We start from the raw sequence: 144,179 nt of genomic DNA, 5'->3' as shown, positions 1-144,179 counted from the left end.
TTAGGTATCCCAAAGCCCTGGCATGTCCCCCATATTTGGGGGGACACAGAAAATGATTATTTCCCCTCTTCCTTTTCCAGACTAGGAGAAATGTCTCTAAATTTTATGGATGTGTATTATTTCAAAAAATTGTAATGTTTATTTAATTTTGAGAGAGAGAGAGAGAGAGAGGATAAGCACTAGCAGGGGAGGGGCAGAGAGAGAGGGAGACAAAGAATCCAAAGCAGGCTTCACGTTATCGGCACAAAGCCCGACGTGGGGTGCCAACTCATGAACCTTAAGACTGTGACCCGAGCGGAAGTCAGAAGCTCAACCGACTGAGCCATCCAGGTGTCCCTGGGTTTTTATTATTTTTACAAAGCACAAGTTTTTAAGCCGCCCTTGGTCTGCTCTGGATTTCACTTAAGGTGTTACGCAGCCCTTCTCTCTGTGCCAAGACCTGACCTGATCTACCTGCCTCGGTGGATCTTGGAAGAGCTCTCTCAGTCTCAGGCTGTTCTCCCCATTTTCCCAACTCTGACCTTGCCCAGCCTCATAGATTTGACATACACTGTTGGCAACCTGGTCACAAACTGGGCTGTTCTGAGTAGTTCCAATTCTCTATGCAACTGTCCAACCCTCCGACCTTGACATTGCATCCACTGGCGTGGCTACCCCTTGATGGACCACAGCCTCACTCCTAAGACCCAGACAATTTTGTTAAATGCATTCAATAAGAACGCCGAGATACTTTACCCCTAGTCCCCCTGCCCTCCCGCCAAAACGTAAGGTCTACAAAGGCAGGGCCAATGTCTTCCTCGAATGAAGGGTTACTCCTGGCACAATCATCCGGAATTCATCAATAAAGACGCCAGCTCCCTATCCCCTTGGCAGGGGCCGTGGACATAGCTCTGAGATGCGTGTCCAACAGTGTTTCAGACTTCCCCAGCGGGGTTGAGCCCCAGTTGTCCACAGTGATAGTCCACTTGATACTTACACTCTTTCTTGGCTACCCTCCCTTCCCTGTCTCGCTTCCACACTCTTTGGCCAGTGTCTCCTGCGATCAACTACTTGCACTCAAATCCTTGTCCCAGGATCTACTTCAAGAATACAGACTCAGGCCGTGGCCTATAAGGGAACACCATCTTCCTGGCAACATGCTGAGTATTTGACACGTGGTATCTCAATTCATCTTCAGACGACCTTAAGAGGCATTTATTGGATCTTCCCCATGTCTTACAGATAAGAAATCACGGCCCTGGAAAGTAACCGGGCCTTGATCGTATAGTAAGCTCGTGGTGAAGCCAAGATTACAAACTAGACAGTCTGACTCTAAAACTCTAGAACTAAGGACTCTGCTCCTTAACCACAACCTAAAGCTTCGCCTTTTAGAAACGTAGGTCTTTTAGGGGGTATAGCTCAGTGGTAGGGCATTTGACTGCAGAAATGTAAGGGTTTTTCCCCCCAGACATCAGGGGGCTACATTAACTTAAACTGAGCTCCCCAAGTACCACAAGCGAGGGTCATGGGCACGCACAAATGCTGTCAGAATGATTTGTATGCATTCCGCTTATTTCTAAGGCCAGTCCCACTTTCGGGCAATCTAGGCTCAGCAGAACTCCAAGGCACAGATTACATCTGCAATTGCTTGTGTATAAAACATTATTAGGGTTGGGGTGCCTGCATGGCTCAGTCGGTTGAGCGTCCAACTTCCGCTCAGGTCATGATCTCACCGTTCGTGGGTTCGAGCCCCGCGTCGGGCTCTGTGCTGACCGCTCAGAGCCTGGAGCCTGCTTCGGGTTCTGTGTCTCCCTCTCTCTCTGCCCCTCCTCCGCTCACGCTCTGTCTCTGTCTCTCTCTCGAAAATAAATGAACATTTTAAAAAATTTTTAAAAAAGAACATCATTAGGGTATATTTAGCGCCTTGATGGGGAAGGGTATGCCTAAACAAATTGTGTAGCCTGGGTTTCATCCTAATCTTCACAGAAATCCAAACGGAGTCCAAACGAGTAAAGTCTGACTGCCATTTTGAAACGTATAAAAGTTGACACATATAAGAGCTAAACTACGAGTGGATGGGTCAACCAAAGGTGGTTGCAAGAAAAAGGAAATTTTTCCATCTGAAAGGCAGAAAATAACGAGCAGTGGGAGCTAAAAATCCGAAAGACAGCTGAAGAAGTTCTGATTTGTAACTCCCAGGGTTTTAAGTGTTGAGATGAGTTTTCTTCATGTGAAACAAAAGGCAAATCAGTTAATGAGACTGAAGGTGAAGTGTTATGAATCTGGAGAGAAAGCAAGCTGACAGCTTGATTGGCATATTGAAGGAGAGGAGGAGAATGAATGGAAAATTTATCAGACAAAATTTGCAGATGCCTTTTTAACCTCCGAAATGAGCGGGGATGGGGATGGGGGGGAAAATGCATTCATCCTTAAAATAAATGGCTAAGGATTATGGGCCCTGATTTTCTGGAACCAGGGTGGGGATTTGTCCAACGAATATAAAATCTCGTCGACGCATCTAAAGGTATGAGACAAAAATCACAGGGATAAAATACCCATAAAGTACAATTGTGAGTTAATGTCTAATGGCTCTTGAGGTATTCAGCAAGGCCCAGGTACTTTGAGGACCAACCTGCCCAGTCCCAACAGAAATGAAAATAACTGGGCCCAAGCATCATGCAGGTAGGAATAGCAGTATTGGAGGGTTTTGCCTTCCCCCCATCTTTTGACTAGGTTAGCTCCCAACCACATACGTTCCTTCTTTGTTTCGTGGCTTGTGACTTTTTCTCTGAAGTGCTTAGTTAGACAGTGTAGTTGGTGAACTTTTCCACTCGGCCCATTGACCATTTCTATGGCTCCCACCAAGCCGACGGCCTTAGAATTTGGAGTACAGCCTCGGTTCTGGATTTGTTCCTGAGGGTTGCACTCCAAACATGAAGGGTACCAAATAGCTCATGAGGACCAGGGGCCTTCCAACTTCCAAGGCAGACAGCAGTGACTTGAATGTCACGGGACCCATTGGTTTGGACCCTGCCTGCCTTGTGGTCACAGCCACGATTGGGGCCAGACCAGGTCAATGTCTCCCGTGATTATCCTTTAGAGGCTGTTCCCTATGAGACATTTTCTTAACTTCTGGTGGGTCACACACTTATTCTTGGCTGTCTCCTTAAGGCACTGTTGAACCTAGATTGCTCTAGAGTAAGTGTATTAGGGGTCGCCTGGCTGGCTCAGTCGGTAGAGCATGTGACTCTTGAGCTCGGGGTCATGAGTTCGAGCCTCACGTTGGGCGTGGAGCCTACTGAAAACAGAATAAAATAAAAATCTAAAGTAAGCGTATTAGGGGCGCCTGGGTGGCTCAGTCAGTTGAGCGTCCGACTTCAGCTCAGGTCATGATCTCACGGTCTGTGAGTTCGAGCCCCATATCGAGCTCTGTGCTGATGGCTCAGAGCCTGGAGCCTGCTTCTGATTCTGTGTCTCCCTCTCTCTCTGCCCCTTCCCTGCTCATGCTCTGTCTCTCTCTGTCTCAAAAATAAATAAAAACATTAAGAAAAAAAAATTTTTTTTTTAAATAAAGTAAGCGTATTAGTCAGGGCTCTCCAGAGAAACAGAATCAATAGGAGATCGATATCTATATCTGTCTGTATATCTCTATTTCTATATATATCTATAGATCTCTATTTCTCTATAGAGATATCTCTACAGAGATAATATCTTTGTATGTATACGATATATATTTATCATATATGTATATAGATATATCATATATATAGCTTTCTATAGAGAAAGATAAAAACATAGGGATATAGATATCTAAAGAGAGTTATTTATTATAAGGAATTGGCTCACATGACTCTAGGAACTGAGAAGTCCTAAGATCTGCTGTTGGTAAGCTAGAGACCCAGGAGAGCTGATGGTGTAAGTTCCACTCTGAGGGCAAGAGAAGACTGACACCCCAGCTCAGGGGGTCAGGCGGGAGGACGTCCCACTCACCGGGCATCTTTGTTCTATCCAGGTCTTCAACTGATTGGGTGAGACCCACCCACATTAGGGAGGACAGCCTGCTTTGCTCAGTCTACAGATTCAAACGTTAACCTCATCCAAAGACACCCTCACACACCCAGAATAATACTGGACCAAATGTCTGGGCACCCCACGGCCCAGTCAAGTTGCCATTAAGTTAACCATATCAGTAAGATTATCCCCAGAGGGAATGGTACCCACTTTCCAGGAAATATTCTGGGAGGGCTCTCCACCCACACCTACCAACCAAAATGTCTATGCCACCCTCATGTCAGTTCAGAAATAAATCAGAGGGGCGCCTGGGTGGCTCAGTCAGTTAAGCATCTGACTCTTGATATAGGCTCAGGTCACGATCTCATGGTTGATGAGATCTAGCCCCGCGTCAGGCTCCGTGCTGAGCATGGGATCTGCTTGGGATTCTCTCTCCCCCTCTCTCTGCTCCTCCTCCACTGCACTTGCTCTCTCTCTCTCTCTCTCTCTCTCTCAAAATAAGTAAATAAACTTAAAAAAGGAAGTAAATCAGAATAAGGAGATATTATTTCGTATGTATGGATGCATTAAAAGTAATGTTGCAATCATCCAGAAGACTAATGAAAAGCCTTTATTTCTGCTCCTGTGTCCTCTGATCTCTGGAAAGCCTCGTGAATTTAGGACAGAACCCATGACCGTTTGGACTCCTCGGAAGAGTGAAAAAAGAACAAGCTTTTCATAAGTTCGCCCCCAAACTGGGACTGATTTCCAGATACGCCACCGGCTGGTCCTCTTTCCCCCTAGCTTCCAACTCCTCTCCTTCGACCTACAGATGCTCCTGGAAAGTGGCCACTGTCATTCATCAGGAAGTTCCCTCCTGTCAGTGCTTACGTGACATGTTGGTTGCCGTCTTCCATTTATGCCGAGACAGCATCCAGATGCCCGATGCCTACCTTTACACAAACCCAAGGCTTATAGTAGCCCAAACACGATGAGGTTCTGTCATTAAAACTCCTGAATCCCTGTGGGTTCCATCGGGAAACAGATTTTGTTACAGTTTTAATAACCATTCCTGGTGGTAACTTTGGTTTTGTTTGCTTGCTTGTCTGTTTTGTCTTGTCTCATTGCCAAGCTGTGAGAAGTTCTGTAGAGACAGGGGGTTCATACGTCCCAATTTGCCTGGGACAGTTCTTAGTTTATGATGATTGCCTTGACCTAATTTGTTTATGTCTCTTTTTTTCATTCTCAAAAGCAGCCCCGTATGGGGGACGAATCATGTGTTCACCCTATAAATAGGGGCCATTGGGCACAGATTAATGTTGTCTCATGGGTAAATGGTAAACAGCTCCACCGTGCCCCTCTGTGCATTTCTGAGACCAGATCGGAACTCCAGCATAGCTGTTTCTGGATGCCAGGGTCAACACCTGAAAAGGAGGTCCTTTTTGGACTAGTCTCCACCCTTCCACTTCAAGGACTACTGGAAATTTCTATGGTTTTGATCTTACATATTCCAGTCTCTTGGGCTTTCAAATTCTGCCCCAGAAGTCTATTCCTGGAACCCAGAGGTTTTTTTAGCCTTATTTTAATGTCAACTCAAGACATCTATCCTTTCCTTCAAACTTAATGTTTAAAATAAAAGTTTATACTTCCTTGAGAATCGGAAGGCTTTGATCCCTGTGAAGAACCTGCATTTGCCTATGTGTTTTTCACTCTAGACGGCAGACTTCTTTCCTTTGTAGGTCTGCATCAGTAGGATTGTCTAGTGTCCACGAGAGCCCAAGTCGTTGCTCAAGACTGTTCATTTAGCTTAGCTTATTTGCCCCCAAATGTGAAACAGAGAAATCCTCATCCTTCTGACGCACTTAAGGATCGTGGTTCGGTTCCTTGTTATGGGACCTCTGCCAGAGTAGAAATCTGTGCTTCAGTCAAAGCCATGGGGCAAAATAGGGAAGGAAAAGGGCTGTGTGCCACAGCTGGACAGAAGCTGGACAGGCTGGGGACACCCGGCTGGTGGAGGGGAAATTCCCTGGTGCCCTGAGTCTCAAGAAGGGCTGTGGGATGAGCCTTCTTGTCCTTCTCTTCTTCCCCTCCCCAGCCCTTCCTGTTCTCTGACTTGAATTTATTTTCTTTTGCTCCCAACCTCTTGTCCTCTATTCTCCTCCCCCTTCCCTTGTTTCTCCTTCCTTCTACCACGCCTTCCTCCTCTTTCTCTTGTTCCTCCTACTTTTTGGCATTGCACACTTTGTGCCTGTTCCTCACTCTGCCTTTGGCCCTATCAGTGGCTCCATCTTGCAATGGACAAAAGCTAGGAGTCCTCTCCCTGGGATAGAGCACAGTTGAACATAGGACTTCTGGAAGTTCAAGATGCCTGAAGCTTTCCAGGTTAAGAGCCTTTGGAATAAGCGTGCTTGTGGTCTACTTCTTGTCATAAATCAAGTGATAAAATGGTTTCAAGGAATCACCGTAAGGAGACAGAAACAACTTCAATGAAGTTGGCAAGGAGGTACTCCGCATGGATGTCAAAAGATTACACTAAATCGTAGAGCAGGCAGAGAGCTTTGGAGTGCATATGAGACCCAGGACAATTTCCGGTGTCTGCACACTCACAAAGTTGGTTGTTAAGCAACGCTGAAAACAGAAAATAGATGTCACCTACCTGATGACATCTATTCGTTCCATCTGCAGCCATCATTGGTGGTGGCTGTAGATGGCATCTTGTGTATACCACCAACCCCTAAAGTATTATCCACTTGTAAGGAGTGACATTCAAGTGAATTTAACTGGTCCTTAATGTCATAGTCCCAAGCAATTCTTTTTATAAATGAATACTCTGACCATCGAGGAATAATTGTAGGCTATTAGGAGTTATTTTTATTTTAATTTTTTAATGTTTATTTATTTTTCAAAGAGAGAGACACACAGGGTGTGAGCAGGGGAGGGGCAGAGAGAGAGGGAGACACGGAATCCAAAGCAGGCTCCTGGCTCTGAGCCATCAGCACAGAGCCCGAAGCAGGGCTCGAACTCACAGACCGCGATATCATGACCTGAGCCAAAGTCGGACGCCTAACCCACTGAGCCACCCAGGCGCCCCAGGAGTTATTTTTCTTTTAAACACACAAGTGCACGCACTTTATTTAGTCCCTGTTCTTTCCAAAATCTGTTTTAAAATTTCTTCCTCAAGGTCCTGTCCTGTCTATGGGGAAAAAAAAAAAACCCACCTCTGCTTTGCATATTTCTTATCCTTCCCCAAATCTCCTATTTGGATTTTTTCCCCTCATTTTCTACCTACTGCCCAGGAGAACCACATGACAATTTTATATTCAAAGGAATTTGCATGATATAAGTGCGCTCTTAAATAAGCATAATAGAAATGTATTGCTCTATTATAAATTACTAATATAATCTCATTTCCATCTGGGAATTCTATAAGGCATGGTTAAATTTTTAGTAATGGTAAGTTAATGACATATTAAAAATGAAACAGGAACCATTTATCTGAAGTATCAACAATATTATTATTATATGTTTTAAAAGGTCATCATTTATTTGAAACATAATTATAGAATGACTCTAAACCACACAGAGACTTACTTTTAAAAGTATACATTACATTTTCCCACTGATACTTAGCTGTATTTTAAACAGTGGTGGTTGGATTTTTAAAGAGAGGAAGCACTATATCATTATCGTGTGTTTGTCCTTTGAACAAATTTGGCCCATAGGGCAATGACCTTCTAAAATCAAAACCAACAGTGCCACATGAATGAATCGATAGTATTGGGTCTGCTCTTTTCTTTTGCCCTAGATTCAGGTTCTAGGGGTTATGTGAACTTAAGATAAAAAGGAATATGATGAAAATAACTTGGCTCGCTGGGGAAAAAAAAAAAAAACCACTTGGGCAAATGGGGAAGAGTCAAGTGTACCAGTTAAATGACACTGTTTTTTTTTTTTTTTTTTTTTTTGGTAAAGATCTCTCCAAATGATTATGATAAACTGAATGTGGTGTGTGTCGGCAGTTAATGCCAGATTATTTAAGAAAACGAAGGGCGTAAATGATCCCAAAGAGGATATTTCAGGGCTTCTGTTTCACTTAACATGTATCTTCCTGCCGTGTTTTTCTTAAACAACTGCTTAAGTCGTTTTACGTTGCCCAAGGGGCACGTCTCAGTCTGGCGGTAAGGGATACAGGCTCCTTGAAGAGTGCTGTGATGGGAAAGACCCAGGTCAAATGAAATAGTTACCACAGGAATATTTACCCATAGAAAGGTGAAGTGATAAGAATGAATTGGTGTTTATATCACACTATACAATGTATACAAATTTTGCATATATGTTCCCCAACTCCGGGAGATAGGAAAAGTATACACAGTTATTACCCCGAGGTTACAGATGGATGGATGGATGAATGGAAACAGAGAGGGAAAGAGGGGGAGAGAATGAATCAATAACAGGATTTTATTCTTTTATTTATTTACTTTTTTTTTTAAATGTTTACTTTTGAGAGAGAGCCAGAGCACAAGCGGGGGAGGGGCAGAGAGAGAGAATGAGACACAGAATCCGAAGCAGGCTCCGCACCATCAGCACAGAGCCCGACGCGGGGCTCGAACCCACAGACTGTGAGATCGTGACCTGAGCCGAGGTCAAGAGTCAGACACTCAACCGACTGCGCCAAGCAGGTGCCCCTGGATGCTAAGAATTTAACCCCACCCTCCACCAAGATAACGTGCTTTGGCTTTGGTGATGGTGGTTTGTTCACGATGTTTCATCCTTCTCAACTGGTATAGGGCAGAACAATTTTTGTAGATTTGAAAGACCCTAATTCAGTCATTTCAAACTCCAGGGCACTGAAAATTCACCAGGGGCACTTGTTTCAAAGGAGATGCCTGGTGGGGGGGTTGCCTGACTGGTTCCGTCTGCAGAGCATGTGACTCTTGATCTCGGGGTTCTGGGTTTGAGCCCCACGTGGGGTGTAGAGACTACTCAAGAATAACATCTTTTTAAAAAATGAGATGCCTGGGCCCTACCCCCAGATATTCCAATTGAATTTCTCAAGTAGGGCCAGTGAATTTGAATTTTTGACACCCTCCGCACCCCCAACCCCGGGGAATTCAAATAAATGAGATCGAGAGACTCAAGTAGCCCTCAAAACGTTTCCAACAAGATGTGTCTTGCCCATCTAGGCATACCCTTTCTTTTGAAGCTGATTCATAGAACAAATTGAGAAGTCATCCAAGTGCTTGGAGCTCTCATAAGGGGGTGGGTGATCTTTGTAAATCCCTCTCTGTTTACAACGAATGCTCTGTTTTCTCGAAGCACCTTGATCATATGGATGAATGAATCGTGGGCTATGTTCTGCTGTGGGTCTGTCGATCTCTCTCACTTGACAGTGGGCTACCAAAGGCAAGGGCTTCCCTGTTAACAGTCTCTCCCCTGCCTTGATCTTGCCCGGAAGAGGTTTGCAATAAATGCTCACTTGGTTGGCCTAAATGGACAGGATTTTAAAAATGAGAGACGTGTGTGCTTTCCTATTCCAAGAATTGCTCAAAATTGCCTTGAGGTAATTCTCTCCTCCCCCTGGGCAGGGGAAGCTGCCTTTAGGTTCTTTCTACCCTCCGAAGAGGCACGTGGAAAATACGGTTTTAAAGGGCTGTTCCCCATGTTTCAGGCCTCCCTTCAGCCCACCCCAACCACAAACTGATGGAGAACAGAGAACTGACCTACCCATATTTTCCTAAAGTATTTTCTCATATAACACTTGGATCCAAGTAGAAAAATTTCACTGAAATGTTGAACCCATTGGAAAGCTTTTTAGTGAGGTCTCTGTTCAGGTCTTGCTTGATTAGTTATGAGCCTGAACCACATGCGTGCATGCACACACACACACACACACGCGTGTCCTAGCAACAACATCTGCAAAAATGTCCATGACCATCGTTCCATCGTGCTACTCAAAAATATAAAAGAAAATGAGTTAAATAAAAACACACAACAGTGAATGTGTCTGCTGGGAGAACTTCCTTGTGTTTTACATTATCACAGCTCAACATTAAGTCAGACCCTTAACTTGATTTTAATGTATTTAAGCAATAACCATCAAGGCACAGGGTACTTTCTGGGAATTAACGAGAGGCACCGAGGGTTGATGGCCCAAAGTCAAACCAAGGACCGTTAACCCCAGCTGGCTATTAATTCCCCAGGAAATGCCTGGGGCTGAAGCTGGTATTACTATTTATAAGCCCTTTATATATATGAAGAAAAGAAATACATATATCCCCCCTGCCGTGCCTTCATTTTGCAGAGTGCTATGGGAAAGTGGGGAGCTGAATCACAGTGTTGCTGCCGCATCAGGCCTTTTCTGCTAAATTAAAAGTAATTATCAAAATGAAGGCTTTGGTCTACAGCCAAAGACATACGTCAGAGCCCCCACACCACCCTCCTCTTCCTCGTCCCTGCCACCGGTAAATTAAAGGGAACCATTAACGGCAGCACCTTCCCGGGACATTTTTTAATGAGGTCTAACACACAAGCCGTAAAGTGCATGAATCTTAATCTTAAGCGTACAGATCAAGGCTTAGAACACTTCCAGAACCCCTTAAAGCCTTCCCATTCTTTCACCCACGCCGCACCCCAGCAAAAGGGGGTCACAATTCTGCCCTCGATCCCAGAGAGTCGTCTTGCCTCCTCCTAAATGTCATACAAATGGAATCATACAATGTGTACCCCCTTTGTGTCTTTCCTTTTTCCCCCTCACCCAACATTGTGTCTGTGAGTTCACACAGGTGGTCGTGTGTCGGCCTTTTGCATTGGTGCTCCAGTGTGACTTTCTTTTTCTTTTTAAATGTTTACTTACTTTTGAGAGGGAGGGCGCGCTCATGAGTAGGGGAGGGGCCCAGAGAGAGAAGGGGACAGAGGATCCGAAGCGGGCTGTGCACGGAGGGCATAGAGCCCGATGTGGGGCTCGAACTCACAAACCGCGAGATCGTGACCTGAGACGAAGTCAGACGCTTCACCTCTCCAGTGTAATTTTCAAAGGTGTTGAAGGTTTAGAAAGACAGAAACAGAAAACGTTTGTCTTTTGCTGACCTGTAAGAGGGTTTTCCGCCTCAAAACATGAATGTCTAGATTTTAAAAAAAATTTTTTTTAACGTTTATTTATTTTTGAGACAGAGAGAGAGACAGAGCACAAGCGGGGAAGGGGCAGAGAGAGAGAGGGAGACACAGAATCCGAAGCAGCCTCCAGGCCCCGAGCTGTCAGCACAGAGCCCGACATGGGGCTCGAACTCAGGAACCACGAGGTTGTGACCTGAGCCGAAGTCGGATGCTTAACCAACCAAGTCACCCAGGCACCCCCATAGTATTATTTTTTAAACTTACTCTGAATTCTGGATTTAGTGGGTGCGAGTAATTATCAGCTATAATATAGTCACTGAATCCTCCAGTAGCTTTTCATCTGGGGGCGCAGTGCACATGATGGGCAATCGTTAACGAAATATTAGGAGATACTCTCTGAGCGAAGATTCCGTGTTTCAATTGTTGAATATAAAAAGTGTACGGCACGATGATTAAATCACGTGTTGGGCAGTTACCCTGGTGGTCCATTGCTGTGTGACAGGTCACCCCAACTTCGTAGCAGAGAGAAGAAGCTATTCTATTAGGCTCTCACATTGTGCAGGCAGGGGACAGGGGACAGCCAGTGTGGCTTAGTTCTCTTCCACCGTGTCTGAGGCTTCAGCTGTGACGATTCAGACCGCTGTGCATGGCCTGAGTGGCTAAGCACTGGAATCATGTAGATGTTTCGTTACAAATGGCTCCAGCGGGGGCACCTGGGTGGCTCAGTCGGTTCAGCGTCCAGCTTCGGCTCAGGTCGTGATCTCACAGCTCGTGTGGGGCGATTTGAAGGCCGGAGGTGATAACTGGAAGACCTATACACGGTCCCTCCGTGTGACTTGGGCTTGCTCACAGCCTGGGATCTCAAAACAGTCGGACCTCTTGCATGGTGGCTCGGGGCTCCAAGAAAGAATGTTCTAGCAAATGAGGTAGAAGCTTGCACTGCCTTTTGTGATCTGGCCTCGAAAGTCACCCAGAACCGCTTTCGCCGGACTCTTTTGGTTAAAGCAGTCAGCCACCTGGCAGGATTCCAAGAGGGCGATGGGGGACAAAGATCCCCACCTGTCGATGGAAGTATCGGAGAATTTGCAGCCATGTTCCCAAATCATGACAGTTATGCATTCACTAATGACTTCTATTGAATTGCATAAAATCTTCACCGTCCCCAGAAAGCCAAGACCGTGTTGGCTTCCACAGGAAAACAACGGAACTTGAAGCTGTTGATTTGGGACTGTTTAATACTCTGGTACCCAACTAACTTTATTCTGTACTCACGGGACATCTTGGATCTTCAGGGAAGTCTTTAAACCAAGCCCTCCCATTAACGCGTGAGTGCTTTTGCTTTTTCCCCCATTAGAGCGAGGGGACCTTTCAGCTGACAGCTTCTCCTCTCCTGTCTCCTCACCCCTTCCTAGGCAGTGCTGTAACTTGAGATTTTCTACCTACTTCTTCCCTGTCGGAGCTGAAGGGGAATTTCCTGCTTCCTGTGTGAGCAATGAGTACGCCTTACCTTAGAAAATTCTTGCTGGCTGGGAAGCTGCAATCCAGCTAAGGAGATAACCGTGAAGTAGAAGAATCGATATCTGAGGCCACAACCCAGGTCGATAACCTTGCGGTGAACGTGGCCCCAGTTATCTAGCAAACAGTTGCACAGAGTGTTTGCGTTTGTTATCGAGCAGATTCGTCATTTTGTAACCATCAATCTTTCTGTATGTTTGTGTGTTCTAATCTAGAATCAAATGGTCCACAACATCAGAGGGCACTAGGAGTTCGTATGTTGGTTCACTCTACGCATCTTACAGAGGAGGACACTGAGGCCAGGGAAGTCGCCGGGGAGCCTTCTCCAAGGTCAAATGGCTAGAAACCAACGGAGCACAGAATGGAGCCCAGGCCTTCTTACTGCCGGTCCAGGCTCTTTCCATGCAGAGAGAGAGGGAGACACAGAATCCGAAGCGGGCTCCGGGCTCTGAGCTGTCAGCACAGAGCCCGACGCGGGACTTGAACTCACAGACCACAAGATCATGACCTGAGCTGAAGTCGGACGCTCAACCGACTGAGCTGCCCAGGTGCCCCTAACTATATGACTTTATTTTTTTTTTAATTTTTTATTTATTTTTGAGACAGAGAGAGACAGAGCATGAACAGGGGAGGGGCAGAGAGAGAGGGAGACACAGAATCTGAAACAGGCTCCAGGCTCTGAGCTGTCAGCACAGAGCCTGACGCGGGGCTCGAACTCACAGACCGTGAGATCATGACCTGAGCCGAAGTCGGACGCTTAACCGACCAAGCCACCCAGGCGCCCCCTAACTATATGACTTTAGATATGCTCCCGACCCATTCTTAGATCCATGCAGCGCCCTTCAGACTTACTTTTAAAAATGCTACCCACAGAGGCACCTGGGAACAGAGGAACTAAGACACCTGTCTCTTTTTGCTTTTCCCCTTCTCCTTCCTGTCACTAGATTGAGGGTGGGACTTTGGTAGGAAGACCAATGGGTTGGAAGAGCCGGAAGAACTGTTGGCCTTAGGTCATATTTTTCTGGGGTTTTAACAGTATGTGGGACCTTTTCCCCCAGAGGCATATTTGGTATTTTGTTAAGTTTATTTATTTATTTTGAGAGAGACAGAGACAGCATGAGTAGGGGAGGGGTAGAGAGAGACAGAGGGAGAGAGAGAACCCCAAACAGGCTCCCCACGGCCAGCACAGAGTACAGAACCCACGAAGCCAGGAGATCATGACACGAGCCAAAACCAAGAGTCGGACACTCAACCCACTGAACCACCCGGGTGCCCCCATGGAGGCACAGTTAGGACCAGGGGTTACCTTCTACTTAGCAGATGTCTTTAGCTTCAAAGGGCTGATGGTACCAGGACAAGGTTCAGAGGACAGGAAGTGTTTGCATGAGATTCAAAGGTAAGAGGTAGAGACATCGCAACCTCACATACTCCACATTTTCCCAAGGCAGCCTTGATTTCCATTTTTGGCTAATTGTTTAGCCATGTATTAGATGGAGGGCTTTCCAAGCAAACTAAGAACAGAAAAAAAAAAACCTTTTTCAACGTGGTTAAGAAAATCTAGGGCTGGGCGCCTGGGTGGCTCAGTCAGTTAAGCATCTGACTTCAGCTCAGGTCACAATCTCACAGTTTGTGGGTTCAAGCCCCACGTCGGGCTCTGTGCTGACAGCTCAGAGCCTGGAACCCGCTTTGGATTCTATGTCTCCTTCCCTGTTCCTCCTCTGCTCACGCTCTGCCTCTCTCTCTCAAAAATAAATAAAGGTTAAAAAAATTTTTTTTAAAAGAAAAGAAAATCTAGGGGTGCCTGGCTGGCTCAGTCGACCGAACATGTGACTTCTGATCTGGGGGTTGTGAGTTCGAGCCCCACGCTGGGTGTAGAGATTACTTAAAAATAAAATCTTTAAAGAAAGGAAGTAAGGATCCTATAGTAAATTAGAAATAAGACACCGTTTTCCTAAAAGGTGATAGTAAGATCTGCCTCTCAAAAGCTTGGACAAGCCTGATGTACCATGAAGCATATTTTTTCCAAAGTCCAGAAAAAATAAATTGTTTTTATTTTTTTAATTTTTAAAAAATGTTTAATTTGAGAGAGCGCAAATGGAGGAGGGGCAGAGAGAGAGGGACAGAGGATCTGAAGCGGGCTCTGTGCTGGCAGCAGTGAGCCCCATGTGGGGCTTGAACTCACCAACCGTGAGATCATGACCTGAGCCAAAGTCGGACGCTCAACCGACTGAGCCACCCAGGCGCCCCAGAAAAAATAAATTTTATAGAGATGTGCCTAAAGTGAAAATTGCATTACTGAATAAAAGTGACAGTCTCCTATTTTTTTAAGATTTATTTATTTATTTATTTATTTATTTATTTATTTATTTTTTCGAGAGAGGGAGAGAGAGAGCGTGCCGGTGTGAGTGAGAGCGGGGGAGAGGCAGAGAGAGAGAGGGAGACAGAATCCCAAGCAGGCTCTGTGCTCTTAGCACGAGAGCGTGATTCAGGACTCGAACTCACCAACCATGAGATCATGACCTGAGCTGAAATCAAGAGTCAGACACTCAACCGAATGAGCCATCCTGGCGCCCCTTCTAATTTTTGTGTGGATAGAACAAAAATCCAAGTCCCTTTTAGGACCATTTGAGATCATACTTTCAGAAAAATCTAGAAAGACTTAGTGAACTTGATCGGACCTTCCTTTTAGTCTTGAATTCAGAAGTCCTCTCCTCTCCCTTCTCCCTGACCCAGGATTTACAGGAACAAAAGGAACTTAGGACAAACTATGCACATGTGAAATAGGAAAGGGAAGACTTTTCCACCCTCAGGAGCTACCGGTATAAAAAGCACACAGCACCTGTACGTTTGACCTCATTACAAAAATGTATTCTGGGGCACCTGGCTGGCTCAGTCGGTAGAGCGTGTGACTCTTGATGTCCGGGTTGTGAGTTCGAGCTCCATGTTGGGCGTAGAGATGACTTCAAAACAAAATCTTAAAAAAAAAAAAAATGTGTTCTAACCGAGATGTCCTTTGAAAGACATTCTGAATTTTCAGTGGAAATGGATGTTAAAAATCTGTCTCAATCATTGACAGCTGTATTGTGGTTATGTAAGAGAATGTCCTTTTTGGAAACACATTCTGAAAAATTTAGGAGCAAAGGGACATGATCTCATCAATCTGTTCTAAAATGGTTTTGAAAAAATACACACGCGCACACACACACACACACACACGAGGATGATAAAGCAAATGGGGCAAGATGTAAACCATTCGTGAATCTGGGCCAAAGGTACACGAGAGATCCTCAAATTTGAAATGATAGCAAAATAAAAAATTTCCAAAAAATGTCTAAATCGTATACCTTTTTTTTTTTTAAAGAATATTTGTTTTTGAGAGAGAAAATATGAGCGGGGGAGGTGCAGAGAGAGGGGGACAGAGGACCCGAAGCGGGTTCTGTGCTGACAGCAGCCAGCCCAATGTGGGGCTCGAACTCATGAACCGCGGGATCATGACCCGAGCCGAAGCTGGATGCTCAACCAACTGAGCCATCCTGGCACCTCAAAATTGTATACCTTTCACAGCCACTGATGTAAGCTACCTGTCAATATCACATCTTCGTGGTGCCTAACCTGAACCGGAACTCTACAGACAAGGTTTTCTTTTTTCTTCTTTTTTTTAAATGTTTAGTTTTGAGCGAGAAAAACAGAGAGCGAGGAAGGGAGGGGCAGAGAGAGAGAGGGAGACACAGAATCTGAAGCAGGCTCCCGGCTCTGAGCTGTCAGCCCAGAGCCCCACATGGGGCTCAAACTCACGGACCGAGAGATCATGACCCCAGCCGAAGTCAGAGACTCAACCCTGACTGATCCACCCAGGCGCCCCTCCAGATGAGGTTTTCAAATGATTCTTCGAATGTAGAGCCCCCGTCTATTATGTCTTCACAAAGAACCCATTAATACCGAAGCTCCAAGCAAAGTTCCTGTCTTTAATTAAGCAAAGTCGAACAAACATTTTGTCAGAAATAATTTTTCTGACAATAGGAGCTTCCTGTCGATATGGCCAGGTGGCCCCAGAAAAAATTATTGCTTCCCTGAGCTAGAAAGGAACAGGAAGAGTAGTTGGAGGAGAGCATTCTTGTTTAAATAGGGATGAATATTTGATAAATATTTGAAAGGTGATAAAGGAGAAGAGGGAGGTCTAAGAGGGGTCGCAGTAAAGACTGGCAGGTGAGAACCTAAGGAAATAATAGGAATTTCAAAAATCATCATTGCTGGTACCAACCCTGAGTTCCAGACTGGAAAGTAGAAACTGTTTTTTTGCCCCTTTGGTGCTGCATAAAACACATGAAAATGGCAAAACACAGGGTGACAAAAGGAATATGTCCAAACCTGGTGAGAAAATGAGTCCCAAAGACTGGTACAATGGATTTTAAAGGAAAAAAAAAGCAGAGGAAAATTACCCATAATTTGTTGGAAATGGAATCTTACTCAGCGCCGCTTAATTTCTTACTTTGATGAAATGTGTTTATTCTTTCTGGTATTTTCTTGAAGCGACGGGGTCGTCTATCGAATTATATTTCTACAAGAGTGAAAACGCACATAAGAATGGTGGTCATGTTTCTCGCTGGCGTCATGGTCTTCTGTGACCTGGCCTCAAATGTCATCATATGTCTGTATTCCCACATTGTATTGGGCAAAGCAGTCCCCAAACGGAGCCCACAGTTCAAGGGTAGGGGACATAGGCTCTACCTCTTGAAGGAATGTCTGTCAAAGATATTAGCGATCATTTTTTACAATCGTTACACTGCATGACTGCGGCTGGTGCCTCGGTGCTTCCTTCCAGCCCGTCAGATTTCTACAAAGGCGAATTCACGGTCATTTCCCACGGACATTCCTTGATCAGCCATTGTATTAGTGTCTGATGTAGCGGCTTAAAACCACACTGACTTTTTCTATCACACTTCCGGAAGTCAGACGTGCAAAATGGGTCTTGCAGAGCTAAACTCAAGGCATCCATCGCCAGAACCGCTTTCCTTCTGGAAAGGAAGGCAAGAATTCTCTGCGGGGAGAATATGTTTCCTTGTGTCTCCCACTTAGTTCCTAGCAATCGCCTATAATGCTTGATTTGTGACTCCTTCCTTCATCATCAAAATGAACAGCGCTTCCTCTTCAAACCTCTCTCCCCACCCCTTCTCCCTGACCATGGCTTCTGTCTTGTCCTCACAGCTCTGAACTTGGACCCGCCTCCCTCTCTCTTATAAGAACCTTTGTGGTTACTTTGAGCCCACCTGGATAATCCGGGATCACCTCCCCATCTCAGGATCCTTCATTTATTTGCATCTACAAAGTGCCTTTTGCCATGTAAAGTAATACATTCACAGGGTCTGGGGATTAGAATGTGGACACCTTTAGGGGGTAATTATTCACCAGCCATAGCCAGGTGGCAGGAAGCAAAGGGTGGATGCTTGCCTTTAGAACCCCATGGTTACTCCGTACTGCTTTGTAAAGTGCGGATTTTAGGATGTGCTGGCCAAATTAAACTCTTAAAGAGACCAGAGGCAGTATGTTCCTTTTACCTCCAGAAATTGTTATTGAAAGTTGGATGATAATCATCCATTGTATGACTACCAGGTTAATCTTGCCTTCTAGTTGTCAGGCTTTTGTGAACGATTCCTGATCTGCTTTTCTAATTCTTCGTGGCAAAATTCTATGACAATTCTTTCCAGACTTAAGCCCACTGCCGGTCGCAGAGTCCATTTTCGAATAATGTGTGCCAAGTGAATTGAATCTCTGTACTGCTGATGAAAATAATGGGTATGAGTTCTCTCTTTACCAGGTGGTGCCTTCACATTGCCAATAATAACCCACAAAATGTTTTCCTGAGAGAGTGTTTTCTTTCTGAGCACCATCATTTGCTTACGGAAGTGGTCAGATGATGTTTGTGATTCTGGCAAGCGGTAAAATAAATGAGATTTCTAGACAACTGGCAGCAAGCTGACATTGACCTTCTGAAGTAAGACGTTTTACACTTCTGTATCACAAATGCTAAAACTCGCCGACAAAGGGACTTTTCCCAATAATGTGTTTATCAAAGGAGAAGAGATGTAAATATCTCAGCTACTTAATTGCAGCAGAGTTCTCATGTGTACCTTCAATTTCTCCTCACGAAAACCCCGGGCCGGGCTGGCTAAAATAAATGCTCCTATTCTGATTTTGTCTGTATCGTCATTTTCTTTCCACTTAATTGGCCATGGTGGCCAATTCCCACCCCAACCCATGCTGAGCCATGTTGCTTACAGTTTTATATTAGGACTGAGATGTGAATTGCAGGGGATTTGTCTTTTCTTTTTTTTAATTTCATTTAATTTTTTAATTGTTTTATAATGTAGTTAACAGACCACGTTCTACTAATTTCAGGGGTACAATATGATTCAACAATTCTATACCTCACTCAGTGCTCATCATGAGAAGCATACTCTTTTTTTTTTTTAACGTTTATTTATTTTTGAGACAGAGAGAGACAGAGCATGAACGGGGGAGGGTCAGAGAGAGGGAGACACAGAATCTGAAACAAGCTCCAGGCTCTGAGCTGTCAGCACAGAGCCCGACGCGGGGCTCGAACTCATGGACCGCGAGATCATGACCTGAGCCGAAGTCGGACGCTTAACCGACTGTGCCACCCAGGTGCCCCGCGTACTCTTTTTTTAATGATATAGTCAGATGTTAGTTTCGTTTTATGGTATTAAAAAAAATTTTTTTTGACGTTCATTCATTTTTGAGAGACAAAGCATGAGCGGGAGAGGGGCAGAGAGAGAGGGAGACACAGAATCCGGGGCAGGTTCCAGGCTCCGAGGTGTCAGCACAGAGCCTGACGCGGGGCTCGAACTCAGGAACCACGAGACAGTGACCAGGGCCGAAGTCTGACGCTTAACTGACTGAGCCATGCAGGCAGCCCCCCCACCCCCTGCAGAATTGTACCCTTAATCCTCTTGACCTAGGTCACCCATCCCCCCACCCACCTCCCTTCTAGTAGCCATCAGTTTGTTCTGTATAGTTAAGAATCTGCTTCCTGGTTTTGTTTTCTATCTGCCAGTGCTCAGAGTTAAGAATTCCCATCACGATGTCTACATCACTGATGATTCTATAGCCATTTCCACTTGCTAATGGAGAGATACATACAAAATGGAAACTTAAGGAGGAAACCTTTAGAAAGGGGGTTCACACATCAACCTCGCGGTGAGCAGAAACAAATAACTTTTAGGCAGAGTTATTTCTAGTAAATGATCCTCTCAAAGCTAGAAATCCATATAACGTGTGCACATACCCTGTGTCAAAGTCACCGTCTTCTGTTGGTCTGTGAGTGGCTATAAAAGCTACTCTTCCTTGAGCACTGCATCTCCAAAGACTCAGGCAACAGGTTTGCCCAGTGGGCTTCCACAGGGCTAGAGTTTCTCATTGGAAACGTCAGGAGATGCAAAAATGGGGGTCTTTAACAGAAAGCCAAGAACCTGCTAGAAAGCTAAGGTCTAAGCAACTAGACAAATCCAAAAGGTGTCCTGAATGTCTGGGCTAGAAGCAGGTATAAGTACAGAGCCAGGAACCTAAGAAACAGAGAGATGGAAAGAAATGGATATGGGTGGAAGATAGTAAATGGAGAGTATTCTGGGGCAAAAGCTTAGAACGGGAGCTACTGTCTATATTTTGCCTTTTTTTAAAGGTTTTTTTGGGGGGTTATTTATTTATTTTGAGAGAGAGAGAGGGAGAGAGGGCACACGCAGGGGAGGGGTGGAGAGAAGGAGGGACAGAATCCCAAGCAGACTCCGTGCCATCGTCGCAGAGCCTGATGTGGGGCTTGAACTCACGAACCGTGAGATCAAGACCTGGGCCGCGATCAAGAGTCCGCCACTTAAGTGGCTGAGCCACCCAGGCGCCCCTGTCACATTTTCTTCAGAGTCCCTTTTGGGTATGCCTTCCGTTTCCTGTTGCTGAAACCCTAACGAACGAAGAGTCAGTGAGATGGATATTGACTATAGGTGGCTGAAAGTCTAAACAGGTCTCAACAGTGTTGCTATCTGTTGCGTGAGCGTGTATTTTGTGCTATAGCTCACCTTGTTGGGTGACTTGTGATTCAGGAAGAAAACGCTTTATTCCTGCCTTTTAGTGGCTCCTGCCGGGACGACAAGACTGCCAGACGCCGTTAGAACACTATGAAGGCCATGCTAAATATAAAGGGCAGGGGAAGATTTGCCCAAGTTCACTTGGTGTTTTCAGGTAAAGTCTCTATTGGGAATGCAAAGAAGGAATCACTGCTCGACCTCACGTTGCTTATCGGTGTTTGTTATATCTTTATCATAGAAGACCTCCCTGAATCAAGTCTGTCTTGGGTCAGGTTCCCCAGAACAGAGAACTGAGGGGAAGATTCAGGAAGCATCCCTTTATGGAGGACGTGCTCCCAGGAGAAACCTGGAAGGGAGCGGGGCGAGTAAGACCAGAATCCCTTTATGGAGGACGTGCTCCCAAGAGAAACCTGGAAGGGAGTGGGGCGAGCAAGACCAGAATCCCTTTATGGAGGACGTGCTCCCAGGAGAAACCCAGAAGGGAGCGGGGCGAGCAAGACCCGGGAAGGGGGAAAAGCCACGAGTGTGAGTGCAGGAGTCTGCACCTCAGATCGTGTTCCCTTTGTGTCAAGAGAAGCGGCGGTGGGGGGGTGGGGTGCTTTCCTACTCCTGCGTCAGTCAGTTGTGGCTTATGGGCTGCCCAGGGTAGGAGGGGGAGGGTGGAAGGAACATTAACCTGCCGGGATCACAGCAGATCCAGCAAAGTGAATCCAGTAGCCTTAGGGTAGGTCGCCGAAGGCAGTTACAGGTGTGAGCAGTTAGGAACAAAGTAAAGCAAGCGGAAACTAGGGGGTACATAGAACCCATAAAGGAGGGTCTAGGGGATCTGACCACAGGACCGTCAACGGGTGAACCCACGATTAAGCAAACTCCGGGGGGAAAAACAGAAACCCAGCTTTCCTCATATGCACATATTTAGGCACTGGAGACTCTGGAGTCGATTGTGAGTGACATCTTGTATCTAAGGTGACCAAACAGTATGCCAGGATGCTGGATTTTCAGTGCCGAAACCCAGATGGTCCGAGGGAACCTAGGACGGTCAGTCACCCTCCCTGTATCTGAAAGGCCACCCAGTGAAGGACTCTCAGGTTGCGTTATGGAAGTTCTAACCCAAACAGAGGCAGCTGTTGAGTGTGGGAAGGTTGGAGACCCACCCTGATGTAGCTGCATTTGGAGCAGGAGTCTGGAGATCCGGAAAGAGATTGAGTCTCAACTAGGGAGGTGGGGGGTGCTGCAGAAGAGGATGGGGAGGGCTTCCATTTTGGACTATCTTTAGGGCAAGGTGATGGCTTTTATGACCCAGGGCAGGAGAGAGTGTTCTTCTCAAGATACAAGTCTCTAGAGAGGATCCCAGTAATGGTGCTAGATCAGGATCAGAAACTCTCCACGGACCCTTTCCTGGGAAGTTTCTCCCAGATAAAACTCCCTCAGTATTGTTCTCATGCTCCTTAGTCTCCAGAAAGAAGGGCAAGGGGGGGAAGATGTTTGACTGTGCGTTTGCATTTTTTGTGTGACACTGAGTTCTATTGATGTGATAATAAATTTCCATTTAGCAAAATTCTTGTTTAGCTTCGTTTCAGATCTAATGGGAATGACGATGAGTAAGAACACTTCAAATTATATCAATTTTCTATATGAGAAAATATGCCATTTTCGTGCCATTTTTGTTTTTTAAAAAGGGGGAATCAAAAGGTGATTCATGACTGCAGCTTTTAACTTATGTATGAGTTGAAACATTTTCTAAAGAATGTTGGCATGATGATTTCATCCTGGATAAGCTGAGAATGTTTGAGTGAGGGTTTTAAGTTATTGAATTAGAGACAAGTTTGTATGCAGGCGTCAATTGTAACTGTAAGAATCTTTTGGATTTAATGATTCCCGGAGCTGGAATGGGGGTTCGGAGGCCTTAACTGCAGATGAAAAATATTTAGGGAGCTTTAAAATGCCCCAGGGCCCAGAGCCCGCTCAAGACCAGTGAAATCTGAATTTCCGGGAGTGGAGTCCGGGCAGGTGGGCTTCATGGGCCCACGATGTGTGTCGGTTCCACGGGGTCCTGCACTTACAAGGGCCCTGCCTTGGGTTTAATGTTCTGCCGTCTTGAAACCCGAAGTCATTTTTTGAACGAGGGGCCCTGCAAATTATGTAGCAGGCCCTGGGTCTGGGCATTAGCATCTTTTTTAAAAGCTTCCCAGGCGGTTTCGGTGTAGGAAGCACTGAATAAAGTGTACTAATAAAGAAGCTTTGGATCAGCTTGCCAGTAAACAGTGGCCTCTCTGCTGATGAAAGAACCCGGAGCCAAAGCCTCTCGAAAAGACTGGCGGTTGCCCCGCCCCTGCGCTGCTGAGCTGGGCCTTCCCCCCGCCCCCCCCCCGCCCCCCCGCGAGGCTCCTGACCCCGCCCACTTGCCCTGTGTCAATGGAAACTTGCAAGGGGCCTAGCGGTGTGAGCCTTGTGGGAAGCGCCTACCGCATCTCCTACGTCTAGTCCTGGAACCTAGGGTTAGACCCACAAGGGTGAGCACTGCCTTCCCCCCCCCCCCACCCCGGTCCCAAAAGGTGAGACCTCACCCTTAGCAGGACAGAGACTAGGGAGAAAAGAAGGCAGAAAGCCCGAAGTCCTAAGTGCCTTCCCTTACTGTCCTCACCCTCCGGAGGGGACCTTGGGTGAATCTTGTGTTCTTTGAGTCAGAGACTTCCCTCCCCCATCTCTGCGGTTGGAACACTTGGACTTCTGCACAGAAAGCAAGGAAACTCCAGAGCACCTGGGTGGCTCTGTCGGTTAAGCCTCCGCCTCTCGGTTCAGACTCAGGGAGTACTGGAATGATCACTTCGGCCTTGGGCAGTGGGTAAGTTTTGTCCTCACTGCAGCCTGGGATTGACTACCTTTCCTCTGCGCCCCTCCCCAAGGTTTAGTGCCCTGAGACCCACCTGCTGGGTGGCATTTCCAGGCACAAATCAGCCACCCTAGTCACACCATCAGGTAGGTTTACTGGTTGATGGAGTTCACGTGACTGTGAACGTCATAACAAAAATACCATGAGTGGACCACTAGCATTTTGGATTGTCGACTTTTCTTCATGGGCCCGATTAAAAAAAAAAAAAATCTAGGAGCACCTGGCACCTGGGTGGCTCAGTCGGTTAAGCATCCAGCGTCGGCTCAGGTCATGATCTGGTGGTCTGCGAGTTCAAGCCCCACATCGGGCTCACTGCTGTCAGCACAGAGCCCGCTTTGGATCCTCTGTCCCCGTCCCCTGCTTGCACTCTCTCCCAAATAAATAATAAATATTTTTTAAAAATCTAGTATAAAATTTGCTTTCATTCTACTGTAATACTTTGATTCGATTTGTGGGCTAGAGTTGAGCCACTCCCGCACATTTTCGGGAAGGACTAACTCCAGGGAGGTCTCGAGCAACTCCTGACTGCTTCAAACATTTTCAAAAGTTTCTAGAGTCTAGGTATCACAGATCCAGCCACAGACACACAGAGAGAATTATTCCGGTTTTCCTTTCTTCGGAGAATTGACACTCTGCTTTTTCTTTCTCCTGGCACTTCTCACTAAAGAACCACGCTATTCATGTTCCAAGCGGTGCAGTCTTCTCTCACACGGATTTGGTTCTCTTTTCCCGATAATATACGAGGTGGGAGGATTTCTGATATTGACTGTGGGTTTGTTTATATCGGGGTCTGTCCCAGGCGTACATTTCAAAAGGAGTTCGGCACTAACAGCACACCTCCAGCATCTCCATTAAGGAAGGACACTGGGGCTGCATCTAATTGGAATTCGGAGGTGGGGGGCAGGCATAGGGAGTCCTGCTGGGGCTTGCTTGAGGTTGTATTTGCATTGCAAATGCAGTATTTTTCTTCAGTTCAGATATTTTAGGGGGAATGGCTGGAGAGGGGGTGAGAGCTCGTGGAAGTGGTTAGAGAGGCTGAACCCCCCCCCCCCCCCCCCCGCCCTGCCTCCGTGCTAACCTTTAGGGCCACGAATGCTTCCTGGCCTTGGGAGCGGTCAAGGGAATAAAGCTCCCAGCGGCCCCCTGACTTCTGTGTTCCAGTCCCATGTCATGACCAGATCCGAGTCAAGGCTATAGGACTTCTCGATCGAGCTCTGCTTCTCTCCACCCTGCCCAACCTTCATCTAGTTCTTGCTAAGCTCTGCTTCTTGGCAAACGTTTATGGAGGATGCTCTATGAACTCAGCGTTCTGCTAGGCAGTGGCAGGGGGGATATAATGATGAGCTGATAAAAATACAAGTTGGGAACCGACAAGAGTTCAGGCTGGGAAGTCTTCCAGACTTATTTACATTTTAATTTGGGATTACCAAAAAGCGTTAGTTAACACAAAGGGAGGTAGGACTGAATCAGTGGGGCACGTTGGGTGTTGGGGGTGCAACGTACACAGAGGATCCCGTCCTGCACATTTTAAAGTCATGCCACAGGCGTATCACGCACTCTCAAAAGAAGAGAAAAATCTCCAACATTCTTTGAGCCCGTTAAGATTCTGTGACCCTATGATTCTCACTTGCAGCCAAGTTCCATCTCGGAGGAGCCACGAGATTAGGTAACGTCTTCCAATTCATGGATGATCCTACCCTGCTGGCGTCCTTCATGTACAGAGATGATTGTGCCTATCAGTCTTAGACGTTCCCCAATTAGACATTTACTCTGTGCTCGATATGGCAGATTATGGGCTGGCATCACCAGGAGTTGATGATTTCCCGGTATATTGGTTTCCTAGGGCCGCGGTAGCATAGCATCCACACGCTGGATGGCTGATGAAACCACTGAAATTTAGTGTTTCACAGTCCTGGGGGCTAGGTGTCCTAAATCAAAGCATTGCCAGGGTCTCTAAGGAAGGATCCTTTCTTGTCTCTTTACATCTTTGGTAGTCTCGGGTGTTCCTTGGCTTGCGCCAGCCTAACTCCGTCCAATCTGCCTTCACCTTCACACGGCCAACTTCCCTGTGTGCGCGTGTCTCTGCTCTTCCAGCAAAAACACCGATCATACTGGATCAAGGGTCCACCCTACTTTAGTATGGCCTCATCTCAACTTACATCTTAATTACATCTGTAAAGACCCAGTTCTCAAGTAAGGTCACATTCACACGTATCGTGGGTTAGGACTTCAACATATCTTTTTGGGGGCACACAATTCCACCCACAGCATCTAGTGACCAACAATGTTTGTTTATGTCGAGGGATAAGGTTTTGATGGGCAGCCATGAAACAGACCAAAGCAAAATGGTCCACGGGGGAGGAAACCATGATCTGACTAACTTGATGTGCTTATCAGTTGTGCTAAAGAGTCCTACAGGTATTCTCCTATCTATAACAGTGGCTTTAACCTTCCTTCCCCCTCCCTCCCTCCTTCCTTCTTTCTTTCCTTCCTTCCTTCCTTCCTTCCTTCCTTCCTTCCTTCCTTCCCTCCTTCCTTCCGTCCCTCCTTCCTTCTTTCCCTCCTTCCTTCCCTCCTTCCTCCCTTCCTTCTCCCCTCCTTCCCTTTTTTCCTTCTTCCTTCCTTCCTTCCTTCCTTCTCTCTTTCCTTCCCTCCCTCCTTCCTTCCTTCCCACCTCCTTCCCTCCTTCCTTCCTTCTTTCCTTCCTTCCTTCCTTTCTTCCTTCCTGCCTCCCTCCGTCCTTCCTTCCTCCCTCCCTCCCTTCCCTCCCTCCCTCCTTCCTCTTTCCTTCCTTCCTTCCTTCCTTCCTTCCTTCCTTCCTTCCTTCCATCATGACATGATCTGGTTAAATATTTGGTGTTGGGAAATTGATGGGAAGATCTGGATCCGAAAAGAGTACTTTCAGAGCACCCGGCTGGCTGGCTCAGTCAGAAGAGACTGAGACTCTTGACCTCGGGTGGTGAGTTTGAGCCCTATGTGGGATATATGAGATTACTTAAAATAAATAAATAAAATTTTTAAAAAAGGTACTTTCCTGTGAGTAAGGTAAATATTGAAGTACTCCTTAGTTTGTCACATACCCACAAACCATCAGAGAGAGTTTACCATGAGTTTCATAACTGAAGGATCTTTTGTAAGTATTCAGGTTTATATTTGGCTCTGAATTATACATACACCCCCCCCACGCACATTTTAAGTAACTTAGCTTAGAGCACCAACGTTTCAATCTGAGCATTATGGGTGGTAACGTCTCTTATGTGAGATAACTGGGGACACAGTTCCCTGGCACCAAGAGACCAATTAAAGTAATTGGCATTCTGCACGTTTGAATCAATGATGTTGCTCACTGAGCCCAATCAACCAAAGTGAAGAAACCCAATGCATGCTTTTCTTAGAGCCAGGAGAGGAAAATCTGGCAAAAGAGCTGTCCTCGCAGCCCCCCTTCCCCCATAAAGCATTTCCAGTCCTCAATTATCATAGAAAAGAAAGGACAGAAGAGTATGCATTATGTTCAGGCTCAGTGTGAGTTATGACGCAGCCCAAAGAGGAAATGGACAAAAAAATTATTGAAATAATGATCAGGAGAAAATTGCCCAAGAGGAGAAAGCTGGTGTGTCCTAAAATCCTGTGCCGGGGTGAGGATCAGAATGGATGCCGATAGGATTAAGCTGGTACAACAAACTCGTGTTTTGTTTTAACCTCACTGCTTTGAATACGGACTGGTCATTGGAACTCCCCTCTCCATGGGTCTACGTGGGATGTTCGGATCGGTCCTCGTCAGATTCACACACGTTTCAAAGCAACTTTTGAAAACAAATGGAGACTGACACGGGATCCCTGGGGACAGCAGGAGTGTCTGGTTGCACTTTTCTTATTTAAAGATTAGTGAAAAATTCTCACTAGCACAGGAAGGAAAAGGGAAATGTGAAATGTAATGGTATTTGGTCAGTGGAGCTAGGGATTTGTAGTGGTGAAAGAAAATACAGATGAAGTTATTTGGATTGTGCTTTTTATATATCTCTTAGCATAATTCGGGCTTAGAACGGATCTCCACTGTGATTTTGTTGGCTTAGTTTTGACCTGAACAAAACGGATTTGCTAGTTCTGTTTCTTCTTTTTATTCAAATGGCACACACCCTCCGGGTTTTGAGAAATCTGATGGTTATCTCTTAGAACCAAGCTTGAAGAAGTACTCTTTCCAATTTTGGATGGTTAATCACACTGGATTCTTACCAAAGACCTCAAGGGGGACTTAACTTGAAGGACACAGATGGTTGTCAAGCGAGCTATGGATTAGGATCCGATTCTTCGGTGGAAGTTCAGGGAAAATAGTTTAGGCAAAGGTGGATTCAATAAGGCAGACAGCAAGAAATAAAATATGCTTCTGGGGAAGAAGCAAGGCAAAGCAAACACACAGGAACTCATTAAAGAAGTATTTGTTATCCTTGCCTTGAAAAGGGGATCATCAGTTTATCACTCACGTTGTCCTCATTTACCCAGCAACAAATACGCCACGAATATGCTTTTCATTAGTCAATTTAATTTTGGTTCAAAATGTTAATTAAAAAGTGTACATTTCCTCCTTATACACTTCAGTCTGAAATTTAGTATCATGAGCCTGGAGTTTGATTTTGGTAATCGATTATAATGAATTTTCCTATCCCTTTCAGGAAACAAAGGCTCAAAAAATCATGGTTATCTATTGCTTTACTTACATTTAGGGAGAGAATTTTGAAGGGAACAAATGTAAGAGGACAGAGAAAGGAAGTTTGCCTCAAAGAGAGAAACACTGAGGAAAAAGCTGCTAGAAAATGAGAATTTTATTATTTCTTCGTTAAGAAAAAAACAAAACAAAACCTGTCCTTTGCCAAATCTAAGAATGTTGCCAACCTGGGAGAAAAAGGATCCATTTTCCTACATAACCACATGTAATAATTTCCATGAAATTGACATTTTAGAATGATGGCAAAAAGCCAAATGAAAATTTATGGATTCCTGATCCCTAAATTCTGAGCCCATTTTCTTAAGAAATACCTAAAATACACTTTAAAAAGAACCCAATTAATATAATTACAGAGGGTTGAAACAACGCACACAAACTGGATCTGTTTCCATAAAACACAGCTGTTCTGTTATTTATATTTTGCTATTATTTAAAATGAGAAATGTGGCCATTATGTCAAGCAACTTTTTCAAAGGAGTGAATCTGTTGTCTTCTGCATCATTACATTTTTAAAAGGCCCCTACAACCAATTAGCTTGGAAATCTTATATTCAAGCCTCCTCTGAATATTGCCCCACTGGTAACAAGGAAAGCGTTACATCCAGGTATTTAACGTAACAGAAACAAGGCACAGGCAGCAACTTGTATCCTCTGGCAGTTGACATGCTAATTTCTTTGCCTCTTCTCTCTCGATCACTCTACCCCGCTTCATCAACCCCCTTCCCCCCCAAGAAACGAGGCACCCTTTGGGCCTCGGAAGGTGCCCGGCGGGGAGTGGAGCCGCCGGAAGAGCGAGGGCAGAGCGCGCGGTGCCCACACCCTTGACCGCGGGGTGAGCGCGGGTGGCCGCCGTTGGCGCGGGAGAGGGGCGCGGGGTAGGAGTGCGGGGTCTAGGCGGAGCCCCCCCACCCACCCCCCTCCGCCCGGGTCTGGGCATCTGCGACACGAGGCCCGGGGCCCGCAGCCCCCGGCTGGGCCCGGGCGGGGATGGGCGGGCGGGGGGCGGAGCGCGGCGCTGCGCGGCGGGAAAGGGGCGGGGAGGACAGCTCGGGCTCTGGCGGGCAGAGAGGGACGGTGGCAGAACCTGCGGGCTAGGTGGGAGGCTCACCCTCTGGGAGGAAAGGAAGCGAGGATCGCGCGGCCGGAGAGCGAGGAGACGCTTGGAGTCCAGGGCTCGGGCCGCCTACACCTCCTCCTGCGGCGGACACGGCACAGCGGGCGGCGCACCGGCCGCAGCCGCGACCCTGCGCGCAGGTGGGCACCCCCGAGCGCGGCGCTCTGCCCCCTCCAGGGCCGCCGCGGGCCGGATGCCCTGGCTTCCAGGCCACCGAGCTCGCGGCCGAGGGCCGGGCAGGTCCGGGGGCAGCGGGAAGGTGCCCGGCCCCTTGGTGTGCACGCTTGTGTGCGCGCGCTGGGCGAGGTAGGGAAGAGGTGCGGCGCGGCTGCCTCCGTCGGGATTCTCCCCCTCGGGTCTCACAGTCCCCACCCCCACCCCCTTCTCACGAGCTGAGCCCCCGAGCGGCTTTGGAAGACTGCGCTCCCCCCCCCCCCCCCATCTCCGTGGTGCGTGCAGGTCGCCCCTCTCTTCGCACTCTACACCCGGCAACCATCCGGAGGCCCCCTGCCCTGGGCCCGCGGGACTGTAGAAACCCGGGGAAAGCAGAGAGTGGTGGCAGGACCAGCCGGGGCGTGTGCGGGGAAGGCTGGAGTTGTTCGAGTATTGTCTGCCCGACCGGTGCCTGAGCCCGCGCGCTCGCTCGCGCCCCAGGGCCGGAGTGGGGTTGGGGGGGGCGGGTGGGATGGGGTTTGCCGAACTTCTCTCTGAAGGCTGACGGTGCACATGCACTTGGCGCCCCGTGCACGTTTGGACGAGGGTTTAATGGAGGCACGTGGGAGCAGGATTGGTCGCTGGCGGGCCCCCAGAGAGCCTCTCCGGATGGCCCAGCGCGTGTTCGGGGTGGGGAAGGGAGTGTTGAGTGTGTGTGAAATGTCCGTCCTAGGGAGCAGGAGGAGAGTGGCTCAAGGAGAATTGATTTTCTTGGATTTGCTGCAATTCCTTAAACCGAACCAGGCTTTCGGGGCGTTAAAGGAAATTACCGGTAAGTGGGGACGGATCTCTGGTGGGGCTAAAAAAAAAAAAAAAAAAAGGCTCGCGGGGTTGCGGGCTCGGCGGGCACGCCGGCTGGGTGGCTTGTGGCGCTATCTCGCCCGGCGGGTGGGGGTGGGGCCGGGGGTGAGGGTGGGGGTGGGGGTGGGGGTGGTGCTTGTGTCTTTGGCTTAAGGTGCCGGAGCTGGGGTACTTGTTCTCGGTGGACTGTGGGACTCGCAGGAGGTAAAAAGCTGTGCGGCGCGGTGTGTTATTCGCAATTAACTCTAGAATCTGTCTCTGTCTCTGTTCGCTCTCTCTCACACGCGCGCACACACACGCGCACACACACACCCTGGTTCCGTCTGTTATTCTCAGTCAACTCTAGAATCTTTGTCTCTCTGCTCTCACACTCACACAGAACACACCCTGGTTTGATCTGTGATTCTCAGTTAACTCTAGAATCTGAATCTGTGTCTCTATCTCTGACTCTTCACGCGCGCGCGCACACACACACACACACACACACACACATCCCTCTCATCTCATGGCCGCATTGACTCATTGATAGTTGCTCGTGGATTTTTATTTATTGCTTGTTGTGCTCCTGGATTTTGATTCGTCTTTTTATTTACCCCCCCAGGGGGGGAAAAAAACCCCTACCTGTATTAAAATCTGTGGGGTTTCAGCGTTGTTCGTTCACGTTCAAGATGGGAATAGGGCAGTATGATGAAAATAACCCGATCTAGCCGCTGTTTAGATTGGATAAAGCACTAGTTCATTTTAGACTTGATATTATTATTTGAAATGTACGTTTTACAACCCCGTGGAGAAAGTATCCTTTGCCTGGATCTCTCCCTCTTTTTTTTTTCTTCCTTTGTGGTAATTGACAGAATTCTTAATTACCCAGTTAACAAAGTGCTTGAGTTGTCTTCTGATTTTAAACGGCAGATCTTGAAATGGTTGTAGGTTGGCGTGTGGATGACTCCATGTCTTTCTTTAATGAACTGATCAGAATGGTGTTCGTCTGAGACTTAGTGAGTGTATGTTTCGATTCCTAAGTAATTTCTCAAACCATCCGGGGAGAGGGACTCCTCAGAAATTCTCCACACAGAGGAGAAAGAACACTTTTACCTCTTGGAGCAAATATTTGGGCCACTTTTCCCCCAGTTGTCCCTGTTAGTTGCCTGGAAAAGATGCGTGGTTGATGAATCCATGGCTTATTTGTCTTTTATGTCTACAGGTGGCAGTGTGGAAGCCAAAACGGGAGCTTCCAGAAGTGGTTTCTGAAAAATAAGAGTGAATATGCACGAGGGAGCTCGGACAGGAATCACAAAAACCGCAGGTATGTGGAACAATGCATATACCTAGCCAGCTTTGTAATTATTGCATTCCAATATCTTGACATTTACATAGACTTTCATGAAGTGAAACATACTTTGAGGTATACTCAGAGGAGAAAACAAAGCTCATTTTATTTTAGACGATGGATTTAAATGAAATGCTGCAGGTCGGTCTGCTGCGTTACTTTTTAACTGTTCTAAAAGAAGCGTTGCTTTTCTGTTGTGGCCATGTGGCGTTTGCCTTTAACCAGTTGTTGCTTGACGCTTGCTGTTAAAAACACTTCCTGAACAAATCACCCTGTTGAGCCTACGTAACAGCTCTGCTTTTCACAAAAACTACGTCTCACTGTTAACTTGGCATACGCTTATCAGAATACCAGTGCATTTTAAACCAGCGCCAACCCCCTTTTTAAGCATCTCGTCCTTTTTTTTTTCTCCTGCCAAATCTAACACATACGAGGTACCTTCATAATTCACCGCTTCGCTGAATGAATGCCAGGTTTAATATGGGATCAACGACCACCAAGTTCAGCAAGTTTTTCATTGTGATGCATTTTCAGAGGATTTGCCTTGATGATCGTTCAAATAGAAAGTTTTGCATATTTTTTTAAAGTTTATTTATTTGGAGGGAGAGAGAGTGACCATGAACGCAGTGGGGGGGGGGGCGCGCATAGAGCGAGGGAGGGAGAAACCCAAGCAGGCTCTTCGTTACCAGCGCAGAGCCTGAGGAGGGGCTCGAACCCTTGAACCGTGGGATCATGACCCGAGCCGAAATCAAGAGTGGGATGCTTAACCGACTGAGGCAACCTCTGTAAAGTTTTGCGTATTAAGGCCCCTTTTCAGCAACTGGGTAGCACAGTGTTACGAATGATAGAAGAACTCGGGGGGGGGTCATCCTTGTGGATTTTTATCTTTCCTCACAATGGTGGGCCGAAGCTAATGCTCTCACAAGGAAACGAAAGTCATCACCATATTGGCTGTACGAGGGACAGGCATCAAAATGGCTGTTAGAATGAAGCTTTCTCATTCCACGGGGTGTATGCATTCATCACAATGCTGGAATGTGGTGATGTCTTGTGATTTTTGACGTTCTGCCTTTACAGCTGAAGAGGGATTGAATTAGCCCCTGCCAGTTGAGGGTGTAAAACAAAGTCAGATGCTGTTCTCGAAGCTTAAAAAGATCAAATTGGACACTTACCAGTAGAAAGCAAATCGGGAGCTCTGACTCAGAAAGCATAAGCTAAGCTAGGGACCTAGAGGTTCCTACTGTAGAGACCCCACGGACATATGGAGTGGCTTCAGGAAACCCCGTCGTGACATTTAGGAGCACGTAAGTTTGCACTGCGTGGGACTTCGATTCGTGATAGGACTCTGGCGCTGGGAGGTAACCAGTCATCCCCAAGGCATCTGGCACGAATAGGGTCTAATCTTCTAAGTCAGAAGGGAAAAGAGCAAACAGTTGAGATTTTATGCCTCTTTTGGATCCTACTGTTCTCATGGTAGAGACATTAGGTGCTTCAGAGATCTATCATTTTTGTGTGTAACATGCATACAATAAATTGTAAAATGCGTTATGCTAAAGTGTACTGCTTCGTGAATTTTGATGTGTGTGCACACCCATCCATGGGAGCACCACCCAGGTCGAGATCTAGAACACTTCTAGGCACCCCCCCCCCCCCCCCAGTTTTTATCCTCTTTCCCCTTCTGGACAGTTTTGATCCCATTTCCCACCTGAAGGTAACCACATTCTGGTTTTTCTTTCACATCATGATGTGTCAAATCCGGGGGCGCCTGGGTGGCTGGGTTAAGCGTCCGACTTCGGCTCAGGTCATGCTCTCACGGTTTGTGGGTTCGAGCCCCGCATCGGGCTGTGTGCAGAAGCCCAGAGCCTGGAGCCTGCTTCGGATTCTGTGGCTCCCTCTCTCTCTGCTCCTCCCCCACTCACGCTCTGTCTGTCTCCCTTTCTCGAAAATAAATAAACATTACAAGAAATGAAAAAACATCCCTCCATCCACTAGTTTTGTCTCCCATGACGCTCCACATGAATAGTGTCCTATAGAAGGGACGCCCGTGTTTGCCATTCCCATTAACACAGTGTCTAGGACAGTCGTCCATGTTACTGCGTGTGGTAGTAATTCAGTCTCGTTTATTGTTGATTGGTAGTTCCGTTGTATGGACGTAACCGCATTTGTTGATCCATTCTCCTGTTGCATTTCTGGGTTTTCAGCGTGTGGCCAATGTGAAAAAGCAGCTATGAGCATTCTTGCTAACGTTTTTCACTGCACGTACCCACTCATTTCTCTTGTGCACATTCCTGGGAATGGAGTGGCAGGGTCATAGAGTAGGCTTTTATTTAGCTTTAGTAGACAATTGCCAAATAGTCTTCCAAAGTGACTGCACCAATTTAAAGTCTACCAGTAATTGGGGTGCCTGGGTGGCCCACTCAATTAACCTTCCGACTTGGGTCCCGGTCATGATCTCACAGTTCCGTGGGTTCGAATCCCGCGTCGGGCTCTGTGCTTGACAGCTCAGAGCCTGGAGTCTGCTTCAGATTCTGTGTCGCCCTCTCTCTCTGCCTCTCCCCCTCTCATGCTCTGTCTCTCTCTCTCTCTCTCTCTCAAAAATAAATAAACATTAAAAAAATAAATTCTACCAGTAGTGTAAGGAGCTCTGTGTTTTTGCTAACACTTGGTTTTGTGGGGCCTTTTAACTTCATCTATTTTCTAAATATTTATTTTTGAAAAAGAGAGAGAGAGAGAGCGAGCGAGCGCACGTGCGAGCGAGTGGAAGAGGGGTGGAGAGAGAGAGGGACAGAGGATCCGAAGCAGGCTCCACATTGACAGCAGAGAACCCGATGCAGGGCTCAAACCCATGGACCCTGAGATCATGAACTGAGCCGAAGTCGGAGGCTTACCTGACGAAGCCACCCAGGCGCCCCTAACTTCAGCTGTTTTTGGTGGGGGCATTCTGGTATCTCCCTGTGGGTTTTAAAATTAAAAAAAAAAAAAAAAAACAACTGGTAAAAACACACATAACACTACCATCCATCTCCAGAACTCTTTTCATCTTGCAGAACTGAAACTGTGCCTATGAAACAATAAATCCGTACCCTCCCCCAGCCCAAATCCCTGTTCTTTCTTCCCCCAGCCCCTGACAACCACCATTGTATTTTCCGTCTATATGAACCGGACTACTTTAAAGGACCTCAGATGAGTAGAATCATAGAATATTTGTTCTTTTTTAACCGGCTTCTTTTACGTAGCATAATGCCCTTAGGATTCATTCATGTTGGGGCGCCTGGGTGGCTCAGCTGGTTAAGCATCCGACTCTCTTGATTTCGACTCAGGTCATGATCTCGCGGTTTGGGAGATCGAGCCCCGCCTCTGCTTCTGTGCCGACCGCGCAGAGCCTGCTTGGAAGGTTCTCTCTCCTCTCCCTCTGCCCCTTCCCCCACTTGTTCTCTCTTTCTCTCTCAAATAAATAAACTTAAAAAAAGATTCATGTTGTAGTATGTGTTAGAATTTTTTTTAAGGCTGAATAATATTCTGTACACCTATACCCCATTTTGTTTAGCCACTTGTCTGTCGGTGGACACTTGTTTGCTGCCCCCTTTTGGCCACTGTGAATAGTGCTGCTCTGAACATGGGTGTCGAAATATTTTGAGACCCTACTTTCCATTTTCTGGAACTGTGTGTGGGGGTTCTGGTTTCTCCTGGTCCTTGCCAACTTCTCTTCTCTTCTGTCTTCTCTCTTCTCCTCTCTTCTCCTCTCCTCTCCTCTCCTCTCCTCTCCTCTCCTCCCCTCCCCTCCCCTCCCCTCCCCTCCCTTCTTTTCTCTTCTTCCTTTCCTTTCCTTTCCTTCTTTTTTTCTTCTTTTCTCTTTTCCCTTTTCTTTTCTCTTCTCTCCTTTTTTTTCTTTTCTTTTTCACTTTTCTTCTCCCTTCTGTCTTTTTTCTTTTTTTCTTTCCTTTCCTTTTCTTTTCTCTTTTCCCTTTTCTTCTCTTCTCTTCTCTCCTTTTTTTCTTCCTTTTTCCCTTTTCTTCTCCCTTCTGTCTTTTCTTTTTTTTCTTTCTTTTCCTTTCCTTTTCTCTTTTCCCTTTTCTTTTCTCTCCTTTTATTTCTTCCTTCTTTTCTTTTTCCCTTCTCCCTTTTCTTCTCTTTCTTTTCCTTTTGTTTCGTTTCATTTTTTCTTTTTTTCTTTTCCCTTTTCTTATCTTTTCTCTCTTTTTGTTTTCTTCCTTTTCTCCTTTTTCATTTTTTCTCTTTCTTCCTTTCCTTCTTTTTTCTTTTCCCTTTTCTTCTCTCTTCTCTCCTTTTTTCTTTTTTCCTTTTCTTTTTTCCCTTCTCTTCTCCCTTCTGTCTCTTTTTTCTTTTCTTTTGTTTCCTTTCCTTTCCTTTTTTTTCTTTTCTCTTTTTCCCTTTTCTTCTCCCTTTTCTTTTTTTTCTTTCTTTTCCTTTCCTTTTCTTCTTTTTTTCTTTTCTCTTTTCCTTTTTCTTATCTCTTCTCTCCTGTTCTTCCTTTTCTTTTCTCTTTTTCCCTTTTCTTCTCCCTTTTCTTCTCTCCTTTCCTTCTCTTCTCTTGTCTTCTCTTGTTTATCTTTTTTTCCTGATAGTAGTCCTCCTAAGGGGTGTGAGTTGGTCCTTATTTATGGTTTTAATTTATGTTTCCTGGTAAGTAATTTTAAGTGCCATTTCATATACTTGCTGGCATTGCAATATCTTTGTGGGAAATTTCTATTAAAATGTTTTGGCCGATTTTGATTTTGGTTTTGATTTCTTTGAGTCCTTTCATATTCTGCATAGGAGTCTTTCGTCAGGTATACATATCGCAGATATTTCCTCCCAGTCTGTGGCTTGCCTTGTCACGCACTGTCTTCGTGCTATCTTTGGATGGTTTTTAATGAAGCCCAGTGATGGTTTTTTTTTTTTTTTCTTTTATGGCTGTTGCTTTTTGTGTTCTGTTTATAAAATCTTTGCCCGCTTTGGGGTTATTTTTTAAAGCCTCTCTTTTAGTTATTGAAAATACATGAAGGCAATCTGTTTGGAAAATGCAGTGTATTACTTATAAGCTTATTTCAAATAAGTGCCCTAAGAATGAAAGTTGGTAATGGTCTTTGCTGTAGCAGGTGCCAGAGAAGGGGTTTGAAAAGGTGTGTTTTTGAAGAAGATACGTGGACACAGATGCTGTTACTCAAGTGGCCCCTGCTCCAGTCTCCCGGTGACACTGATTATGTCCTCAGGGCCCCTCTGGAGTAGGAAGTACCCTAGGGAAGAGCCTGGTGATGACTTAGCTAGAGGAAAGAATGTGGCAAAATGGATGGCGATCCATTTTTCCTTAATTCATAATCCATACTGGCTGAATGATCCTTCCCCTCTCCTTTCCTTTCCTTCCCTTCTTCCCTCCGCAAGGAGCGTTGCTCTGTTTGATCCCCCTTCTTTCCTTTGCCCCTGAAATAGGAATGGCCCTCAGGATTCTGCCATTCGTTAGCTTTTTCTCTTCTCCACCTGTATTTTGTTGCCTCAGAGCCCTGTGTTCAAGTTCACTCTCAGGCCTTGAGTTGCCCCTCTCCCTCTGCCCCTCTGCCCTCTGTTCTAAAGACTCCCCAGGTCTTGGGGCGCCTGGGTGGCTCAGTCCGTTAAGCGACCGACTCTTGATCTCAGCTCAGGTCATGATCTCCTGGTTCGTGAGTTCGAGCCCCACATCGGACTCTGTGCTGACAGCACGGAGCCTGTGTGGCATTCTATCTCTCCCCCCCCCCCATCCTGCCCACCTTTCAAAATAAATAAACTTAAGAAAAAGCAGACTCAGGTCTTCATCTCCTACTCCCACCTCCTGGCCTTCCACAGAAGGTCTGGATCTATATCCTTATCTGCCTCCTGGACGGCTCCCACGGGATATCCTACAGGTGCCTTTGTAAAGCACACGTGTTGTTCTTCTTCAGTCTGCTCTTCCTGCTTTCCTGCCTTAATGAATGTATTTACCATTAATCCAGGATCCCAAAGTAGAAATCCTGGCCCTGTCTCCAGCCTCCTGCGCAACTCCTATCCCTCTCACAGCCTATATTTAGTTTGGTTCAGGTCCCCTTTGGGATCGCCGTAATAGCCTTCCGACTGATCTCCCTGATTCTTCCCCTTGCCTCTAACCCCCACCTGTCATCAGCTTTCCTTTCCCCAAACGCAGGTTTAATCGCGTCATTTCCTACTTAAGAATGATTTGTAGCTCTCTACGGCCTACAAGAGGCATTCACATTCCTTAGCCTTCAACCTTCTTTTCCTGTTCCATCGTCTGCCGTTTCCTCCCCGCACTCCATCTGTCCTAAACTATTTTCCATTCCTAGAACATTCCTTGAGTTCTTTCCTGCATCTGTGCTTTCTGCACGTGCCGTTTCTCTTCTACTTCTGACGCCCGTTCCTATCTGCTGGTGACTTCCCATTTTTTGCTTTAAAGTGTTGTGTTTATTATTTATTCTCAGAAAGACAGAAAGAGCGTGAGCAGGGGAGCGGCCGAGAGAGAGAGAGAGAGAGAGGGAGGGGGAGGGAGAGAATCCCAAGCAGGCTCCACACAGATCCTGGGAACCGTGAGGCCACGGCGTGAGCCGAGATCAAGAGTTGGACGCTTGACCGACTGAGCCACGCAGGCGCCCCTACTTTTTCTTGAAAAACTGGCTCCCGTGTGACCTTTTCTTTGAGGGAGCCCTCCTGTCCTCTAAGTAGATCGTGTTATTCACACTTCTTTTAGGGTTGTTAGAGGGGATGCCAAACCTTGGCACCATTGCGTGTTAATCTTGGTGGTGCCCTCCGTGATTACCGAGAGCAGTACTTCCAATGTGAAGGCATTTAACACTTGCTCACTGAATGAATCCTTTCTTTCCTATAGCTGTTAGCTTTTGCTGCTTAACAGAACACCACAATATGGGTTTAGTCAGTGGTGTCAAGCCACCCGCATTGTCATTAGTTAGCTCTTAGGTCAGTTGGCTATTTGGACGGGACTCCACTAGGCAGTTCTTTGGATCTGGGCAGGTTTTCTGCCGGGTGGGTTGGGGGCTGGCTCTTCTAGGATAGCCTCAGCTCCAGCCCCATGTTTTTGTGTTTTTTTTTTTCCTTTTAATTTTCTTTCTTTCTTTCTTTTTTCTTTCTTTCTTTCTTTTTTTTTTTTTAAAGTAATCTCTATGCCCATTGCGGGGCTCGAACTCATGACTCCGAGATCCAAGAGTCCAGGAGTCGCATGCTCTTCCGACTGAGCCAGCCAGGTGACCCCCCTGTGCTTTTTCTAAAAATATCTTTTAACCAGGCTAGCTCGGGCTTGTTCGCACTGGGGGTGTTAGGGTTCTAAGAGGGCCCAGGTATGCAAGGTCTCTTGAGGCCTAGGCTTGTAACTGCCTCCAGGTTACTTCCTCTGAATTCTGTTAGCCAAAACGAGTCCCAGAGCCAGGGAGGTGGCGAAATAGCTTCTGTCTCTTGAAGGCAGGAGCTCCGTCATGCTGTAAGGAGCACGGATAGAGGAGAAATATCGCAGCCCTTTTTGCGAGTAACATACTGCATTTGCCTAGAAGCAGGAATATGAGATACGACCAGGTGTGGTCCAGAGGGTTGGAGGGAGGATGATTTTAACCCCAAGTGCATCCAATCGCATCTAAGAGGAGCCCAACTAAGATGGCCCCGTGTTTCCTAGCGTGCTCTTGATTCTCCCCTCAAGTCCTCTGTCCTTATCCTTTCATCCAAAGCATATTTGAGACAGCCCCAGTTTCTTTTTGACCTTGATGAGGTACCTTTGATGCTGTAGGATGATGGGCAGATTGCTCTCAGTGCGGGAGAACGGACAAGCATAGCTCTGTTTCCTCTGTATTCTGGAAGCCGCTGTAGATACCCTTGGGCATTGGGGACCTTCTTGTTACGACGCATCCTTTAGTGTTTGCCATCGATTTGTCTCTCACATCCCATTTATTTATTTATTTATTTATTTATTTTAGATTGTTCAGTTTCTTTTTATTTTTTTTATTTAAAAAAATTTTTTTTCAATATATGAAGTTTATTGTCAAATTGGTTTCCATACAACACCCAGTGCTCATCCCAAAAGGTGCCCTCCTCAGTACCCATCACCCAACCTCCCCCCCCCCCCCACCCCCCATCAACCCTCAGTTTGTTCTCAGTTTTTAACAGTCTCTTATGCTTTGGCTCTCTCTCTCTCTAACCTCTCTTTTTTTTTCTTCCTCTCCCTCATGGTCTTCTGTTACGTTTCTCAGGATCCACATAAGAGTGAAACCATATGGTATCTGTCTTTCTCTGTATGGCTTATTTCACTTAGCATCACACTCTCCAGTTCCATCCACGTTGCTACAAAAGGCCAGATTTCATTTTTTCTCATTGCCACGTAGTATTCCATTGTGTATATAAACCACAATTTCTTTATCCATTCATCAGTTGATGGACATTTAGGCTCTTTCCATAATTTGGCTATTGTTGAGAGTGCTGCTATAAACATTGGGGTACAAGTGCCCCTATGCATCGGCACTCCTGTATCCCTTGGGTAAATTCCTAGCAGTGCTATTGCTGGGTCATAGGGTAGGTCTATTTTTAATTTTCTGAGGAACCTCCACACTGCTTTCCAGAGCGGCTGCACCAATTTGCATTCCCACCAACAGTGCAAGAGGGTTCCCGTTTCTCCACATCCTCTCCAGCATCTATAGTCTCCTGATTTCTTCATTTTGGCCACTCTGACTGGCGTGAGGTGATATCTGAGTGTGGTTTTGATTTGTATTTCCCTGATGAGGAGCGACGTTGAGCATCTTTTCATGTGCCTGTTGGCCATCCGGATGTCTTCTTTAGAGAAGTGTCTATTTATGTTTTCTGCCCATTTCTTCACTGGGTTATTTGTTTTTCGGGTGTGGAGTTTGGTGAGTTCTTTATAGATTTTGGATACTAACCCTTTGTCCGATGTGTCATTTGCAAATATCTTTTCCCATTCCGTTGGTTGCCTTTTAGTTTTGTTGGTTGTTTCCTTTGTTGTCTCACATCCCATTTAAAAGGCATTTTGGGGGGAAGAGAACGTCAGGAAATGAAAAGAGGTCTGACTGATGGCAGCCGTTCACGTGTGAAAATTGAAGATCTTATACAGAGAAATGGTTGTAGTTTACCTGGTCATAACGTGTGTGTGCTTTTCCAGCTGCTATGAACGGAATATTCAGAGTGGAAACATGAGTTTAAAGGTTTCTGGTTTGCTACCTGTTAAAGGATTCTTTTTAAGGACTCTCATACATGATAAGAAAGCGTAGTTACAATATATGGGCAGGAGCTTAGTTGAAATCTACATGAAATGCTTATTAGTAACTATTCTGAGAGAAACATATATGAAGTGACCCTGACTTTCCAGAAGTAGTAGAGTCACCTTGGGTCAGTTTTGAGTTTTTCCAGAACTTTGTTATAGTACAAATTGGTATGTATCAGTAGAGCCGGTGGAAGGAAAGAAAACGGATCTAAAATTTTTCCTCATTCAAGCCCATCTCTGCTGATCCCGGAAGTACAGATGGACTGGGGAGTGACCAAAATGCGTAAAATAAGGGACACTTGAAGGGCCTCGAGACCCCCTTTGGACCTCTTTCTGACCTTTTACAGGTGTTTTGCCTGCCTATGCCACTCCAGATCGGCTACTGACACAGTTAGAGGCATGAAACATCCACAACACGAGTAATCCTCTGTCAGAATGACAGATGTGTTACTATTTATGGGGAAAATAGAACTTTCACTTATGTTAAACAAAATCTTCTTAAAATTTTTTCTCAGGGCATGCTTCTCCTTTTATTTTGTAGAGAACAAAAGACACCGCTCACTATATTCTGTTTATAAGTCAGTTTCTTCCTGGATCTCTGTATCGCATTCGCTGTTTATTTAAAATAATGTAAATTCGAGGGGCTGTAGTTCCATTATTTTTAGAAGACCGTGACTAGTTTGAGTTAGAAAATCATTATTTTTCACTGGTAACGATTGAGCGAGGGAAGGAGCTTTAACAGATTGAAATAGGATCCTCATTGAGAGAGCATTTGCAGGTGTTTGTTTTTTGTTTTCTTTTTGAAACAAAAGTAACTAATTTTTATAGTGTAGTTTTTATTAAAATTTTTAATGTTCATTCATTTTAGAGAGAGAGAGAGAAACAGAGAAACAGAGCGGGAGCAGAGGAGGGGCAGGGAGAGAGGGAGGCACAGAATCCGAAGCAGGGTCCAGGCTCTGAGCTGTCAGCACAGACCCTGACACGGGGCTTGAACCCACAAGCTGTGAGATCGTGACCTGAGCCAAAGTTGGACGCTTAACTCACTGAGCCCACCAAACGCCCCTATACTGTAGTTTTAATTTTTTTAATGTTTTTATTTATTTTTGAAGGACAGAGAGACAGAGCATGAGCGGGGGAGGAGCAGAGAGAGAGGGAGACACAGAATCTGAAGCAGGCTCCAGGCTCCGAGCTGTCAGCACAGAGCCCGATGCAGGGCTCGAACTCAGAAACCGTGAGATCATGACCTGAGCCGAAGTTGGACCCTTGACTGACTGAGCCACCCAGGCTCCCTTCTATGCTGTAGTTTTAAAGAAATGTTTATTTATGAGAGAGAGAGAGAGAGAGAACAAGTGGTGGTGGAGGGATCAGGGAGAGAGAAGGACGGAGGATCCAAAGCGGGCTTTGTGCTGACAGCTTAGAGCCTGACATGGGGCTTGAACTCATGAACCGTGAGATCATGACCTGAGCCAAAGTTGGATGCGTAACTGACTGAGCCACCCAGGCGTCCCTCGTGTTTTGTTTTTCTAAGAGCTAGTGTGATAATCTAGACAATAGTGTAAAATATTTTATACACTATATTCCTGACATGTTGAGTAATGTGAATTCTCCTTCGTATTATGTTTACTGATGTATAGATACGTAGTCTATATGTACTATACTATGCGCGTGTGTGTGGGGGGAGAGACAGGCAGAGAGGGGGGTGGAGAGAGAGGGAGAGAGAGAACACACATCCTCCTGCATAAGGTTAAAACAAAAGCTGTACAAAAATCATGAGTAAGCATAGAGCTGATTTATTCAAACAGCCACATAGAACAGTGACTTGAGCTTTATCACGGATTGTTAATATTTACATTGGAGAAGGTTATGATAGGGTAATGACTAAAGAATTCAAGGTGATAGTTTTAGGAGGAGCCTCAGACGCCACACTGAATGGTGTTACGGGGCACACTGTTGGCTTTTCAGTGGGGATTTAAAAACATACACATTTAATATGAACTAGATGGTTGGGGACGTCTGGGTGGCTCAGTGGGTTAAGCAACCAGCTCTTGATTTTGGCTTAGGTCATGATCTCACGGTTCGTGAGGTCGAGCCCCGGGTTCTGTGCTGATAGTACGAAGCCTGCTTGGGATTCTCTCTCCACCCTCTCTGCCCCTCTGCTTGTGCTCTGTCTCTGTCTCAAAATAAATTAAAAAAAAAAGAAAAGATAAACTAGATGGTTAATCAGTCATCCTCCTGTCCTTTGAATACTAATCCCCGGGTTGGAAAATATTTAAAATGACCTCCCTGTTTTGTAAAAACCATGTTTTTGTTCCTGATAAACGATGGCAAAATTTTCTTCTTGTTATGGCAGCTGTCAGTATTTGGAGCACAGAGGTTGGGATCTCGGGCCCAGTGGTGGGTGAGGGAGGGTGTTGGACTGTGTTTTGACAAATGAACACAAACGAAAACGTGGCGTGTATTTGATCAGGAAAAGGTAATGGAGGAAAACGCAGTAGAGTCTTCGTCAATATCCTAAAGAGGAAGAGGTGTGGCTGCTTTAGCCAATCACAGCGCCTCAGATTTAACGGATGCGAAGTAAAAAGCCATGGGTGCCGAGGCGACATTTTGTGCTCTGGTGGTAAGGAACCCATGCAGAGGGTCGGCTGTTGTCTTTTCTTTACCTCCAGGGACGGCAGTGTGGGACATCTTCCCTCATTCACTGTCATGCATGGGAACCTGACTGCTGGGGTTTAAGTGATTGTCCCTGGCCACACCTTTCTCGGTCTCTTTGACACGTTTTTCTGCTCTATCCGTGAGCATCAGGTTCACAGAGTGTGACCTAAGTCAGTGTGCGTGTGTGTGTATGTGTGTGTGTAGTGTGTGTGTGTAGGAGCTCTTCCCAGTGATAATGCTGGGTCTCCATATCTCCATGGTCCGTGAATGAACACCTAGGGTCTTGTATTTTGCATCACCAGCAGTGACTTTCCATCACTGTTCGTGAAACTGTATATTCGTTAAAATCCATGCATTGCAGCAAGGGTTTTCACCTTGGATTCGATTTGACCTCAGACTGGCCTGGTGCTAGAATCAGAAGTCAGGAGGCCGCCGTTCAGGTTTCCAGTCAGCTTCTAAAGAGCTGTGGGGGTTGGGTACATCATTCTTACTGCTCTGGGCTTTGGTTTTGTCAGTTTTTAACATGAGGGTTGGGCTGCTTGTCTCTAGAGTCCCGTTTTCCTCTGCTACTCCGTCAGCCTTCATGCCATGGTTGTGTGTGTGTGTGTGTGTGTTTTTTCCTGATGTCCTTAAACTCTACCATGAGACTATCACTGGGATTAAAACATGTTGATCGCCTGAAATGAGGAGTTCCGTTACGATACGGTTAATGAACTGAGATCAGTGGCCAGGTAGAGACCAAGAGGCAACCAACCATCGTAGTATATTCGAATTTATGTCATGGCGGAGTTTTCCTGTACTTGGTCAAGAACAGAGTGATTACCACCCTATTAAAGAATGTCAACTTTATTGTTGAGTTAGGGTACCCCTCGCACTGCCCTCTTTATTATAACCTCTCCAACAATAAGAAGGTTAAGTTTTAGTGGACTGCATGTGGGGGTTGCTACATGATTTTCCGTAGTGCTTGCCATGTTTTTGTACTAAGCATTTGACCTTCCCAAGTCCACGTGTGGTTTTTTTCCCTTATGTTTAACCTGGCTTTGTTTTGTGGAGTTTCCGGAACTTGAAGGTTGAGGTCTTTCATCAGTATTGCAAAGTTCTCAGCCATTTTCTCTTCAAATACTGCTTCTGCCCTGTTCTGTCTCTTCCTCTCTTCTGTCTCTCCAATTACGTGGTCAGGAGAGCTTCTCGTGTTCCTTATGATCTGTTTAGTTTTTCCTTTCCCCTTTTCTACTTTAAAAAAAATTTTAATTTCTTTTTTAAGTGATCTCTACACCCACCGTGGGGCTTGAACTCACAACCCCAATATCAAGAGTCCCACACCACCAACTGAGCCAGCCAGGTGCCCCCCCACCTTTTCTGTTTGGGTTTTAATAGGGTTGCCTTCCATTAACTTTTATTTATTATTTACTCATTTTTTATTTATTTTTATTAAAAATTGTTTAATGTTTATTTTTAAATTTTATTTATTTTGATTTATTAAAATTTTTTTAATGTTTATTATTGAGAGAGACAGAGTGTGAGCAGGGGAGTGGCGGAGAGAAAGAGAGACACACACAGAATCCGAAGCAGGCTCTGGTCTCTGAACTGTCAGCACAGAGCCCAATGCGAGTCTTGAACCCACAAGCCGCGAGATCATGACGTGAGCTGAAGTCAGACGCTTCACTGACTGAGCCACCCAGGCGCCCCAATGTTTGTTTTACTTTTGAAGAAGAGAGAGATAGAGTGTAAGCAGGGGAGGGCAGAGAGAGAGAGAGAGAGAGAGAGAGATGGTATTAGAGTGTGAGCAGGGGAGGGGCAGAGAGAGAGAGAGAGAGAGACAGAATCTGAAGCAGGCTCCAGGCTCTGAGCTGTCAGCACAGAGCCCAATTCAAGGCTCAAACCCACGAGCCGTGAGATCATGACCTGAGCTGAAGTCAGATGCTTAACCGACTGAACCACCCAGGCGCCCCTAGATTATTTTTTTTACATAGATTGTATGTAAAATTCTAGATTCTATGTAAAATTCTAAGATTCTAGTTCTTTTTTGAAATTCTCCATTTTTTTTTCATCTTCTTTGACCAATTAATCCATTACTTTAAAGATTTTGTCTGCTGAATCCCATAATCTGGATCATCTTCGAGTCTGCATCTCTTGTCTTTGTTTTCTCTTCAACGTTGGTTACGTTTTCTTGCAATTTTTCTCCTGTCTACTTCTTATTTTTCTACCAGACCTGGTTCTTCCGGGCTTTTAATTGAAACCCTAGAAGATCTTTTGTCTTCTTGGCCCTGACAAACTGTGGGAGATTAAACTTTGCCCTTTGGGGGTCTTGTGCTTAGCCCCCTGTCCCCTTGATTTTTAGTCTCTTTTTTTTTTTTTATTTTGGGAAAGAGAGCACGCACATGTGTGCACGTGTGTGCACACGTGTGCGGGGCAGGGAAGGGCCAGAGAGAGAGGGAGAGGGAATCTGAGGTCATGACTGGACCTGAACTCAAGAATCGGACACTCAACTGACAGAGCCACCCAGTCGCCTCCTGTCCCCTCGGTTTTAAAGTCTTGCCACTGTTTTGAGGAGAAACCTGGTGATGTACTCGAGGGAGCCCTCTTCCCTCAGTAAAAATGTCGTCTCTGAAACACTGAAACTGGAGACATCACTCTCCCTTTTAATGGCCTTGGGCCTCCCATCGCTGCGTCCCTCTTAGAGCTGCGGCACTCACAAATGTGGGTATTTCCCATTTGTCCCAGGAGCCTACATTAGCGTGTTCGCCAAAAAGCTTTGCTGGTTTCTTTGGCTCCCTAGAAATCTTCTCTCCAGGCAAATCTCCTCAGCTCCCAGGGGCCCCGAGGGAGGGAAATCCTCAGAAGGAAGGGCTCCCTTCCTTTGACATTCTTGACCTTGAATGCTTTAGTGGCTCGCGGAAGCCTCCTACTGTTTTTTTCTACCTAAAACCTATAAGGTGGGAGGGGCAGTTTCATACTATCGGTCATCTTCATGTCCTCTGTTCTCCTCGTGGAGTCCTCAGTTTACGCTTTCAACATTTTTCAGCTTCGTGATAAAAGTAATGTTGCCCCTGAAGCACCTGCTGACTCATTGCCATATTTCCAAAGGAGGAAAATGGCACCCCTGAGACAATACGGTCTTCTTCAAAATATTTTCATTTCACTTCCTTAGGTTCCCAAGTTTCATTTATCCAGAAAACACTTTTCTTAGGTAGAAGATGGTAATGGAGGCTGTTTCAGTTGATTTAACGTCTGACGGGTTCCTTATCGGACACATTTACTTCTCTTTTGTCCTAAAACGAGGCATGACTCATTACAAAGCCTGTCATTTGTGCGGGAGAATTTGTTCCAGAGAATTCGACGAACATTAACAGGCAGCATCCATATGGTTTGCACATGTAGAAAGGAGAGAACGGAGCCCCTCAAATTATTTAAATTGGAACCATTTCAGTGTTAAGGAGCAGTTTCTGTTGTTAACTTTTCTTAGAAGCTGGGTAAGACCTGGCCAGCGCCGAGAGCCCCCAGGCCTGGCGGGAGCCCGGAGTTCTAGTATTGGCTTTGCCTGCCACAAGCCACTTGCCCCAGGGGGAGGCCTCTGTTTTCGCCTTCCAAGAATGTTAGGACATTGGAACAGTTGAACCCCAGTCCTTTCCATCTCTGCCCTTTGGATTCCAGTCATCCATCGCTTGGAAATGAAGGTTGTCCTTGAATTTTAATCGATTGAAAGGATCAAACTCTGCAAATTTCTTTTGACTCACACATTTTCTGTGTTTGTGACACCAAGTGGGAAATCCCAGATGCTGTGTGTCAGGGTCAAGAAACTATTTTTTTTTAAGTTTTATTGATTTATTTTCGAGACAGAGAGCAAGAGAGAGCTCACGCGCGTGCGTGCACGAGTGGCGGAAGGGGAGAGAGAGAGGGAGAGAATTCCAAGCGGGCTCCGCACTGACCCAGGGCAGAGCCTGATGCGGGGCTTGAACTCACAAACTTTGAGATCGTGACCTGAGCTGAAATGGAGAGTTGGATGCTTAACCAACTGAGCCACCCAGGTGCTCCAAAACTATATATTAAAATTTTTTTTTAATGTTTATTTAGTTTTGAGAGAGAGAGAGAGAGAGAGCGCAGGGGAGGGGCAGAAAGAGAGAAGGAGACACAGAATCCGAAGCAGGCTTCAGGCTCTGAGCTCCGAGCTGTCAGCACAGGGCCCGATGCGGGGCTCAAACTCATGAACCTCGAGATCATGCCCTGAGCCAAAGTCGGACCCTTAACCGGCTGAGCCACCCAGGAGCCCCAGGATTTTCTATTTACATAATCGTGTCACCTGCAAAGAGATAGTTTCCTATGTGAAGGTGCTTTATAAACAGTAAAGAGCTGTAAAAACATCAATTATCATTAGGGCTGTAATGACACATCCCGGTTCGGCAGTAACCATCTGTTTGTTGTGGCTGTCACTATTAAAAGCGAGATGTGAAATCAGCCCAAGGGTATTTAAATTATAGGCACCTTGACTTTTGTTCCCACTTCAGTTTTTTTCGGGGGGGGCGCCGGGGAGCGAGGAGGGGGGGGTAGGTGAACCACGAGCAAAAGTATAAGCTCTTTGCTTGAAACCATTGAAATGTAGAGCTTGGAGGGGACAGTGGGATGATTTTAGCAAGTCCCCCTCTTTGAAAGATGCCCTTGAAGAAGTGTAACTGACTTACCGAAGGTGACTGAGCCGCTTCAAGGTAAAACCACAACTAAGACTGACTGTTACCTGTTTAAACCCAGATCTGTGCAGTGACTTCGGCACTTTTGGCCAAGGACCCCAAGAGGTTTTTCTTGGCTTTCAAACCTTGAGATTCTGCTTTCTCGTCTTCCCCCTAACTTGCATTTATTTATGTTTTTTTCTTTAAATTTTTTTTTAACGTTTATTTCTTTTTGAGACACAGAGAGACAGAGCATGAACGGGGGAGGGTCAGAGAGAGGGAGACACAGAATCGGAAACAGGCTCCAGGCTCTGAGCTGTCAGCACAGAGCCCGACACAGGGCTCTAACTCACGGACCACGAGATCATGACCTGAGCTGAAGTTCGGCCGCTCAGCCGACTGAGCCACCCAGGCGCCCCTTATTTATGTATTTAAAAATGCTTTTTCTTTCTTTTTGTGAGAGAGAGCATGAGAGGGGGAGGGGGAGAGAGAGAGGGGGACAGAGGACCCGAAGCGGGCTCTGCGCTGACAGCAGTGAGCCTGGTTTGGGGCTCGAACTCACGCAACGTGGGATCACGACCTGACCTGAAGTCGGATGCTCAACCGGCCGAGCTGCCCAGGCTGCCAGTAGAGTTTATTATTGAGAGAGAGAGAGGGGAGAAGAGGGTGCGCAAGCGAGTGGGGGAGGGGAAGAGAGAGAGAGAGAGAAAGAGAATCCCAAGCAGGCTCCGTGCTGTCAGAGCTGAGCCCGACTCGGGGCTCCGTCTCATGAAATGATCATGAGATGTGACCTGAGCTGAAAGCAGGAGTCAGAGGCTTAACCGAGTGAACCCCATTAAAAATGAAGTCTCGCCTTGAAATGTGAAAGTTGGAGATTTCATTGGCAGTTTATTGAAGCCGTCTGACACGGGAACAGACCTGTGGAAAACAGAGGACAGACCGTTAACCGGAAGTCGAACAAAATCTTGATTATATTTTGGTCAGTTTCCTTTCTGTCTTTCTTCCCCCTGTGCGTGTGTCTGTTGCGGTCGACCCACAGCCGCAGGCGTGGTTTTGTGGGTTTTGTTTTGTTTTGTTTTTCGTTTCACATCATGCATCCTTCCATATCATGTGTCTCTGATAATGATTATGTTTAATAGACCGTAGGTCGTTTCCAATTTTTTTTTTTTTTTTGTATTCTTACAAATAATGCTGAAAGAACAGCTTCTGCCAGGAGCACAACCCAAAAGCACGATGCCGTGTCTGCTCGCATTAGTCAACGTGTGTCATAGGGCCGAACCCAAAGTCAAGTTAAGTGGGGACTTGTACTTTTCCCCCATGACAATTGAAAGGGTGACTAATGCTGTGATACAGAGGGAAAAACCGTTGGGAGTAACGAGCCCCTCGACCTCCTGGAAGGGAATGCGATGGTGAGATGTAGAACATAAAAAGAGAAATAAGTAATGAACGTGGCAGGTGGAGGCAGGCCGATGGATTTCGAATTCAGGTTCTGACCTTGAGCAGAGGCCGTGTCTTCAGATGTCTCCCGTGAAATGGAATAATTAAGAGAAATGACGTATTCAAAGCATGTTGCGCCTGCCTGACATGTAAAAAGGCTGCCAGCAAATGTTCCCTTTGACGAAATTTTGCCATGGTACCGAATGTGCTGTTTGGATGGAACTTGACTTTCCTGGGTTTTGACTCGTTTTGACTCAAACGCACACAATGCGGAGGATTTTGTAGGCATAAGAGAAAAGATGGGCATAATTTCTGGATTATTCTCCTTAAGTCCCTTTACAAAGTGCATCATCCCCGGGGAGCTAATTTAAAATTCCTGCCTCCGTTCCATTTCCAAGGTGATTATGTGTTCTTTGTTACTTGAAGGGTGGTCCAAGGGCCAGCGACATCCCTCACCTGAGATTCGTTATGTACATTAAAACGTGAACAGCACTGATACGGATTGTCCTTAGAAACACGGTGTCAGGGGCGCTTGGGTGGCTCAGTCGCTTAAGCGTCCGACTTCGGCTCAGATCGTGAACTTAGGCTCGTGGGTTTGAGCCCCACGTCGGGCTCTGTGCTGACAGCTCGGAGCCTGGAACCTGCTTCAGATTCTGCGTCTCCCTCTATCTCTGCCCCTGCCCTGCTCATGCTCTGTCTCTCTCTCTCTCTCAAAAGTAAATAAACATTAAAAAAAAGTGAACAGAAACACAGTTGCAAAAGTTTTCTTTGTGAATTATGATTTGCCTTTCAATTGGGCCATAATGAAAAACGATCAACAATATTTAGGTAAAATTTTTTAAAAACCTATTTTAGGGTATATAATTTAAAATGGGCATAGTTAGAACAGTAATCATTTTGGATTGTTTTTCTCTTTTCCAGCTTCTAGGAAAAACAGTTATTTTACCTAGACGGTGTAATTTCGATGATGACCTTTTAGCCCATGACCTTTGGTTTGGCTTATTTGAATTTTAGAAATCTTACTTAGATTTCATAGGATTGAACTTGAACAGTATTAGAAGTAATCTACCGTGTAATGTTCGGAATCTTTGGAACAAAATGATAATTCTTGAACTAAAGAATCTGTTCTTATCTGACCCTGCTATATGATAGTAATCTTGTTTTTGAGTTTTTTAATGTGTAGATTGTATGTCAAGAGAACCTGATTCACTGCAGGGAGGGTGTGGACACTGAATGAAGTGGGGTTTGTTTAAAACTCCTTTACACACTTGGGGTCCCTGGGCGGCTCAGTCAGTTGAGCATCCGACTTCAGCTTGGGTCATGATCTCACACTCCGTGAGTTTGAGCCCCGCGTCGGGCTCTGTGCGGACAGCTTGGAGCCTGGAGCCTGCTTCCGATTCTGTGTCTCCCTCTCTCTCTGCCCCTCCCTTGCTCACGCTCTCTCTCTCTCAAAAATAAATAAACTTAAAAAAATTTATGAAAAATCCTTGACACTCTCAGATGCCGCACCAGTGTAAGGTTTTTGCCTGCTTTTATGGCAAACGACAGCCCGTGGGCCATATCTGTACCTGTGGTTTAAGTAAAGTTTTACTGGAACACAGTCCTACCCATTAAGTTACTCAATCGCCTATGGCTGATTTCATAGTACAGTGACAGAGTAATAGAGACCATGTATGGCCTGCAAAGCTTATAAGCTACTTACTCTCTGGCCCTTTCCAGGGAAAATTTACAGTGAAATTCTTGTGTCTGAAGAATGTTGTTTTTTTTTTAAGTAAGTCTCTTTTCTTTAAATGTTTATTCATTGAAGGGGGAGGGGCAGAGAGAGGGAGGGGGAGAGAGAGGATCCCAAGCTGTCTCCATGCTGTCAGTGCGGAGCCCAACTCGGGATTCGTGCTCACGAACCCGTGAGATCATGACCTGAGCCTAAATCAAGAGTCAGGCGCTCAACCGACTGAGCCACCCAGCTGCCCCGTTTTTCTTTTTTCCTTTTCTTAATTTTTTTTTTTAATTTATTTTTGAGACAGAGAGAGACAGAGCATGAGCAGGGAAGGGGCAGAGAGAGAGAGGGAGACACAGAATCGGAAGCAGGCTCCAGGCTCTGAGCCGTCAGCCCAGAGCCCGAGGCGGGGCTCGAACTCACGGACCGTGAGATCATGACCTGAGCCGAAGTTGGACGCTCAACTGACTGAGCCACCCAGGCGCCCCTCTTTTTTCCTTTTAAATAGAACCAAGGAGTCAGGCTAACGTTGAATAGGTTTTTATTTTTCTTCTTCCAAATTATATGTTCGTGTTTGGGCCCTGACCACGGGTGAAATTAACCTCGCCACTTTTTGGACCTGTTTCCTTTTAAGTCTCTCAACCAGTCCTTTTCAAAGAACTGAAGATAATGCTGTCATCAGATACTGATTTCATTACACAAATGCAAGAATTCGTCAGTGAGCTGTGTATTCTGTATTTCCCAGCTGCCTGCTACTTGCTTCTTGCAACCCAAAGGCTATTTTTCTCTTGGAACCCAGAAACCTTAGGCTCTTCCTTCCCTAGGGTGCCGCCTTGTGGTGGGCTGTGGGTCCTTCACCGACAAACTCCCGCACAGGTTAGTCATGGAGGAAAGTGAGTCAGCCCCGGTGTGACTCATCCCAAACCCATCATACACCTAAGAGATCCTGAGTCACTAGACAGAGACAGCCTGCTGGTGGATCGGATTTGGAAAAACTCCCCTATTGTGATTTTCAACCCTTTTCCTCCTACTTCTAAATGGGCTTAGAGTAAACATTAGGAAAAAGAATAAAGACCTGACTCATGGGGGGTGTTTTGGGGATTCAGTCTTGATTTTAGCTAATTCAGTATTATTCATGCTTTGTTTTGTATGGTTGTGGGTATATATTTTAAAATTATGAATATAAGTAATTATATTATTATGTATATGAATAATTATACATAAATTATATATAAATTATTTATTTTTTAGTGTTTATTTTGAGACAGAGAGAGACAGAGCATGAACGGGGGAGGGGCAGAGATAGAGGGAGACAGAGAATCTGAAGCAGGCTCCAGGCTCTGACTTATCAGCACAGAGCCCGACACGGGGCTCGAACTCACGGGCTGTGAGATCATGACATGAGCCGAAGTCGGACGCTTAACCGACTGAGCCACCCAGGCGCCCCTATTTTTATTTTTTTTAAGTAGGCTCCATGCCCAACATGGGGCTTGAACTCACGACCCTGGGATCAAGAGTTGGATGCTTTACCAACTGAGCTAACCAGGAGCCCCTATATATATGTAATATATATATAATTATATAAATTATATTAAAATTCATATATTAATATATTAAAATTATATATATACACACATATACACATACTTGTATGCATATCCACGTATTATGAGTGTGTGCACATGTATTGTGTAACTAATTTGCATTTCTGGTGAGCCTTGTTACCAAAAGTTTCAGAGAAGAGGCTGTGATTTTTCCCTGTACAGGCCCTTTATGTGTCTGGACCCCATCCCAACTGTGATGAATTTTCCTCAGGGAGGTGTTAATCTACCACTCACTTTTGAGTCCGCACACCAGAGGACCTTTATGCGAAGAATCCCATCCCTTGTCTTACCTTCCACTGAAGTTACTTCTAGGGAAAACATGTTGGCAGAGAATAGCGGTCCACTGATAAACTCCACTGATTCAAATAGCTACCACGGTAACTGCTCCGTTCTTATCTAAAGACTAAGACCCTTCTCAAATCTGCATAAAGATACCATTTATTTGCAACTATTGTCAGGGGGGAGAAATACATGTGTACTAAATAATTGATTGTTTAGCTATATATACATGTATATATACGCATATATGTGTATGTGCACATACATATGTATACATACGTATATATATGCTTATAATATGTGTGTATATGTGTGTATATATGCATATGCATATATGTGCACATATACACACACATATATATGCGTGTATATACATACATGTATATACATATATATACATGTATATATATACACACAATATATACATATATACATATACATGCTGGGAATTAATGTCTTTAACTGCAAAATACAGTAGTAACGAGTAAACTTAGGAGCCGGCTTATCCTGCTCTAGCTTTCCACTCGTCCACCTTCATGAAGATAGAGATGTGCTACTTACAAGAATTGACAGATCTGGGATGGATTCAGCACAAACAGCCTTTTCGAGACAGTTCAAACTATGGTGTTCAGCTAAATGTTCCCCTAGTTTAAGGATCTGTTCATCTCTGAATGTTGCCAGGGATCTGAGTTCTGTGAGCAGCCTGCAGCAAGGGTTTGGGTGGTTGCTATGTGCAAAAGCCCTAGAGTAAGCAAGCGGGAAATGATGCCAGGGTGGGTAAATATTACTACAGTAACGCCTGATTTCTATAGGAGAAATTTGGAAAATAAACCCGCAATCCCTGGAACATGGGTGGAAATACACATTGCCCCTAGTGGACAGTCCAGAAAGACCAAAGTCACGCTTCTGCCCCGCCCCTTCCCCCCCCCCCCCCCACATTTTAGTAAGGATGCTTTTCTTTTTGATATGGACTAATTGAAAGCGTTACATGGTGAGCGACTTTCTAATGCACTACTTAGCATGGATAAAACCACAAGAGAAAGCACAAAGCCCCGAGAGAAAGCAGTGGCATTCCTTTTTTCTGTTCTTAGCATGACATTGGCAAAATCTGCTCCTCATACGAAATGCAGGGTTCTGGAGAAGCTACGTGTGTGTCTCTTTTAATTCCATTGTATCAAATGCCTCTTGATCATGAAATTCTTTACATACAGCCTGGATCTCTTATAGCCATTGTTTTGACTGTGAAGGACTGACAATTATGTTTCTTTGCTGGCATTTCTTTTACCGTGGTGGTCTCCACCCTCGCGGCTCGTTAGAATCGCCAGGAGAAGGTTTTACAAACTATAGATACCTGTGTCATACCTCACAGTTCTGATTCACTTCTTTTTAAAAATGTTTATTTAATTTATTTTTGAAAGAGAGAGAGAGTGAGTGTGTGGGTGTGAACAAGTGGGGAGGGACAGACAGAGAGAGAGAGGGAGACAGAGAATCCGAAGCAAGGTCTAGGCTCTGAGCTGTCAGCACACAGCCCGACGCGGGGCTCAAACCCACAAACCGTGAGATGGTGACCTGAGCCGAAGTTGGACGCTTAACCCACTGAGCCACCCAGGCGCCCCTGAGTTCATCACAGTGTTTTCTCACAGGGTGAGTGGATCTCCCGTGGCGTTGCTCAAGCAAGCACGTAGGAATAAGGTGGAACGAGGGGAGGAGAGCGCGCATGGGCCACTCAGGCTCCCATGGCGAATACTTGTGTACTTGAACACGTTTGGGCTAATGCGAATAAAGGCTCATTGTCGATGGAGGGCCATGTATGTCCTTCATGCTTTCAGGTTATACTGTGGCCATCTAAGTATATGTCAAAGGGGTTCTTAGAACTCTTTTCAGAAAAAGAACTATTGGAGTAGCCTGCTAAACCCGTGTTTATGGAATGTAGTAAATGAAATTAACGAGAGTCCTGTACAGCTTGTCACCTGATACCGATTTCAAGTGAGGTACCTCCTGATGTTCGAGTTTTATTAACTGAAGGGCTGGTAAGCCCTTTGCTCGGAACTGTGTATCAGTTCAAGACCGTACGCTTGTTAAGAATAGTGGGGACACGGGGCGCCTGGGTGGCTCAGTCGGTTAAGCGGCCGACTTCCGCTCAGGTCATGATCTCGAGGTCCGTGAGTTCGAGCCCCGCGTCGGGCTCTGTGCTGACAGCTCGGAGCCTGGAGCCTGTTTCAGATTCTGTGCTTCCCTCTCTCTGACCCTCCCCCGTTCATGCTCTGTCTCTCTCTGTCTCAAAAATAAATGAACGTTAAAAAAAAATTAAAAAAAATAATAGTGGGGACGCAGCTGAGATAATTACAAAAGCAATTTTCATTTCCTGACCTTCTATTACGTGACAAGACCCTGCAGATATTTTCTCTCTAATCCTCATGAGGTAAGTGGAATTCTTATTTTTCAGGACAGGAAACTAGACTTTGCTAAAAAAAAAAAAAAGCAAAAGACAAACAAACAAACAACCCCCCCCCCCCAACTTTCAAGAATGCCATGCCACTATGTGGTAAAAGTAAGATTGAAACTTAAAGTTTTTGGACTCTAAAACCTGTGCTTTTACCTGTCCTGGTAAGGAGACTGTCTTTCTTCCTGTTAGTCCTCTTTTTTTTTAATGTTTATTTAATTTATTTTGAGCGCTTGCGAGAGAGGGGAGTGGGGAGAGGGACAGAGAGAGTCTGGAACAGGCTCTGCTCTGACAATGCAGAGCCCGGCGCGGGGCTCAAACTCATGAACCGTGAGCTCATGACCTGAGCCGAAACCAAGAGTTGGATGCTCACCCGACCGAGCCACCTAGGCGCCCGTCCCCCGCCCCCCCCCCCCCCCCCCCGTCCCCGTCGTCATCTGTTTTTTAAAAACTAACGACGCTCCACTCAACGTGTTTCTTCAACGTTCCAAATTAGTTCAGAGTTCCACATTAGTTTATCCTTATGTCTCAAAGAGCCGTTTGCCATATGGATCTGCCCTTTCCCCCTGTTTTGTAGCTGGTTCTTTGGGGATTTGTCAAAACCTTTTAAGTACGCGTGCATGTGTATGAAACACAATATACATGCAGGAGTGCAGTGGAAACAGTGTGCCGCTGAAAGAGGCTGTAAACAAACCCCCATCTAACCACCACCAAGGCCAAGAAATGGAACCTGGAAACCCTTTTCCACCTCCACTCATTATGCCTTTCTTCCGGAGAAATCCCGACTTTATGCAAATCCCTGCCTTGTTTTGAGTTTTAATTTTACCACCTACGTATTTATCTCTGAATTATGTAGTTCTGCCTGTTTCTGACCTTTACGTAAATAGATTAATACATGTGGCTTTATTTGCTCAACACATGGGTTAATACCATTCTCTGCACAGGAATCTGCACACATTTTGTTAGACTTATTTCCATGTACTTGTTATATTTTGATGTGATCGAAATGGCATATTTGTCAAAAGTTTATTTCTAAGAATGGCTAGTTGTATAAAAATACATTTTATTTTGGAGCTTGGATACGGTCAGCAGTCTCGCTAATAAAAACCCTGGAAGGGGCGCTGGGGAGGCTCAGTTGGTTGTGTCCGACATCGGCTGAGGTCATGATCTTGCTGTTCATGAGTTCAAGCCCCGCCTCAGGCTCGCTGCTGTCAGCGCAGAGCCTGCTTGGGATCCTCTGCCTCCTTCTCTCTCTGCCCCTCCCTCACTCGCGCACTCTTCCTCTCTCTCAAAAATAAACATGAAACGAAAGCCCTTTAAAATTGTAATAATTGTGAGGTCTTTGAGTTTTTTTTTTTTAAATGCTTTATTTATTTTTGAGAGATACACAGAGTGTGAGTGGGAGAGGGGACAGAGAGAGGGAGACACAGAATCGGAAGCAGGCTCCTGGCTCCGAGCTGTCAGCACAGAGCCCGACGCGGGGCTCGAATTCACAGACCGCGGGATCATGACCTGAACCAAAGTCGGCACTTTACTGACTGAGCCACCCAGGTGCCCTGAGTTTTTTTTTTTTTTTTTTCCTGTGAACATAGTCTTCTCATGTGTAAATGCATTTTTTTTCTTCCACATTAATCCTTATATATTTTTCTTGCCTTATCGTCACGGCCAAGACCTCTAGTGCTACGCTGAGTAGAAGAAATGGTGGCAGACCTCCCATCTCATTCCCTTTTCTAAAAGGAAGTGCTTTTTATCTTTTACCAGTTAAGTGTTAGGATTATTATACATTTTTGGCGTGTATCTTCTTCTAGAGTAGGAATTTCCCTTCTGTTCCTCAAGTTTATTTTTTTTTAATCAATAGATGTTACTTTTTCTGTACGTATCGAGATGACAATTCGATTTTCTTTCTTTTAATCTGCTAATATGGTCAGTGATATTGACCAACGTAAAAAAAAAATTAAGAGTGGAATCGAGATGTAAATTCAGTTTCGGCAGGGTGTGTGATACTTTTGAAATAATAATATGGATTTGATGTGCCTGGTATATTTTTTGAAGATTTTCTTTTTGTAAGTAACCTTACCGCCGGTGTGGGGCTCATACCTACAACCCCGAGATTGAGAGTCGCCTGCTCTACTGACTGAGCCAGCCAGGCACCCCCCCCCACCTTCGTTCTTGATTGATACGTTCACTGCTTATAGAATTCCCATTTGGCAAATAATTCATTTGAGCTCTTTGAAGATACCATTCCATTGCCTTCTGACTCCAGGAATTCTTTCCTTGTGGACAATCAGTTGTCAGTTTAATTATTGCCCCCGCCTTTTTTTTTTTTAACTTTTTTTTTTAACGTTTATGTATTTTTGAGACAGAGAGAGAGAGAGCATGAATGGGGGAGGGGCAGAGAGAGAGGGAGACACAGAATCGGAAGCAGGCTCCAGGCTCCGAGCCACCAGCCCAGAGCCCGACGCGGGGCTTGAACCCACGGACCGTGAGATCGTGACCTGAGCTGAAGTCGGACGCTTTACCGACTGCGCCACCCAGGTGCCCCTTGCCCCCACCTTTTTAAAAGAGTTTACTTTTAAGTAGTCTCTACCCCCCACGTGGGCTCGAACTCACAACCCTGAGCTCAAGAGTCACACGCTCCACTGACTGAGCCAGCCAGGCGCCCCTAATTATTGCCGCTTTGAATGTGATTTGCCTCTTCTCTCAGGCTACTTTTAAGATTTTAATTGCCTCTTTAGTTTTCTGCATTTTTATCGTGTTGTGCTTAACGCACAGATTTCATTTGCCCTTCTCGGGTTTATTAGGGCTTCTTGAATCTGAGAGTGGAATCTTGAGTGAATTTTGGGAACTTCTCCACTGTTCTCTTTCTGTATTGTTTCTAGCCCATTTTCTCACGTGTTAATTAAATATGTGTTAATTATTTTAGGGTATTTTCTCTATGTCCTTCTGTGTTGGTTATCTGTTATTGCACACAAGCCACTCTAATAATCAGTGGCTTACAACAGCACGCGTTTCATTATTCAAGATTCTGTAGGGGCGCCTGGGTGGCTCAGTTGAGCATCCGACTCTTGATTTCAGCTCAGGTCATGGTCCCAGGGTCGTGGGATCGAGCCCCTCATTGGGCTCATGCTGGGTGTGAATCCTGTTTAAGATTCTCTCTCTTTCCCCTCTGCCCCTATCCCCTGCTCGCTCTCTGTCTCTCTCTCTGTCTCAAAAAAAAAAAGAAGGATTTTGTGAATAGACTAGGGCTCAGTTGGATGATTCTTCTGGGAGTCTTTCTTGGGATCTGTCATGAGACTGCAAACAGAAGGCATCTGGGGCTTTAGCATTGAAACTGCCTTCACTTACTTGTGTGGTGCCCTTGATGGGGACAGCTGGGAAGGCTGATGTCAGCAGTGCTGACAGGACATCTTCGTGTCAGGACTATGTCTTCTATTGGCCTCTCATCATGGCCTCTTCATGTGGTCTGTCCAGTGGGACAGTTAGGCTTTTTTACATGGTGACTCAGGGCTCCTAAAAGGGCTTCCGGAAAAATGAAAGCGGTCAGGCTTTCTTAAGACCTAAGCCCAGAACTGGTACAGTCTCACTTTGACGCCATTCCTTTAGCTGAAGCTAACCAAAACTTGAGTTAGAGCTAACCCAGATTTAAGGTGGGAGGGGGGTACACAAGTCCTTGACTACTTGGAAGTGTGGTTCGTTGTGGCCTGTCTCTAGAAACCAGCTACCTTCCCTCTTATCCCCGCACTTTTGTCCATCCTTTATGCCTCCGTCATTTATTCTGAATACTTTCTTTCCCCCCAACTTTGCTTTCGGGTCAGTCATTCTTTCTTCATCTGTTGAGTTTCTAATTTAGAAAACATTGAATTTCACACGTAGAACTGGTATTTTCTTTTTTTTCAAACTCGTGTCATTAAAAAAAAAAAAGTTTCCAGTTCCCTACTGAATTGTTTTTTTTTTTTTTTAAAGATTTTGCTCGTGAGTAACGTCTGTCTACACCCAGCGTGGGGCTCGAACTCACAACCCCGAGATCAAGCATCCCATGCCTCACCGGCTGAGCCAGCCAGGCGCTCCAACCTTAACTGAAGTTTTTAAGTTTGGCTTTTAGCCCCATGAGTGTGTTAAGCATAGTTATTTTACAGTCCGATTCTCACAGTTTCTGGTATTTGGAGTCCCGTTGTTTTGTTCTGTTGTGTCTTGCTTCTGTGTTTTCTCACTCACGATTGCTTTCCTTCCTGCATAAATGGTTGTCTTTGGTTATGTTCGGATGCTGTGTTTGAAGGGCTAAGATGCCTTATGCCTCTAGAGAATGTTTTTGTTTTCTTCTGTCGGATGCCCCAAGTACTAGCTTTCTGGAATCCTCTTATTAAGCTAAGTCATCTGAGCCACTGGCTGTAAGTGCATATGAGGGCTGCTGACTTTCTGTTCACTTTGCTTTTTCTATCCCCAAATGAGGTGGTCTCTGTGGGCCCCAACTTCTGGTTTTTTTCTCCCCAGAGGCCATCAGAAATAACCTTCATCCTCTCGTGTTCCTGGGGAATCCGCAAATACAGCCATGTTTTCACGTTTGCTTCATATTTTTTTTTTTTACTTCCCAGCAACATGACAAGGTTAGTTTCGTGGCAAGAAATAGCATCTCTCTCAAATCCAAATGGACAACTTATTAAGAATTTGAAAGCCAGGGCGCCTGGGCGGTTCACTTGGTGAAGCGTCCGACTTTGGCTCAGGTCATGATCTCACGGTTCGTGGGTTCGAGCCCCATATCGGGCTTGTGTTCTCAGCCTGCCATCACTTCTTCTACTCAACGTAGCTCTAGAGGTCTTGGCCGTGACGATAAGGCAAGAAAAAGATATAAGGATTAAAATGGAAGAAAAAAAATGGTATTTACACAGGAGAAGACTATGTTCACAGAAAAAAAAAAAAAAACAACAAACTCGGGGCACCTGGGTGGCTCAGTCAGTAAAGCGCCGGCTTCGGCTCAGGTCATGATCCCACGGTCTGTGAGTTCGAGTCCCGCGTTGGGCTCTGTGCTGACAGCTCGGAGCCAGGAGCCTGCTTCCGATTCTGTGTCTTCCTCTCTCTCTGCCCCTCCCCCACTCATTCTCTCTCTCTCTCTCTCTCTCTCTCTCTCTCTCTCTCTCTCAAAAATAAATAAACAAATAAATAAATAAAACAAAAAAAAAACATGAAAAAAAAGAATTTCAAAGCTGATGGCATAAAAATACTTTACAAAAAGTAAAAGCCCGGTTACCATGCCTCAGCGAAGGTCACCCCGAGTGCTATTACAGGTAATTCCGATCATTTTCTTAAGGCACACGTCCCCATTTCCACTCAAGTGACAATACTGTAGCATAGACTGACATCTACACAGGCACTTAGACATTTAATCCTGCCAAATGGAACTGTATCTGAGCGAAACAGCCCCATGTATGCCCTCCCACCCACCTTTTGACTTGATACTCAGTGGTTTCCTCACGATTTTCTTTCACGTTTTCTTTATTTTTGAGAGAGCGCAAGTGGGGGAGGGACGGAGAGAGGGGGACAGAGGATCCACAGCAGGCTCTGTGCTGAGAACACAAGCCCGATACGGGGCTCGAACTCACGGACCGTGAGATCATGACCTGAGCCGAAGTCGGACACTCCACCGGCTGAACCACCCAGGCGCCCCGGTTTCTCATGATTTTAATAGCTCTTCGATACCTTTTAGGATGTTTTCTTCTACTTTGCCCGGCTGCTATCTTCAGGGGGTGTATTGGCCTTGACTCTCTGGTCCATTGTTACAGAAAGTAAAAGTTGCTGTAGTTTTTCATATTGATTTGCTTTTCAGTCTTTATTCCTGAGGTTTTAGGTGCATTCTTTACACGTAGAGGTAATACATATTAACGGTGATCGTGGAGGACCAAATAGCTTGTCACATCCCTAGTTTAATATTTGGTCGGGTCAGGCTGGCCTTCCTGTGTTTTGCCTCATCTTTAAACTATTTTGTAATCCTAGACCATTCGAAGCACATCCTAGGCACTGTCTGGGCCTCATGCTCCTCCCGCATAAGAATTTTCTGGGGGAAAGTTATTACAAATGACCTAGTCCAATTCACTGCATTTTTCATAGACACAAACACATGACAAGAACGGTCAAGTACGTTGAATTTAAAGTTACGGACTTCATTTGTTCAGATACAGTTACACTTGGCACGATTAAATGTATAAAGGCCTGTGTAGATGTCTGTCTATGCTTTACTTTTTGTCGCCACTGGTTTTCAAATTCTTAAAAAAAAATTTTTTTTTAAATTTTTTTTAACATTTATTTATTTTTGAAACAGAGAGAGACAGAGCATGAATGGGGGAGGGTCAGAGAGAGAGGGAGACACAGAATCTGAAACAGGCTCCAGGCTCTGAGCCATCAGCACAGAGCCTGACGCGGGGCTTGAACTCACAAACCGCAAGATCATGACCTGAGCCGAAGTCGGACGCTTAACCGACTGAGCCACCCGGGCGCCCCCCCCCAAAAAAATTTTCTTTTAATGTTTATTTTTGAGAGTGAGAGAGACAGAGTGTGAGTGGAGGATGGGCAGAGAGAGAGAGAGGGAGGCACGGAATCCGAGGCAGGCTCCAGGCTCCGAGCTGTCAGCACAGAGCCCGACGTGGGGCTCGAACTCACAGACCGTGAGACCGTGACCTGAGCCGAAGTCGGACACTTAACCCACCGAGCCAGCCAGGCGCCCCTTTACATATTTTATCTTTAAGTGATCTCCACAGCCAACATGGGGCTCCAACTCACGACCCCCGAGATCGAGAGCCGCAGTTTTTCCAACCGAGCCAGCCAGGCACCCCCCGTACGTTAAAATCCTAACTCCCAAAGTGATGGTATGAGGAGGTAGGACCTTTGGTGGGAGGTGATGAGGTCATGTAGGCTTTGCCCTCATGAAGGGGATCGGTGTCCTTACAAAAGGGCCTCCCTGCCCTTTGCAACTACGTGGATGGAACCGGAGGGTATTAGGCTAAGTGAAATTAGTCAGTCAGAGAAAGACAAAAGTCCTGTGGCTTCCCTCATATGAGGACTTTAAGAGACAAAACAGATGATCTTAAGGGAAAGGAAACACAAATAATATAAAAACAGGGAGGGGGACAAAACAGAAGAGACCCATAAATATGGAGAACAAAATGAGGGTTGTTGGAGGGGCTGCGGGAGGGGGAGGGGCTAAACGGGGAAGGGGCCCTGAGGCATCTACTCCTGAAATCATGGTCGCACTAGGTGCTAACTAATCTGGATGTCAATGTAAAAGAATAAAAAATAGGGGCGCCTGGGTGGCTCAGTCGGTTAAGCGTCCGACTTCGGCTCAGGTCACGATCTCGCGGTCCGCGGGTTCGAGCCCCGCGTCGGGCTCTGGGCTGATGGCTCAGAGCCTGGAGCCTGCTTCCGATTCTGTGTCTCCCTCTCTCTCTGCCCCTCCCCCTTTCATGCTGTGTCTCTCTGTCTGAAAAATAAATAAATGTTAAAAAAAATTAAAAAATAAATAAATAAAAGAATAAAAAATAAAATTAAAAAAAAAATAAAATCGTTAAAAAAATAAAAAGAGAGCCTCCCTTCCCCCATGTGAGGTTACAGAGAAAAGATCGCTATCAGGAAGCAGGCCCACACCAGACGCTGCCTGGCCTTGAACTTCTCGGCCTCCCGATCTGTGAGAAACAAATGTTTGTGTTTGGGATTTGTGTTACGGCAGCTGGAACGGACCGAGGCACCGTCTGAGTGGTGGTATTGCCGACTGGCTTCCGTAGCTGAGTATCTCTTGGTTTAAGACCGTCCGGGCAGAAGCGAGACATTTGGGAGCCATCAGTGTACAGATGGCATTCAGAATCGTGAGCTCGCATGAGGCCACCAAGGGAGGCGGCCGTGGGAGAGAGAGGGAGCCAGCTGAGCGCCGAGCCCTGGGACACCCTGCTTGTGTTACAGTCGTGGCACCCAGAAGGAACCAATAAAAGACCGAGCAGCTGTGGCCGGGAAAAGTAGGAGGGAGAACCAAGAAAGCTGAGTGTCTTGGGAGTCACACGGGAAAAGCGTTTCAGAAAGCGTGTTCAGTGGTGTTTAGGTAAGATGGGGACTGAAGGTGGACCGTTGGCTGTGGCCATGTGAGGTCATTGTAGAGCTTGAGAGGCACCCTTTTGGCGAAGGGATGGCACGGAGGGGGGCCATCCTTTATTGGAGTGAGATCCGGAATTAGCAAGTACGGGAACAGAGAAGTGGGGCTGTCCTTGGAAGGGGGCACGAGGTCAAGGTTTCCACTCTGGTTTTTAAGGTGGGAGAAACCCAAGTGGTGGTCACGTGTATATGCGGATAAGGAGGATAGAGTAGCAGTAGAGGAAGGAACATTCATGAAACCAGAGAAACTGGGGGCAGTTAACAACTGATGTCTCTGCAGAGGCGAGAAGGGTCTAGTACACGATGGGGTAGGCATCACCCAGGAGGTTAGCATGTTCATAGGAGAAGAAGGTAGAGGAGGCAGGCATGTTGGAAGTCATTAGCACTAAGGTCAGACAGGGTCCGCTCTCTCTCTGCCTTCTGGACACATGGGAGGATTGTGCTTGCTGGCCCCTGATGGCATGGCGGGGTCACGTGACTGCTTGTGGCCAGCGAATCGTTCAAAGCGACACACGTCATTTCCGCGCTAGCCCTTCATTGTCCATGCGAACATCGTTGAGTTATTTCCCCCTCTTCCATGGCCAATAGCGACGCTCGAAACACTGGTTTCTCATCAACCGACATCCCTGAGTAGGGACCACACAGAGCTGAACCCTTAGCGGACCATTATGCACGTTGAGCATCCTTTGCTGTTCTTACCACATGAGCTTAGCCCATCCTGAGTGTTGTAGGCACGGATGTAGATAGGAGGACTTCCATGACGGTGGGGGATTATGGGAAGTCTGTTATGGTTGTACCTGGCGTGGCAGTGGAATGGGAAGGCGAGAGTGAAGATAGGGGAGAGGCATCGGAGATTGGAGGAGAGAGCAGAGGGGGTAGAATAGTCATTAGGGAGAATCTTAGACTAATTGGGCCAGCAGGACGGTACGATTATCAATCGGGAGGTACTCCGGGCCCATTTGAGGTTGGTGGCCATGATTAAAATGAATAGTTGGTGGGGGTGTGTTTTTCTGCGACTGCTGTTGACCGAGTGGGCACAGGCATGGCGTAGACAAAGGAAGCGTTGGATTTGACCAGGCAAATATGACCGTGCAAAGGGAATTGGAGATAACTCATACGAGAGTGATTATTTAGCGTATCCTTTTAGGACTTTTTTTTTTTTTTTAATTTTTTTTTTCAACGTTTTTTATTTATTTTTGGGACAGAGAGAGACAGAGCATGAACGGGGGAGGGGCAGAGAGAGAGGGAGACACAGAATCGGAAACAGGCTCCAGGCTCCGAGCCATCAGCCCAGAGCCTGACGCGGGGCTCGAACTCACGGACCGCGAGATCGTGACCTGGCTGAAGTCGGACGCTTAACCGACTGCGCCACCCAGGCGCCCCATCCTTTTAGGACTTTTAATCAGCCTCAGACACATTCATTCTTAGGGTAGTTGACACTGAGGGCTGAGAGACATGGTAAAAGTCAAACTCGTGTCATGTAAACCTTGGTTTAAAATTCACAAAGCCCTGGGGCGTCTGGGTGGCTCAGTTGGTTGAGCGTCCGACTTCGGCTCAGCACATGATCTCACGGTGCGTGAGTTCAAGCCCTGTGTTGGGCTCTCTGCGGTCAGCACAGAGCCCGCCTCAGATCCTCTCTTCGCCCTCCCTCTTTCCCTACCCCCGTTTGCTCTCTCTCTCTCTCTCTCTCTCTCTCTCTCTCTCTCTCAAATCAGTACACGTTGAAAAAAACCTTTAAAAAAAGTAAAATTTTACAAAAGACCTACTTAAAAAAAGTGGAGCGTCTGACTCTTGATCCCGGGTCGTGATCTCACGGTCATGAGTTCAAGCCCTGCGTGGTGCGTGGAGCCTACTTAAAAAAAATTAATTGATTAAATACAACTTACAGAGGACTTCTGCACACGGCAGGATATGAAAAAGGGGAGGTGGTACTGTTGGGTTGGTCCCTTGTGTCCCCATGTTTATCCTCTGTGCTTTGTGAAGTCACTGCCGTAGTGGGTCCTCTTTCTTTTTTTTTTTATTCCCTCCTTTCTCTCTCTCTTCCCCTAAGTATTTCTCTTTAAAATATCTGCACTCTCCATGTGTGGTTTACTATTTTTTTAATCTTTATTTTTTATTTTTTTTTTGATGTGTATTTTTATTTTTGACAGAGACAGAGCATGAGCAGGGGAAGGGGCAGAGAGAGAGGGAGACACAGAATCGGAAGCAGGCTCCAGGCTCCGAGCTGTCAGCCCAGAGCCCGACGTGGGGCTCGAACTCACAAACTGTGAGATCATGCCCTGAGCCGAGATCGAGTCGGACGCTTAACCGACTGCACCACCCAGATGTCCCTTCCGTGTGTGGTTTAAAGTTGACCGTCATACCCCTTGGCCTTCTCTTGTCTTTGCTGCTGTTCCCTTTGTTTCGTTGTGGGATTTGGCTCACTGTTGGTTGAGCAGATGGGGAGGGAAGAGAATATGGGTGTGGCGGGTTAACTCAGTTCCCAGTGAGACCCAGTGGCCCTGTGAGCTCCAGCCCCCCACAGTGGAAGTGTGACTGACATCCCCCTGATGACCTGTGAGCTCTCCGCAAGTTAGAAGTGCGGAAACTGATGCTTGAGGTCACTCGCGTGATTTCTGCAGCAATGGAGAATTGTTATTACCTTCACGCACACACCCCCTTTGTTGACTCCCGACTCCCCACCCCCCTGCCCCCACGTAGGGAATGTTGGCTATTAATGGGAGGAATTGTCCCTAATTCTACCAGTCGGTTTCAGGTGCACAGTGTGCCCCTTTCGGACCACGTAGGATCTCAATACTGTCCCAGAGGACACTCATTCAAAGCTTCTGTTCTTTCTTTGCAGCTTCTAGGTACAGATGTTGGTTCTAATTCTGGAACTGTTTAGAGGGACGCCCTGTGTTGCTGTTGGGTCACTAGAAAGCTGGAGGGGCCAGCTGCTTCTAAGCGTTGTTAAATGTGTCTCTATCGTCTCTGTCTTTAGATAGGGACAAGAGAGGGCTGGTTTGAGGAGGCCCCGCCGTCTGCTTTTGTGCTGAGCTTGAACCCTGGACTGAGGATCCCACATGCCCATCCTCGTGAGCATGTGTGCAGCCTGCCCTGCCTGGTTTGGGGGGGGGCTGATGTCCACATGGGGCCGCTGTGCTAGATCAGAGAGAAGCAGTTCATATCTGGGGTGTCGGGGTTGAGGTTGAGAGCCTGGGGCTGCCCTTGAGGATGGAAGGGACAGGCTTTGGCCATTGGAAGAAGTCTTCTCTGGTGTCCAGGAGTCCCCCAGTGCTCTTGTTAGAGCTTTCTTTTTTGGTGTGTCAGAGATCTTTAATGCTTCTTATTAAAACACGAACACCTTTGAGAAGAAGGGGACTTCAGACCCTCTTGAACAACAAATACCGTGTAAAGAGTCCTTTTTTTTCCTAATGTTTATTTTTGAGAGAGGGAGAGAGAAAGCATAAATGGGGGAGGGGCAGAGAGCGAGGGAGACACCGAATCCGAAGCAGGCTCCAGGCCCCGAGCTGTCAGCACAGAGCCCGACGCGGGGCTCGAACCCACGAACCGTGAGATCATGACCTGAGCCGAAGTCGGACGCTCAACAGACTGAGCCACCCAGGCGCCCCTTAATGTAAATCACACAGAAACTATGCAAATATATTTCTTCACCTCGTTGGTGATCTCACATGTCTGAATGATGCCTGTGGTGAAACTCAACGGAGATTTGTTCAGAATCCTAGATCCCCCCAAGACCACGGAGTCATGAGCTACTGGGAAATGCAGTTCCATAGTACCTGTCTTTCAGTGTCTAAGGCCAAGATACAGAAACGTTCATTACATTTCTCTATAGGAGAACGAGCCTTGGACATTTCGAGTCCGCTCCCTTACATAATCGTTCTTAGCCGTGGAAAGTTGAAGTCACGAGCTTTAGAAAGTGTGTAGGTGTCCTTTGAGGTCACTCTTTTCCGAAAAGAAAGCCGGGCTGACGCGAGTTCACCCTGCCTTTTTGCTCTGTCAACTTAAGAGTTACTGTGCTCCTTACGAATAATGTTGTCTCCGTAGAGTAACTTCTACATTTCGGAAGAATGCGTCATGGATCAGTGTTGAGAGTAATGGGAAAGTAAAGAGAGGCCGGGGAGCGAGGGAACCAGTGCAGGAGCCATTCACGAAGTCACAGTTGTTCTTAAGCCTTGTACACTCCCTCTGCGCGTGAATTATTCATTTTGCTGCCCTTGTGATAATAGCCACAGTGTTCCGTCTCTAAGACTGTCTTGTGATATATCCCTTCTTGTGCTAAAAGGCTCCATATGATTTAGAAGCCAATCCTTTCTGCTATGAAAATGTCATGCATGCTTCAAATGACAAAGGTTGTCGCCAGCAGTGGTTTCGAGTACTTTGTAATTCTTCTAGAATCTTCAAAGCAGTTTAATTCGAGGGTTCTCATTTTCAGTAAGAGAACTCGCTGAAATACTTGTTCTGCTCCTTAATATCCAAATGTTGAATTGGAAATTGAGAATGGCCAAAACGTACGGTGAAGGCAGTGTGTGTGTGTGTGTGTGTGTGTGTGTGTGTGTGTGTAATCATGGTAAAAAAAAAAAAAAAGAACTCGCATACCATAAAATGTGCCATTTTAGCCATTTTTAAAGGTATACAATACAGTAGTGCAACGGACCTGTAGAACTTTTTCATCTTGTAAAACCGGAAGTCTGTACCCATTAAACAGCCCCACCCCCCGCTTCCCCCGCCCCTCCCCCAGCCCCTGGCAACCAGCATTCTGCTTTCTGTTTCCAGGCGTTTGACTCCTTTAGATACCTTGTATAAATGGCATCCCACCATATTTGCCTTCTTGAGACTGGCTTATGTCACTTAGCATAATGCCCTCGAGGTTCACCCAGGTCGTAGCATGTGACAGGACGTCCTCCTTTTTTTTTTTTTTTTTTAAGGCTGAATAATATTCCATTGCCTGCCTGTACTCCATCTTATGTATCCATTCGTCTGTGAAGGTAGTGTAACCTGTTTTGTAAAGTGCTCTTCTGAAAGCTTTTCTTTCGAGTGAAAGCAACCGAACCACGGAGACTGTAGAAAAATCCAGTCTGAGCCCCTCGTGCTGAGAGAGATCAGACTTCCGGTGATGTTTTGTATCAGCTTTTTATACTGGCAAAACTTGGCATTTCCTCAACTGAAACTCCAGTGTAAGAGGTTCAGGCTCACACTTCGCCCCCGCCCCCCCCCCACCTCCCTCCTGTCCCCCCACACACCCCTCTTAGCATTAAAGTCCCTCAGATTGGCCGTTTTAGGGGATGGTGCGCCTGGGAAGCAGGACAGTGGAGAGCGTGTGATGAACATGGACGTTTTCTCCTCAAGTTGTGCTTCCCTCCAAGGAATCTTCTAGAAGGAAGAGATAAGGGGAAAGGGGCGGGGTGGGCAGGCAGCCGTTGCAGCAGTTGCGAAGATGAATGAGCTCATTAGGGTGAATAATGGGTTTTCTCACTGGGCTCTGGATTTTTCTCACGCACGGGCCTCTCTGTGGATTCCAGCCCCCGACTCGGAGTTGAAGCAGCTCTGGCTCCAGCGAAAGCACACACACACAGTAGGCTCCGTGGTCTGGGTTTGGTCTAAATGTTGCCCGAGCGCCAGAAAGGCAAAAGGTTGGACTTGAAGACGGAACACACGGTTTGGGAGACTGAATCCTGTAGCGTTACTCTCGCCTTTTCTTGACCTAGGGTCTTCCTCTGAGCCAACGGAGGAGGCAGATTGGGGAGGCCTGATGTGGACGGTGGAGGCCTCCTTGTCCTTCCAGAAGCCGTAGTGGCAGCCGTGTCCTGTCTTCCAGAGGTATGAGCTGTGAGGATGAGCCTTTCCTTGACTATTCTTGGGTAAGGGTGAGGGAGGAGCAACAGAGGGTGGGAGCCCCTCTTCTCCTTCTCCCTGCAGGAGTGAGTGATCTCCATTCTGTCCCGGAAAATGGCCGCCCCCGTCCCCGGCCCACCCTAAGGCGGGCCTTGCCCGGCTCTGCGGCTGTTTTTCCTCCCAGGAAAGCCCAGCAGGGTGCCGTGGGGTGGGTGAGGGCAGGAGGATTGCCCGTGGCCGTGCCCAACAGCTTGAAGGAGTGACCTGAGGTGCCTGGGGGAAATGCCTGTGTGCTTGGAATGTGACTCCCTGGGGATCCCCAACCCTCAGGCGCTTCCGCGATGGAGGCCGAGTATGGGGTGAACGGGGCAAGGGGGGAGGGGGATTGAGGGGCCAGGTGTACCGTTCTTCAGCTGGCTCTGGCCTGCCTCCTGGGATGCCCAGGTAACTGCCACGTGTCAGGGACAGTCAGCTGACTGACTTTCAGGCACGAGTCGGTGAGGGCCCTGACAGATCCGTGTGCCTCATAGCAAGGGATCGTTTTATTTAGGAGGCAGATGGGAAGGGAGGCAAGGACTTTCTGCCTCGTGGATGACCGTTCGGAGACCCGAAGAAAACACTTTTCAAAGATTTTTGGCAAGCGGCTTCTAAAGATAAGTTTACAGTGTGGGTTTCGTCTCCAAACATTTTTAAAAATTTTTTTAAAATGTTTATTTATTTTTGGTAAAGAGAGAGACAGAGCATGAGCAGCGGAGGGTAGGGAGAGAGAGGGAGGCACAGAATCGGAAGCAGGCTCCAGGCTCCGAGCTGTCGGCCCAGAGCCCGACGTGGGGCTCGAACCCACAAACTGCGAGATCATGACCCGAGCCGAAGTCGGACGCCTAACCCACTGAGCCACCCAGGCGCCCCTCCCAACATTTTTCTTTCTTTTTTTTTTTTTTTTTTATGAAAAACTCCCAAGTCTACAGCAAAGCGGAACCTACCTGGATTAGTAGCATCTTAAGATACTTGCTTTTTCAAATACCTAACCATCTAGTTGCTCATCTAGCCATCCATGAGCCCATCTTATTTTCCGATGTGGTAAAAAAACAAAACAAAACAAAACACTTTTCCCCAAATGCTTCTGCATTAGTAGTTCAGTATTTGTTTTTCAAAGGCTTGGTAGGTAAAATCTGCACGCCAGGAAACGCACAGATCTGAAGCGTAGAGTGCGGTCTTTTCCATCATTTTGTCAGATGTTACCAAACCAAGCCTCTGGATCTTGTCGCAGAATTTCTATCAGTTCTTCAGGAAGTGCAGTTTTAATTTTTTTTTTTTAACGTTTATTTATTTTTGAGACAGAGAGAGACAGAGCATGAATGGGGGAGGGTCAGAGAGAGGGAGACACAGAATCGGAAACAGGCTCCAGGCTCCGAGCCGTCAGCCCAGAGCCCGATGCGGGGCTCGAACTCACGGACCGCGATATCATGACCTGGGCCGAAGTCGGCCGCTTAACCGACTGAGCCACCCAGGCGCCCCATGGAAGTGCAGTTTTAAAAGCCGTTGGGAATGAGAACGTATGAGGAGCATGTTGTAAAGATTCTGTTCGCTGTAACATGAAGTTTGTGCCTTTACCACCCTGGCCCTTCTCTTAGTTCTTTTCCCCTCTCCACTCCCTTTCTCCTCCCCACCCCCTCCCCGCCAGGAGGGGGTGGGTGGTAAGAAAGCAGAGTGGTTGATTGAAGATTTTTTTTTAAATTTTACTTCGATACCTTTATAAGGCATTCTTTTTTTTTTTTTTTTTGAGGGACGAAGGGGACAAGGGCAAAGGGAGAGAGAGAGAGAGAGAGAGAGAGAGAAAGACAGAGCACAAGCAGGGGAGGGGCAGAGAGAGAGGGAGGCACAGAATCCGAAGCAGGCCCCAGGCTCCGAGCTGTCAGCACAGAGCCTGATGTCGGGCTCGAATTCCTGAACCTCGAGATCGTGAGCTGGGCTGAAGTCAGACACACCTTCTAGAAGGAGTGTACCGTTTACTTGGGAAGAGAGGATGGAGGTATGTGGTAGGTCGTGAAGAAGCAGGATATGGTAAGTGTAGGAAGTGCTCCAAGAGTAAGCAGTGGCTGGCAGCCAGCGATTAGGGAAGGTTCTGGAGCGGTATCTGCTTTGAGGTGGTTCTGTGTGGAGGGAGAGGAAAAGGGGAGAGGGCTTTCAGGGTCCCTGTGGCCTGCTCACAGCAGGGACGTTTTGGCCTTCAATCCAGCAGAACTGATGGCCGATTCGAGGAGGTCTTGACCGATAATGTTGAAAAGGCAACTTGTCACGATTGTGACGGGCCGTTAAGTGACCGGTCCTTTGGAAAGGCCAGTACGGTCTCTAGTGTTCCCTGGATTATTTTCCATTTCTCCCCTGTGGTTAGCAGAAATCCTACTCTTTGATTTTTTTTTTCTTTTGGTCAGGAGAACGAATGGTATCCATTTCTCAATCCATGGTTTGAATAAGAAACTTTTCATCTGAAGGTTTAAAGGCGAGGGTCCCCTTTTCACGAGAAGAATGAAGAGTTGTACTCCTTTTATTAATGGGGACTTGGTCACTGTTGAAACCACAAACAAACAAAAAAGGCCCAGCAGCATTTCTTGCATATAGTTACTGGGCTCCTTAAACGTTGCCAAATACCGAGGGGAAAGGAAAATCAGAAAAGTTTTGGTGGGGGGGGGGGGGTTGGTGGTTTAAAAAATATAGTGACTAACTCCTTGTGCTGACTAATGCCAGTGAACTCATAATGAGTAACAATAGTGAATTTAGAAGGGAGATTAAATAGAACAGCTATTTAAAGGTTGCTTTAATTCAAAAGACAGCCGAGTTGGTCACACAAGTCAGGATTCCCTTTGGGAAATTCAGAAGTAGTTCATTTCACCCCTACAAGGAAGGTTCTGTCTCTCTCCTTTATCGAAAGGAGTCCTCTTAGGGTGGTTAGAGATCAGCTCTGTCAAGGGTGGCTCCTTTTCCACTCGTCTCTTGGGGTGGGGGGATTCTTGGCAGATGATCTCGCTTGTGCTTTTGTGTTGGAGAAGTAACATAGGAGGCCGCTGATAAGCAAGAACAACCAATCGATGTAAAAGAACAAACAAACAAACAAACAAACAAAACTTGGTTGGTGATGCCCGTGAACTGGAAACACAAGGTTTGCTTGAGTTTATTTTCTCAGTTTTTGTTGCTAACCGTGGCATACAAAGAGAGGAACTGCCCGACCATCCTTTTCGTATCTGTAAATTTTTTCAACTGAATATTTTTTAAAATGAAGATTATATAATCGAGCAACAGTGCAGCTGACCAAAAGGTACAAACATGGGAAAGTCTGTTGTGGAATTTTCAATGATCTGAGTGTTAACCGGAAAATGGTTTGTTTGTTTTTTTTCCATCCTTGTTGAAAATATTTAAAAAATATATTTTTTTAGTTTATTTTTTGGGAGAGAGAGGGAGGGAGAGCAGGGGAGGGGCAGAGAGAGAGATAGAGCGAGAATCCCAAGCAGGCTCCGCACTGTCAGTGCAGAGCCTAAAATGGGGCTCGAACCCATGAACTATGAGATCATGACCTGAGCCGAAATCCAGAGTCGGATGCCTAACCGGCTGAGCCACCGAGGCACCCCGAAAATATTTTTAAATGTTCATTTTCCTTGGAACTCCTTTTTCCCAACTTCACTTGACCCTGAGACAGATAAGGGGACTTGTCATTTCCTGTCACACCATCTGTTGTATTTTTATTGATGCAGATTAGTGAACCGGTCTCTAAGTCCCCATTAGACTCCAGCCCGGTGCCCAGCATGTAGTAGGTACTTACTAGTTGATCAAGGAAAAAAGGTAATCACATTAAAGATGGATTTGTCTAGATGTGTTTTGGGGATGATGACGTCGTAGAGGATTTTATCTTGAAAAACATACCACACTCATCTAAACCTGCGACATGACTGCATATTCACCTTTTAGCTAAAATCTTTACATGAGTTTATTTTCCCATTGCTTTTTTTTCTTTTTGTAAGTTTATTCATTTTTCAGTAATCTCTACACCCACCGTGGGGCTTGAACTCACAACCCCGAGATCAGGAGTCCCAAGCTCTCCCGACTGAGCCCGGCAGGCGCCCCTCGTATTGTTTTTTTCTGTTACATTTTGTTTTCTCTCAGTATTTGGGATTTCCAGGCACTTAGGTCGCTCTTCAATTTTATATTGTGTATGTATTGAGAACATAATAATATTATAATTATAATTCTATATAGATAAATAATTTTCCCCGTTTAGTATGATAAATAAGTAAGAAAATTATCTCAAAATGCATGAATTTGAAAGGCATGAATAGAGAAGACAAAGCCTCGTTTCCTTGGTGAAGATATTATCTGAAGGTCTTTGAACAATTTATTGAATGGGGTATTTATTTAACGAAATTCAAGTCCATAGGCAAGTTCATGAGCAATTTTGCTTTTTTTAAAGAAATCTAATGGCTTGGAAATAATGAATTGAAATTCTTATTAGAGCATATGAGTTTTCTCTCAGTTTAATTTCTTCAACACGAAGAAGCCAATCTTTGCATGTAAAGCTGGAGGTAATTTAAGTAATTTTGCCTTCAGTTCAGCGGACTTCTTTTTCAGAGTTCGAGGTGCTGAGGGCAGACTCCCAAAATACCCTTCCCCCCCCAAACTGGTGGTTCATTTAGATGAAGTTTTAGAGCACAAGAAAAAGCACACATACTATGGAACTTGGTGTGGTAGTTAAGGAAGATTTCTTGTAAAAATTTGGCTTTCACAATCAGAGGAAACAGTTTTTAAAAGGAAATCGTTTGTAAGATCCAATTTGGTCATTGTCTTCTACCCTTTATAGACTTTGTTGCTTATAGGAGAGTGAGAAACGAATAGAGACATTTAATTAAAGAATTGCCTCAAGGTTTTGCGTGCCACCTTAACCTAAACTGGGATCATCTCCTGTTTTCCTGTCTTCTGGTTGGGGCTGGGGCCAGGTGCTAGAAGTATGTTCTCTCCTGTAGAATCACTATTTCCAGTTCGTTCGGATGTACTATAAATGTTTATTCCGTACCATTCAGAGATCGAATGCTCTCCAATCTTATCCGATCCAGAACTTGGGAAATAGGTTCGTGAACAGCATGACTCGATTTTCATTTTGACATGTAAGCACCCCCAAAGGCGTTTAATCCTTTCTTTTCTTTTTCTTTTTTTAAATTTTCTTTGACATTTTCTTTATTTTTGAGAGAGAAAGAGAGGACACGCGAGCGCCAGTGGGAGAGGGGCAGAGAGACAGGGAGACACAGAATCCGAAGCAGGCTCCAGGCTCCCAGCTGCCGGCACAGAGCCCGACGTGTGGGGCTCGAACTCACAAACCGGAGATCGTGACCGGAGCTGAAGTCGGACGCTTAACCGACTGAGCCACCCAGGCGCCCCTGATCCCTTTAAACAAAAAAAATCGGGGCGTCTGGGTGGCTCAGTCGGTTAAGCAGCCGACTTCAGCTCAGGTCACGATCTCGCGGTCCGTGAGTTCGAGCCCCGCGTCGGGCTCTGTGCTGACGGCTCAGAGCCTGGATCCTGTTTCAGATTCTGTGTCTCCCTCTCTCTCTGACCCTCCCCCGTTCATGCTCTGTCTCTCTCTGTCTCAAAAATAAATAAAACGTTAAAAAAAAATTAAAAAAAAAATCACATTAGCGATGCTGGAAATCCCTTGCCTAAACTCAAACTTCAGAATGGAATGGAACTCAGTCTCTTGGGCCTGTTAGAGCTTCTCAGCAGAGAGCAGTGGCAAGGAGCACGGGTGACCGAAATGTTTTACAAGGAAGTTATTGAATGGACCAGGAAATGCTGCAGGTCCATCAGATTAAGGTGCAGAAACCAAACCATCCTGGATCTCATAGACTCTTAGCTGTTTGCGGGAGGACGGGAAGCTTTTAATGTCGGTCACCGCTAAGGAACACGGGTTGCTTCAGGACGGGGCACGAATGACGGAATTCCTTAAACTTGATCTCAAAATTCTGGAATGCGAATGAAGCTTGAATCCTCAAGAAGACATTTGAAGAAAATAAAGCAAACATTGTTTCATGTAGCGAGAGCCAAGTCATAGAACCCATTGTCCAAAGACGTGGTGCCCGTTGACGCCAGTAAAATGAGCTCAAGAAAAATTTCTATCAGGTGACGCCGGAAGAGGGGTCTCTGGTCACTGCAGAAAATAGGGTGCCGTCTACCCGGACCCTTTCCCTAGTGGAGTCAAATCCTGTTGTGCATTAAATGCTTTCAGAAGATGCAGGTTCCTCCTAAAAACCCGTAACAATGGATTTTCTTTCTCCAAGGGTGTGTGTGTTTTTTTTAACCTTTTTCTTTTGAGCTGATTTTGCGTGTGCAGAAGAGTTGCAGAAAATACCATGAACAGTTCCTGTATACCCATCAGCCAGTTTCCTCAATCTCACGTTAACAGTGGTACGCCTACCAAGACCAGGAAATGAATGTTGGTGCAAAACGGCCAACGAAACTCCACGTTTTATTCAGATCTCTCACCATTTTCCCGCTTGTGTTCTGTTTCCGTTCCAGGATCTCATCCAGGATCCTACAGTCCTTTTAGTTATCTCGTATCCTTTCTCCTCCAATCTGAGTCGGTCCCTCCGTATAAAGGGTGTTTATTACCAAGAATCCCTGGAGATCATGGCTGTTAGGTACATTTGATAATAAAGGGGATTTAGAGTGTTGAAAGGTAGTTACGAAATAAGAATTTTAATCTAGACACTTGTGAGCATCACTGAACGTATAGAGTTATCAGCTCTATTTATTTATTTAAAAGTTTATTTTTGAGAGAGAGAGAGCAGAGAGAGGGGAACAGAGGATCCCAAGTAGGTTCTGTGCTGACAGCGGACAGCCCGATGTGGGGCTGGAACTCACGAACCAACCGTGAGATCACGACCTGAGCCGAAGTCGCATGCCTAACTGACTGAGCCACCCAGGCGCCCCTACGAGATTTTATTTTTAAGCAATCTCCACCCAACCTGGGGCTCAAACTCACGGCCCCAGCTGAGATCGAGAGTCGTGTGCTGTACTGACTGAGCCAGCTGGGCACCCCTTGAAAGACCCCCCCAACATCTTCTAAAATCATTTTTTTAATATTTGCAAAATGCTTTAGAAAGTTCTACTTGCTCTGAAAAGTCGTGAGAGGCAGGAACCAAGCTTTGACAATTTGCTCATTTTACTTAAAAGCAAATTGAGCCATAGGGGAGTTGTATATTTTGCATGCACTTGAACAGCAGTTTCAGGCACACTGGCAGGTGGAAAGAAAGACGGCAAATTACCACAGCGATTGAAAAGTAAACCTCATTTCATCAACCTTTTTTTATTATGACAGTAACTGAAATTGAGAAGGAAAGGCAAAATCTTCCAAAATTGTATACCCTCGAATAAATCAAATGTTTTACTCGTCAAAAGGTGAGATCGTAAGTGCTTTCAAATGCCTTCAAAATATTTGTCCCGTATATCTAGTTTGTGTTAAGATTATTTATTTATGTTATGAGAGAGAGAGTGAGCGTGAGCGGGGGAGGGGCAGAGAGAGAGGGAGCGACAGAATCCGAAGCAGGCTCCGCGCTGTCAGGGCAGAGCCCGATGTAGGGCTTGAACTCCGTCTCTCTCTCTCTGCTCCTCCCCCGCTTGTACTCTGTCTCTCTCTCGAAAATAAATAAGCATTTAAAAAATAAAAATAAAAAGAAGATGCTGTATATGAAAGACGAGAATGGCAAATTGGGGGACACAGTCCCAAGCTTACTTTATTGATTGATGGCTTCACGATCCAGTTCTGGTGGAACTGAAAGCGGTGGAAAGGCCCGGAATTTCCACAGAGGATGTAACATTTTTCCTTTCGTGCTGCCCCACACTCAACCTTTCTCGAATCAACCCCAACGTGGTGATGCCATTTGAAATGAAACCACCTTCTAAGCAAAGAGGCACGATACGGGAAGGCCTCCCTTGGCCAACACAAGACCCGTGATTTCGGAAGACTCATCATCAGGTTGATGTCGTCGTGAAGGAAGGATGGATGTTCTGTGGTTCCCAGATGCCAACGGTCTTCTGAGTCGAGGTCTGCCCATAAAGTAGCCAGGCTTGCAGAGGTCGCGGGACTTAGGGGAGTCAGAGTGTCTGCTTTCCCAGAATGCTTCACTTGACTGGGCAATACAGACGCGTTGCTTTTCCATGACCTGTGTACCTGGACCCTCTACATCTTCTGCCCAGTACATTTTAATTTCTGTGTTGACCTGTGTGCATGGGTCAGGTTATTTGAGAGTTTCGAGCAAATGCCAAACAGTATTGGCTGCTTTTAAGAAATCAGTGTTTGAGGTTTCTCACCTATTAGGAACCTCCTCTCATTTCCTTGACTTCAGGAAACCCAGTGGGGGTGGGGGAGGGAGGTAGTTTCAGTTGCTTCTCACCTGGGGTCCTCTTTGCTGACGAAAACAGATTAACACGCAGTATTTATTCCTATATGAAGCGGTTAGCTATTACTCCTTTCGGGTAAAGTGGTTGAAGCTTAACCAAAGCCTTGCGGAGGTAATAACTGAGGGCCAAGGACTTAACCATTTCAGGTTTGGGAACACTCGAGCAAGCGAGCATGTTTCTGCGGCTCGCTCTGTTGCTACACACACTGGGGCCAGCCCTGCCAGTGTCGAGTCACATGAGAAGCACGCAAAAGTGAATCTTGTAAGAAACTACTAATTATAAGTACAGTTTCCTCTGGAACACAGGAAGCAAGCATTTGTCAGGCCTGTGAATGGAAGAATGCTTTCCAAATGAAGCCATTTATGCAGCGTCCTAGGTAGATTGTATTACGTCTCGCGAACTGAACCTACAGGCTACGTGGGCACGTTCCGAAGGATATGGGAGAAATAAAGAACTTGTCTCTTTGGTCGTATCCTTCGAGAAATGTGTATATCTATCTGTTCGGTCTAGACTGGACCCTTCAATAAGTTTTACATTAAAAATATGTATGGGGGCGCCTGGGTGGCTTAGCCGGTTAAGCATCCAACCCTTGGTCTGGGCTCAGGTCAAGATCTCACAGTTCATGAGATCGAGCCCTGCGTCGGGCTCTCTGTCAGCACAGAGCCCACTTTGGATCCTCTTTCCCCCCCCCCCCCCACTCCTCCCTTGCTCGAGCTCACTCTCTCAAGAAATAAATAAAACTAAAAAAAAAAATATGTCGACTCTCAACATAGGTGCTTTGTTAACTTTTGAGTAATAGTTCATTCAGTTCTTCAGAATGGACATTTATCACTGCAAATCAAGAGCCCTTCAGGTGGTCAGAGAACAAGGCTGTTGTAACGAACAGACCGTTAAACTGTTCCCTCGGTTGGCCATTGTTAACCTGCTCGAGTCTTTATGTTCTGTGAGTGAGCAGTCTGTGCACTCTGTATGGTTGTTAGCGCGTAAGAAGTGTTTGATATCCTATAGCCGCATTGGGTTGCCAGGGCACGTAGCATTATCAGATTTAAGGCCTGTGAAAGAGGCTGCTAAGGTTTTCTCCGTATTGGGGCTTAGGAAAAATACATTTTTCTTCATGTACTTTGAATACGGCATGCTTTTGAAACAGGCCATTTTGGGCTCTCCTTTCTTTTCGTGACTTTGCCTTCATGAGGATTTGATGGCGTTACCAGATAAATCAGAGCGCTCTTTTAAGCCTTAGATTTTCTTTTGGGAACACCTTGCCCTCCGAGCTCTGGGCTAAGGCAAGGGTGCTGATACTGTGTTCCATCTTGTGCTTCTTGTGTTCCTGGCAATCACGTACTTCGCCGGAGGGTTGCCAGCCCGTGAGAAGATTTATTCAATCTTAAGACCCGCCTTGGCCAGTAGGAGAGAGGTTTGTGGCACTAGGGGAACAGAGTTATGGCAGTTTTTTAAAAAAAATTTTTTTAATGTTTATTTTTGAGAGAGAGAGAGTGAGCGAGCGCAAAGAGAGAGGGAGACACCGAATCCGAAGCAGGCTCCAGGCTCCGAGCTGTCAGCACAGAGCCTGACGCGGGGCTGAACTCATGAACTGTGAGATCGTGACCTGAGCCAGAGTCAGACGCTTAACCGACTGAGCCACAAAGGTGCCCCGAGTTACGACAGTGTGACTGAAAGAAAGGGAAGGGATGTGGCCGGTCCTGTTTTGGGGTGAACAAGGTGTGTAGGAAATTTCCCTTTAAGTCTGCGTTTACTCATTGTGTTGTTTTTTTTTTTTAATTTTTTTTAACGTTTTTTTAATTTATTTTTGAGACAGGGAGAGACAGAGCATGAACAGGGGAGGGTCAGAGAGAGAGGGAGACACAGAATCTGAAACAGGCTCCAGGCTCCGAGCCGTCAGCACAGAGCCCGACGCGGGGCTCACGGACCGCGAGATCGTGACCTGAGCCGAAGTCGGCCGCTCAACCGACTGAGCCACCCGGGCGCCCTGTGTTGGTTTTTAAACCCTGGTCCCTCTCACTCTTCTGGGGAACCACATGTTAGAAGATAGGCATATTTGGTAATACAATACCTGGCATAGGGAGACGTGGCGATAATTGCTATTTTCAGAAGAGAAGCATAGCATTTTAGAGTTTGCCGGATCCGTCCCTCCCTGCTTTTCTTTTTTTTTTTAGGCAGATGGAGAAACTGAGTCCTGAAAGGCTGAGACATCCTTGAGGTTATACAGAGAACTCAAGTGGCATAAGGTCCATCTAGAAGGTAAAGACGAGAACCATTTCTACTTGATGGACACCCGCTTGCCGAGAAACGCTTTTGCTCCGCTCGGTGAGTGTTGCCCTTCTGAATGCATCACGTTAAGATTTTTAAAAGCCTGTTAAACTTACGTTGAACAAATACGTGTGTCGCTTTTAAAATGGAGGCTTGCAACAGCATTTCGATCTCTCCGTATGTCACGGCTGAGGCCAGATTAACCAGCCAATTTCAGATCTGGTGTTGGGAGAGCTCAGATATAGATTCACTCGAAGTTTCTGTCAGATCGCAGCTTCTGGAAGCCGTTTGCAAACGGCCTTTGATTTACTGGTTAAACTAAGGAGGCTTCTCAGGGGAGCCTGGCTGGCTCAGGCTCGGAGGAGCGTGCGACTCTTCGATCTCGGGGTCGTGAGTTCGAGCCCCGTGCTGGGTGTGGAGATTATTTTAAAAATAAATAAATAAACTTAAAAATGATAATAACAAAAAGGATGCTTCTTCTTCCCTTCACCTTACTTCTGAAACCTCATGCTCCCTGTGTCCTGACTGCTTCCGTTGTGCTGTCCCTCTGTCCCCACGTATCTGAGCTCTTGGAGGGCACAGGGCCCCGGGGCTCCGTGCCAGGTGGAGGACCCCACCGGGCCGCTCTCTCCTCCTCCCCCTCACCACTGGAGAGTCACAGCAAGCCAGGTCACCTGCCTAGAATCCCCCGGGGGTTCTGATCTGCCGCGCCAGGGTAGAGAATGCTTGTAATAATGTTTTTTTTTTTTTTTTTTTGGAAAGAAACTCAGAAACTGACAGGGATACTACAGACTTCTAGTTAGGATCCATGTTTGAGGTGAAAAGACCTCTGCTCACTCAGAGGTCCTCATTCGTTGAACACCTGTTGTGCGCCAGGCTCAAAAACAGCATGGCCACATTTAAGCCCTTGTGGTAACACTGCGAGGAAGAGGTTAGTAGCTTTCTGCCAGCCATGAGGTCATAGAGACTTAAGAGTAGGCATTCAAGTCCCAGGGCCAAGTTCACATAGTTAGTAAACGGTGGAGGGCATTCGTTATTTTTGCGTGTCCGATTCCACCCAACTGTTCTCCACAAGAAAAGAACAAAACAGGTGTTTGGTCTTCCCTTCCATCCCTTTCTTCCTTGCGTATCGCTGTGAAAACAGAATAGCGATTTTTCAAGGCACATACTTCCGGTTTGGCAGAATCACTGCCTCATCGTTCGACTGTGCATTTATGCAAAAACACACCCCACTTTCTGAAGTTGTACTACGTGCCAGGCTCTGTGCTAGGCGCTCTGGACACAGCCGGGAATGTATTTGAAAATAAGTATTATTTTTACCAAGGCCCGAGATAAAAATGAGACGCTTCACCGCATTTCACCGTGTTCTTTCTTTACTTATCAAGGGGTCGAAACAAAGCGCCCGAGATGAATTGTCATTTTCCCATCGACTCACAGAATTACTGAACTGATTGGGTACGTCTGAGATTTCGTAGCCAGCTTCTGAGGGTCTGGGGGAAATGCAAACTAAATCATTCTATTATTAATAATTTAAAAAAAAATTTTTTTTAACGTTTATTTATTTTTGAGGCAGAGAGAGACAGAGCATGAACGGGGGAGGGTCAGAGAGAGATGGAGACACAGAATCTGAAACAGGCTCCAGGCTCTGAGCGGTCAGCACAGAGCCCGACGCGGGGCTCGAACTCACGGACTGTGAGATCGTGACCTGAGCCGAAGTCGGCCGCTTAACTGACTGAGCAACCCAGGCGCCCCTCTATTATTAATAATTTTTAAGGAGGGGGATTCCATTAAGCCTTTACCATGGGTGTCGCTTTAGACTCTTGCAGCCTGCTGTGATGATGATAAATGATTTCTGCCCTGTCAGAATTGCCTGGTATACATGTGCGTTTTCAGCTGAATACGTTTTAAAATCTTAAATTCTATACCTTTAACCAAACTAACCGCCAACTTACATGCCTACTTTGTTGTTCTTCTGTTAATTGTCATGGTTAAAAGAGTCTGGTCTTCTGTTGTAATAGAATTAATCAGATTGTGGGTTACAGACTTGAGTCTTTTTCTTTTAATGTTTATTCAGTTTTGAGAGAGAGAGAGAGAGAGATGGAGGGGCATCGAGAGAGGGAGACACAGAATCCAAAGCAGGCTCCAGACTCTGAGCTGTCAGCACAGAGCCCGACATGGGGCTCGAACTCATGAACCCTGAGATCATGACCTAAGCTGAAATCGGATGCTTAACCGACTGAGCCACCACCCAGGGCTTCCTGAGTCTGCTTTATCAAGCACTCTCCCATATGGTGATTTGCCATCTGTAAAGCTACTTTCACCTCAGGTCTCCGATTGTAGGATTGCATTTATCCCTTGAAAGAATAGGGGAAAATTCGAGACGCTTTAAAATGATTCCATCATGAGAGTGCCAGTTGTAGGGGAAACATCTCCCACAAGAATAACTTGACCAAACATCTGTAAAAGTTTCCCATTTAAAAGTGTTCCGACTGATCAGGTTCTGAGGTAAACCAGAAATTCTGTCTGTGTGTGTTTCTTTATGTCCTTTCTTCACTGTCAAGGTGTTGAAACACGGAATCCTAGGTTCATTCCCTGCTCTCCAGAACTACCTGGTTTATTCAGCAGAGAGCTCTTGCTCTCTGGAGTATGTCATGCTTGGTTGCTGGAGTCTGTGTCAGGGCCTTCGTGGCTCCAGGGCTATTTCCCCTGGAGTATCTGGGTCATGCTTGGCTTGAGTCACCACACAATGGCTCCTTCTTCTTGGTCCCACAGAATGCCCGGGGCTAGAATCATTACTTCTTTGAATGGCAGTCTTTGCTCCTTGGTCTACTAATATGGCGTCCCCCCTCCCCCCGCCCCCCGTAGCTACCCGAGATGGTGCTTCAGAGACAGGACTCAAGCACTTTCTAGGTTGTAGACTTCACCAACGTGAAGTTTTATTCAATCACCGAAAGATCCCATATAATAATTTCCCAATTTGCCAAGGTGAAACTTTTCCATTGGGACCACTATGGCCGACTCAGTGCTGGTGGTGGTGAAGTTCTCATTAGTAACTTAACGCTCATTTCTACTTCAGTTACCTGTGTCACTGTTCAATGCCTGTGTATTCCCCGCCGAAGTTCAAATTCTGCGGTGACAGGAAGTGTCCTCACATTGCCTCACGTATGCAGTGGGTGTCCAGTGAATACTTGTTTTTATGTGTAGTGTAAAGAACACTGAGCTGGGACCCTGGGGGAACTTGGACCCCAGTCCCATTTTTGCCTCAGCAAGGTATGCGACCTTGAGCCGGTCACTTCCCTTATCTAGAATAGAGTCTCCTCATCTTGCGAAATGAGGCCACGGGCAGGGAGACTCATGAGGTGGCTCTCAGCTTTATGAGTCTCGGTTTGTGTCTGACTAAATGGAGGAAGAATTTCAGCCGGCCAGTTGAATGCCACGACTTTGTTTCCATACCCAGGCTGATTCCATTGGAGTGCCCTGCCTTGGGCTGGGAATGGCTGGCCCCTTGCCCTCTCGAGAAGCCTGTGCCAGAACCCGAGTCATCTCCTTTGGGACGTCTGAGTGGTTTCCCAACTTTTTCTGTAGCAGCTGAATTCTCCTTACGATAATAAAAGAGTTAGAAGGACTGGTCAGTATAGGTGGGTAGAAGCCATGTTGGCACTTAGACCTGACTTCATCTCCCACCCCCAGCACCAGCTCCAGTCCTGTGGTTCCCAGCTCACACCATAGAACATTCTGGTCTGGCCAGGTAATAGGCATTTGGATGACTAGGAGTCTGAAATGTTCCCCCTTAACACCCTTCCCTAAGCCTCCCTGTAACCTCCCCCTCGGTCCCCCCGCTACTGCTCTCTGACTACTACCAAGAAGATTGGAAACCTCTCGGTGACAACCTGAAAGATCCTGGATCACCTTATCTCTTCTCTGATCCAGGAGGAATCAAAGAAGACTCCAACGGGAACTTACTTCTTCCGCCAGTTCCCCGTCCCCACCCCCCCCCCCAAAACCCCACAACCTATCCAAACTCACCTGAGTTGAAATGTACACCCCCAGTGATCCTAGCGTCATTAATAAAACTGGATTCATAGTTACAAGCCTGAAAAAGGAACGTCCAGTCCCAGATGGCTTTTCACTGGTAAATTCTAACAAGCGTTGAAGGAAGAAATAACACCAGTTTGAGACTGTCTCTTTGAGAACAAGAGGGAAAACGTCCCAGTGTATGACATGAGGCCAGCATTTAAGGATACTAACGGTGGTAGAAAGCAAGACAGCAGCGACAAAACCACAGTCAACTCTCATGAGCACAGACCAAAAAAAAAAAAAAAAAAAAAAAAAATTCATCGAAAGATAGAAGCAATATTAGGGGGCAAATTTATGTGTGTAGAGTTGTTACGTGCCCCTGTCCTTTTAACGTCCGTGGGATCTGTGGTGACACCATTTCTTTCCTTAGGAAGAAATGAGTTTTTTCTTCATCAGTCTTGGTTTCCATTGATTTTTTTTTTTTTCCTGTTGTTTCTTAGCTTTCAATTTCATTTATTTCTGCCTTTGTCCTTGTTACTTCTCCTCCTTGCTTCGGTGGTATTTTGGTAGTTAGGGCAGGTGGAAACAGATTATTGATTAGAGACCTTACTTTTTCTCTAATACAAATATTTCACGTAAATTTCCCTCTAAGCACTATTTGAGCTGCATCACACACGTTTTGTTGTGTTGGATTTTTATTTTGGTTCAATACCAAAAAATGTTCCCACTTGAGACTTTTTTTGGACCTGTAAGTTATTTAGAAGTATGTTGGGGGCGCCTGGGTGGCTCAGTCGATGAAGCTTCCGACTTTGGCTCAGGTTATGATCTCATGGTTCATGGGTTCGAGCCCCGCGTCGGGCCCTGTGCTGACAGCTGGGAGCCTGGAGCCTGCTTCCGATTCTGTGTCTCCCTCTCTCTCTGCCCCTCCCCTGCTCTCATTCTGTCTGTCTCTGTCTCTCAAAAAATAAAATAAAAATGATTAAAAAATTAAAATGATAAAAAAAAGAAGTATGGTGTATAATTTCCAAGAATTTAGAAGTTTTCCTTTTTTCTTTTTGTTGTCTCTTTCTGTTCTCTTTTGTTTTGATTTCTAGTTTAATTTCATTACGGTCAGAAGACATACTCTCTATTATTTCAATTTGTTTAAGTTTTATACTTGGAGGTATGGTTAGTCTTGGTGAATGTTTTGTGAGTCATTTAGAAGAATACATATTCTGTTTTTGTTACTGTTTTATAAATACTAGATTTAGCTGGTTGGTGGTATTTTCTATTTACCATTTCCATATATTACTGAGCGGAATGTTGAGGCCTCCAACCGTAACTTTAGATTTATCTCTGTCTCCGAAGTCTGTGAGTTTTTGCTTCCTCTATTTTGAAGGTTTGTTGTTGGGTGCAAACACGCCCTGTCTTGTCAACTTGACCTTTTTATTGTTATGTAATGTATTTCTTTGTCCCTGGCAGTTGGCTTTGTTTTGAAGTCAGCTTTGTCTGATACATAGATATAGATATAGAGCCACTCCATCTGTTTTTTTAAGTTGTCTCTACATCCAACTTGGGGCTCGAACCCACAACCCCGAGATCGAGAGTCACACGCTCCTCCGACTGAGCCAGCCAGGCACCTACCCCCACTCCAGCTTTCTTTTGAGCAGTGTTTGCATATCATCCCTTTCTCCCTCCTTTTACTTTTAACCTACCTACTAATAGTATATTTCACGTGAGTTTTTGTTAAGATATAGTTGGCTCATATTTTTTAATTCATTCTCATGGTCTCTGTCCTTTAATTTACATGTTTAGACCATTTAAGTTGAATACAGTTATTGATCTGCTTGGATTTATGCTTACCGTTTGATTATTTATTTCTTTTCGGTTTCTCCCCTTGATTTTCATTCTGGGTTCCCGTGTTCTGCCTTCTTTTGCGTTATTTGAATATTCCTTAGTGTTTTATTTTAATTGATCTCTTGTATGCCTCCTATGTCTTTGTGTGTGTGTGTGTGTGTGTGTGTGTGTGTGTGTGTGTGCGCGTGTTTGGGTGCATGCTGTAAGGATTCCAATATACATACTTTATGGTGGATTCAGAGTCAGCATTTTACCTCTTGAAGTGCAGTGCAGAGACCTTACCCCTCTTCTTTTGTTACACTTATCTTCGGGTTACAATGGCATACACTGAAACCCCCATAGACAATGTTATAATTCTTGCTTTCAACAAAGAGCTCAAGAGGAGACGTATAGTGTTTTATATTTACTCAGATGTTTACCATTTCTGCTGCTCTTTCCTAATTTTTAATGTTCCCCGTTTCCATCGTGGTATCATTTCCCTTTTGTCTGAAGAGCTTTCTTTAGCTATTATCTTAGAGGAAGTCAGCTGCCAGTGAGTGAGCTTCTTAGATCTGAGAATATCTGTGTTTCACCTTCATTCCCGAAAGACAGATTCGCTGGATATAGAACTGCGTGTTGACAGTTCTTTCCCGAAGTGCTTAAAAAATACTGGGCCACCTCCTTGTCTCATCCACGGTTTCCAGTAAGGAATCTGTAGCCTTTTGAGTTTTTGTGCTTCTAGGTAATAGGCCATTTCTCCCTCGCTGCCTTCAAGATTGTTTTGGGTCTCGTTTTTTCTTTGGGCCTATCCTAGGTGAGGTTTGCTCTGCGTTTTGAATTTGTAGATTTGTGCCTCTGGGGAAATTTAGCAAATTCTCAGCCACTAGTTTGTTAAGTTTTTGTTTGTTTGTTTTGTTTTGTTTTGTTTTCTGCCATGCCCTGTCTCTCCTCTCTTTTTGGGACTTCCAGGACACAAAATGACAGACCTTCTGTTACTGTCCCTTGAATCCCTTGGGGCTCTGCTGTTTTGTTTTCAATCCTGTATCTCTTTGTTGTACAGATCGGCCAATTTCCCTGGCTCTGTCCTCAGGTTCGGGCACTCTTCTCTCCATGCTGTGTTGAGCCTGTCCAGGAGGTTTTGTTTTCCGTTATTTCATTTCTCAGTTCTAGAATTGCCCAGCTTCTGTGTCTCTGCCCAGACTTCTCCCGTAGGTTTCACGGTTCCCTGTGAATGGTTGCCGGAGCACTGTTCTAATAGCTGCTTTCAAGTCTTTTGGATTTTAGCCAGGATGTTTTGAATGTTATGTTACGAGCCTCTGGATCTTGTTTAAATCCCATGGAGAATGTTGATATCTTTGTTTTAGCAGGGAGTCGACTTGGTTATGTTCAGAGAGCAAGTTCTAACCCAACCTCCTGTGACTGTGGCCCCCCGGTGTTCTTAGTCTCAGGTAGGCTGTTTAGGATGAGATCCATGCGGGGGAGCCTGGGTGGCTCAGTCGATTAAGGGTCCGTCTTCGGCTCAGGTCATGATCCCACGGTTCATGGGTTCGAGCTCCGCATTGGGCTCTGTGTGGACGGCTGGGATTCCCAATCTCTCTCTCTATCAAAATAAATGAACTTAAGGGGGGGGGGGGGGAAAGGACAAGATCCATCCATGCAAAGCTCGTGGGTGAACACAGGAGTTTATAAACAATTTATGGGGTGCCTTTTCCTGAGCTGCTCGCTCTACATAATTTCTTTAGTACTTCCCGATTGCAAGGGGCTTCCCTGTTTCGGTCATTTAGCTACCAAGCTTGGTCAGGAGGACAGAATAAAAAAAAAAAGGCATGGTCTCACCCCATCTTCTTGGAACCACAGCTCCGCGGAACGTAGAGGAAGGCTCTTGGCCCTCAGAGTTCTGGCCCTGCGGGCTGCCATTGCCACTGGGGGGTGGGGGGGGGGGTTGTGACCTGAGAGGACAGAGCGAAGGAAAACAAAACAAAACAAAAAATAACCGGGGGATTTCCCCCGCTCTCTGAGCATCAGGAGTTCTTTCCTGCTCCCCGAGCCAAAGCTGACAGTGCGTTGGGGTCAGGCCGCGGGGTAATACTGGAGGAGACAGTCATGGGAAACTCACTGGCCCTTTGGTGGCATTTTGAATTCCTGCCTTTCCTAACCTTTCCTGTCTTTCCTAGCTGCTCTGTGCAGTCTCTCCAGGTTTTCTAGTCTGGTACCCTGGGAAAAGCAGGACGATGGAGTGTGGGCGCTCTCTTTTTTGCCCAGCCGGAACCTCTCTGGCCATTTTTTGAATATGGAAAATAGTAGGGGTCTAAACAATGAGTGCATGAACTGCCTCTTACCCAGCTTTACGTCTTTGCCTGAGAAACCACCTTAGGACCCACATGCATCTTTTAGGAGGAAGGTAGGATTAATACTGCCCGTCACCTGATGAAACAAACAATTGCTTCTTTCTTGATTCTACAGCTGAAAGGAAATGGGGAGTACTTTTCTCATTAAATCTGTTTTATTTAAATGAACGTTCTTTTTCAAAGAGCAGGGTTATGCATACAACTCACATGTTTCTTTTTTTATTTAAAATAATTTTTTTATAGTTTATTCATTTCGGAGAGAGAGAGCTCACGCGAGCCGGGAGGGGCAGAGAGAGGGGGACAGAGGATCTGAAGCAGGCTCTGGGCTGACAGCCGAGGGGCTTGAACTCACAAACCACGAGACCACGACCTGAGCCGAAGGGGGACCCTTAACCAACTGAGCCACCCAGGCGCCTCAACAGCTCCCAAGATTTCTAAAATCCTTCTAGTCCCAACTAGAAAAGGACCGGGAAGGTCATGCTTCTGTAAATCTGAATCCAGCAGGCAGCTTCTGTCTCCTAAGGGAAGAAGCATTTCTTTAATGAAGATTGCTTCGTTGTGCACATTTTTCAGCATCCTGTTTTCCATTCCCAAGGTCCTATGTGCTTATTGTAATTCCTGGAGAAGTGATGATCGTGAAAATCGTTTAGTTAACACGAGAGAGAGAGAGAGAGAGAGAGAGAGCGAGAGCTTCTGTGAACATCCAGAGTGAAGTTGCAAATCCCTCCCTTTGCGCTAAATGGTTAAAGGGGTCACCAGAGTGGTGCATGATATTCAAAGACCTGTTGTTCAGGAGGGGTGGGGAGCAGGAAGCTCCTGGTTGTTAGAAGAGAATGGAATGTTTCAGGGAGTGAGGGTTTGTCACGGTGGGAAGGTCTGGCTCCAGCTTGAGCCCACTCACAGGATGTCAGGGGGAAGTGTGACTAAGGTCACGGCCACGCCACGTGGTGGGCCAGCTGGAGCCAGAGCAGGGGCCCCTGTGGCCACACATCCTGAGTTTCCATGGTCTAATGCAGTGGGCTTGACCGAAAGGGTGGATGCAGGATGCTGGCTGGGCGTGCGGAGTGCGTGGGCTGTATGTCTTAAGTGACAGTGGGTGGAGATTACAGTATTTCATCTGCTTTTCCTTTGACACCTTTTAAAGCTACAGCCCACGTTTTTCAAAGGTGTATGCCTGTGTCAGCCAGAGGCCTCTTAAACCCCTTCGAGTGCTCCAGAACACAGGGAAAATTTCCATTTGACCGCCATGTGCCACAAATGGGGAAATTGCAAGTGAGATCGAGAACCTGAAACGCCATGCCTGTTGAGCAGTTTATCAGGGGGTTATTCTGAAATCTTTCTCCCATGATTTTAAGACACTGCCGTATCTGAACGTGGCTCCTAACTTTTCTTGGGAGAGAAGGGCTGGCTCTTCAGGATGCCTCGCAGCCCGGGTCTCAGGATTTCAGCAGCTCTTCGCTGTTGTCGCCCCGTCTGACGGGTTGGATGTGCCCTTAGAGGAAACGGAATGTATTTTTCGTCGCCGGCGTGTATATGTCAGGTATATGTCAGCTGGGAAGAGTATTTTGCCCATGAGTTTCAACACTGGTGGCGTGCTTCAACTCTGCGCCTCCTTGAACAGTGCCTAGTATTTTCCTCATTGCAAAGCGGTTTAAACGAGGCTCCGAAGATTGGTCTTAGAAGTTTTATCCTCCGTCCCGATTTGAGAAGGTCTCACGTCCGCCTCACTAAAACTGGGGAAGCGTTCCTCTCTCCTCTCCGCCCTCCCCCAACAAATGATTTTGAAAAAAAAAATGCTCCAAGGAAAGAGGGGAGGGATTTTCTTCAGATTAGTTAGGTAGTTTAAATTCAGACCTTTTGAGTTCAAGTATCACCATAGAAACACGGGTGGGAGGCTGTTAAGTACTGGAGGCTGTTATTGTTAGACATCATTGTTGAGGAGTGCTGCATTTTTCAGTCTGTGCCTCCTGGCAGGAATTCATTGAAGTGTAAAAAGCATTTCCTTTAAAGTGCTAAGTATTTATTTAGTTCCGGTGTTCTTCCTAAAAATTAAAGACTTGCATTCCTCCTACGGGGAGCGAAAAGATAGCATAAATCACAATCCTTAGTTGTATCATTTTGACTGTAATTGCCACGTTCAAGGTAGGAGTGTACCTGGAAAACAAGGTACCTGAAAGAGACAGGTAACTGCTCGAGAGGCTGTGAAGTCTTCAGCAGAAAGGAAAAAGTGGGGAAACCAGACCCCCCCCCCCCCACTTCGTTGAAGTGAGTTCATAGGTTTGAAAGAAAATCAATTGAGCGGGGTGGTTCAGTTTGGCTTTTGTTGGGCGGGGGGGAGGATCTGAAGGAGAGGATACACGGATGGGTGTGTTTGGGGACTTATAACACTGGTTCTCAGCTGACTTTGCCCCCAGGGGACATTTGGCAGAGTTTGGAACCGGGTTTTCATTGTCGCCTAAGGGGTGGAGGCCAGGATTATATAATGCATAGGACAACGCCCCTCCCTGTCCCCCCAAAACAAATGATCTGGCCCCAAATATCAACAGTGCTCATGTGAGGCAACCGTGACTTATTTTTTAACGTTTATTTTTGAGAGTGAGCGAGCGAGAGACAGAGTGCGAGCAGGGGAGGGACAGAAAGAGAGAGAGAGAGAGAGAGAGAGGGAGGGAGACATAGAACCGGAAACAGGCTCCAGGCTCCGAGCTGACGGCACAGAGCCCGATGCAGGGCTGGAACTCACAAACCGCAACATCATGACCTGAGCCGAAGTTGGGACGCTCAACCACCTGAAACACCCAGGCGCCCCAATAACCGTGACTTCAAATTAACCCAGAAAAGACACTAAAACCAGGGCCCTCCCTTCGTCACTGAGCTGTGTGGAAGAAATTTCAGCTGGAGGCATCCCTCTTAGCACATAGCTATATCTATCTAAATATTATTTCTAGACTTCTCAGAGAGTAGTTGACTACAGCTCGCTCACGAAAAGGATTGCCTTGGCGATTTCCGGGGTCCATGATTTTTTTTAGGTTCTCATTTTCAGGGTTTACTTCTTTTCCTCAAGCCCAGATTTCCCGTCTTATAAATTTGGCTTCTACTTCATTTCATCTCTCCACTGTGGAGGTAATAATTAGCTGGTGGCCATTCGGCGTGAAGGACTCTTTTGTCCAAGGTATTTAGAGGCTGCTCTTAACATTGCCCCTGAGACTTAGATAACCATCAACCAGTCAGCAGCGCTAGGGGCTGTTAACCTTGCTGAGATCCCTGCTAAGTATGAAATAGTAGGGTGGAAAAGTCAGAATACAATGCACTGTAAGAATCCGGCTGTGTTAACATCAAGTGGCATTAATAATTAATTTCTTGCGAAGGAAACGCCTAAGTTCTATTCTTTTTTCTTTTCTTTTTTTTTTTTTACTTCTTTATTATTTATTTATTTATAGTAATCTCTAACACCCAGTTTGGGGCTCGAACTCCCCACCCACGAGCCCCAGAGTTCCGTTTTTAAATGTCGGGATTGTGCCCGGAGACTCACAGATTGAGTTGCAAGGCCTCAGCAGTGGAGAGGTCCCGGGCTCCCATCCACCATCCAAACAGGTTCCTTTCTTCAGTGTCCCAAGTGGTCACAGATTTGTAAAAGGTAGTGAACCCGTGGTATCTGGCGCGATCTGTCATTCTCAGGCATTTTGGAACACCTAACTGCTGTTTTAAATGTCAGAACGCTAAAATCGATGAGGACAGAATTTAGCCCAAACCGAAAGGATAGGTGGACGGAACAGCAAATAGAACAATCTGGTCTGCTGGTTTTAGAAAACGAAACCTTTTCTCATAGTCCTGGGAGAAGACCAAATGTCTGCTTCTTAGTTTTAATTAGGAAGTGTGCTTTAGCTGCCCGAAAAATAAATGATCTCTGCCCTCTTAAAATTACATTTTGAGAACATTCTACCACTCTCTCCACCAAAAAAAAAGAAGAGGTATGTATGGCTATAAAATAACACACAAATAGAACCATCTTCTCAGTTATAGACAGTAACTGTCAATTTTAAGAAAAATAAAGATTTTTCCCCCCCTATATAACCTTTTCAAAAAAACCTTGAACATGGACATACAGGCTTTTGTTGTCATGGTTCACCGAATATTAACCTTTTGCTTGCTAACAATTGAAATTCCACAGAAAATACAGAACGGCCTTATCATTTAAAGCAGTATTTAAAAAATACACCCGTTGGGGATGCCTGGGTGGCTCAGTTCGTTAAGCATCCAACTTTTGATTTCAGCTCAGATCTGGATCTCACGGTTCAGATCGAACCCCACGTTGGGCTCTGCACTGACAGTGTGGAGCCTGCTTGGGATTCCTTCTCTCCCTCTCTCTCTGCCCCTCCCCCTATAACATAAATAAATAGTCTTAAAAAAATATATATATATATATATACATCTTGGCTTGAAAAGACTTCTATATTATATTTTTATATGTTTTCCTACTGATTTTTTAAAAAAATTTTTTTTTAACGTTTTATTTATTTTTGAGACAGAGAGAGACAGAGCATGAACGGGGGAGGGGCAGAGAGAGAGGGAGACACAGAATCGGAAGCAGGCTCCAGGCTCTGAGCCATCAGCCCAGAGCCCGCCGCGGGGCTCGAACTCACGGACCGCGAGATCGTGACCTGAGCTGAAGTCGGACACTTAACTGACTGAGCCACCCGGGCGCCCCCTTACTGAATTTTTAAAAAATTTCCTGAGGGGGAGAGAATCTACTGAAAAGGGTGGTAAGTGATTTTCACTCTGGGTCTGTTCTTTTTATTTTTGTTTCTCTGCAGTTTGAATCTCTCAAAGAGCCCATTACAATTACTTAGAAACTTGGCCTGAGATACAGTTTTCTATCTGATTCTAACAAGGTGGCACTGAGTGAGGCCCTTGCCCTCTCAAACCAATTTTGTTAGAACGATGTTTTTAAAGATTTTTTAATGTTTTTATTTATTTTTGAGAGACAGAGTGTGAGCAGGGGAGGGGCAGAGACAGAGAGAGACACAGAATCGGAAGCAGGCTCCAGGCTCTGAGCTGTCAGCACAGAGCCCAACGTGGGGCTCGAACTCACAAACCTCGAGATCAACCGCGGACCCTTAACCGACTGAGCCACCCAGGCGTCCCCCAAGTTTGTTCACTATTAAAATGAGAGAGGAAAACCAGTGCTGGAGGGGATAGATGAAACAAGATTGGCAGAGACAATCTTTGAAGCCAGGTAAAGGTAACGTTGGTTCATTATACTACTCTGTCAACTTTTGTACGTGCTTTTTAAGAACATCCTTATTAATAAAAATATTTTTATTTATTTTTTTAAGTTTATTTATTTATTTTGAGAGAGAGAGAGAAAGAGAGAGAATCTCAAGCAGGATCCGCACTGTCAACACAGAGCCCGATATGGGACTTGAACTCATGAACTGAGAGATCATGACCTGAGCCGAAACCAAGAGTCGGATGCTTGACCAACTGAGCCAACCAGGCACCCCCCCCCCCCCAATTTTTTTTTTAAAGGGCGACAGAAATAGATAAAAGTGTATCTTGCTCTAGGACTACCGTTGGTGTTCTCAAAAGGTCAGGGGGAAGATCTGAATATACTTCAAGGCCAAGTGCAAAGGCCGGCCTGGCATAGGATCAGTTCAGGACCTGTATTTGGTGAGTGGAAGATGAAGGGACTAGATGTGAATGTTTGAGGAGGGTTACACCTAGAAATTCCTTAGTTAGACCCGGCTGGCTGTCTCTTTTTGAGGGGGGGAGGGTATATTCTCAAAAACACCTTTTTAAAACCAGTTTATTTATTTAATAAATCTCTTTGCCCGACATGGGGCTCGAACTCACAGCCCTGAGATGAAGAGTTGTGATGCCATCACAACAACACGTGCCCTCCTTCATCCCCATCACCTGTTTCCCCCCTCCCCACCCCCCCACCTCCCCTCTGGTAACCATCACTTTGTTCTCTATAGTGAAAGAGTCTCTTTCTTCCTTTGTCTCTCGTTTTTTCTTTGCTGGGTATTTGTCGATATTTTTCTTTGCTCGGTGTTTGACGGTATTTGGCTTTCTCTGACCGACTTATTCGCTTAGCGTTACACACTCCAGGTCTGTCCCTGTTGTCGCAAATGGCAAGATCTCATTTTTTATGGCCGAATGATACTCCATTTTATATATATATATATATATATATATATATATATATATATATACACACACACACACACACACACACACACCGCGCATCTTCATTCATTCATCTATCCATGGATGCTTGGGTTGCTTCCATAATTTGGCTATCGCCATAATGCCGTTGTAAACATAGGGGTGCATATAGCCTTTGAATTAGTGTTTCTCTTTTAATTTCTTTTTGTACATTTATTTATTCTTTAGAGACAGAGAGGCAGAGCACTGGTCGGGGAGGGATAGAGAGAGAGGGAGACAGAATCGGAAGCAGGCTCCGGACTCTGAGCCATCAGCACAGAGCCTGACGTGGGGCTCGAGCTCACAAACTGTGAGATCGTGACCTGAGCCGAAGTCAGATGCTTAACTGACTGAGCCACCCAGGTGCCCCTGAATTAGCGTTTTTGTATTTTGGGGGGTGAACCCCCAATAGTGTGATTACTGTATCAGAGTAGAATAGTTTTATTTTTAACTTTGAGGGACCTCCATACTGTTTTCCAGAGTGGCCGCACTAGTTTGCATTCCCACCAGTCGACCTGGCTTCCATAAAGCCTCCAGCGAAGGCACTTTTCCAATGAAGCCTATTGTGTGCTCATCCTCTTCAGCCTGTTGTTTTCCTTTTACCTGAAAACTGGCCCAAACCATTGCCAAAATCTTACATGCTCTCAGCAAGACGATCAGGAATTCCTTCAGCCCTGGCAATTCTACGATCTGCTCATTTCGGGGACGCTTTGGTCTTTGCCCTCAAGCTCCGATTAAACGTCTCATGTCAGTGGTTGCCTTTCTGGAGCCATCCCCTCATTACCTTGGTAAGAGTTGTTTCTTTCTTTTTTTAAAAAAATTTTTTTTAATGTTTATTTTTGAGAGAGAGAGAGAGAGAGAGAACGAGAATGAGTGGGGGAGGGGAAGAGAGAGAGAGAGAGAGAGAGAGAGAGAGAGACACAGAATGAGAAGCGGGCTCCAGGCTCCAAGCCTTCAGCACAGAGCCCGATGCGGGGCTCGGACTCACAGACCGTGAGATCATGACCTGAGCTGAAGTTGGACGCTTGACCCACTGAGCCACCCACGTGCCCCAGTAAGGGCGGTTTCATTCTGATGTATGGGATACACCTTAGGTAGAACTTCCCCCGTGTGCATCTTGGAACTCCCTTGATTCCTCAAACCTCACACTTGGCTTTCTGTAAAGTCCAACCAGAGCTACTGAGAACAGAGTCTTGGGGCCCATCTTTAAAACCCCGGAAATACATTTTGAGATAAGAGTTCCAGAGCTATTTCTAGCAACCCCATGAGTGTGCACGTGTCCTTCCTAGGTCTCCTAGCGAGGAACAGGGCTCAGAAGGGCAGACGCTCAGAGCCCGCCCAGGTCCTTGCTACCTTCTGAGGCTGGAGACAGATGTAACGCCACCTGCCACCCTGATGTGCAACTACAATACGCTCCCCATTTACTTTGTGATAATGACTTTCTTTTCTTGGCCCAACTCCAAGTGAAGTCCTTGAAGAGGGTGAGAAGGGAAAAGAGGAAGGGAAGCATTCGATTGCGATTATGCGTAACTGCATAATAAATGAACTTGAGGAGGTTCAGTGCGGAGAGCAAATACAGTAACCCTGATACTGTTCATGGTGACTTTGTGAGTAATTTCTACATAGACCTCCCTTTACTTAGAACCTGCTACCCCATCTCTGTCCCCCAAACTGCAGCGTTTCTCTAAGGGAGGAGAGGCAAAGAAGCCGGCTTACCGTTGGCTGCCTATTCTGACATTTGATTCTCACATACTCATTGAACAGATACGTATTGGACACACCGTGTGCGTTGGGACCCCGGGCAAGATGCTAGGACCGTTGTAGTAGGCAAGACAGCCTCAGACCCCTCTTCTAATGTGGCCTGTTGGTACGTTCTCTTTGGCTCACCCAGTGCTATAAACGCTACGGTGTTTTTTCCTCTTGAAAAATTGGGAGATTTGTATCTGGTATTTTAGCTCTCGGGGGCCCCTTTGGTTGGGATCCCCCTCTTTATGCGCCTCCCTACACAGTGATCACCCTCTGAGACGGGGAGCCTTGGGTGAGAGCCGGGGTAAGAGGCCAGGTTGGTTGGGATGGGAGGTGTGGCTCCCAGCAGTTCTCTCTGCCAGTGGGCAATGCTCTTGAACTCTGCCCTTCACCCCGCCCTTCCCAGGCCACTCTGGCTTGCTGCGCAGCTAGCTGCCTTGAGAGGTTCAGGATTAGAATTTAAATCAGAAAGGGGAAATTGTGCTGCCAGTTTTTTCTAGTCCTCCACACCTGTCTTTGCAGTTCTTACCTGCTTGTGGTGCCGCTCACCTTTGAGAGCACACCCTACCTCTCCTTCTCGAGCATTCTGAAGGCTTGGCACTTTTGGGGCTCGAGGCTGGGGCGCAGGCAACAGAGAAGAGAGCTGCACGCTGGGCCTCTTCCAGCTTCTGCCAGGTCACTTGCTTTGATCTGATTTACATATTGGGCTTTCTTTGTACATTTCCTTTGAAGAAAGCCTTCCAGAGCTTAAGGTATTGTCTGTTTCACTAATTTAGAGCCCACAAATTGCCTTAGGTTATTCGTTATCTTTCCTAATCTTTGTATCTGGTCTCTCTAATTGCATCTTGAATTCTGGAGGGCAGGGTCTCTGTCCCCTATGTTTCTACTGACCCAGAGCCCAGCCTTGGACTGCACGAAGTGAGTTAGAAGAATAGATATTTGGGGCACAATCAAACCAATATTTCACTTACTGATGTTTAGGGCACAGGGTCTATAGGTGATACAAATTTAAATTTTTCTTAAAGCATTATTCTGCTTTAACTTTTTTTTTTACATTTATTTATTTATTTATTTATTTTTATTTTTATTTTTTATTTTTTTTAACATTTTTAATTTATTTTTGGGACAGAGAGAGACAGAGCATGAATGGGGGAGGGGCAGAGAGAGAGGGAGACACAGAATCGGAAACAGGCTCCAGGCTCCGAGCCATCAGCCCAGAGCCTGACGCGGGGCTCGAACTCACGGGCCGCGAGATCGTGACCTGGCTGAAGTCAGACGCTTAACCGACTGCGCCACCCAGGCGCCCCTACATTTATTTATTTTTGAGAGACACAGACAGAGCACAAGTTGGGGGAGGGGCAGAGAGAGAAGGAGACACAGAGTCTGAAGCAGGCTCCAGGCTCAGAGCCATCAGCACAGAGCCCGATGCGGGGCTCGAACTCACAAACTGTGAGATCAGGACCTGAGCCAAAGTCGGGCACTTAACCGACTGAGCCGCCCAGGCGCCCCCAAATTTAAATTTTAATACCCTGAGACCCTCTTCTGAGGGCACATGCATTCCTTGGTCCTCTTAAAATGTGTATAATTTTGAATATGGAAGCCATCCATAGCATCGTCTCTTTATTTCCCCAATCTGTTGGGATCTGTCTTATTAAATCAAGGGCTAAAAGTAAGGGACAAGTGGTGACAGGCTTGGTTGGAACAATCCTGGGAGCCTCAAGCCACCTTATGTGAGGGAGAACCAGGGAGGGCCGGGCACTTTGACAGTATTCAGGGTGGAGACCACAGTCCTGTCAGAAATACCCTGGGGATTCCCAAACTCTCCTGCTAAAAAACATCGTACTTACAACAAGGCATCTCTCCCTAGGCAACTAAGTACCCTCTCGGGAAGACCCCACATCCCAGGTCAAGTTGGAGGCATGACTGAACCTGCAGTTGGGAGCCCTGGTTTACTTGTTAACCCCACCATATTCTATGTATTTAACCCTCAGCAGTCACTCACCTTTTTTTTTAAGGTTTATTCATTCTTTAAAAAAAATTTTTTTTTTTACGTTTATTTATTTTTGAGACAGAGAGAGACAGAGCATGAACGGGGGAGGGGCAGAGAGAGAGGGAGACACAGAATCCGAAGCAGGCTCCAGGCTCTGAGCCATCAGCCCAGAGCCTGACGCGGGGCTCGAACTCACGGACCGTGAGATCATGACCTGAGCTGAAGTCGGACGCTTATTATTATTATTATTGTGAAATAGGTACTGTTAGTTACCTCCATTTTATAGATGAGAAAACAGGTCCAGAGATGTTCAGGAAGTTGCCCAAAGTTATACGGTTTGTAAATGGTGAAGCTGGGACTTGACCCTGGCAGTCTGACTCTTAAAACCTGTGCTCTTAACCTTACTCTGCTGTCTGCAGTGTAGACAAGCGTGATAGAGTAAACGAATTCAAGAAAACCAATTGATTGTGTGTGTGTGTGTCATTAACAATGGTTAGAATTTTGGTGCTGCTTTTCACAGCCACTATATGACGCACAGCGTTTCTGCAATCAATTGTAATGTCATTTCCAGGTAACTTATTTATCTAGAACTCAAGAGGCTCAATAGTGGGGCTTCGTGTCCTCATTTGGCCAGAACTTGGTCAGCCTCAGTTCTGTGGCCACAGACAGACTCTACCTGATAACCACCAACTCCTCAGCTTCTGAGAGATGCCACAGAGGGAGTGCCTCTCTGATTGGAGTGACCCGTGTCAGACTAGAGAGAGATTCGGTCTGAAGTTTGTGTCATGACATCAGGTGATGGATCTCCATAAACCATGTAGTTGGGGTGTTTTTCCAGCAGTGTGGCTCAGATACAAAAGATACCGATACTGAAGTCGCTGTGGTGGCTTTGCGGTGTTATTTGGTACCGATGCTCTTTACTTAGCGTGCATTGTGTTTCGTAGCTATGTAAACTAAGGCTAATGCCATTCATTACCCACAACCCCATTTGATGTTTATTCTTGATACGGAGAGAGACTCAGCATGAGCGGGGGAGGGGCAGAGAGCGAGGGACATCCAGAATCCGAAGCAGGCTCCAGGCTCAGCCGTCAGCACAGAGCCATGTGGGGCTTGAACTCGTCAAACTTGAGATCGTCATCCGAGCCAAAGTCGAGTGCTTCACCGACGGAGCCACCCAGGTGCCCCCATGTTTCTTTAGTCATTTAAAAAATTGTTTAAATATTTGGACCAGGACGGTAGGCTTTCTGTATCCATTAGGGCAACAGCAACAACCCAAAGTCACGGAGGACAAATGAATCCAGCTCTAAAAAGAAAGGTCTTAAAGAGATGTATGACATAGAATTTAGACCTTCCACACATCCCACCCTGGATCTACTGGCATATCGCAATGGGTGCGCATGGGGTTGTTTTCCTGTACTGCCTTACGAAGGCCAACCTCTCCGTGGCAAACTGGGTCCTATCCTCTGTCTCCTAATTGAGGCTCCCGCACTTATCTGTGTTCCCCAGCATCATCCGTTTCTTCCACCCGCATCGTCTTCCAGCTACTGTGCTATTTCTTGGTGTTTACGTTATCTACTGCCTCAAATACGTTTCCTCCCGTGCCCCATTGTTTGCTCTCCAGTTAGGTTGTCTGCACCTACAGCTTACACCCCAGCCCCCCAAATGACTCCTGTCCTGAGTGCCTGGGACCTCCATGTGTCGCCTCCAGTGAGGAGCTCCCAATCTTTATCTTATTCAGCCTTCAGGCAAGATTCGACCCCGCTGCTCCTGAAATCGGTTTCCTTTTCCTTGAAATCATTTTCTTTACTTGGCTTTCCTTGGTGTTTTGCCCGCCCGAGGGTGTTCCTTGCCAGTCTCCTTTGCTCATTTCCTGGCATGGCCCCAACCTCTTCATACTCAAGTGCCTCGGTCCTCCTACCACTTCTCTATCTGTCCTCACTCCCAAAGTCAAGTTAATCCCTTGGCTTTACATGCCACTTAAACACTGATGATTTCATTTTACAACTCTGCTCAATTTCAACTTCATCTCTGCTTGGATGTCTGATTGGCATCTCCCACCGAGCATGTCTAAAACTCAGCTCTTCCTTCCCCTCTGTACACCTCCCCACCCCTGCCATACCCAGCCGGTCCCGGCTTGAGAAACGGCAGCTCCTTTCTTCCAGAAACCCTGGAGTCCCCATTGAGTCTTCTCTTTAGCTTACCCCGCGTCTGCAAGTCCCGTCGTCCCTTCCTTTAAAAGATATCCTGGGGGCGCCTGTGGCTCTGTCCGTTAAGTGTCTGACTGCGGCTCAGGTCATGATCTCTTGGTTCGTGAGTTTGAGCCCCCGCCCCGCCATGCGGCTCTCTGCTCTCCGAGCAGAGCCCGTTTCAAATTCTCTGTCTCCCTTTCTCTGCCCCTCCCCCGTTCATGCTCAACATCTCCCCCCTTCAAAAATAAATAAACATTAAAAAGATCACTCAGATGTGATCAGTCACCATTATCTCCACTGATAACCACGTCACTGTCCTCTCTTTTGGTTTAGTCAGCCAGGTGCTTTGTCCTACCTACCCTTGCCTCACGAGCAGGGGAGGGGCAGAGAGAGAGGGGGACACAGAATCCGAAGCAGGCTCCAGGCCCCGAGCTGTCCGCACAGAGCCCGACACGGGGCTCGAACCCACGAGCCGTGAGATCATGACCTGAGCCCAAGTCGGACGCTCAACCGACTGAGCCACCCAGGCCATTTGAAAAATCTGGATGCATGTTAGAATGGAAAGCCTCTCTTTTTTTTTTTTTTTTTTTTATTAAATTTTTTTTTTTCAACGTTTTTTATTTATTTTTGGGACAGAGAGAGACAGAGCATGAACGGGGGAGGGGCAGAGAGAGAGGGAGACACAGAATCGGAAACAGGCTCCAGGCTCCGAGCCATCAGCCCAGAGCCTGACGCGGGGCTCGAACTCACGGACCGCGAGATCGTGACCTGGCTGAAGTCGGACGCTTAACCGACTGCGCCACCCAGGCGCCCCGGAAAGCCTCTCTTAATAGCCATCTGTCAGGCAGTCATCACGATGCTGTCGCCCGTGCATGCACAAAGTTGGCCACGGCCGTTTGCACGGGCACCAGTTTAGTTGAGTTGCAGTGTTGGTTCTGTAAATGGCTGAGGGTATCTGCCATTTGATGTGCTCGCAGTAAGATTACACTTCCTGAAATAGAATTCTATTGGCACCAAAACCGAATCCTATTGTGTACATAGAAAGGAAGGCACTCGCACCGCAGGGAGTAAATTTGACATTAGCGAGGTAGATGTGCATTGTTGGAGACAGGAGGTGAAACCCCACGTCTTCTTCTAAAGCAGCACAGGCAGACAGAAGTAGTTGAAACTGTCCCTGGCTGCTCGAGGTGCATACAGGGGGACTGCCAGTCACACGCCAAGCAACATAACTGAAGGCACGAGAAATAACCCACCTCCCAGACAGCGCAAACGAGACTGTCTTTGAGGCGTGGTGTCATCGGGTCCCAGCTCATCGGCGAAGTTTGTTTCTTTCCTAATGGCACATAGAAAAACGGAGCGTCTTAAATCCACGACGTTTCAGGTTGGGTGAAATAGGGCGGGTCTCTTTTCTGCACCTTGGGATTCTAAAACTAACGTGTACATATTAATGTCATTTTCAGCTACTCACTTTAGCTTCGGAAACGCCGGCGTATCTTCAGGTCGTGCATACTTCATGCACACTCTAGCGTAGGCATTCCAAAAGAAGGGAGAGGCTTGGGCAGGTAACTGGAGTTACTGTGTGCTGGGTTTCTTACCGAACGTTTTCTCCGGCATTGAGAGCCACCGGCACCCTTGGGAGTAATTATCCAAAAATGAGTTTTGCCTTTGGTTTGGGAACGATGAGGCGAAGGTCGGTTTTTTGGACAGCGGCACGTTTTGCTTTCCAGCTCTTTCTTTTGAAATAGTAATAGGCTCCCAGGAAGTCCCGACCAGGATGCAGAGGGCTCGTACACCCATCTCCCAGCTTTCTCCCCCGCTGGTGACATCTTAGGTTAACCGTAGCACAGCCACGGGTGTTAACTGGATCATCTTGTTTTCTCCCAGTGACCTGTGGGGGTAGGAGTGGAGATGATAAGCGGCTTTGTCCTACGGTACAACCAGCCCATTCACTTTATAGGCTCCCCCCCCCCCCCCCCCCGTCACGGGAGCTGAGATCAGAGGCAGAGACGTCACAGAGGGATTCGCGTATTGATTGTCACGTCACGGAGGAAATAATCAGGTTGAATTAATTTGCGACCTGTTTCCCCAACAGGGGAACCCTGCATTGACTTGTGTTTTTGCTTCAGCACAAGCTTTCTTGTAACGAAATTTAGAGTGAGTTACAATGCTCTACAAAAACTCTGGAAATAGTGCAGTTCTAGAATCGCACAGTCAGAAGGGACTTAAGGCCAGCCACACGCTGGATAGGGTGACTTCTCTTTTAACCTCCCTGCCAGGTTTCTGTTTCAGCCCCCCCCTTTTTTTATGTTTATTTGTCTTTGAGAGAGAGAGAGAGGGAGAGGATCTGAAGCAGACTCTGCACTGACAGGCTGACAGCACAGAGCCCGACGCGAGGCTCGAACTCAGGAACCGTGAGATCGTGACCTGAGCCAAAGTCAGATGCTCAGCCGACTGAACCACCCAGGCGCCCCATCCACATGATAGGACTTTTCTTAACCGCACATCACACAACACACAGGTATCTCTGTGCCTCCCTGCCTTCCTTCTGCTTAAATACGTCTAGATCCTTTAATCCCAGGGTGCTTTAGACCCCCCCCCCTCATTTCCCTGGCTGCTGCGTTTTTTGATAGCTTGGCCACATCCTGGAGACAGGATAATGATGGGTCAGGTATTTTAATTAGGGAGTGAACTGGGAGATACAGTATAGGAAAAATAATAATAAACAGGACTTGGTACAAGCTTGGAAATAAAAGCTCACCATTAAAATAGTAGTGGTTTTTTTTTTCCATTTTTTAAATTTGTTTTAAAGTTTCTTTATTTTGAGTGAGAGCGCACGCACACACAAGCCGGGGAGCAGCAGACAGAGAGAAGGAGAGACAGAATCCCAAGCGGGTTCCGCATTGGCAGCTCGGAGCCCGACATGGGCTTTGAACCCATGAACCGGGAGATCATGACCTGAGCCGAAGTCGGACACTTAACCGACTGAGCCACCCAGGCACCCCTACTGTTGAGGACATTTCAAAAAAAAAAAAAAAAGAGAAAGAGCTAAAACAGGAATAGAAAATTTCTGGTCACTCCTAGCCCCTTGCCATAGAGACAGTTCAGGATGTGACAAAATCAAGTTTGGGAGTATTGGTTCTGCTGCAAGAGAAACTAGACAGTCTAAGTGGGGAGAGTTACTGGCTTGAAATGTAGAAAGTTAAATACTGCAATGTCGTGAACTTGGCTGTGACCAGGTAGCAGGTAACTGGGGGGCTGGGGCTATCCAGAGATCGCCAAGTCACCTAGTCTCAAAATACATCTGGCTCATGTTGTGTGAACCTTCTATTGCTATATCTTTCTAGATTATGTAAATAGATCTTGACTAAAATCTCCAAAATGTTAATGTTACATGACAGGTTTGGAAGTGTGTTACAGATTACAATTTCCAGATTGAAGAACACAGAGGCATGGAAAAGTTAAAAAGTTTTGCTTATTCAGAGTACTCTTGAAATCATTTATTTGGAGACCCTCCCGCCCTCCCCCCCCCCCAGTAAAGGTTGTACTGGCACAAAGTACGTTGTCCCATAAATAGAAATGAACTTTGGAAAACGTGACAGTGTGATAAAGACACTATCCTCCTCGAGCTCCTGTGTGTGGAATGTTCTGTAAGCGTACTGAATTCACAGGGTGCACTTGCCTATGTATAGAATATCTATAGATATATTGCGCCTTTCTCTTTAGGTAGCCAGTTTTTTCCCATGGTAATATTTAGATGCCATGAATTACTAAATAGATCGGGTTTAAAAATACGGCCTAAAAGGAAGTGCCTTTCTATAAATCTGGTTAGGTCTGCTCCCTGACTACAAATAACTGAGCTGTGTTCTTCCTCTTTACGTAAATTCCAGAAAACCTGATTTTATATGTTCTGAGCCATTGTTGTCTCAATATGACTCCTTGTAAATTCTCAAACCGATGAGGATCCACTTATGTCAACATAAGGTAGTTCAGAAATGTTGTGCAGCAGCTTTATTCTCGCCGAAAACCCTTGTGAAAGGATGCCCACTTTTTTTTCCCCCCCAAGGGTTTGTTGTTGCCCACAGCATTCCCCTTGGAGAGCTCCGGAGAGGTTAAACTCATTTCTGAGCAATTGTTTTCATAAACTCAGTATTTTGCTTCCAGCCCTCACGGCTAGAGCCTATGTAACCTGGTCTCTACCCAGCGCTAGCCACGTTGTTTTCACACTTGTCTCCAAGGGCCAAAGATTATCTCACAGAAGCTCCGAAGTGATTCCTGTTTCTGAAATTCGTGTGTAAAAGGAAATTTTTAAAGGGAAGCGGGCGAGGATCAAGTCCAAGCCCTTAAGAGGTCTCGTAAAGGATTATATTGATGAACAAAAGCTCTCTGGCATCTTCTGGCAGACGAGTGAGAGAAGGCAGTGATTGTAATTAATTTTCAGTGAGTGCCGCATATTTGATAATTGCTCTGATTCATGCCATTATATTCCTCTTCCTTCACCCACAGCAAAACAAGCTTAATTTGATTCATACCCTAAGGAAGAAAAAAAAAAAAAGCCTAAGATTACTCACATGGCTGTGATTCAGCTCTTGGTTCCTACCACCACCTTCTCCTCATCCCCCTTTCTCCCACCCTGCCGCCCCCATACTCACTCCCACCCGGTGGCATTGCCATCAGAAAACTGAGTCAGTTCGTTCTTTAAAATGGGTGGGGGAAAGCAGACGACGAATAAAAACTTTTCTGAGCACAGTATACTGCTCAGCTCTGAGAGCACTGCAGGAAGACGGGCAAAGTGGCTGCTTATATAACACACAAAAAAGCGTGGAACCAGAGGCAGCGCTCTCCTAGAGAAACGTTCAGATGGTCTTACGTAAGCCTAGACTTCGTTTGCGTGCGTGTCCATAGGGCGTGGACACCCGTCGCCACGTAGGCAGGTTTTCATTTTGTTCAGATCGGGACTCTCCCTTGTACCGTACACACACGAAGGTGGTCTTCTGATCTCCAAGTAGGGTACTTCGTGAACAGCCAAAAAGTGAATCGAGCAGCCGTCCGAAAGATTTTTGATCATTGGGACGTGATGACGTTGCTCTGGAACCTTCAACCTTCAAAGGAGCAGTGTGGCTTGGAAGCCTAAGATTGTTGGGTTCCCCCTGCCCCCCTCCGAGCCCCGCCAGGAGTCGTCAGGTTGGTAACTGGGGATGGCAGCCATGGAGTTCTTCTCATCGATTCCCCTTCTCCAGATGAAACAGACAAGCAAACAAAGCCTCCGTGAAATGAAGTGTCTTTCCCACGTCCCTCCCCACGTGCTAGTCCCAGAGCCAGTCTTGGAACCGGGAACCCAGGCTGTTTGCGTCCTGACCTGTAGTTCCGGTTCATGGGAACCCGACACAGTTGGGTCATTTGGTATTTTAGCGATTGCCTGGGGACAGGAGTGGTGGCCCAGAGGAAGCTCTGTGCCGGGGCTCCGGACCTGCCTTTAACTGAACTGTTGAACCGGGTCTCCGGGCGTCTCGGAACTGACATGCAGGGGAGCAAAACCAAACCGTCCCCCAAACACTCATTTGTAATCCTAACCACCTTCTCCCCGTGTTGCCGGCTTTCCCCCCATCATGTTACCATCTGTCTCACAAACGTTGCCTGGATAAAGACAGGTTGGAGCAGTTGTTTGCCCTCGAACAAAACCTAGAATTACTTCTCATATCCCCCAGAGCAGTGTCGAGCACCATATTTGAGGAGCTCCATATTTATAAAGCTTGCCTGAGCCTCAGAAATGTCTGGTTGCTGTCCTTCTTATCATTCTTCAAATATGTTATATGCTGGCTGGAAACGATTAGCTTTTGTTACCGAAGGGTTTGTGGGATGCTTGAATGTCTTCGTATGGTTTTCAGATGGAAACCCATGTAGTTTTCTCCTTTAAGAAATGAAATTTCTTGGGGCGCCTGGAATGGCTCAGTCAGTTAAGCGTCCGACTTCGGCCCAGGTCATGATCTCGCGGTTCGTGAGTTCGAGCCCCGCGTCGGGCTCCGTGCCGACGGCTCAGAGCCTGGAGCCTGCTTCGGATTCTGGGTCTCCCTGTCTCTCTGTCCCTCCCCCGCTTGCGCTCTGTCTCTCTGTCTCTCTCAAACATCTTTTAAAAATAAAAAATAAAAAATAAAATTAAGAAAAAATCAATAAATATTAGGAAAAAAAAAAGAATTGAAATTTCTTAATGAAAGACCACAAAGGAGAGAATGCACCCTCCGTTCCATGATTTTCCCTTAGGGTAACCATCATAAAGTTTTGTGTCTTGACCCTGTATAAACAGTGGATCTCACGTACTGTTTTCTGAGCCTGGGACCCCTTCTGCATACCTCTGCTTGGCCCCCCCCCCCCCCCGCCGCCTGTGGCCCCAACAGGGATATAGTGTTACCCCTAGTCTTTGACCCATTCACCTTCGTTTCTGGCTGATGAGTTTCATGTCTTGACCCATCTGGGCCGCCTGGAATGGAAGTTCTTTTTGAACGTCTTCCCTGGCCGGCCTGGACCCAATTCTGTACTGAGGTATTTGTCATCATTAGTAAAATAGTTACAAGTGAGTTCTTTTTAAAAAAAGTTACAGGATTGTATTTTTCTCGGGCAGAGCTGTTGTTTAGACTAAGGTGTCTCTGACTCTAAAACAGTGGCACAAAGAATGGCGAAAAGAGTAAAAGTGACATGATGACAGTAATAGAAAAGCCAGCCTTTATATAGTGCTTACTGTCCTCAGCACCTACATGTATTACATTTTTAACCCAGGTGCTACAGCTAGGAATGACAGAGCCAGGATTCGAATCCCAGCAGGTCTGGCTCCAAGCTTTTAAAATGTTATAGATTCTTTTAGATGCCAAAGTTTTCAGTGTTTGGTTTATTAACGTTCTGTTTTCATAGCCTGTTTTTATTTCCATTGAAAGCCACGTAATTATAGATTTTATGTTCTCTGTCATACGGAGGTAACTTTCTTTAAGCCAGTAAAATTTTACTCAAAAAGTCCGTGGCTAGATTAACACATCCCTTTTGAAGTATGAATATGTTTTAATAACTGAATGACAACTATGTGCGTGCAGTTAAAATACCAAGGCTTCAAAAGTGTAATTCAGAAATGCGCTTCCAGGGGCGCCTGGGTGGCTCAGTCGGTTAAGCGTCCGACTTCAGCTCAGGTCATGGTCTCACAGTCTGTGAGTTCGAGCCCCGTGTCAGGCTCTGTGCGGACAGCTTGGAGCCTGGAGCCTGCTTCCGATTCTGTGTCTCCCTCTCTCTCTGCCCCTCCCTTGCTCATGTCTGTCTCTCTCTGTCTCAAAAATAAAGAAAAACATTTAAAAAAATGTTAAAAAAAAAGAAATGGGCTTCTGAATTGTATCATGTGACTTTAGTTTCCGAAAGTCAGTTCTCTATGTATATTTAATGTAGGGTTTATTCCAGCAAAACCCTCAAGGGAATCGTTTTGTAAAGTGAATAGTCAGGCCCGGAATTAGCTCTTTTTCACTGTTTCAGTGTGTATACCCTTTCTCTGGCCTCATCTACCAATTTGAAAGTTAGGTGTTTGAACAATTTTGTGAATTCTAGAAATAGAATCTTTTTCCTGTTGTAACAGAATTAGTCCTCCATCAAGGCATTGTCAACCATAAATGTTAAGCCTTAGTCCAAGCGGTTGCTGGCTTTGCTCAAGGTTAAAGGAAGCACTCTGACAAGAGATAACTCTAGTGAAACTTGCTCAGACCAAGCCTTCCAGATTTTTCGGGTGGGGAATTGCACTTCTTAGGACTGCCTTCTTCCTGCCTGTGTAATACCCGGGAACAGTTTATTCCATATAATGCCTCTGCCATCTTGGTAGTAAACTTTTTCCTGAGCTGAAGACTTTTCGGCATGGCCGTGTATTTAATGGGAATTTTCATAGATGACAGTTGATGATTTCCAAGTTTTTCTCTTGCAGCTCTTAGCATGTTGGGATGAGAGGACTGTATAGATTTGTGTGAGTGTGCGTGTGATGTGGTTGAATTGCATGAGTGTGTGTGTGTGTGTGTGTGTGTGTGAGAGAGAGAGAGAGAGAGAGAGAGAGAGAGGAGCTCAGGTTAGTATGTGAATTGCAGTAAATGCAAAAGTGAAAGCCTCAACGTGGCTCTTATGCTCCCGACCACTTCCTGAAGAACCTGCCACGTGGGCCCCAGACTTGGACTTGCAGTTGGGTCCTCAGGACAGAAGGCGTCTGAGTCCCCCCTCCCCCGGTGAAAGCCTCTAGTAGACCTAAATGTATAAAATTCGTTTACGGCTGTCCTGTGAACTCAAAGGTTAGGTTGCCTCAGGTATGACATTTTCAAGGGATAATCAGGAAGTTTTAAGGATTTGGGACTAGAACCAGAGCTTTGCCGTACCTTAAAAATAATCTTGCAACTTTCTCGTTTCCGCGGTCCAGTTCTTTGAAACTGTTTAGAACGTGCATTCTGATCCTGAAATGTACACGTTATAAAGGAAAAAAAAAAATGTGAGCTTGTCAGATGAACTACAATCACCAGTCTCATAAAACTGAGTCACATCCAAATGGGCTGCACTTACGCTACCCTCCCATTCTAGGGAAAATGTGGCTGGGGGAGGCAGTGTGAGTCATCACCTGGTTTGTTTGACATACGCTTCCTTCCATAAATTGGGAATGGCCAGCAGCACAGTGTTCTGGGCTTGCCTCGGAGAAAGAGCCGTTGCAGCCTTGCACGATCAAAATAGGGCCTTTAGGTTTGAAGGATGAAGTTGAGCGCATGTTTTGGCTTCAGATGTCGGGGGAGGGGGAGAAACTGACAGACCCAAACAGACAACATTTGTAAGTACCGTTTTCGGGTGGGAGGGGGCAAAGAAATGGTAGGGGGTTTTCACAATTGAATTTTTCCTAGGACATAAATGTGTAAGCAATAAATCGGAGGTGTTTAACATAAATAGATTGGTAGCTAGTACGTGGTGGTGGTGGGGGGGACTCATTTACTTAATGAGAATGTTCTTGATGTGAGCAGCCTAAAACGATTACATGAGAGAGAGAGAGAGAGAGAGAGAGCGGGGGTGGGGGGAGACACATAGGACTTGGTAGCTACCGAACAAATGTGTCACGACAAGGTTTAATTTGGCCTGAGTTATCCAACCATTTTGAAAGGAATGCATTTTGGTTAAGAAACTTGTTGATGGCGCACTTCGAATCTCCGTTGGGGGTATTTTGAGGGGATGGGAAGAGAAGGGGCTCGCGTCTCCTACCCAGTTTCCTACCGGAGTTTTCCCGAGGCTCACTGGAGCCTTCTGAACTAAAGACGTTTAGAATGCAGAATTGTTGGGGAGACTGTAGAGGAAGGAAGAGTGTATTTATAGCTGAAGTGGGTTTGTAAACTCAGCCTTTGCTTTGGGATTAATTTTTAATAAGTGCCAGGCATTCCTCTGATTTTCATCCTGGCTTGGCTGTGGCTTTCTCTCGGTCTGTGTGAAGTTCGGGTGTTCCCTGTTTTAAAGCCGGAGTTGTCACAGCCTGGGCGTTTTCTGTTTCGGCTTATGGCTTTTTTTTTTTTTTCTCTTTTCCTGAATGAGTGTCCTTTGTGTAACCCCAGTAATTCAGAAATCCTGCAGTCATAGGGACTGCCCTGTCATGTGACTTAGGTACTAGGTGCTGTCTGTGATTGGTCAGCAGCTAATTGGCGGGTCCCTATAAGAGGTCCTGCTTTGGGTGTCCAGCCACCGTCCTGCCCGGAGTGCTGCTCAACAAGGGTGGAGGTGTGTGGGGGGGTGGCGGGTGTCCAGTGATTCAGCTACATGTGATAGATGACCAAGTGACTTCTTCCTTGGGGTCTGCACATCACTAGAAGACACCCAACACCGGTGGTGGCCGACTTGATCAAACTCTGGCTCCCCGAACTGGTAACTGTCACTTTAATATAGCTTACTGATTAAACTCAGAAAAATGCAGCTAAAATTTTTTTGCCAGGAACTTGTGTGGACTTAACTCCCTGTTCCCCAACCCCCCCCCCACCCCTTGTTCTTGTTCGTTTTGTAACAGGAATGAAATGCAGTTAACTCTTTAGAAAACTTTCGCAGGAAAAGCGCCTCGTGTGATCTGGAACAAAGACATTTTATAATCAGATTTATCAAGCTGTGAAGAGGGAGTTGTAGCGAACGGAAGCAGCAGCATTCTGTCACCAGGAAATACTGCTTTATCCAGAATTGGTAAGTGAAAAGTGGCATCACTCCCTAATAGATATCATATGGTGTATGTGGGAATTGTAAAATTGTTCACAGACCCCTAACAACTGTGTTGAACCAGAGAACACATAAACAGAGGGAGGAATTCTCAAAAGAAGTTGCCCAGGAATATACCATAAAGTCTGAGAAGAAGCCAGGTTATTAACAAAGATGATGAGCTGGGCTTTGCCGGTTTAGACAAATACATGTAATATAACCAGTTGGCTTGCCCTCCTCCTTTTTCTTCTTAGTGGGGAGAAACAAATCAAACGGGCTGTTTGGTAGAGTTGGGGCACTGATAGTCCCTGGGTATAGGTTTCCATTTAGTCTGAATAGTCTGTATAATATTTGAAGGGTTGCTTTCAGAATTCCCCAGCTTGCCCTCCTAGCCCTCCCTGTACCCGAGGATGACAACTATTTACTTAGAACGCTACAAAATGAAAGTTTAAGTAATGCATTGGAAACATTTCCTACCGATCGTGAGGGGCAGATTCAGCTGGTAATAGGTTTTTTTACATTTTAAAGTGTCTGATTTCTCGATTTGGCTTTTTAAGAATGATTGTGCCGGGAAGGGGGAGTAGAATAAGAAAATATAGTTAGAATGGGGCTGGAGTGGCTACCTGATCTTACTATTTTCTTATTGGTCACTACGAGCAACCATGTGATGTCTCCTTATAGAATCCGACAGGAAAAAAAATGTTGTTATTTAACTGCTAGCAATGATATAGGTAGTTTTGGTGATGTTCCTTTATGAATGTGACTATAATTAAAACCGTTACTGACAGAGTGGTTACGTTTGGGGTTCTGTAGGACATAATGCTGTTGATTTCTGTTTTAAGTACCTTAAGGCAAATTGAAAGTCGAATCTGCCCGTCTGACTTTTGCTTCCCATTCCGTTACTTTCAAAATCTTAAAAATCCTTAACTTGAAAAGGAGAAAAACGTATCATAAAAAACAGGATGACTTGTAAGGTCAATTTTGCTCAGACTAAGAGCTCTCAAAACTCCGGTATCAGGATTTAGTTTCAAAGAAAGAAACAAAAAGCAACGTGAACATGGCCAGCAAACCAGATTGGTGATCCAAACGTGTGACTGTTACAGGTTATTTGACTTTAATTAAGGTGTGGCTGAGGACAGGAAAAACTCTCCTGGTTTCCCTGAAGCCCCTGAATTTATAGGTTTGAGATATTTACAGGTAACTTCTATCCAATTGTTAGCTTGTGTTCTGTGATTCTCAGTTACCTTGAGCTCTGTATTTCATGTAAATACCTGGGCAAAACTTGATGATTTAATAATCTGGCTACTGCCATGCTTAATGAGAAAAAAAAAAGCCTCTTCAGTTTTAGGTTTTACTCATCCACTGAGAAGCCGTTGTTTTGAGTGATAAAAATATAATGGAAGCAGAAGCAGGTGGAAACAGTAAATGCCAGGAAGTATATTCCAGAAGAGTTCCTTTAGCTCTTCATGTTTTTAATTCTCTTTGCTCTTTTGTTACCAACTTACTGATTTTTAAAAATACATGTAGGATAAATGCCATTAACATTGCCCTGACTTCTCTACTGGGGTTACGGAGAGTATTATTTTTGTGTGCTCTGAAAAGATACGAGCACCTTGGCTTTGTGGGGCATGTAAAACTACAGACTGAAGGTATGCAGGTCAAGTGACAGACCTCAAAACAATTTCTCGCAAATAGCATTTGATATTTGCATACTCAGGGATATGAACATGCTCCCTTTGAGCTTGTTTCTTAAGTTTTTGGTGTAGTATACAGTTTTATCCAGAAGTATTTTTTTTTTAAGGTTAGGTATATGGGGTGTGTGTATATATTTGATTGGGGGAGGAGGCTTAATTTCTTAGCGAAACAAGTGGCTGTTTGTTAGAATCTAGATAAGCCGCCTAGTGTTGTTCCTATGACAACTGAGGGGTTGGGTGTTGAAATGTAGCTTTAAGTTCTCGGTTTGGAAATGTCATTCAGACCTCCCACTACAGTCTCATTGAGTAGGAGGATAATGAGAAGGGGAAAAAACCATGAAGCAACATTAAGTACCTCCGTTCATTCCATGTCTTCCTGACTCGCCTTTGTGTCCGGATCGCCATGGGAGTGGTAAACACAGGTTTCGAACAAAGCAAATACTTCAGGAATAGAATCCACGGAAAGGGGTCCGAAAAGTTGGGGAAGATAAATAACAACATATGGGGCTAATAAAGAGGCGGGAGAGGTCGGCTTCCATGGGTTGGTGCAAATCCTTTGGTGGCAGGATCCTTTAACTACTTTGGCTGACTTTAACCATTTTGGCTGATGAGTTTCTTCATCTCCTCTGGGCTGACTGCGGAGAACACTGTATTCTTTTAAGGCACGTGTTTTGAAGTCAGTTATTTGCCCTTTGATAGCTTGTCCGTTTCCTGTGGGAAAGAAGGTTGTACCCTGGAAATGGTGGTAAAACCCAAGTATTTCGCCCTGTAGTGAAAAACTACTTTAAGACCTGCCGTTCGTAGAAGTGACTCGGTTGACCGAGTCTCTTACGGTGCCCTGTATTTGGAGGGGGGAGGGGTGGTTTAGATACTGTTTGGCATAGATTAATTAGGGAGTCATGGATTTTCCATGCCTGAAGGGCTTCCTATTTTCTGCTCCTAAGTGGTTTTGACTATTTATTTGGTCATTAACCATGACCTGAACTGAGGGGAGGCTATTTATATATAGTCTCTATTTATCCCACTTAGTACAAGCGTTCGTATGGTTTACTGGTGTTTGATTACGGAGTGCTGTACCAGACCCCCCGGGAGTTTTCATAGGTAGAAGAGTCCCCCTGTTACCGTTATCAGATCGTCATCGTAATGATCACAGTGTCCGATACAGGTCGGTAGACCTCTAATTACTGACAACACATTGAGCTTCTCTCATGTGCCAGGCACTGATGTAAATGCATCACTGACGCCCACAGCAGTGTCCTGGCCCCTAGACGTATCAAATGCTTTACCTACCTTAACTTATATTGAATCCTCGCAAAAAGTGAATATCACCAATCCGTTCACCCCTGTTTTACGCGGGGAAACTGATGCACGCAATGGGGAAGCGACTTGCCCAATGTGACACCGCCCACGCGGTCTGCCCTTAATGAGCCCACTTAGGTCTGAGAGACACCTGTGGCACAGGAAGTCTTGGCTGAGTCAGAGGGGTGGGTCAGCTACTTACCTGATTCCTAGGTCACCCGGCGCCCTGCTGTCATCAGAAGCCGATGACCTCGCCCCTGTGGTCACGGCCAGGAGCCTGCAGTGGAATGCTTCTCCCAGGTCCTCCTGGGTGGGAGTGTGGGAGCTCCAGGGGTGTGAGAGGCTGTTAATCTCTTTACAGGCTTGCCAGCATTGATCTCCACCAGCAGGCAGCAGGACTTTTTGATCTTAAAAAATTAAGACACACGAAACAACTCTTTCCTCAGCCCCAAGGAAACAATCTTGAGTAGCAGGGAAAAGTCTTTTCATAGACATTTTCTGGGCCCCTGAGCCAGCAGGCAGTGCGGGCCCTGTGGAGGGCATGGGGTCACCTCGGAGGGGGTGAGCACCCTGGCATGGGAGCCACGTTGGGACAAAGCAAGGGCCCTTTTTGGGGGGGGGGCGGATTCAGGCAGTCTGTGGAACTTGAGCTGCATGACCTTGAATGACCATGAGATCATGACTGGAGCTGAGATCGAGAGTCGGTTGCTTAACTCACCGAGCCACCCAGGTGCCCCACAAAAGGAAACTTGTTAACAGCACTTTTCAAACAAGTATATAAGGTGTCTCTTCAATACCTATGCATTTCTAGGGCTAAAAAAGATTCATTCCAAGCTGATAGCAACCTCCCCATTCTCCTTCCCAAATTCTCTGTCCCTCTACCCTGCTTCATTTTTCCTCTTAGCACTTGTCTCTCCCTGATGTATTACTTCTGTGTTCGTTTGCCGGTTCAGTCAATCACTAGCAGAAATGTTATTTTTGAACTAATGTAAGGATCTTTGATTTATTTCTCTTTGATCTCCGTCTGATTGTCCCTCCCATCAGTCTCAGGCTGCTGTCGGTAATGAAATTTTTTCTGCCCATTGGATTTCTCTTACTTATTAGTTACCATTTTTGTATTCACAGCCATGAGAATTTCTTCAACAGCTTTGATTGTGCAGTCAGTATTCGGAGAACTGATGGCTTCATTCAGGAGGGGAAACTAGCCAAATTTGAACATAATCATTGAGGATTTTTAAAATCAAGCGTATTTTAAAGGACTAAGGAGGATATGCAAAGTAAAATACTTCCATGCTTTGTGAACTGCCTTCAATCTAGATAGGGAGCTGGGGAACCATGCAAAATTTTTATTCCAGTGAAAACATGGAAACTCATGTTTCCAGGGGTTAACATGTTAAACTCACCTACCTGGTACCAGTATTTTTTTGGGGGTGTTGGAAATTAAGAAAAATTTCAATATAAGACAATTCTACAAAATTACACTAAGGAATGTAAGTGATTAGGGGTCCCTGGATGACTCATTCGGTTAAGCATGTGACTCTTGGTTTCTGCTCAGGTCATGATCTCACATTTTGTGAGTTCAAGCCCCACATCGGACTCTGCCCTGATGGTGCAGAGCCTGCTTGGGATTCTCTCTCTCTCTCTCTCTGCCCCTCCCTCTGCTCGATCTCTCTCTCTGTCTCTGTCTCTGTCTCTCTCTCTCTCAAAATAAATAAACTTTAAAAAACATAAAAAGAATATAAGTGATCAAATCTTGGACAGTTTGTGGGTCAGGTTCCTAAGTTCTCAACTATAAGCTATTGCCATAATATCCTATATTGATTCTGGTTTGCACATTCCAAAGTATTTAGAGCATTTACATAGTTGATTTTCTTTCTTTAAATTAATTCCTAAAGGAACAGATGAGATGCCTGTAAAACTGAATACAATATGTTTTTGTAAGTCGATACAATATTTGGGACATTTTGTTTTTCTTCGTTACATTTTAATAGCAAAATAGTTTCTCACTGCTTTCGATGATAAAGTAATACCTTGCTTAAAAGCACAGTGTAACGGCTTCCTTTAAGGTAGAAGGTGGAGTCATCGATTGTGAAAAGGAAGGTAAGGTTTTATTTTAAAGGATCTTCTTTTTCTGCCTTGGAAGACTTTAATTCTCCATAAGCACCTGTTCCACTAAAAACCCATTGCTGGTGGTGGCATTGGAAGAATGCTTTGTTGTCCCACCTCTCTTAAAAGTAGATGGATAAAGGCTTTTTCAATGAAAACCCATCGATTTCTCTCCGTTAGGACGTGTGTGACCTCTGTGTAAAGTGAGACCCGAAGGTCTTACAATTGAGAGAGACTGAGTTGAGTTTGTATGGGCCCAGCGAAGCTTTCCAGGGTGCTTTCGAAGTTCTGATCACCTGGGGAAACAATCTCCAAACCTCCAGGCATTGTCTAGTGAGTGGATCAAGTACGTGGCAGTGGTTACGGTGACCCCAAGAAGGTGCCCGTTCACGGCACCCATTGAAGCGTTTGCTCCCCCAGAGGTCTAGCCTTTGGGCTCCAACAGAGTAAATGAGTCCATTTATTTCCCGAAGCCCTCGAGAGTGGAGGGTCAGGACTCACAGGCTCACGGGGCTATGGCAGGAAAGGAGAGAACCACGTGTAAATCACCTGCTGTGGTCCCTGGAATCATGGTGCTTCACACACTTGAGTGCCCTTCCCGGATCCTTTTGGGAACAGGCTTCAGTTCGGTCGCAAAGCCTGTGGATCCACTCTAAGGTATGTGTCTTTCTTTTTCTGTTACAACAGAGCGCCATTATAAGTGCTCTGTCCGCGCTGACCGTTTCGATCCCCTCGACATCCCACTGGCGCGATTTGGGGGGGCCCGTTTCATAGATGAGGACACTAAGGCACAGGGGTAAAGGAACACGCGTAGGGCCATTCACCCGGTAAGCTGTGGAACCAGAATGTAAATCCAAATAGGCTCTTGGCCGGTACGGATGGGAAGTCCTTCTGGCAGAAAAGCAGAATAAAAGTTGACTGAACCTGAAAGTCTCAGAAATGGTCTTCTCATTTCTATTTTGCAAAGTGTCACGTCTTCCGAGCCTGGCCCTCTCAATAGTGAAATACACAGTTGACTTTTTCTGTTTCTTATTTCACAGATCAACGGGGGCAGTTTTAGTCATTTGTGTGTTATGAGTTTAAATTAGGCCACGAAAGGCCAGGAGGGGAATTCCTTGTTTTCATTTGATCTCACGCGCTTCACAAATTTACTCATGTAACTTCCCCTGCTTTTTTTTTTTTTCTCGAATGTTTTCACTTGAAAGTGGGGGGTGGAAGTGAGAAGTTTGTGAGCCTTTGGGTCCCAGGGATGCACGGTTATTAACCTTTCTGGAGATTCTTCTATCTGGCGTGGAATTAATCCCTAGAAATGGAAAATGAGTACGAATCCGCAATGACTGATGTCTTTCTCCTTTATCTGCATCTAGTTCTGGGTGCTGTCTAGGAGGGCGAAACTGCCGAGCAAAAAATTGCAGGAACCGATGTGCATAAAAAGCCTATGTTTGGATGAGGAGTTCATTTTCAGAGTGTGGGAGAGGGCGTTCACATTTGAGAATTTTCCTCCTCTTTCAAATGTGGCTTGAGAATTTGACTTGGAAGGTGAGGGCAAGCTACCCAAGCTGACGGGTTCAGGGCGCTTTGAAATCTCGGGGCACCTGGGTGACTCAGTCAGTTGGCTTCTGACTTCGGCTCAGGTCACGATCTCACGGTTGGCGGGTTCGAGCCCTATGTCGGGCTCCACGCTGACATTGTGGAATCTGCTTGGGATTCTCTGTCTCTCTCTCTGTCTCTCTGTCTCTCTCTCTCTGTCTCTCTCTCTCTCTGCTTCTACCCCACTTGCCAGCTTTCCTCTCAAAAATAAATTAAAAAAAAAAAAAGAAATGTTTTAAAAACATCTCTTGGCCTTGGATTGACCTTGCCCGTAGGAGGATATAGGAGGATATAATAATCCTTCCTTCCTTCCTTCCTTCCTTCCTTCCTTCCTTCCTTCCCTCCTTCCTTCCCTCCTTCCTCCCTCCCTCCTCCCCTCCCTCACTCCCACTCTCCCCCCCCCCCCTTCCTTTATCCATATTCTCACATAACTCATTCAACACCTACCTGCAGACAGATGAAAGAAAGGACAGTGTGAGGGTCCATTAGGGGAAGGCAGCCCACTCTTTGTTCCTTTCCCCTCAGTGACTCCATCTTTTATTTGATCCTTTGCCATTTTTGCGACAAGGCACATTTCACAGGCTGACATTCATAAAAGTCTTTAAGCATCTTCCTTTGGCAGCCAGGCTTCTTTTTTTAAAGTAAGGGAGAGAAAAGGCTTGTGACAGGAAAATAATGCAGAGAAATGGTCTTTCTTTCTTTTCTTTTTTGATGGTGGCGGAGGAAGGGCCCCCTAGTAGGGAATGTGGCAGGAAATACAGTCTAAGAAGCCCCAAGCTTTCAACTCCTTTCCCTGTTTGGAGCACATGAAGAGACCACAACGATGTATTGGAAAAGATTTTTTAAGTAGGATTTAGGCTAATTTGGAGGGGGGGGACGAAATCCTGCTCTGCCCTCAATTAAATTTATTGTGAGATTTTGGAAAACATCTTTCAGTAGGGATGGGAGCAACGAGGGATACCCTCTCTTTTGGGGAGAGGAAGATACGGAGGGAGGAGGATTTGTACTCACACTTGGTGATTATTTTTTTATTAAAAAATTTTTTTTAACATTTATTTTTTATTGAGAGACAGACACAGAACATGAGCATGGGAGGGGCAGACGCAGAATCCAAAGCAGGCTCCAGGCTCTGAGCTGTCAGCACGGAGCCCGACGTGGGGCTCGAACTCAAGGACCTCGAGACCATGACTTGAGCCGAAGTCGGACGCTTAACTGACTGAGCCACCCAGGCGCCCCTCACACTTGGTGATTTTTAGCCTGGGAGTCATTTGGCACGGTTTTTTTTTTTGGGGGGGGGGGGAGAAGCCAACAACAACACATAACTAACCATTCAGGTTCTTTGTCCTGGCACAAACCGTGTGTGTTTTCTGGTAGAGGGTTGACCACACAGCAGCAAAGGTAAAACCCTTCTTTCTCTTCTACCCATAAGGAATCTATTCTTCCTCCCCCCTGGTCCTGCCTGCTTTCTAATGCTTGAGGATATGGGCTCTCCTCTAACCTCCGTCCACCCGGCCCTTGAAGTATGGGGCGTTTGGGTGAGAGGTTAACAGAAATTGTCCCCGGTGCCGACTAGACTTCATGAGCTTGTCGTGGAACAATTGGCAGAGAAATGTGCATTTTGCAAAAACGTGTTGCACACCTCCCACGTGCCGGGTGGTGTTTTGGGTCTGGGAATACGACCGTGCACAGGGTTCCTGCCCGCATGGCAGTGGGGGGAGGCTGACAGCTAGGTGTCAGTAGGTACTTAGGTCAGACAGAGGAGTATCCGAGGGGTCCAGGAAGAGCGGCTTATCCGGGGCTCTCGGGAAAGGCCTCTCTGATGTCGTGATACTTTGCTCAGAGACTTACCCACAGGTATGCGGAGGAAAAGGATTGTAGGCAGAGAAGACAAAAACCACTCCAGTGGAGTTGGGGGCAAGCTTGGTATGTCCATGAGTTAGAAAAGAGGCCAGTGGCTCAGGCACCTAGGTGACTGTTTATTTCAGCTCAGGTCATGATCTCACTGTTCATGAGTTCGAGCCCCGTGTCGGGCTCTACGCTGACAGGGTGGAGCCTGCTTGGGATTCTCTCTCGCCTTCCCTCTCTCTCTCTCTCTCTAAAAATAAATAAATAAACTTGAGAAACTTTATTTTTTTAACGTTTATTTATTATTCAGAGACAGACAGAGACAGAGCGTGAGCAGGGGAGGGGCAGAGAGAGGGGGAGACACAGAATCCGAAGCAGGCTCTAGGCTCTGAGCTGTCAGCACAGAGCCCGATGCGGGGCTCGAACCCACAAACCACGAGACCATGACCTGAGCCGAAGTCAGATGCTCAACCGACTGAGCCACCCAGGCGCCCCAAACTTGAAAAAACTCTTAAGAAAAGAGGCCAGTGTGGAACAGTAAGCAAGGGGGAAGGTAGCAGATGAGGTCTGGGAGGTAGTGAATATCAGGTCTCCTAGGGCCTTGTTGGCCACAGAAGCTGCTGGAAGGTAGGAGACGATAACTAGAGAGAAGGAGGATGGCATTCTGAGAGTATGGGTGATTTTATGTAGGGATCCCAGAGAGACCAGCCCATGGCGCCTCATAACTGGAGTGTGTACAAGTTACACAGGGCTCTCTTTGGATAAAATGCCATTTTTGTCATTTAAATTACCTGAAAACCTTGGGAGGAGGAAAGAGGGAGACGGAGAGAGAAAGTTGAGCTAGCAACTCCTTATCAGCCAAGGAGCCAAAAGTGGGTTAATGCTTCGCTCTCCAAGGGGCATGTCTTTGCTGATTTTATACTCAGTGAAACAGCTGAGGATTGGTAACTTCCCTGGTTTCCACGTAACTCTGTGTCAAAAACTCCGTGTTTTCTTTTTGGGGGACCTTAGTTTTATGTTCAGTTACTTGATCGATGTCCTCTCAATTGTATATGAAAATCTGCCCGATACAGGTGAAAAGGCTGTGTTCCACCGTCCTTGTTCTGCAATCGGAGGCAGGAAGGGAGCGTACCAAAGTCAGAACAGTTGCTCAGTCGGGAGGAATGCAGGTGTATCTACTTACTGTCTTTTAAATAACTGTGTTAAAGCCATTTTTTTTTTTTTGCAATTTCTTAAAGATAGAGTCGATTGCTGCAGATGGGTTGCAGTCCCTTGTCATCATCCGCTCTGTCATCATCTGATGTTAGACGTCCTCCCTTTTGTGTTAACAGACGTGGCATCAGTGAGAGCGGACGTAAAATGCGTATACACGTCATTTTACCGACATTGGACCCCGCAACCAGGTCTAACGGCACGCACCGCGCCACAGGGCTTGAGAGCTGTTTGTACGTCTTGTCCACGTTTATCTTCCTTCACCCGCCCCCCCCCCCCTTGAGACTTTATTTTCTTACCGCCTCGCCTGACTTTCCACTAGTTAGTTATGCATTTGGGTTAGCACTCCTATTCTTTGAGCCAGGGACCCCACCTGCAGAAAAGAGTTAACTGGTTTTGTCATTTATAGTTTAGTTCAACTGGACCGGATTTCCTCACTGCCTCTGGCTGAAACTGACTGAGAGATTGAGAGTTTCACTTGTGGGTTGGAGAAATGAGTAATTGGGGAACATAGAGTGTTTGCCCGAGGAGGGCCTGGTTTGCTCTTGTCCCCCCCCCCCCACTCCCCCCCCCCCCCCACCCGGAGGTGGGAACTCTGGACTGGGAGAAAGGGAGCTGAGAGTTGGCACTTCCTGTGGAAGCCAGCCCCCTTGGATGAGCTTGGGAGTTGAGAGAGAAAGGTGTGAAGTAGATAAGGAAGGAGGTAGGAGACCCCGCCCCCCAGGGTACCTGCAGATTTCTGGTCCGAAGCCCAGGTGACTTCTCTCTGTCATCTTCGACCTGGGGGCCCATTCCCGTTTAGCTCCTGAGACATGGGGGGCGGGGGTGTGTTCCTGATTTATCAAGGAATTCGGGAATGGGAGTTGAGACCCAGTGGCCCCCAAATTCCCCTGTGTACGTGTCTCAACCGAATCTGCTTTCTAGGTGAAAGATAGAGAGCTAGATGTTAAGGTCCCTTTGCCACCTGGTCTCTGACTTCTAGCTTTGAGGGCAACACATGTGTTAACTCATGAAGTCGTGTGTTCTCTTTGGTCCTTTTTCTAAAGCCGGTCACCTCCGATGGTCTCCCGGGGCTTGCGCCGTTTTGCCCCATGCATCCCGGGATTTCCCCCCTTGTCTCCCCCATATAAATAGACCATTTGCTGCCTGTGTTCTAAGACCTTGCTATTTCTGCCTTTGACTGGAGTCCATTCTGGAACGCCTGTGTGGTGTCTGGGCGCTGCAAAATGAGTCAGTTCCTGCAGTTTGGTTACAAGTTCTCAAAAAGTATTTCAGAATGTGGATGTGGTCAGCAGAGTCATTTTCCAGGCATCTAAAAGGAAACCCACATCAACTGTAACAATTGAGCTGCGAACCAATGGCCCCGCACGGCACGGCAGAACCCGGCCTGCTTTTCCTCAAAGGAAAGCCTGTAGCTGCCCTCAAACTAGCCTACTCTGTAGATCTTAAAGGAAGACTGTAGCCATAACTGATTGCACAAACAAGTGCGAAAGAGGTTTGGCCTTCCGTCGCTTTTTGAACGTGGGCACAAGTTTGATGCGAGAAATTCTTTTTGCAAAATGGAATCTTCAGGGATTAGAATGCACTGAGCACAAAGCGTGAAATGTGGCCTTGGGGACAGGAACTTTGGGGATCTTAGCTGATGGCGCTGAGGAAGAACTAAGATGGTTTAGGTACCACTGCGACGCGCGGAAATAGGATTATTTTGTTCAGTGATGGAGCTCTGAGCCTATGTAGAGTTAGCGGCAATACCAGTAAAAATAATCCCACCCTTTTTCTAGCTTTAAAAGAATTTCAAGTTTGTCCTAACATTTGGACAGTATTTTAGTTCGGCATTGGTGAGGTTTTTTGATCCTCTCGGGTTCCCGTGAATTAATGTGAAATTTTGACCCTAGTTCTTAGGTGTCCGTTTTGCACCACCCATTAAAGCCGACGGAGTTTTCAATAATGAAGAAACAGCCTAGAAAAAAGGGGCAAATGGTTTGAACAGACACTTTACCCAAGAAGAGAGACAAATGACAGATCTGCATATGAAAAGATGTTCACCATCAGTCCTCATGAGGGAAATGCAAACCGAAACACCAGGTGATCATTCATTCGAGGGTCGGCAAGTTTGCGGATGATCTAGAACTCTCCTAATACATTTCAGTAGAAACGTAAAATGGCACATTTTGGAAGACCGTTGGAGAGTTACATAAATTGAATCATACAGTGTGTCCTCTCTTCTGTCTGGCTTCTTGCACTCAGGGTGGGGTCCTCTATGTTGCGGACTACATTAATAACTCACTTCGTTTCGGTCTTGAGTAGCATCCATCATACGGATACACCATAGTTTGATGATCTATTCACCTGTTGATGGACATCAGGGTTGTTTCCGGTTTTTAGCTATTACTTATAGGAGCAGAAATGTCTGCACCATACGGTAGGTGTATGTTTAATATCTGCAGCAGGGTTCACATGGCAAAGATGAAAATCCCACCTTCAGATTCTACCACCGTTAGAGAAGTAACTCTATTTGCAGAGCACGGGGACATTGATAGAGTACTTTGGTAAACCTCATTTTGTGTGATCATCTCCGCCATCCCGTTATCGGTAGGATCAATATTCCTCTAGTTTTCTTGGGGCACACGCTGCAACCCAGAGAAGCCAAGCTGTTTGCCTGGATCACAGAGCCCCCAACTTCTTGGGGAGAGGTCACCATTCTTCCTACTGTACCTTGTTGCTTCCCCAAATTCATGTCATTGGGTACTCGGCCAGGGTTCTTTGCTCATTGGTTTGTCACTTACTAGAGTCTCCTCTGTTTGCATACCAGCTGCCCGCGGTGATGGTCTTTAATCCTGTTTCCCCTTGTCTAGAAGGGTAGTAATACAACCCCAGGCTTCATGAGAATGTTCTAAGGGCCAAAGACTCATTTGGTGAAAGAGCCACGGTAGCCCGTAAACATCGTATTCGCAGCGGATATTGATATTTACTATGTGATTTCCCTATCAGGCGTGCTTACTGATGGCGCGATACTTAACTCCATTAGAGCTTAACTCCATTAGTTGCGTTGTGGCTTCCATCAACATTGCCACGTGTCATGATACATGAAATCTTGTGCACTGGATTATTGTCAACTTTTCTTTAAAAGATACCAAACAGTCCTGGAGCACCTGGGTGGCTCGGTCGGTTAAGTGTCCGAATCCTGATTTCGGCTCAGGTCATGAGCTCACGGTTCGCGGGATCGAGCCCCGCACTGGGCTCTGCGCTGGGCAGTTTCTCTCTCTCCGACCCTCCCCCCCCCACCCTTCTCTTGCTCATCTGTGCTCTCTCTAGCTCTCAAAAACAAAACAAAACAAAAACAAAAACAAAAACAAAAACAAAAACAAAAGATACTACACAGTGCTTAGTTGAGTCCTGACGCCTGAAACTCATGGTTTGAAAGGACACTAAAGAGCTGAAGGCAGGTGCCATTAGGGTTTACTTAGCTAAGAAGGTTGGCCCATCTGTGCCTGGCACCTTTTTCCTCCTTGGCTATGTTGACTGACAGTTCTCTTTGCTCTGTGTCACATTCAGTGGCCCTCTTTCTTTAGTATCCCTCTTCCTTTCTGATGGGTCTGTTGCCAACCAAAGTTATCCCCAGCTGACGTGATGAACAATGTGGGGACCGTTGTAGCCTTTTTTACTCCCTAGGTTGGCCTTTCACAAAATATGTTTTCAGAAGACAGGGAAAAACTTCTCTGGTTGAATAAGTTCAGGAAACACTGGGTTGAACAACATTAAATTAAGTTTCTTTCCTGCAGGACTTCTCAGAACCTTTTATGTTTGTATTGAAACTTCAAGAGAAGCATAGAGTACCTCAGTAACATTTCCCAAATTTTAAGAGATTCACAGAACTGTGGTGTGTGTGTGTGTGTGTGTGTGTGGACTCGTCTCTTGGTTTAATACTCCAAAGTTGAATACACTTTGGAAAATGCTGTCTTGTAACTTGTCATTTGCTGTGTTGGTAAAATGACAATTTCCCTACGAGTTTTCTGTCTGTCCATCCTTGTACATCGAAAACAAATCGTGACTTGTTTTCTTGACTAGGGTCTGGAGAGTTCCAGTTTCTAAACTTTCTATTCACGGTTTTAAAACTCATTCAGGGGGTGCCTGGGTGGCGCAGTCGGTTAAGCGTCCGACTTCAGCCAGGTCACGATCTCGCGGTCCGTGAGTTCGAGCCCCGCGTCAGGCTCTGGGCTGACGGCTCGGAGCCTGGAGCCTGTTTCCGATTCTGTGTCTCCCTCTCTCTCTGCCCCTCCCCCGTTCATGCTCTGTCTCTCTCTGTCCCAAAAATAAATAAAAAACGTTGAAAAAAAAATTAAAAAAACAAAACAAAACAAAACAAAAAAACAAAAAAAAACTCATTCAGGTTTATTTTAACCTTAGAAAAATCAGGAGATGTAATCCTCTGAGGGCACAGAGATAGTGAGGTTTTGCCCAAGCATGAAAGTCAATGGAAGGAATTTCTCTCTCTTTTTTTTTTTTTTTTTTTTTGTCTTATTTTGGTTTTTCACCAAATCGTCTAGATTCTGCCGTTTGAAGTCCCTCCATTTATTCCATCCCTGTTCTGGTGTCCCAATAGCTGTCCTGTGGGCATGTTGACTGTTAGTGAGTACAGCAGTAGGATGAATTTGACCTCTCAGCATGAAAAGAATTACACTGTATAGATTTTTTTTTTTTTTAACAGTTTGTTCCCCCAGACGACACAAAAGTTCAATCATCAGGATAGGACTTAAAAGGGAGCTAATGTCAGAATGAATCGTAATCGTCAGGGAGAAATTCGAATAGTTTCAATGCCGCTGTCTGCCAGTGAGGAACGGGAAGTGGGGAGCGTTGAGTTACAGAGCGGACCAGGTGATTCTGGACTTTGGTGAGTTGGGGTCGTTCCTGGCTTGTCACATCTCCTTAGGAGACACGGGGCTCGATCCCACAAACCGTGAGATCATGACCTGAGCGGAAATCAAGGGTCGGACATTTAACTGACTGAGTGACCCAGGCGCCCCCATCTTCTAGCTCCTTAGGCCTTGCCATTTTCTGTAAATGAGAGCGTTTTGCTATTCCTTTTTGACTGAAAGGCACTGCTTCGGTAGACACATTCTCTCCTGTCCTCCGTAACCAGTCCTTTCAAGGTTGTACATTATCCTTCAGTGCCAAGTGTCTCTCCTGACGCCTTTCTCCGCTCACAGAAAGGGGAACCAGATTTCCCTTGTGTTACTTACCAGGAGTATAAACAGCAGTTGTGTTTCTGTTATTTCCCCTTTCAACTTAGCGATAAAGTTTGCCACTGTGTCTTCCCCCACCTTGCACAGGAAGAAAGACTTCCTTCCTTCATCTCTTGCCTTTTTGCTCAGGACTGTGAATAATCTTCCCTTTCTCTCGGACTCTGGATGCTCACCTTTGCTAACTTTTTTTTTTAAACGTTTATTTATTTCTGAGACAGAGAGAGTTAAAGCATGAACGGGGGAGGGTCAGAGAGAGAGAGAGAGAGAGAGAGAGAGAGACAGAATCTGAAGCAGGCTCCAGGCTCTGAGCTGTCAGCACAGATCCCGATGCGGGGCTCGAACTCACGGACCGTGAGATCATGACCCGAGCCGGAGTCGGACGCTTAACCAACTGAGCCACCCCGGAGCCCCCCCCACCTTTTTTTTTTTTTTTAACTCCGGAGGGTTACTCCGACTGTATCCTTCCTCTCCCAACTTCTGGTTTTCTCCATCTGATACCCTTCCTCTTCTACCTAGTGTAACAGGACAGCCCAGGAAGCCTTACCTCATTGATGAGTGCCTGGGTGCTGTAGTTGGGTGTCGGGCTTCTCTTACACCCCTTTTCTTCTTGGCTGTATTGACCTCTGTCTCTCCTCCTTGCTCTTTGTCGTTTTCCATTTATTTATTTATTTATTTATTTATTTATTTATTTATTTTGAGAGAGAGCGTGTGTGCAAGTGAGCCGGGGAGGGACAGAGAGAGAGAGAGAGAGAGAGAGAGGGAGAGAGAAAGAATCCCAGGCAGGCTCCGCACTTGGCACTTGCCAGCACAGAGCCCAATGTGGGGCTTGAACCCACGAACCGTGAGATCACGACGCAAGCCAAAATCAGGAGTCGGACGCTCAACCCATTGAGGCACCCAGGCGCCCTAACTCTTTGTCATTTCCAGTGGCCCTCTGTCTTAAGTAGCCCTCTTCCTCTAAGTTGAGAGCTTGATCCTTTGATATTTTCTTCGTTATTTTTTTGAATCCGGCTCATTTTAATTAGATTGATAGTGTCTCTCTAAACACTGACGTGTACTCTGCAGAATCATCCATATATTGTCAAAAACGTACTGAGTGTAGACCAGTCAAGCATCAACTAATGAGGGAAGAAGGGAGAGAAAGTGTTTCGGTGGTAGTAACTCAGTACTGCTCAATAATAATGTTTATTTATTTTGAGAGAGAGGGCGCAGGCAAGAACATGAGCAGGAGAGGAGCAGAGGAGGAGAGACAGAGAGAGAGAGAGAATCCCAGGCAGGCTCCATGCTCAGCGCAGAGCCCGACGTGGGGCTCGATCCCACAACCCTGGGCTCATGACCTGAGCTGAAATCAAGAGACTGACGCGTAACCAGCTGAGCCACCCAGGCGCCCCTACCTTTGGTTTCTTTGTGACCAGTTGAAGTGGCCGCACATCCACTGGGTGGAGATCGCTCTGGGAGCAAATACTTGATGTGCAGGTTGGGACTTTATAAGGCTGTCTTTCTTCCATTCTCTAGAAACCGAAAAACATCCAATTCTGTCCCTTTCCCCAGTGTAACACGCATCAGAACAGTCTTTTATAAATCTCCATCAACTTTCCTGTTTTCTCTTGGTTACATAGTAGAATCCACGTTATCATCCTGTTTGCCCTGGTGAATATCTTGTGGGTATTGTAACCGCTAGGTCATCAGATAGTATCAGCAAGCATGATATATACATGTAGCCCTCCATCATTTCAAACGGTTATTATTGGCCCCTCCAAACCTTCACACGTATCCGTTAGCCGTCTTCCCTTTTCCTTTGTGGTATGAGTCATTTACCCAAACCAATAATTTAAAAAATCAACATACTACCACGGACCTCGTAATAATTGAAGTCCAGTACGACTTCTGGTAGACGGCTATGATTTTCGGAAGAGGCTTCATTTGATTACAGTGTAGTTCATTGTAAAACCATCGTGAGCCAAAGAAACCGTAACATGTGGATGTTCCTTTTGTTCTTTTCCTTCTTCTATTCTCTTCCCTCCTCCACTGTTACTTGTTCGGTTGTCTCAATTGTTTTCATTGCACCACAGTAGATCTTGCTTACTTATCCTGTGGAATGAAGGCATTTAGGAGAACCTTCCTGAATGCCCAGGACTCTTCGGTACCCGCAAGGGGTTATATAGGAACGTGCTGTCACTGGCCTATACTTCTGTTAGGAAACTGGCTCCTTTACAAGTAAATAGCTTGCTCCTATAAATACCCACAAATGTTACAGAAAGGTACCATAAAACTAAGTTGGGAAGCATGTATTGTTTAAAGGATAAGGATACGTAAGAATTTTCCTGGAATGGAGATCCTCTGAAACTTGATGGGAAGAGCAAAGAAAGACCAAACGAAGAATTTCGCACCGTGAGCACATTCGGTGACAAAAGGGAGTTTGGTGCCGCGGCGAAAGCAGAGGCCTGGTGGACATTTGATTCTGAATGAAACCTGCAACACTTACGTGTCTGTGATACTGACACATTTTCAAAGACCCCAGTAATAATGGAAAAGGAGTAGGGGGTTAATTGTGACAAAGTAAAGGGATAAGTCACAGAATCTTGGTCGAATTGCCTGGTTTGGTAATTACAGGTTCAGAAGAATCACCTTGTTTTTTTTTTTTTTTTTTTTTTTTTTTTTTTTTTTTTTTTTTGGACAGAGAGAGACAGAGCATGAACGGGGGAGGGGCAGAGAGAGAGGGAGACACAGAATCGGAAACAGGCTCCAGGCTCCGGGCCATCAGCCCAGAGCCTGACGCGGGGCTCGAACTCACGGACCGCGAGATCGTGACCTGGCTGAAGTCGGACGCTTAACCGACTGCGCCACCCAGGCGCCCCACCTTGTTTTGATCTTAACTCTGTTTTTACTTACCATTGATAGAATGCAAATGACCTTTCTTCTTCAGTGATAAGAGTTCCTCACTGCAGTTGCGCACCTGCTGACATTGTATGAAGTGAATTGAGTGGTTTCTTTCAGAGAGAGGGAGAGTGACACAGAGAGATATTTGCACATGGATGGAAGTTCAATTAATTTCTGGACCTTGTCCATAAAAAAAAAAAAAAGGCTGTTCCTTAGGTGAAGACCATCCTTTTTCTCTTGAGTGTTTTTAATGAGCCAAATGATTCATGTTTTCATCCAGCGATTGTGTAAAAAAACAAAAAAATTTGGTTTTCGTTGAGAAGGATTAAAGGCATGTGTCTAATTGCTAAATAGTATTTTTAAGAAACTAGTCTGGGTCTGTCTTTATGGGCTCTAAGTGGTTTCGCCTTTGTAAGCTTGTTTTAGGATCTCGTGCCAACCCCATCCCTTCCCAGGCCTGTTCGGACTAGAATTATCTGGCAGGCAAAGTCCTTTAAAAAAAAAAAAATGTCTTGAGCAGGAACGTCTCAGAAAATGTTCACCTCAGGCTTCAGGTTGACCTGCAGAGCAATTTACTAAATAGAGCGATGCGAAAATCAAGTGACCATCAGCTGGTGTAAATGTTTTTGGTCCGTCTGGTCACAGGATCTCAGGTATGCAGGAGTTGGATGGGCTGCAACCACGTGCTGGTTATGGTGAGACCCTGGCTCACATACCTCTTAACGTAACCCAAAAGGAATCTAGGTCTGCAAGAATGTACTTTAGTTAGTCACCTGTGTTTAAAAGGTTGGGTCGGGGTTTTTTTTTTTTTTTCCCTCTGACATAGTTTCACCCCATGGGGCCCGGTGTGTATATACGTGTACATTTCTTCCCTGGGCCGGCCGGTTGAGTTCATTAGACTTTTTGTTCTTAACCACACTGGAGGCAGTTTGGTAGTTGTTTTTGCGTTTTTGGTCAACAACTTTATGGAGGGATATGATTGATCGACAAGGAACTGTACGTATTTCTTGTATGCAATTTGATGAGTTTGGACATACGCAAATGCCCACGATACTATCACCACAATCGAGATGTAACAGACATATGCAACACCTCTTAAAGCTGCCTTTATGTCCGTGTGTGTGTGTGTGTGTTTGTGTGTGTGTGTGTGTGTGTGTGTGTGTGTGTTAAGAGCACTTAACATAAGATCTACCCCATGGGAGGCCGTTTTTGTTCATTTAAAAAAAATTTTTTTTTAATGTTTATTCGTTTTTGGGAGAGAGCATGAGTGGGGGAGGGAGAGGGAGACACAGAATCGGAAGCAGGCTCCAGGCTCTGAGCTGTCAGCAAAGAGCCCGATGTGGGGCTCAAACCCATGAACCGTGAGGTCATGACCTGAGCTGCAGTCGGACACTTAACCGACTGAGCCATCCAGGCGCCCCATTTTTGTTCGCTTTCTAAAGTAAACTCTGACTTTGTTAAAATAGCTTTCTGGGGTGAGTCCTGTCAGATCCATAGATATATTTGTATTCCTATTTAGTTTCCGAAAGCTGCTGGGACATGCACTAAAATATGCGAAATCGCATGGGTGGGTGTTGGAGGGGACATCTAGAGTCAAACTTGACCATTTTGACTTGGGAAAGTCAACGTTCTATTCATCCCTCTTTGTTGACTTCCAAATGCAGTGCCTGGGGTTAAATTTCTTTCCAAAAACCACAATTTCTAAAGTTAGTGATACTTTGGGGGTGGGGCAAATAGAATTGTCCCAGTAATCCCTTAAAAGAGACAGGGTAAGTCTACTCTTGTTTCGTTGAATGACCCGCGACACTGCGTTTCTTTCACTTCTAGTGGAACTTTGATGAGAATGCCATTTTATATCTCTCATCTTAGCTTGAAACATCAGTGGGTTTCTTTACTTCTTGATTTGGTTTATAGGTCACCCCTGTTCTAATTCTGGAGAGTGAGCTCTTCAAATTCTAGGTTAACATTTCAAGAAATGGGCTTTATCTCCATTCCAACAAGGCTTTCCAACAGCAGGTGTCAGGCTTCACTGTTCATCAGCCTTCTTCCTTCAAACTCCCTTTCCCATTCTTTACACCTCGAATAAATGGTCTTTAGCTTGAATGGACAGAAATTTTTTAATCCGTTGTCTTTATTTTGTTTGCTTGCACCGTGAATGAGACTTGAGCAGCAAGCACCTTGGTTATAGTTCTGTCACCCGTCCCTGGGGCTTAGCTGGCTTCTTAATTGCTAGATAATGGAATTATATATAATGTGACATTTTCAGTTGGACCCAATTCCTTTTCTTTGACTTTTACTTATAAACTCTGAAAATGGTTCTTTAAAATTTTTATCTAAAAATTTTATTTTTGCGGGGGGGGGGGGAGCGGCGCCTGGGTGGCTCAGGCGGTTGAGCGTCCAACTTCGGCTCAGGTCATGATCTCACAGTTTGTGGGTTCGAACCCCGCGTGGGGCTCTGTGCTAACAGCTCAGAGCTTGGAGCCTGCTTCGGATTCTGTGTCTCCTTCTCTTTCTGCCCCTCCCCTGCTCACACTCTGTCTCATTCTCTCTATATCTCTTTAATGCTTAAAAAACATTAAAAAATTAAAATAAAATAACTTTTTTTTCATCTCAGGTTGAGTGCGTGCTCAACTAGGGGAGAGGGGCGGAGGGAGAGAGAATCTTAGGCAGGCTCCCCACTCAGTGCAGAGCCCAACATGGGGCTTAATCCCAAAACCCTGGGATCATGAGCTGAAATCAAGATTTGGACGTTCAACCGACTGAGCCACCCAGGTAGCCCTATACTTTGAAAATGTACTATTGGTTAATACTCTGTGCTATAGTGTATTCCTTAGATATTCTATTCTATATTTTAATAAACTTTAAAAGTGTGTTAGTGGCTGACACTAATCTATAGTACAGTCTTTAGTAAAATCTTACTTAGTTTTCCCTTTTGGTATTACCTAGATAAGTTTAAAAGGAGGGGGGGAAAGACCACGTTAACTTCATAGTTCTTTAAATTTAGGAACATTTGGAGGATAGGCAGGGCAAGCTTTAACAATTAAAAGTATCATTCATTCTTCTAATTTAAATATGGACCAAAACTTATAAAAGGTAATCCTTTGGATTTTGGCATTAAAACTAACCAAACTGAACCCTTGCTTCACTGTAATTGTCAGTGTTATTCATAAAAGTAGAGTTATGAACATTTAGTCTTAGCGGCTTATGAAAAATAAATTGGCGTGTTCTATAAAATGCTTCATTTTACATTGAGGGTGAGATTCAGCCAAACCTGCACAAACAGTCTTTTTTTTTTTTCCACTTTGATACTTCTGCCCGGGCTTTCAGGCAGGGCCAAAATGTCCTTCACCATAGAGTTGGTTTTAATTTAATGAAAAAGGAAAAAAAAACCAATCAAACTAAAACCTACTTCACCTTGTAAATTTCACCCTCCTCCCCTAAGAGCGAACCACCTGGTGAAACACCATTATTAGAACTTGGCAAGTAGCTTCTGTCTTAAAATTAGACATCTGTGATTAAATAGTTAAATCATTCCTTTGAAATGTATGTATTTAGAACTCCCAGAAAGCTGGTCATCTTTTCTCACAGCCAACACAGTTTTTTTTAAAGGCGCTTTTCCTGGCCACGAATATTTCAGTGTCATTCCGTGGTCTAGCTACATGTCCAGTCGGATTGCCGTGATTTAAAGTTCTAAGTATTGGGGCGCCTGGGTGGCTCAGTCGTTTAAGCGCCGGACTGTGGCTCAGGTCATGATCTCGCAGTTCGTGGGTTCGAGCCCCGCGTCGGCCTCTGTGCTGACAGCTCGGCGCCTGGAGCCTGCTTCGGATTCTGTGTCTCCCTCTCTCTGTCTTTGCCCTTCACCCGCTCACGCTCTCTCTCTCTCAAAAATAAACGTTAAAAAAAAATTAAAGTTCTAAGTATAAGCTTTCTTCCAGTTGATGATCACTTTCCTCAGTCTTTTCAAAGTGACAGCCAAAGCATTTTAAATTCATAAGAAGGTAGGATTCTAAGTAATCTTAAAAGTCAAAAATAATAATTGGCCATGGTGGTCATGTGCCAGGATGAGAGTGCCTTCTCGAAAACACCGGGCTTTTTCCTGCTTCGGGGCCTTTTTTCTGACTCTTGCCTCTCTCCTCGGTGTCCTTTCTCACCCCAGGTCTGTGACAGGTTCCCCACCTCCCTCCTCCTCCTCCTCCTCCTCCTCCTCCTCCTCCTCCAAGGATCTGCTCAAATGAGGCTTTTCCCTGACTACCTATGCAAATAGCGTTCCTCTTTACTGTCCCATTACTCTGTGAAACGGTCATACATATCAATCGAGTTTCTTTTTTGTCTTTGCCTACACACCCCTCGGATCTTAGACACTCAGTTCTATGAGTGCAGGGCCTCTGGTCAGTGTCACACTTCCAGGGCCCAGCAGAAAGTACGGAGAAGGCACTCAGTAGGCATTTCTGGGGTGAATGAATGAATGAATGAATCCATGGAGAGGACATCTATCCTCGAACTTTTTTGTCTTCCGACATCGGATTAGGGGAGGAAAGCTTGGAACTGACATACTGGCGAGCTGCTGCTTTGAATACTTGGTGACATCTCTTTTTTGCAGGTTTCTTTGGTGTGTTAGACATTTGGTAGAAATAACTTTATCATCCTCAATTTATAGTGGGGAAATATTATTTCTTTACTGTAATTGATCAGTTTTTCATATAATAACATTTTACTGCAAACACGTGCCAGGTAATCAGTTGTAGCTTTTCTCACAATCATGTGCCCAGAAAGGCAGGGATTTTCATCTCTTGTTTGCTGCTGAATCTCTAGCACCTGGGAGAGTATCTGGCCCTTGATTCAATATCACTCAATCAATACACACTGAGTGAATAAATCTAGAGGTTTGTTTTAAAACTGTATACATGGGATTGTTGTCAGCTATGTCAATAAAGAAAATACGGAATTGAAATCCATTGATATCACTTCCCCATAAGTTTCCAGGATTGATGTTTTTCTCTTTCCTTCCACAGAACCCCTCCCCAGAAGGCTGCGGATCACCTAGCTGCTGGCGTGTGTAGGTACCCTCAATGGCTCAGTAGCCAGTGTAGATCCTGTCTTTTGTAATCAGTAGCTACATCTGGCTACTGGGTCTCTGATGGCATCTTCTGGCTTCTGTTACAGCATCCTGAGCAAGGTTATTGGGGAGTCCTTAATAATTCAGTTGTTGCCTTGATTTACACACACACACACACACACACACACACACACACACATAGAGTTAAGTTCCCGAGTGGTAACTCTTCCATTATTAGCTGGAGAGTGAGAACCATCAAGGTTTTATGAATGATGAGGTGACTTGATTTCAGCACCACAAGACGGGGGAATCCATAGACTCTCTTTTTCTTTCCTCTTTTCCCCATGTGGAAGGTGTCATTTGGTCACAAAACCATCTGTCTACCTATCTACTTCTCTACCTGTATATCTTATTCATCCCTCCATCCACCCATCCATCCACCCATCCACCCGCCCATCCATCCACCCATCCACCCACCCATCCATCCATCCATCCATCCATCCACCCATCCATCCACCCATCCACCCATCCATCCATCCATCCATCCATCCATCCGCCCACCCATCCGCCCACCCATCCGCCCATCCATCCACCCATCCACCCACCCATCCATCCATCCATCCATCCACCCACCCATCCACCCACCCATCCACCCATCCTTTTCATCTCTTGACTTTTAAATGGCATTTTCACAATTATGTGATTAAATAATGACAATCTGACGGTATGGCAGTTTAAGGAAATTTTACTTGTCGTTGATAAGTCCCAGCAGTGCATTCTGACTTGTCTTTTCAGTGTGGTAGATAAGATACATACCAGGAACTTTGAACATAGCCGGCAATTGCGTTGAAATCATGCATGGGGAGGACTTGCAAGGCCAGCGTCCAGGTCTGGGGCGTGAACCTGGCATACAATGTAGATATCTGTGTTTCTTGGGCAACAGCTACATTGTCTGCTGGGTTTCAGGCTACCTGGAAACATGTTCTTCATGGTTATGCCCTCACCGCTTCACCTGTACGGGGTTGGAATAACTGTTTCCCAGGAGGCATAAACCTGTGGGCTTTAGCATTGGACAGAGCGTAGAGAAAGACCTCATGAGAGCTGATCACCTTAGCAAAGAATTATTTTGCCCTGATTTCACCCAAGATGCTCTCCCACACCAGCCGAGGAAACGGAATGAACCAGAGAAAAGGTGTAATGCCATTCTTCCTTCTTTCTGCCTCCGCTCTCAAAGATTGATCCCCTTCCATGCCGTTATTAATTAGTGTTTGGTTTCTGTTCGTAATTACTATCACAAGGCACGGCACCTATGGGCCCCGATCACAATTCCATGCTCATTTTGGTTTCTTGCCCAGGAACCCAGTTTAGTTTTGTTCTCCCCTTACCACAGCCCCGTAAGTGAGTGACTCTGTCTCACCAGAATCCAGAGCTTTCACTCTGCCCCAACATTCAACCCCATCATTTGCTCCCTGAACTGAGCTCTGGAATTTATGTAAACTGGATGTTTGTTTGTTTTCTTACCACTGCTCACCATCTCTGTTATGAAACCAAAAGAACAGCTTTATGGCATGACCGAGAACTTGTAAAGACAAGACACCAGTTTGCAAGAGAAAGGGAAGAAGAGAATGGAAATAGCTTCTGGAAGACTTTTTACGTTATGTTTTGTTTGTCTGCTCCTGGTAAATAATGTAATCGTCTAAACATTAAAAAAAAAAAACCCTAGCAATTTAAACCATTAAATTCTCACTAAGAAAGGAATATAACTTTTTATTTTTTTTTTAAATTTTTTTTTCAACGTTTTTTATTTATTTTTGGACATAGAGAGACACAGCATGAACGGGGGAGGGGCAGAGAGAGAGGGAGACACAGAATCGGAAACAGGCTCCAGGCTCCGAGCCATCAGCCCAGAGCCTGACGCGGGGCTCGAACTCACGGACCGCGAGATCGTGACCTGGCTGAAGTCGGACGCTTAACCGACTGTGCCACCCAGGCGCCCCGGAATATAACTTTTTAAAGAAGTTTGTAACCTCTTGGTTATATGAATTGGAGAATTTTAGTAAGAGATCATGTGTTTTTAATATGTTTAATATGTTTAATTTTAATATGTTTGATATGTTTAATATGTTTTTAATTAATATGAATTAACAGATTTAAAGTAGAAAGTGAATGATAAGGAAATGTTTGTATGTAATGGTTGATTTTTGTGATCATAATGCATTTTTGTCACCCCATGCTGAATTCAGGAAAAATAAAGCTAATGACTTGGAACTTTTTTTGTGTGTGCATCGTGTGTGTGTGTGTGTGTGTGTGTGTGTGTGTGTGTCTTTTGGCTTTTTATCCACCTATCAGTTCTGTTACCTGTTCTGCACTGAAACCACTGGCCTGTCCTTGCACTTGAGAGAAAGTCCTTGCACTTGAGGTATTTGACATCCTTAGAGGAGGGATGAAGGTCTCTGGGTGGCATGCTTATATTTAATAAATCATAATTCCCAAAAGGACAGTTTTCTTTCTCCTCTGTCCACTCCCATACTTGTGATGCCCTTTGAGTCCCTTTGCCTGTCATTAAAAAAAGAGTGTTGACAACGAGACCGGCTGTGAAGAACTCCTTACGTGGTCAGGGTTTCATTTCCCACTCAAGTGCAATGTGCCAGTTATTGAATTGATCCCGAAAGCCAGATTAAAGGTACAGACGACAAGGGGAGCTTATATTCTCCATTCTTCTCAACCTTTTCTCTCTCTCTGGGACCAAGAAAGGGATGGACATTTGGTGTGTTGGCTCTTCCTAAAAGACGCACGGCAACGCGGCTGTAGTCTTTTTTTTTTTTTTTAACTTTCCATTTTGAAACCATTTCAGACTTTCCAAAAATTACAAAGAATACTATAAAGACCGTTCTGCCGAAAGTTCAATAGAGTTCCCATGCGAAGGGCAGTTCTGCTCCCAGGTATGGACCCAAAAACATCGAAAACAGATACCGAAACGAATCCATGTTCACGGTAGCAGTATCCCTGTTTATGATAGCCAAAAGGTGGAAAACAACCCAAATGCCCGTCACCTGGTGGATGGATAAAAAGGGATCTATCCACGCAATGGAATAGTATTCGGCCATAAAAAGGAATGAAGTGTTGATACACGCTATTAAGGCGGGATGAACCTTGAGAACATTACACTAAAGTTCAAGAAGCAGACACAACAGGCCACATGCCATGTGATTCCGTTAGCTTGAAATGTCCAGAATAGGCAATAGAGAGACTGACGGGAGGTGAATGGTCGCCAGGGGCTGCCTGGAGGAGGGAGCAGGGAAGGAATGCTAGTGGGTATAGGGTTTCTCTTTGGGGGTGATAGAAATGTTCTGGGATTCATTTTCTAGTGATGGTTGCACAACTTTGTGAATATACTAAAGACCCCTGAAGTGTACACCTAAGGGTGAGTTTTATGGGATGTGAATTCTAAAAATATGAAAGCCTCACATATCCTTTATCACCTCCCCAAGTGTGAATACCTTACGTAACAACAGTTACGAAAATTAGGAAGTTAACGTCAGTAGAACACCGTACTCTAGTCACCTGATTCACATTTCACCACCTGTCTCACTAGTGCCCTATTTCAGGTTCAAGATCCGTCGAAGATCCCGGATCTAGCTGTCCTGTGTCTAGTCTCCTTTAACCCGAAAGAGTTCCTCGGCCTTCCTGGCTCTCATGACTTTGACACTTGATGAGCACGAGTGAGCTACTGTGTAGAATGCCCTTCAACTGGTATTTTCTCTGATGGTCCCTTCTGCTTCAGGTTACGCATATGGCAAGGATACCACACGAATGGCCATTTGCTTTTCTTCGTGATCATTTAGGAAGCATATTCTGTTGGTTTGTCCCACTACTGGCATCGTTAACTTTGACCATTTGGTTAAGTTGGTGTCTGATCCTGGCTATTTATATTTTTCTTTTTAGAAGGTTTTCCCTGGGGTGCCTGGGTGGCTCAGTCAGCTGGGTCCGACTCTGGTCATGATTCCAGGGTCATGGGATCCAGCCCTCCGTCGGGCTCTGTGCTGAGCGTGGAGCCTGCTTAGGATTCTCTCTCCTTCTGCCCTGCCCCCCTCTAAAAAATAATAAAATAAAAAATTTCTTTTATCACCATCTTGTACTCTCCATTTTCTCTTACTCCTCACCCAAAGTAATAGATAACATTTCATTTTTATATGTTCTTGAAATGGACTTTGGGAATTTTCGGTAAGGTTCATACGTTTTTCTATTTTTTAAGTTACGATCCTGAACTACAGCACACCTGTGGGAAAATGTACATAAAATAAATGGGGCGCCCGGGTGGCTCAGTCGATTAAGCATCCGACTCTTGATTTCGGCTCAGGTCATGATCTGACAGTTCGTGAGTTCGAGCCCCGCATCGGGCTCCGTGCTGACAGTGAGGAGCCTGCATGGGATTCCCTCTCTCTCTTACTTTCTCGCTCTCTCTGCCCCTCCCCCACTCATGTGCACGCATGCGTACGCACTCTCTCTCAAAAATAAACTTAAAATATAAAATAAATGAACGACTCACTGAATAGAGTTGTGTGACCACCACCGAGATCAGGAAATGGAATACTGCTGGGACTTCAGAAACCCCACCTCTATGTGTCCGTCTCACCCATTATCCCTCCTCCCAAAAGGTGACTACTATCCTGAAGTCTAAAATTACAGCTTAGCCTTGCTTGTTAATGAAGTTTGTATAAGTGGAGTTATGTAGTACATAATCTTTTGGTTTTGACTTATTTTGCTCAAAAAAATGGAAATGTATCCATGTTGTAGTCTGTTCGTTTTCACTGCTGCATCGTAATCCACATCAATAAACATATGGATGCAGCCAGGTGTGTACGTTTTTTGGAGTACTCTTTTTTTTTTAATGTTTTTTTTTTAAAGATTTACTCTAGAGAGAGAGGGAGACACAGAATCGGAAGCAGGCTCCAGGCTCCGAGCTGTCAGCACAGAACCCGATGCGGGGCTCGAACTCACGAACCGTGAGATTATGAGCTGAGCCAAAGTCAGACGCTCAGCCGACCGAGCCACCCTCATTCTGTTGAAGTATATCCAGGGCTAGAAATGTTGGATCATAGGGTATGCGGAAGTCAACTCTAGTAGATAATGCAAATGCTACACGGCGATTGTTAGTTAGTTACACTTTACCCTTCCATCAGCCATGTTGCTGTACATCCTCACCAACACAGCACTATAGGTCTTAATTTTTAAACACTCTGCTAGGTATGTAACAGTATCTTATGGTGCATTTAATTTGATGACTAATGAAGTTCAGCACTTTTTTATATATTTATTGGCCATTTAGATACCGACTCTGGTGACATACCTGTTCAAAGCTCATTTTTATATTAGGTCGGGTTACTTGTTGACTGCAAGGCACTCTTCGTACACCCTGGAAGTAAGCCTTTTACTACACATATCATTTACTCTAATGTCCCTTTCAATGTCTCAGGGGTTTCAATGATCAAACAGTCTTAACCCAATCTATCCATGTTTTCTTTACAACGGTGAGATTTTTCTTGTGTTCCCTGTTAAAATCTTTCTCTCTTCCAAAAGTTTTATTGTTTTGCCTTTCCACATTTACTTTTTTTAAGTTTATTTGCTCATTTCGAGAGAGACAGAGAGTGAGCTGGGGAGGGGCAGAGAGAGAGAGAGGGAGAGAGAGAATCTCAAGCAGGCTCTGTGCTGTCAGCAGGAGCCTGATGCAGGGCTCAAGCTCATGAAACCCAAGACCATGGCCTGAGCCGAAACCAAGAGTGGGACACTTAACCAACTGAGCCATCCAGGCGCCCCTGCCTTTCACATTTAAATCTCCAGTTGTCCTGGAATTGGATCTTGTAAATTGGGTGCATTAGGCATCACATTTCAGTTGTTAGCAGAGGGCTATACAATTTACCCAACGTTGTTGAAGAGATTCTCCCTGCTGCCCTGGAGTATCGCTTTTGTTGTAAATCAGATGTGCTTCTATGTACGTGTCTAGATATCAATTCCATCTTATTGGTCTGTTTGAGAATTCTTGAGCCAAGACCACACTATCTTTATTATCCTAGCGGTGTAGGTTTTCATATCCACTAGAGTTGTTCTTTGATATTGCTTGGGATTTTTTAGGCACTTGGCCTTTGAATGTAAATTTCAGCATCCACTGTCAATTTCGACCAAAAAGTTAGAATTTTAATTGGAATGGCAGTTAATTTGGGGACAAGTGACATTTATACTCTACCGATCGGGACCTCTCCTTTGGTAGGTCTTCCTTATTTCCTTACATGAAACTGTGTAAGTTTCTGTGTAGTTTCCTGCATAGAACTCTTAACGTATCATACATTAGATTCATTCCTAGGTATCTGACCTTTGGTGATGCTATCAGAAATGATATCTTTTAAAATTTCAGCCTGTTTGGTTTTTTTTTTTTGAGATAAAAAATATTCACTTTATTATTTTTTTTTTAAGTTAAATTCAAGTTCATTAACGTACAGTATAGTCTGGGTTTCGGGAGTAGAACCCAGGGATTCTAGTGATTCATCTCTTACATATGACACCCAGTGCTCATCCCGAAAAGTGTCCTTTTTAAAAATTTTTTTTCATTTATTTATTTATTTATTTATTTATTTATAATATAATTTATTGTCAAATTGGTTTCCATGCAACACCCAGTGCTTATCCCAACAAGTGCCCTCCTCCATGCCCATCACCTACTTTCCCCTCTCCCCCCGGCCCCCCATCAACCCTCAGTTTGTTCTCAGTATCCAAGAGTCTCTCATGGTTTGCCTCCCTTCCTCTCTGTAACTTTTTTCCCCCCTTTCCCCTCCCCCATGGACTTCTGTTAAGTTTCTCAGGATCCAATAAGAGTGAAAACATATGGTATCTGTCTTTCTTTGTATGACTTATTTCACTTAGCATCACACTCTCCAGTTCCATCCACGTTGCCACAAAAAGCCAGATTTCATTCTTTCTCATTGCCAAGTAGTATTCCATTGTGTATGTAAACCACAATTTCTTTATCCATTCGTCAGTTGATGGACATTTGGGCTCTTTCCATGATTTGGCTATTGTTGAAAGTGCTGCTCTAAACGTTGGGGTCCAAGTACCCCTATGCATCAGCACTCCTGTATCCCTTGGGTAAATTCCTAGCAGTGCTATTGCTGGGTCATAGGGTAGGTCTATTTTTAATTTTCTGAGGAACCTCCACACTGATTTCCAGAGCGGCTGCACCAATTTGCATTCCCACCAACAGTGCAAGAGGGTTACCGTTTCTCCACATCCTCTCCAGCATCTATAGTCTCTTGATTTGTTCATTTTAGCCACTCTGACTGGCGTGAGGTGGTATCTGAGTGTAGCTTTGATTTGTATTTCCCTGATGAGGAGCGACGCTGAGCATCTTTTCATGTGCCTGTTGGCCATCTGGATGTCTTCTTTAGAGAAGTGTCTATTAAAGTTTATTTATTTTTAATATAATTTATTGTCCATTGACAATTGATTTCCATACAACACCCAGTGCTCATCTCAACAAGTGCCCTCCTCAGTGCCCATCACCCATTTCCCCCCCTTCCTCACCCCCCCATCCACCCTCAGTTTGTTCTCTGTATTTAAGAGTTTCTTGTGGTTTGCCTCCCTCCCTCTCTGTTTGTAACTAATTTTTACCCTTCCCTTCCCCCATGGACTTCTGTTAAGTTTCCCAACATCCACATATGAGTGAAAACATATGATATCTGTCCTTCTCTGACTTATTTCACTCAGCATAATAACCTTCCAGTTCCACCCACATTGCTGCAAATGGCCAGATTTCATTCTTTCTCATTGCCACGTAGTATTCCATTGTGTATATAAACCACAACTTCTTTATCCATTCGTCAGTTGATGGACATTTAGGCTCTTTCCACAGTTTGGCTATTGTTGAGAGTGCTGCTATAAACATTGGGGTACATGTGCCCTTATGCATCAGCACTCTGGTATCCCTTGGGTAAATTCCTAGTAGGGCTATTGCTGGGTCATAGGGTAGGTCTATTTTTAATTTTTTTTCATTTATTTATTTTTGAGAGACAGAAAGAGACAGAGCACAAGTGGGGAGGGGCAGAGAGAGAGGGAGGCACAGAATCCGAAGCAGGCTCAAGGCTCTGAGTTGTCAGCACAGAGCCCGATGCAGGGGCTCGAACCCACGAAACTGTGAAATCACGACCTGAGCTGAAACCAAGAGTCAGACGCTTAACTGACCAGGCCACACAGGTGCCTCCCATTTATGCATTTTACTTTGAAGATTATCATGCTCTTTATATCCTCCTGAAGAAGTCTCTGTCATTGTCTACCCCATAGTTAGGAATACTTTTTCTTGTGTTTCCTTGCAGAATATTCTTCAGTTAAGCTTTTATGTTTCGGTTTATGATCCATTTCTAATTAACTTTTGTATACGGTGTGAAGTAACAAAGTTCTTTTTTTTTTAATGTAGATTGCCAATCTTTTTGAGCACTATTTGCCGAGCAAAGACTCTTCTATCCGTAATTATTTCTCTTGTCTTCTTTTAATAAAAACCAATTAACCCTATATGTTTGATCTATTTCTATGCTTTCGATTCTGTTCTGATGACAAGTATTACCTATTTTCATGTCCATACCACAGTGTCTTGATTACTGAAGGTTTATCGTAAGACCTGAAGTCAATAATATATGTCCATCAACTTCATTTTTCTTTTTCAAAACTTATTTGCTTATTTTAGATCCTTTGCCTTGCCACATAAATTTTATTTTATTTTATTTTTAAAACTTTTTTTGAAACAGAGAGAGACAGAGCATGAGTGGGGGAGGGGTAGAGAGAGAGGGAGACACAGGATCCGAAGCAGGCTCCAGGCTCTGAGCCGTCAGCACAGAGCCCGACGCGGGGCTCGAACTCACAGACTGTGAGATCATGACCTGAGCCAAAGTCGGACGCTTAACCGACTGAACCACCCAAACGCCCCTCCATATAAATTTCAGAATCATCTTTTTTTAAAAGTTTATTTTAGGAGAGAAAGAGGGAGAGAGAGAGAGAGGGCGCACATGAGCTGAGGAGGGGCAGAGAGAGGTAAAGAGAGAGAATCCCAAGCAGGCTCTGCACTGTGAATGCAGAGTCCTATGCGGGACTCGAACTCATGAACTGTGAGATCTTGATCTGAGCCAAATTCAAGAGTCCAGCACTTAAGTGAGCCACCCGGGCACCCCTAGAACCATCTCTTTAATTTCTACTAAACAACCTAGGGGAATTCTTATTGTAATTACATAGAACCTATAGATACATTTGGGGAGAATTATATTAACAATATTTGGTCTTTTAAATCCATGAACAATTATATATTATATATATATACATAATATATATTATATATATGTATATATAATATATATTATGTATATATATTATATATTATGTATATATAATATATACATTATAGATATTTTCATATATTATATATAATATATAATGTATATATACATTATATATATTTATACTTAATATATTATATATATTATATATAATATATATTGTATATATAATTTTCTTGCTTAACTACCCTGAATAAGACTTCAAATACAATGTTGAATAGAAGTTGTTGAATGGAGAACATAAATACTTCTTCTTTTTCTTCATGTTATAAGATGATCATATGGCATAGGTTTTTTAGTCAGTAAGGCAAGTTACTTTGAATGTTAAATCAACTTTACATTCCTATGATATACTTTATTTGGCCAATGCGTATAATTCTTTTTTTATATTGCTGGATGTGACTTGCTAATATTTTGTTGACAATGTCTATAGCTATGTTCATGAAGATAACTGTGGTTTTCTTCTCTTGTAATGTTTTTTTTAAATTTTTTTAATGTTTATTTTTGAGAGAGACAGAGACAGAATGCGAGTGGGTTAGGGGCAGGGAGGGGAGACACAGAATCCGAAGCAGGCTCCAGGCTCTGAGCTGTCAACACAGAGCCCGACGCAGGGCTCAAACCCATGAACCGTGAGATCATGACCTGAGCCGAAGTCAGATGCTCAACCGACTGAGCCACCCAGGCGCCCCTTGTAATGTTTTTTTTCTTCCTGATTTGGTATCAGGGTTATGCCGGCCTCATCAAATGAGTTGGGAAGAAAGAGTATCAGATTGGTAGTATTTCTTCTTCTAAATGATAACATTTACTAGTGAAGTATTCTGAACCTGGAGTTTTCTTTATGGGAAGAGTTTGAATTAAGAATCCAATTTCTTCTCCCTTTCTCTCTG

At 45.5% G+C, this 144,179-nt stretch overlaps 3 long non-coding RNA genes across 3 annotated transcripts; all 3 read left to right on the top strand.

The window, feature by feature from the left end:
• Window positions 1-30,595: 30,595 nt before the first annotated feature.
• On the top strand, window positions 30,596-70,741 carry LOC131502280 (uncharacterized). The gene is made up of 3 exons (XR_009256997.1): window positions 30,596-31,736; window positions 69,633-69,744; window positions 70,310-70,741. It is a non-coding gene; the product is annotated as an uncharacterized LOC131502280 (long non-coding RNA).
• A 7-nt stretch (window positions 70,742-70,748) lies between these two features.
• LOC131502279 (uncharacterized) lies at window positions 70,749-84,465 on the top strand. The gene is made up of 3 exons (XR_009256996.1): window positions 70,749-72,919; window positions 80,376-80,526; window positions 83,927-84,465. It is a non-coding gene; the product is annotated as an uncharacterized LOC131502279 (long non-coding RNA).
• Window positions 84,466-109,677: 25,212 nt separating this feature from the next.
• On the top strand, window positions 109,678-135,682 carry LOC131502324 (uncharacterized). The gene is made up of 3 exons (XR_009257007.1): window positions 109,678-110,675; window positions 110,815-110,981; window positions 133,875-135,682. It is a non-coding gene; the product is annotated as an uncharacterized LOC131502324 (long non-coding RNA).
• Window positions 135,683-144,179: the final 8,497 nt, after the last annotated feature.

The sequence above is a fragment of the Neofelis nebulosa genome, chromosome X (genome assembly GCF_028018385.1).
Source record: "Neofelis nebulosa isolate mNeoNeb1 chromosome X, mNeoNeb1.pri, whole genome shotgun sequence".
NCBI classification, from domain to species: Eukaryota; Metazoa; Chordata; class Mammalia; order Carnivora; family Felidae; genus Neofelis; species Neofelis nebulosa.
This window is presented reverse-complemented; position numbering and strand designations above follow the sequence as displayed.